The 133,621-nt window shown below is 44.2% G+C and overlaps 6 protein-coding genes and 1 long non-coding RNA gene across 20 annotated transcripts in view; 5 read left to right on the top strand and 2 right to left on the bottom strand.

Annotated features, from left to right (window-relative positions):
* The window catches only part of apbb1ip (amyloid beta (A4) precursor protein-binding, family B, member 1 interacting protein), a 27,299-nt gene extending 17,909 nt beyond the window's left edge, over positions 1 to 9,390 (top strand). For 3 of the 7 annotated variants that reach the window (XM_061757522.1, XM_061757523.1, XM_061757521.1), the window contains exons 6-13: positions 38 to 239; positions 1,366 to 1,487; positions 2,091 to 2,165; positions 3,294 to 3,437; positions 6,967 to 7,077; positions 7,529 to 7,627; positions 7,889 to 7,947; positions 8,629 to 9,390. In XM_061757522.1, coding sequence (XP_061613506.1) covers positions 38 to 239; positions 1,366 to 1,487; positions 2,091 to 2,165; positions 3,294 to 3,437; positions 6,967 to 7,077; positions 7,529 to 7,627; positions 7,889 to 7,947; positions 8,629 to 9,226 — 1,410 coding nt within the window. In that variant the 3' untranslated portion in view covers positions 9,227 to 9,390. Of the gene's footprint in view, positions 1 to 37; positions 240 to 1,365; positions 1,488 to 2,090; positions 2,166 to 3,293; positions 3,438 to 6,966; positions 7,078 to 7,528; positions 7,628 to 7,713; positions 7,808 to 7,888; positions 7,948 to 8,628 lie in introns of all 7 variants that reach the window. The other 4 variants (XM_061757526.1, XM_061757527.1, XM_061757525.1 and 1 more) reach the window with 3 other exon arrangements.
* A 3,991-nt stretch (positions 9,391 to 13,381) lies between these two features.
* LOC133469907 (LIM zinc-binding domain-containing Nebulette-like) lies at positions 13,382 to 20,480 on the top strand. The gene is made up of 4 exons (XM_061757529.1): positions 13,382 to 13,921; positions 17,097 to 17,191; positions 18,142 to 18,226; positions 19,756 to 20,480. The coding sequence occupies exons 1-4, from the start codon at positions 13,853 to 13,855 to the stop codon at positions 19,903 to 19,905; spliced, it is 399 nt and encodes a 132-aa protein (XP_061613513.1). The 5' UTR covers positions 13,382 to 13,852; the 3' UTR covers positions 19,906 to 20,480.
* A 98-nt stretch (positions 20,481 to 20,578) lies between these two features.
* LOC133469905 (nebulin-like) lies at positions 20,579 to 59,030 on the top strand. 6 transcript variants are annotated; one of them, XM_061757515.1, is made up of 63 exons: positions 20,610 to 20,935; positions 23,336 to 23,593; positions 24,477 to 24,583; positions 24,701 to 24,945; positions 25,148 to 25,237; positions 26,876 to 26,977; positions 27,829 to 27,939; positions 28,043 to 28,147; positions 28,414 to 28,524; positions 28,602 to 28,712; positions 28,792 to 28,905; positions 29,825 to 29,935; positions 30,496 to 30,606; positions 31,522 to 31,632; positions 31,708 to 31,818; positions 32,803 to 32,913; positions 32,981 to 33,091; positions 33,242 to 33,352; positions 34,212 to 34,319; positions 34,921 to 35,031; positions 35,109 to 35,219; positions 35,912 to 36,022; positions 36,467 to 36,577; positions 36,660 to 36,767; positions 37,448 to 37,558; positions 37,917 to 38,027; positions 38,284 to 38,391; positions 38,467 to 38,574; positions 39,362 to 39,472; positions 39,571 to 39,681; positions 39,763 to 39,873; positions 40,979 to 41,089; positions 41,160 to 41,270; positions 41,394 to 41,504; positions 41,635 to 41,742; positions 42,689 to 42,799; positions 42,864 to 42,974; positions 43,114 to 43,224; positions 45,214 to 45,324; positions 45,889 to 45,999; positions 46,485 to 46,595; positions 47,069 to 47,176; positions 47,259 to 47,369; positions 47,732 to 47,842; positions 48,303 to 48,413; positions 48,833 to 48,934; positions 49,151 to 49,255; positions 49,331 to 49,429; positions 49,959 to 50,057; positions 50,145 to 50,249; positions 50,339 to 50,446; positions 50,563 to 50,673; positions 51,165 to 51,392; positions 51,461 to 51,565; positions 51,652 to 51,756; positions 52,293 to 52,397; positions 53,568 to 53,660; positions 53,755 to 53,859; positions 54,674 to 54,836; positions 55,616 to 55,708; positions 56,943 to 57,038; positions 57,286 to 57,416; positions 58,125 to 59,030. In XM_061757515.1, the coding sequence occupies exons 4-63, from the start codon at positions 24,880 to 24,882 to the stop codon at positions 58,299 to 58,301; spliced, it is 6,696 nt and encodes a 2,231-aa protein (XP_061613499.1). In that variant the 5' UTR covers positions 20,610 to 20,935; positions 23,336 to 23,593; positions 24,477 to 24,583; positions 24,701 to 24,879; the 3' UTR covers positions 58,302 to 59,030. The 6 variants fall into 6 exon arrangements, 5 of the variants coding, with proteins under 5 accessions (XP_061613502.1, XP_061613504.1, XP_061613500.1 ...); XM_061757516.1 differs by lacking the exon at positions 55,616 to 55,708 and having other exon boundaries at positions 20,609 to 20,935; XM_061757517.1 differs by lacking the exons at positions 55,616 to 55,708; positions 56,943 to 57,038 and having other exon boundaries at positions 20,619 to 20,935.
* Positions 59,031 to 61,259: 2,229 nt separating this feature from the next.
* Positions 61,260 to 68,154, top strand: ssr1 (signal sequence receptor, alpha). Of its 2 annotated transcripts, XM_061758647.1 has the most exons (10): positions 61,260 to 61,444; positions 62,498 to 62,631; positions 62,698 to 62,797; positions 63,942 to 64,045; positions 64,127 to 64,285; positions 64,355 to 64,431; positions 64,881 to 64,959; positions 65,028 to 65,121; positions 65,537 to 65,551; positions 66,679 to 68,154. In XM_061758647.1, exons 1-10 carry the CDS (start codon positions 61,375 to 61,377, stop codon positions 66,744 to 66,746), a joined length of 900 nt encoding a protein of 299 aa, XP_061614631.1. In that variant the 5' UTR covers positions 61,260 to 61,374; the 3' UTR covers positions 66,747 to 68,154. The 2 variants fall into 2 exon arrangements, with proteins under 2 accessions (XP_061614631.1, XP_061614632.1); XM_061758648.1 differs by lacking the exon at positions 65,537 to 65,551 and having other exon boundaries at positions 61,262 to 61,444.
* A 39,536-nt stretch (positions 68,155 to 107,690) lies between these two features.
* LOC133470300 (uncharacterized) overlaps positions 107,691 to 133,621 on the top strand; it is a 71,286-nt gene continuing 45,355 nt past the window's right edge. Inside the window, exon 1 of the long non-coding RNA XR_009785952.1 lies at positions 107,691 to 107,865. This is a non-coding gene — a long non-coding RNA (uncharacterized LOC133470300). The remainder of the gene's footprint in view (positions 107,866 to 133,621) is intronic.
* LOC133470359 (uncharacterized) lies at positions 118,238 to 122,726 on the bottom strand. The gene is made up of 10 exons (XM_061758665.1): positions 122,209 to 122,726; positions 121,827 to 122,133; positions 121,504 to 121,728; positions 120,875 to 121,424; positions 120,573 to 120,788; positions 120,105 to 120,433; positions 119,780 to 120,033; positions 119,456 to 119,701; positions 118,771 to 119,377; positions 118,238 to 118,679 (listed from the first exon to the last, which is right to left on the bottom strand). Exons 1-10 carry the CDS (start codon positions 122,544 to 122,546, stop codon positions 118,605 to 118,607), a joined length of 3,147 nt encoding a protein of 1,048 aa, XP_061614649.1. The 5' UTR covers positions 122,547 to 122,726; the 3' UTR covers positions 118,238 to 118,604.
* LOC133470360 (uncharacterized) lies at positions 122,707 to 124,450 on the bottom strand. 2 transcript variants are annotated; one of them, XM_061758666.1, is made up of 6 exons: positions 124,291 to 124,450; positions 123,738 to 123,836; positions 123,177 to 123,617; positions 122,993 to 123,096; positions 122,863 to 122,922; positions 122,707 to 122,784 (listed from the first exon to the last, which is right to left on the bottom strand). In XM_061758666.1, exons 2-6 carry the CDS (start codon positions 123,830 to 123,832, stop codon positions 122,735 to 122,737), a joined length of 750 nt encoding a protein of 249 aa, XP_061614650.1. In that variant the 5' UTR covers positions 123,833 to 123,836; positions 124,291 to 124,450; the 3' UTR covers positions 122,707 to 122,734. The 2 variants fall into 2 exon arrangements, 1 of the variants encoding a protein (XP_061614650.1); XR_009785965.1 differs by lacking the exon at positions 124,291 to 124,450 and adding an exon at positions 124,157 to 124,177 and having other exon boundaries at positions 122,726 to 122,784; positions 123,004 to 123,096.

Here is a 133,621-nt window from a genome sequence, read left to right as displayed (position 1 = left end):
GGCATGAAGTCACTGTGTGTTTGCGTGCGCGCCGCAGCTGGTGGTGAAGGTGCGCATGAACGACGGCAGCTCCAAAACCTTGATGGTGGACGAGCGGCAGAAGGTGCGAGACGTGCTGGGCAACCTCTGCGAGAAAACGCACTGCGACTGCAACGTGGACCAGAGCCTGTGCGAGACCAACGCCCAACTGCAGCTCGGTCAGAACAACACGCCGCACACACCCGCCAACGCCACCAGAGGTGGGAAAACAGACATCTTTGAAAGCGTCTTATTACTTTCTCGTCGTCAAGACATGCGAAATGTCGTATAACATCACGTTGAGGAAAAGACTCGCTCATATAGTCCTCCCATGTAAGAGGCAAAGCTGTTTATTTATCACTCCCAGTTGAAGTTGACTGTAAAACAAGAGAATTAAACATTGTATATGTTCTAGGGCTGCAACTCATTTTTATTTTAATAATTCATTCATCAATTTTTGTTTTTTCAATTAACAGATGAATTTGATAAAAGAAATGTTTTTTTATTAAAAAAAACAGGACATTATTTCTAATTGATGATTTGGTTACTGGCTTGGTCCGTAACATGTCAGGAAATCGGCAAAAATCTTGATCGTTGTTTTCCAAAGTAAAAGCAGATGTTTGCAAATGTCTTATTTTGAAAAAAGAAAAAGATCAATTCAGTCTGCTTTCACAGAGGACGGCAGAAATCGGGGAATATCTACAGTTGAGAGGCTGAAATTATGAGCATTTTGACGATTTTAAGTAAACAAGGTCTCGAAACAAAAAAAATTTATTCTCAAAATAGTTGTCAATTCATTTGATAATCAATTACTTGTCAATTAATCATTAAATTGTCGCACCTTTAATATTTCAACACCAAAATGTTCAACTGAACCATATTTCATCTATCAAAAGTCAACTAGCTTAATGCTAACATATAATGTGAAACACAATAGACAGGCTAACAGAAATGAGTATGGATGTTACGGTAGTGCTTAGGCTTCAAACAACCCCCTACTTTACACACACGGTGCAGTGACGCATACAAACAGAACAGACAACAATTCTCACGTGCATCATTTTAAACCCTAATCCAGATTTGAAACCCTACTTTAAAACCCTCACCTTGGCTCCAAACAATAATTTGAAACGCTACTTGAAGATTGAAACCCCAATTTGAACCCTTAAACCTTGAGTGAAACCCGAACCCGTTTGAAAGCCTGATTTCAAACCCGGAACCCTAGCTAGGATTTTAAGCCTGGGTCAGGGTTTCAAACTAAGGTCAAAGTTTCAAATGAGGCTGTGAAGTTGGGTTGAAGCCCAAATTATGGTTCCTTGCTTGAAAATGTTGTTGTTGTGGCACTAGAGAGGACTTTTGAGGACCACGAAAACCTGGTGGAGCCTCTGCTGGCCTGGACCAGGAACAGCGAGAACCAGATCCTCTTTCGGGAGAGTCCAGACAAGTACGAGGTCTTCAAAAATCCACAGGTCAGTACAATCGATCGATCGATTGATCGAGAGAAGTTGCATGCTTGTAGATGGTAAGTAATAAATTCATCGTCTGATCTAATTATGCCACAGAAATTTTTGGGGGGAATATTATTTCGATAATATTAGTCTGAAGTCTAATATTGTACACAGTGAGCTACATATAATCGGTACTGGGGAATAACTTCAGAACTTTAAACCTCTACAATGTCGTTTGTTTAGCACAAGATGTCACCACAGAGACACCAAAGATGACGATATCCGATGTTTAGGCTTCGTTCGTTTTTACGTAGATCACATTTGGAGAAATCAATGATGTACAAAGAAAACAACATTCCTGCTAGTTTGGCAGTAAACAATATGTCATCAAACTGGAGTCAAGCTCGTTAGCGTAGCATAAACAGGAAGTTTACAGGTTTGATCACGTGACGTTCCGCATATCGCGGATTGAAGTTGCTGATATTTTACAAGTTGACCGCCGATAATTCTACACGAGTTGCAGTCTGTAGTTGTTGTTTGCTTTTTTTGTAATAGATTCAAATTATATTTTGGTGAAACAAATGAGATTTGATTTGAAGGCTGTGTGTCGTCTGTGTGCTGCAGACGTTCTACTTGTGGAAGAAGAACAAGAAGGCGTTAAATGCCATGAAGGACAAAGACAAGGAAATCTTGATTCAGGTACAAGGTACTTTTTTTTTTAAATTAAAGTTTAAGTACTGTTGGGGTTCCGTTTCACCTATTTTGCCATTTGACAGCAATAAAAATAGCCTAACTGTCATTCTTTCAACCTAAAATTTAGTGACTTTTTAAAGTGACTCAAAATACATCAAAATGAAAATATTTTCAAAAGCCGTTCTTTTGTACAATTTGACACGTTTCTGCTGATTTAAAATTTACCAGTGTGTGTTAAATGAAGGAAAATGGTGGGAATCTTCAAACTGTACATGCCATGAATGAATTTTTATGCGACAGTGGAGCTTGAAACAGGCCTGAGAACTGTCTGTGTTTCCACCACATTTGCAACAGTGAAAGATGAAAAAAAAGGTACGACTGGTCACGCAATACGTACTAAATAGAAGTTTTTCAAGTTATGAGCTTGTCACTAGGTCAACTTTGGAGTCAACTTCACAACATCTGACCCCCATCAGTTCACATTGGCTACCTCGCAGCGAGGGTCCAGGTACACTTGTGCTTTGGGCAAGTATTATGCCAAACCCAAGTAAGTGAGTGCTGAGATGATGATGCAGACGATATGCAGGGGAGCTCTGCTATTGGTGCGGGTTAGGGACCGGGCTGGACGGCGAATAGCGAAAATTTGCCGACTATTGACGGCCGTTACAATTTTTCTTTTTTACCCCAAAAATCTCGAATAAGCGGGGATTAACTGCCACTAAGTGTTAACAGGGTTGGTTCACCCCCAGAAAAGAAAAACGAAAAAAAAATAGAAAAATTATTATTATTATTTTTTTTTTTATTATTTTTTTATTTTTTATTTTTTTAGTCGGATAGGTCACTCAACTGTACATTGAATTAAAGCTTGAAACACTGTAAAAACAAAGTGAAACTCAATTCAACAAAAGTGTAGTGAAAAAAAATTATGAAGTAAAATTGTATTATTGTATGTTTTAATGCAATACTGTGGAGTGCAATTTTTCTTAAAAAAAAAAAAAACGCATTACAATATGCTGTTGCTAGCCTAATAATCCATTTATTAATGACAGAGATAATTTGCTATAGATAATTATTTAGAGGATATTGTGTGCATGGAAAATGAAAATATGTCAAGGTTACGTCATCTCCACCCAGGAGAACTTCTGCGGTGCGTCCGTCATGGTGCCCGACCTGGAGGGGGTGCTGCACCTCAAAGAGGACGGCAAGAAGTCGTGGAAGCCCCGCCTCTTCCAGCTCAGAGCCTCCGGGATTTATTATGTGCCGAAAGGCAAGACCAAGGTCAGGGTTCAAACGATATAGTGGACCGTGATAGTTCTCTAAAATGTCCACTAAAAATCCCAGATAGTGAGTAGGGAATGAGTGAACCCTTCCCAACGCATCCTTTATCATTCCCGAATCATCCATCCATCCATCCATTTTCTACCGCTTATCCGAGGTCGGGTTGCGGGGGCAGTAGCTTTAGCAGGGACGCCCAGACTTCCCTCTCCCCAGCCAATTCATCCATCTCTTCCGGGGGGATCCCGAGGCGTTCCCAGGCCAGCCGAAGGATGTAGTCTCTCCAGCGTGTCCTGGGTCGTCCCCGGGGTCTCCTCCCGGTGGGACGGGCCTGGAACACCTCACCAGGGAGGCGTCCGGGAGGCATCCGAATCAGATGCCCCAGCCACCTCATCTGGCTCCTCTCGATGTGAAGGAGCAGCGGCTCTACTCTGAGATCCTCCCGGATGACCGAGCTTCTCACCCTATCTCTAAGGGAGAGCCCGGACACCCTGCGGAGGAAACTCATTTCGGCCGCTTGTATCCTGGATCTTGTTCTTTCGGTCACGACCCACAGCTCGTGACCATAGGTGACGGTAGGAACGTAGATCGACCAGTAAATCGAGAGCTTCGCCTTTCGGCTTAGCTCCTTCTTTACCACAACGGATCGATACAAAGTCCGCATCACTGCAGACGCTGCACCAATCTGCCTGTCGATCTCCCGTTACATTCTTCCCTCACTCGTGAACAAGTGAGGGAAGATACTTGAACTCCTCCACTTGGGGCAGGATCTCATCCCCGACCTGGAGAGGCCACGCAACCCTTTTCCGACTGAGGACCATGGTCTCAGATTTGGAGATGCTGATTCTCTTCCTAGCCGCTTCACACTCGGCTACAAACTGCTCCAGTGAGAGTTGGAGGTCACGGCTTGATGAAGCCAACAGAACCACATCATCTGCAAAAAGCATAGATGAAATACTGAGGCCAACAAACCGGACCCCCTCTACGCCTTGGCTGCGCCTAGAAATTCTGTCCATAAAAGTTATGAACAGAATCGGTGACAAAGGGCAGCCTTGGCGGAGTCCAACCCTCACCGGAAACGAGTCCGACTTACTGCCGGATATGCGGACCAAACTCTGACTCCGGTCGTACAGGGACCGAACAGCCCGTATCAGGGGGTTCGGTACCCCATACTCCCGAAGCACCCCCCACAGGACCCCCGAGGGACACAGTCAAACGCCTTCTCCAAGTCCACAAAACACATGTAGACTGGTTGGGCGAACTCCCATGCACCCTCGAGGACCCTGCCCAAGGGTGTAGAGCTGGTCCACTGTTCCACGGCCAGGACGAAAACCACACTGCTCCTCCTGAATCTGAGATTCGACTTCCCGGACGGACCCTCCTCTCCAGTACCCCTGAATAGACCTTACCAGGGAGGCTGAGGAGTGTGATCCCCCTGTAGTTGGAACACACCCTCTGGTCCCCCTTCTTAAAAAGGGGGACCACCACCCCAGTCTGCCAATCCAGATGCACTGTCCCCGATGTCCACACGATGTTGCAGAGGCGTGTTAACCATGACAGCCCTACAACATCCAGATCCTTGAGGAACTCCGGGCGAATCTCATCCACCCCTGGGGCCTTGCCACCGAGGAGCTTTTTAACCACCTCGGTGACCACAACCCCAGAGATAGGAGAGCCCGCCTCAGAGAACCCAGACTGTGCTCCCTCACGGGAAGGCGTGTCGGTGGAATTGAGGAGGTCTTCGAAGTATTCTCCCCACCGGCTCACAACGTCCAGACTCGAGGTCAGCAGCGCCCCATCCCCACTATACACATTGTTGATGGTGCACTGCTTCTCCCTCCTGAGACGGCGGATGGTGGACCAGAATTTCCTCGAAGCCGTCCGGAAGTCTTTCTCCATGGCCTCACCGAACTCCTCCCATGCCCGAGTTTTTGCTTCAGCGACCACCAAAGCTGCATTCTGCTTGGCCAGCCAGTAACCATCAGCTGCTTCAGGAGTCCCACAGGCCAAAAAGGCCCGATAGGACTCCTTCTTCAGCTTGACGGCATCCCTCACCGTTGGTGTCCACCAATGGGTTCGGGGATTTCCACCACGACAGGCACCAACCACCTTACGGCCACAGCTCCGGTCGGCCGCCTCAGCAATGGAGGCGCAGAACATGGTCCACTCGGACTCTATGTCCCCACGCCTCCCTCGGAACATGAGCAAAGTTCTGTCGGAGGTGGGAGTTGAAAGTACTTTTGACAGGGGATTCCGCCAGACGGTTCTGATCGGGGGGCCGTTCCTCCCAATCACGCCCTTGCAGGTCTCACTGTCATTGCCCACGTGAGCATTGAAGTCCCCCAGCAGAACGATGGAGTCCCCAACGGGAGCGCTCTCCAGCACCCCCTCCAAGGACTCCAAAAAGGGTGGGTACTCTGAACTGCTGTTTGGCGCATAGGCACAAACAACAGTCAGGACCTGTCCCCCCACCCGAAGGCGGAGGGAGGCTACCCTCTCGTCCACCGGGGTGCACCCCAACATACAGGCGCTGAGCCAGGGAGCAATAAGTATACCCACACCTGCTCGGCGCCTCTCACCGTTGGCAACTCCAGAGTGGAAGAGAGTCCAACCCCTCTCGAGAGGACTGGTACCAGAGCCCAAGCTGTGTGTGGAGGCGAGTCCGACTATATCTATTCGGAACTTCTTGACCTCACACACCACCTTGGGCTCCTTCCCTGCCAGAGAGGTGACATTCCACGTCCCTAGAGCCAGCTTCTGCAGCCTTCGGCCACCGCCCAGCTCGCACTGCACCCGACTCCTATGGGCACCTCCCACAGGTGGTGAGCCCATGGGAAGGGGGACCCACGTTACCTTTTAGGGCTGTGCTGGCCCTGCCCCATGGGTGCAGGCCCGGCCACCAGGCGCTCGCCTTCGAGCCCCACCTCCAGGCCTGGCTCCAGAGGGGGGCCCCGGTGACCCGCGTCCGGGCAAGGGAAACCTGAATCCATTTATTGTACTGGTCATAGGGGTTTTTGGAGCTGTGGTTTGTCTGGTCCCTCACCTAGGACCTGTTTGCCATGGGTGACCCTGCCTGGGGCATAAAGCCCCAGACAACTTAGCTCCGAGGACACACAAACCCTTCCACCACGATAAGGTGACAGCTCAAGGAGGGGATTCACAAATCACTACATTTTTATATCGTGGACTATGTAGTTGATTCGAGGCCTGAAACGATCAATCGAATACTCTCCCATCACTATCTCAGGATTTTTACACAGTGGAAAAAATAGTTGACTCTAGTGCTGAAATGATTAATGGAATACTCCCTAATCACTATCTTGGGATTTTTATATAGTGGACAAAATAGTTGACTCAAGTGCCGAAACGATTGATCTAATACTCTCGTCACTATATTGGGATTTTCATATAGTCAACTATATAGTTGACTCTCGTATTGAAAGGATTCATTGAATACTTTCAAATCACTATATCGCAAAAGACGTTTGATTCCCAACACAGCTGTGCTCATTTTCTTTGTTTCCCTCCTCAGTCATCTCGTGACCTGGTCTGCTTTGTGCAGTTTGACAACGTCAACGTTTACTACGGAAAAGACTTCAGAGCCAAACACAAAGCGCCCAACGACTTTTGCTTCGTGCTCAAAGTAAGGCGTCGACACTATGACCACAAACAACTTCATTTAGTGCGTGTCGGTTACGCAAGTCTACTAATTAATCGGCCAGCTGCTTTGATCGGCCGATTTAAATCCTTTTAAAATTGGCAAAAAATCTGCCAATTATTTTGCCTTTTTTGGAGGGGGGGGGGGGGGGGTGTTTCTTTGAATTTCATTATTTTATGTTGTAATGTCAGAATGAGAATCATAATGTGTTAAAAAATAGAAATTGGCAAAAATCAGCCGATTTCAAAGGGGCTAATATTGTCCGATTAATCAAGTTAAAATCGGCCCAAAATTCGGATAGTACTTGATTTATTTATTTATTTTGCTTGTTGTAATGTGTAACAAAAATCTATTTGAAAAGGGCTAATATTGGCTGACTAAATTAAGTAATTTACTTGTAGTACTTTGCGTCAAGGCTATTTGTGTGTGTGCGCAGCATCCTCAGATCCAGATGGACTCGCAGTACATCAAGTACTTGTGCTGCGACGATGCTTGGACCATGAACCTCTGGGTCACTGGAATACGCATTGCAAAGGTATTTAGTATAATAATTATTATTATTCTGATAATAATGATTTATCGTTATTAATTTCACATTATTTAAAAATGTGCGTCTGGCAGTACGGCGCCACCTTGTACGAAAACTACAAAACGGCTGAGACGAAGGTGGCCGTCGGTTCCGTGTGGGCCGACCGCAGTGTCACGTCAAGCCAAAGTAAACACGCACATGCACACACTCAATATGTGTGCAAGTCAAATAAAAAATAAAAATATTAAAATATTTCTGTGCTCACAGACCAATCACAGAGCCAGGTGGCCAACGGACACGCCCCCAAAACTCAAGCTTCTTCTCAGGTACGCGTGACGACACTCGAGTGCTTTGGGATTTCTTTTTTTACGGATACTGTGATAGTAAGTTAAAAAAGATATTGGCAACGACACAATTAGCCTAATGATCGATCACGTGGCTTGAGAGTCGAAACGAGCCAAATGTTTCCGAAGGCAGCGATTCCATTCAGAATCCTTCCTGACTCTCCAATCATTACAAAGGATTTTTTAGGGAACAATCTAGGTCAGCTGTATCATTACTAAATGAAAGAAATAATATAATGAAAAAAATAATTGTTTAAAATGAATAGTAAATACAATAAAATAAGGTAATTATGTTAAGTCCTATAAAACATTTGACTTTTTATTTTTTATGAATTGATCCAAAATCACATATTACATGGAAAATGTTTCATGCTCATTTTTGATTTCTTCTCCCTTTTTCTGGAAATGACTTGAGTCTGGCTCCTGATTGGCTGTGGTGTGTTAGGGTTATAGCGCCCCCTGCTGCTTTGGCATACACTTAACAAGTCTGTCAATGCACAGATGCAGATGTATTTGAGTTCATTTGAAACCCAAACCCTGTCTGGAAAAGATCATTTAAAACATTGTCTCAAAACCCAAACCTGAACGCTTTATCTTGTCTGGAAACCCTAATTTGGGTAATTCGTTTTTTGAGCATAATTTCACCTCTTTGGTTCTTTTCAGGACAACAAAATGCCACCTGCACCTCCTCCACCTCCCCTACCAGGCGGCGCCTCCCCCCCACCGGCAGCACCTGACCGCAGCTTCCCTTGCCCTCCTCCCCCCCCCCCTCCCGAGCAAATCTTTCCCCAAACCCGTCCCCCAAGCGCGCCGCCTACCGACCAACTTCCCGCCGCCTCACGCCGCCATGGGTGACCTCCCGCCTCCCCCTCCCCCACCAACCATCGACGACTCCCCGCCGGACTTTCTCCCCCCGCCTCCTCCGGCATCCAATTTTGGCTTGCTGCCACCTCCTCCGCCACCCGTGAAGACTCTACCGCCTGCCCTGCCTCACGTGAAGACTCTGCCGCCTCCCCCTCCGAGTTTCAAAACCTCGGACCTCCCGCCGCCGCCTCCTGATCCCGGATTTCTCTCTCCTCCACCTCCGCCTCCGCCGGCCGCCGCAGCCCCCCTGAGGGCTTCGGTGAGGCTTTCTGGGTCGGTGAAGAAGATGCCGCCGCCTCCGCCGAAGAGGACGACACCTCTGCATGGCGGCGACGGCGGAGGCGACTTTATGTCAGAACTGATGCGCGCCATGCAGAAGAAGCGTGACCCCCAATAATTCAGTTGACGGTTTTGCCTTCGGCCAATTTGAAGCCGACGTCGTTTGCAAGATGTGTATATAGACGGTTCGTGTCACATTTACATAAATGTAAGAAAAAAATGCTCAATCTAAAATAAATGTAAATAACATATCTCAGTGACAAATAAAATGCTGAAAAAATATGTGCAATACCTTTTGAGAGTGCACAAGTCAAAGCGTTTGGTAAGTATCTAAAAATGTTATTATACACCCTGAAACACAATTGTTTGTCAATCTGCCTGCTCAGGCTCCTCATCCTCCCTGGACCTAGTTTGCCCCGCCCCCGACCAGTTACTTGGGAAACACCTGAAGGTGTGGCTCATTGCAATCAGAGCGCCTGCTGAATTTAGCAGCGGTACACTCACCCAGCACGACAAGGGTACGGCGTCGTTCGATATCAAAAGAAAACGACTTGTTGCAGCTGTGCAGGAAGAAAATGCAACCTTTCAACTTGCAAGGACAGCTGGTAAGCGGGAGAGCTCTTGTGATTCACTTGTTCATTTCGCATTGCCAAAGTCAAATGCATCATTTACTTAAGACACTGCAATTCTATCAGAAATGAAAATCTTCCAAATGTATTGCAAAAGACAAAAAAAGCAAACAATTTATGGAATCCAGTTTAAACCTTGTTAGGGTGGATCTTGGCACCTTGGGGTGGCCGAACCTCACTGACCAAGGGGAAAATGACAATATTCAAGAACAATGCAAATGTTGGGAATAATGCAAAATATTACACCATAAAAACAAAAGAAGGAAAAGATGTAGAATACAATTACAAATCAGTACAAAATTATTACAGAATAAACTACAAAAAAACTATTTACCTAAAAGAGCAAAGGAAGGAAAAGGAAAACATTTATTAGACAAGGAATATTACAAAAAGTTACAAATTAGTTCATAATAAATTACAAAATACAAATTTAATAATAAGACTAATAATAAAATGCACCAACCTAACCACATATTAGTCCAAAAAACAAAAGGAAAACATTTACACAAAATAAAGAAAATACAAATAAGAATAAATTACAAAATACAAATTGAAAAGTGAACAAATATGACGAGCATACTTGATGCCAAAAAAGTCGACAGTAACGTTTGGTGAAGGCTCCACATTCTGGGGCCGCCCGTACTCTTAATGGACTGCAATTAGTGCATAAATATATGGTCGAAAAACTCCAAATCACTGGTTTGTACTTTATTACGCAAATAAATATATATTGACTAAACTAAGACGTATATCGTATGTATTTAACGAGTGAAATAAAATGTTTGACCGTACACTGATGGTAGGAAGCTAGTTAGCTGTTAGCAATGTCAAACGGGGAGGTCAGTGTAAGCTAAATCCCGTTTTTTTTTTTTTTTTTTTTTTTTTTTTTTAGAAACTATACGTTGTTGTGCCGGTCAGAGTTAGTTTACAATGGGCTATCTAGTAGCAGACTTGGCTTACAGTCGAAAAGAAAGTACTGTACTGTATTTTGTTTCGCACGTTAGCTTGTAGCACAGCATGGGTAGACCGCATTGAGCGCTGAATTGTACGTGGGCATCGCCGCCATGTTGGATGAGGCGCGATGCAGACTCCTCCTCCCCTTACTTCTTGGCAGCTGACGCAAAGTTGAAGCTTTGCAGTTTCACAGAACGATTTCCTGAGATGTGGGCAGGTACGAGATTACGTCACGCCGACATCTGATCCGCTCATTTCGCGAGCCTATGCCGTTTATTTGACAAAACCGCAAAGATGTCAAATAATAAAAAACATTGTTGACTCCAGTCTAGTTTAAAAAAGCAGCATTGATAGAGGTTCTTCTGACCTGAGCCCACAGGAAGATGGCGACACAGACGTCCGTCTTGAGCGCCTGGACTGTGGACTCGCTCTTGTCCGACTTGGAACAAAGTCCTGTTTTGACTTGGAATTTGGTGGCAGAAGGAACCGAAGCGAACCTTAAAAGAGGACACGCCCTGCTGCAATGTGATTGGAGGTCGCGTTGTCTCGTCTGTATCAGTGAAATGTGGTAAACCGTGCAATTTTTCACTAGCGGTCCCAAAATGGCTCTTCACCCACCAGTTGAGAATCACTTCTCCAAGATCTCGCTTGCCCAGAGACTAGTTTGGCGACTCGGAGGGCGCCTCGAGTCTGCGCGACGTCTCCCGGAAACGAGTCGGGTCATCAGAGAGTCGCAGTGAAATCGAAAATGTTGGCTTGCATTTGAGACCTTTTGGCCAATCCTCAATATGCTCACTAAGAGGAAAACGTTCACGTCGCTTCATGTCACAAAACTGCAATCAGTCATCACAAACACGTATGTGGACATGTCTACCTACGCCCGTGTCAACCTGTGAAAATATCAGAACGATCGCCCCAAGACTTTGGATTTTATGGACACGCAATCATCCTCTTTTGATTGAAAGAATATAGATATTCTGCACATGGTACTATATTTGCGACGTCCGGCGAATTGGTCGCGACGTGTTCTGGAGACGTCTCCGAGACGTCTTTCCGGCGAGAGCGCCGAGGTTATTTTGCTTTCTCGTGTCGCTCCGCAACTGACGGCTGTCGGCGCTCTCGGCGACGTCTCTGCAGTGAAGAAAAAGCCGTCAATTGTCCTCAGGTGCGAACGCGTCGTTCGTGTGTCATCGTCTCGGGTCCGTCCGTCGTCGTGACGCTCGGGCGTTGGTCTTCCTGATGGCGATGACCAATCAAACCTCTTCAAACTGGAGAACTCTGGAGTTGTCACATCAAGAGTTGTGTCAACCGTCGAGACCTTCAAGTTCCTGGGAATTACAATCTCTCAGGACCTGAAGTGGGCGACCAACATCAACTCCGTCCTCAAAAAGGCCCAGCAGAGGATGTACTTCCTGCGGCTTCTGAGAAAGCACGGCCTGCCACCGGAGCTGCTGAGACAGTTCTACACAGCGGTCATCGAATCAGTCCTGTGTTCTTCCATCACAGTCTGGTTTGGTGCTGCTACAAAAAAGGACAAACTCCGACTGCAACGGACAATAAAAACTGCTGAAAGGATTTTCGGTACCCCCCTAACCAACCTTGAGGACTTGCACGCTGCCAGAACTAAGACAAGGGCGTGCAAAATCCTCTCCGACCCTCCGCACCCCGGTCACCAGCTCTTCCAGCTCCTTCCCTCAGGTAGGCGCTACCGGTCAATGCAAAGTAGAACTAGTAGACATTCCAACAGCTTCTTCCCTCTTGCAATCAACTTCTTAAACAGCTAACCTATAATTCCATTACAACAAGCTGGCAATTTTTTGACTTGAGTTCGTTGTCACATTTCTGTGGGGCCAATTATGTATTACTCGTGCACTCACTGTAGTTGTCTTGCCATGCTGCACTATTTGCATATACTGGCCACTCATGCCAGAGTAGCATCTGCTCCATTTGCACACTGATTGAGGAGTATCTGTAACATTTGCACAACCATTTGTCCAGATTATCGCACTACTCGTCACTTTAAACCGCATACACTCCTTGAAGTCTCAGTGCCCTTTGCACAATGGTCATTGCACCGGACTATTGCAATATTAGTCATTCGAACTGCTCTAAGTGCTAGAGGACTCTGCATCTTTTTGCAGATGTTTTTTGTCAATGTCTTTATGTCTCCAAAGTGTTCTGTAAATTGACTGTCTGTTGTACTAGAGTGGCTCCAACTACCGGAGACAAATTCCTTGTGTGTTTTGGACATACTTGGCAAATAAAGATGATTCTGATTCTGAAGCACAAAGTTTCCATCGTCACTTGCTCTCGCCTTGACAATATCTTAAATGACTTGCTCTGGTTTCCATGGTGACGTTTTAGCTTTACCTCTGTACTCTTGGGCCAAATGGACGGCCATCATTAGCATCCAGACCGCCGCAACCACCAGCGCTTGACCAACTCTCCCTCTTGTGGCCGGTGGAGGTGAGGACGGCCTCCAATATTCATACTGGATTTACAGTTCAGGAGGGCCTCCAATATTTATACTGGATTTACAGTTCAATCTGTATATCATCATTCCTGCGTCCAGATTTGGTCAATTGTAAAAGACCAACACGTCACACAGTCCAGCAGGGGGCGACAATTGCACTAGTAATAAGAGCACATTTTAGGGTTCCGGTGATCCACAGACGAAAAATCTTTCATGGCTCGAAAAACAACGGGAAGGACCTCGTAACGTTGTATATCCAAACGGGGAGCAATTAGATTTTGTCAGCCGATCATCAATTTGGGTGCTGACGAAAATGTCTGGCTATTGGAAACCAGTACAAATAGGATGTAAGGGGCAACTTTTGTAAATCCAGTCCTCGAGGCCCCCGGCCCAATGACCGCCCCTGCTCACGATCGTGTCAATGTTAGACGAATAAGGTTGCACAATATCCCAACGAAAAGTGGAGCTTTTACTCTGGAGGGAGGGCTCGGCAGGCAGGAAGTCCGCGTTTCCAGTGATTTTGCTCAATGTTGCGAGCTCGCCGCGCTGGGATGCTGACTGACTGACTCACTAGTGCTGCCGCACTAGTTGTTCACTCGGAGCGCGAAGCAGCCGAGCACATCTACATCCACATCCACATCCCCGCCCGGCGTCCTCAGCAGCCTCAGGACCCCCCCCGGTCGCCGACATGAACCCTCAGTGTGCCCGCTGCGGGAAGGTTGCCTACCCGACGGAGAAAGTCAGCTGCCTGGACAAGGTGAGCGCTTTTTTATAGAGCGAAGAAACTCATTTGCGTTTGGCATACGTTCACGTATTAAGCACAGTCGAACATTGGCATGTGCGAGCTTTGAGATTGCACGCGTCAAAAGGAACCGCAACCGAAAGTGTCTCCGTCGCAACCGACATTCGGCCACTACCAAAACAAAAAGTCCACTGCTTTGGCAAAGCGCAAAGCTTGTTACTTTTTCTCCACAAGTCGTTTTCATTGTGTTGCATGTTTTATATATAGACCGATATAACCAACAGAAAATCAAATAAAAAATACACAATAAAAACAGCACTATATTGCAAAATAGATCAAAAGAATAAAGAACTTTGCAATGAAGTCAAAAGTCACATACACTGTTGTACATCATGAATCTAGCCAATAAACGTGAAATACATTTTTATATAGCCCCTAAAATTGGTCCAAATGTATTTCATTTCTTAATATCATGACATGATTTATTGTAAATCAAACATATCCTGTACATTGAACTACATTGAAATCAATTTAAATATTTGGATTTTAGTGGGAAATGAAATTTTATGTCGTATATGCTGTGTACTATGTTCTATTTCCCCCCCGCGTGCATTTGCGCCAAGTGGGCGAACCGTTCGCAATTGAAGCAAAGTGGATTCCTCACAATTGATGTTTGGCAACACTTTTTTTACACTGAAGACGAAAGCTTCAATTCATTGGCTGCTTATTCTTTCTCCCAAATCAAAAATGTTATTTGCTTTCTATGCAAACTGCTTATGTGCTTACAGTATGTCAGCTGATCAAGATTATTGGACAATCCTGTACAACACACTCACGCACACACACACACACACACACACACACGTCATTCCACCTCATCGGTGCCAATCGCTTGTTGAAACTCTCAAAATGAACTTAAATTTGTCATTTTTTCCACTATAATTTTGATAATACACATTATTCTACTAAAATTTTTTTTTATTGTATCTCAGGCAACTGAATTTTTTGATGTTGGTTTTATTGTACTCAAACTTCTCATTTGAGGAACAGGAGTCAGTTTTTAGCATAGCATTAGCCAATGCGGATAGTATGTTGAAACTAAACAGAATAGAATGATTCAACAAAAACGTTTTCAAATAAACTAGACAAAAATATTTGGGCAATAGTACTGAGCTGAGATTTTAACCCCACCCAGCCATAGTTCAAAATTAACTAATTCACTGCCAGGCTTCCCAGTTAACATGGATATTTGACTTCTAAAGCCGTCAATGGCAGTGAATGTGTTAAACAAAGAGATCGCCTCTGCTAGCTTAATGCTAATGCCGATTTTTGCCAATTTCAAAAAGGTCCGATATCGGCTGATTAATCGGTCAGGCCTTAGTTAAAATTGGCAAATTCTTGCCAATTCTTCTCTGTTGTAAAGTTAAAGAAGTACTAAAGGACAAATTATTGTACAACAGTCATGTTTGGCCTGTATTTCATATCTTTATTGTTGTGAACACTAAGGGAACAAAAGTTGAATTATGCATTTTGTAAAATTAATCGGCCAATTAATCGATTATCGGAATTTTTACTCTGCCAAATATCGGAATCGGCATTGGCTAATTTGAATGTGTTTCTGAGGCGGATTCGGAAGACCATGCGAGACCCAGTGAGGAGAGGTCACAGCAAGTAGCAAACATGTAAGCACCGGCGTCCACGCTTAAAATAGCACCACCTAGTCTTTACCGTCGCAGTTTCTGGAAGTGGCTGATTTTTAAGAACAAACTGAAAGTATGCGCATGTTGAGCGTCACATGCATAAATGATGGCATGTGGCGCAAGCTCAATGAATTATTAAAGGTCGCGTCACGCGTCAGCCGCGCGCGGCGTCGGATGACACAACGGCAGAAAGCGTAGCACGTGTGCATCAGAATGAGAACTGAAGTCATGTACAAATCACGTTGTTCTCGCTAGGGCAGGTCTGTCTTGTAATACCCCCTTGTGGCTCTGGAGGTGATAGTGAGTCAGTCAAAGAAGAAACAAGCTTCTAGTTTGACTCCTGTGCTGCACCTAGCCTGATGTCATGACAACCTGCAAGGAAACTTCTAGCAAACATTTTTTTAATCATGCATAAAATTGGAAGGAAGAGGAAGGCCGCTTCATCTTGTTTGCCAAATATGCGAAAAGCGATTTCACTCTCCTGCAGTGCGTTCGTTAGTCGAATAGCAAAATTCCCAAAAAGTCATTCTCAACTTATTGTCACAATCTCAATGATAAATACCAATGTTCTTGGTAAAAAAAAAATGTCTGTGTACTAATACCTCTAGTGGTACGCGGGCTCCCTCTGGTGGTATGCAAAATAATCACAGCAGTTGTATTGAACTTTTAGAACAAAACATTTGCATTTAATCTTTAAGAAGTGTTTATTTTTAAACTTATATTTAGGTACAATTTTTAATTGTATATGCCATACATTTGAATCAAATTATTTCAGGACAGTTTTTCTTCTAATATTTAACTGCTTAATGTTACAGGCTTATAATATCAAATAAACCTTTTGGGGATTGTTTCTGATCACTTGGACCTACTACGCTACTGTATTTGACTGTTGGTGATGATGGTGGTACTTGGTGAGCAAAGAATTCTTTTGAGGTGGAACTTGGTGTCAGAAGTTTGAGAAGCACGGATGGAGGCCGTGGCAATCCAGCAAGATTCAAACCAGGCAATGGGACTGTCTTGTCTGGTGATATTTTTTTTTCTTGTTTTCTAAAAACAAAAGAAAAAAAAAATTACTTGAGCATTCAACTTTTTTAAAATGGAAATTAATAAAAACAAATTAATAAAAAATAATTTAACAATCGAATAATAATAATAATTTGTATTATTGTTTAAATTACGCGTTTAGTTAAAATGGTTTACAATAAAAGCTACAACAATCAGCAATTTCTTTTTTTCAGTTTGAAAATAAAATGAGTGATATTTAAAACTTTTTGCTCCTTTGTATTATGGGACAGGTTTTCTTTTTTTTCTTTTTTTACTGGAATGTGGTGGGCTGATAATAAATACTTTACACCTTTGTTCTAGAAAGTTCCTTGCATGGGGATCGGCACCCACACGGGAACGGAACATTGTAGCAGTTCTTGCGTGTTTCTAAACAATCCCTGTGTGTGTGTGTGTGTGTGTGTGTGTGTGTGTGTCTCTGTGTGTAGAACTGGCACAAAGGCTGCTTCCACTGCGAGGTTTGCAAGATGACCCTCAACATGAAGAACTACAAAGGTTACGACAAGAAGCCGTACTGCAACGCGTGAGTCCTGTCCTCCCGCCCACCCGTCGTACGTGATGTCATACATAAATGACATTAGACATTCTAAATAACAGCATATATGACGTCACGCAAAACAGGACATGCAAAAATACATTATTCATGTCATAGTACATGTACATGTCATAATACATGACACTGGTTTATTAGGTGTTTCGGCTCTCGCGGTTGGAACACTACGCGCGCGCACACACACACACGTTGTTTGTTGGGCTTTTACGAACAATTGTCTTAATTTAGAGCAGCGGTATACAAAGCAAAGCAAGTTCCTGCCACATTGTTTTCACAAGTTGGCGATTTAATCAAAGTGGACTTTGAATTGCACAGTTGGGAATTGATGCCTATGACATCATACATTTGGCATTATCCACGACATCATACGTGACTCGCATGACAGCGCACATGACGTTATACTTGACATTTAGCCGTTTTGCAACCTCAAATTGCATAATGTATTTATTCATTTTTATGTATTTTTGTCAATTGTATGTTAAGGTCACTGTATTTATTTAATGGAATATTTGGTTCATCCATTCTGATGATGAATTGTCCATCCATCCATCCATTTTCTGAGCCGCTTCTCCTCACTAGGGTCGCGGGCGTGCTGGAGCCTACCCCAGCTGTCATCGGGCAGGAGGCGGGGTACACCCTGAACTGGTTGCCAGCCAATTGCAGGGCACATACAAACAAACAACCATTCGCACTCACAGTCATGCGGGCAATTTAGAGTCTCCAATTCATGCATGTTTTTGGGATGTGGGAGGAAACCGGAGTACCCGGAGAAAACCCACACAGGCACGGGGAGAACATGCAAACTCCACACAGGCGGGGCAAGGGATTGAACCCGGGTCCTCAGAACTGTGAGGCTGACGCTCTAACCAGTCGGCACCGTGCCGCCGAGATGAATTGTGAAAAATCCAATTTGTGTGCAGACATTACCCCAAGACGTCTTTCACCACTGTGGCCGACACGCCCGAGAACCTGCGGCTCAGGCAGCAGAGCCAGCTGCAGAGTCAGGTCCGTACGCACGCACGCACACACACACTTTTTTTTGGTCTAATTTGTATTTTTCAACACATTTTTCTAATTATATTCTTTGTATATTCTTGTGTTGTTTGCCTGAGTATTTTCTTTTTTACATTTTGTGTTATTGTCTATAATATTTTACTTTTTCCCATCTGTGTGTATTTTTGAACATTTTTGCCGTTATATCTTTATTTTTTCTGGCATTTGTCTACGTTTATATAGAATTTTCATGTTATCTTAACTTTTCTTCTTTTTATATTATATTTGTATATTTTCTTTTTGTCAATCATGGACTGTCTGACAGTTCTACAAGTCTGAGTGAGTTCTATAATTTCTAGTTGTACGTTCTTAGAATAGCAAATAATAAATCTAATAATTGGAGTCTTGGACTTGAGCACAGTACTCGAGGTCTGGTAAAACGAACAACCGGAAGAGTCCACTTGCGATGGTTTTAATGCCCCGAAAATGAAATGACCTCAATGAATGAGGACATTCATAGGCAAGGTCTAATATTATTTCCTTTATTGATCCCAAAACGGGAAATTCAGTTGTTGCAACAGTAAAAAAAAAAAAAAAAAAAATCTTCTTGAGTAAAACCTTTTATTAAATGTATTAAATAGTTTTTATATTAGAATCTGTATATAAAATGAATTAAATAAAATTATCTGCAGCCCTGCAATGTTTGGTGCATCGTTACATTTTTGCTCTAAAATTAGTGAACATTTTACTCTTTTATTAATGCATCTTTATTAAATCTTTTAATTGACATGAAACATAATAATCAGAGATTATTTTTTGTTTGTATTTTATTAAATTGTTTAATAACTTATAATCCAATTATTTATTAATAACTCAACCCAGCAATTTTATTTCTAGAGCAATAAACAATAACCACAGTTGTAACAGTGTTGTGCATAAAATAGAACAGAAGATATAATTACAAAAAATTATAAATAATAATCCATCAATCCATTTTCTGAGCCTCTTCTCCTCACTAGGGTCGCAGACGTGCTGGAGCGTATCCCAGCTATCATCGGGCAGGAGGCGGGGTACAGCCTGGACTGGTTGCCAGCCAATCGCAGGGCACATACAAACAAACAACCATTCGCACTCACATTCGCACCTACGGGCAATTTAGAGTTGTCAATTAACCTACCACGCATGTTTTTGGGATGTGGGAGGAAACCGGAGTGCCGGGAGAAAACCCACGCAGGCACGGGGAGAACATGCAAACTCCACACAGGCGGGGCCGGGGATTGAACCCTGGTCCTCAGAACTGTGAGGCCGACACTCTAACCAGTCGTCCACCATGCCGCTATAAATAATAATAATATAAATATATATATATATATATATAACTATACAAGTGCTCCCTTCATATTGGCATTTATTATAGCATTTAAAATAAAAAATGAGAATTTGTTTTGGATTTGACATCATTTATTCTTTTTATTTGAAATGTTTTGGACTTCATCTCCGAAATGTGTGGCTTTAAAAAGTCAAATGTTGTCGGCGTGCAGGTCAAGTACAAGAAAGATTTCGAGGAGAGCAAAGGTCGTGGATTCAGCATCGTGTCCGACACGCCCGAGATGCAACGACTGCGACGCACTCAGCAGCACATCAGCGACGTACGTACCCGATGGACAGACATGCACGCGGATGGTGGGTAGAAAAAGTCTACACACCCCTGTTCAAATGGCAGGTTTATTAAAAAAAAAAGATAAATCATTTGAAATTTCCACCATTAATGTGACCTATAACCTGTATAACTCAATTGAAAGAAAAAACAAAACTCAAGATAGGTGAGATACTGTGGTTGCACAAATGTGCACACCCATGAAGCGACCACATTCAAACGTCTGTTAAATTGCAGGCAGCACACACCTGCCACCCTTTCAAGGACCTCTCATTCGAGATCAGATCTTCTACTAGGCTTTTTATTGCGGGTTGTACAGGTTATAGGCCACATTAATGGTGGACAAAAAGTTTTGAATTGACCCATCTTGGTCTTATTTTTTTTTAAATCACTAAAACCAGGCATTTGAACAGGCGTGTGTAGACTTTTATCTGTCACTGTTTAAATCTACATTGTGTACATGTGTGAAGTGGATGAGTGGATGTGGTGCAGTTTTGTTAGTGAGCGCGCACACACACACACGCGCGTGCAGACACACACACACACACACACACACAGATTCTCCCACGAGGACAAGATGGAGGCGACAACGTCGTCTGAAGTGGAGCATCTCATGAATTGTAAGTGACTTTTCCTCTCACTTTGAACTTTGACCCCTGAAGCAGTTAGCAGTGAGACATGCTAAAGTGCTAAGCTAGTGAGATGTCCGATCATATTTGTTGCATTCATTTAGCTGTTTTTTTCTCATATTTTAATATTTTATTAAATAGTGAATGAATTGTAATTGAATAAATTGTCCGTTTTTCAAATTCAAACGTGGCCCTCGCATATAGAACTATCGGCACCATCTGGAGACGAATATAAAATCAAACGTTTCCTATTTTCTTCTTCTTCGTCGTCTTCTCTGTTCGTGCGGACCAACGCGCTCTGCTGCGAACTTTGACCTCACTGCACCGCGCTTGGCATGAAGAGGCGGAAAGGGAGGAAGAAGAGGAGGAAGCAGCTTGGGAGGAGGAGGATGATGATGACGAGGAGGAGGAGGACGAGGCCACAGAATGGTGTCGGTGGGTGGAAGTTACGTAAGCGCCGTTTGCGCTTGCACGGATGAAAGGCGCCACTCGACGCGGCTCTTACATAACGACGACAAGAAGAAGAAGAAGAATTGGTTAATTCCTCGATGTCACACGTTAGGAAATCACAGAGCTCAAGCGCCCGAGCCTGACAAGCCGCATGAAGACCGGATGATTTGTCATCGGAGAGTTCACGTGTCAAGTTCTTTGACAGCTCGAGTGGGCTCACTCCAGTTTTTGCTTTTGTAGGTTCAAAGGGGAGTTTGCAGAGTGAAAACTGCAAACAAGATTTGAATGTAGCATGGCATGCCGTTATGAAAAGTGCGTAGTTGTGATGAATAGTCGCAGAGAACAAATGCTGTCCAGCTTCAACTAAATAGCAGCGTCTTGAAGCAAAAAACGAGGAAGCAATTGTGATGCTGATTCAGGGTCAAGAAGATGAAAACACGTTGCTTTCAGGGACCCACTCAATAAGCATTTGTTGTTGTCCGTGCGAACGTGTGTGTGGAGAAAGACGGGCCATCTGCTGATGGCTTTTTTTAGGACGGTGTCACGTCAGGCGAAGGAATTTTGGCCGGCGGCATCCACACTGGCCACCCTCGCTGCTTGCCAGCAGGGGGCGACGACTGTTGTCGCGGGAATAAAAGTCAGCCTGCTTACAAAATATCCCATCGTTCATCGCACCGATACAGGAAAATGTTTTTTTCCTGTCAGCTGTATATCAACTCTAGTCTACTTTATAAAAATCCCTCTGATGCGATTCAAGTGTATTCGATGAATCGTTTCAGACCGGGAGTCAACGATATTGTCCACGATGTGGACGTTCCGTTGTAGTGGTTAGGGAGTGTTTGACTTGGTCAACTATGTAGTCCACCATATAAAAAATTCCCTTTCTGTGATTAGCGAATATTCGATTAATTGTTTCAGCCTTAAAGTCGACTATATTGTCCGCGATGTGAAAATGTTGATGCCAGGAGTCAAACACATTGGCACGGATGTCGGCTGCACGGTGACAGATGGTCCAAGTGGCGTTTTCCTCAGCTGCCATCTGACGCCCGACTTCGGCGCCAAAATACGACGGCGGCGACGGCGCGGCGCTGGCTTTGTTTTCATGCGCTCTCGTTTTCAACTTACGTGGAGTGAGCCTCGAGTCAAGTGAGGCGCTCACCTCTACAACAACTGTTGATCAAATATTATTACATTCATTAGAAATAATACTGTATTGTGAATAAATACCATGAATAGTTACTTTAGCATCGTTTTTTATGGTTCATTGAAATGTTTTTTTTTTTTTTACTTTTTTTCATTGTTTTATCTCATTCAATAATAATTTGGTCATCAATTTTGAATGATTTTACTTTTAAGTTCTTTTTCAGTAATTAATAAAATAAAATTATATACATTATCCTACATTTTACAGCATCATTTATTGTTTAATTACTGTAATATAAATTATTTGTTGCATTAATTACGCTCTTTTTTTCCTAAAATCTATAAACTAAAAAACAATGAATAATATGTTAAATGCATTTTTAATAATAAAATACAAAATATAGCTAAACTATTTTACATGTACATTTTGTGTTCTTAATTTGAGTTATCCATCCATCCATCCATTTTCTGAGCCGCTTCTCCTCACTAGGGTCGCGGGTGTGCTGGAGCCTATCCCAGCTGTCATCGGGCAGGAGGCGGGGTACACCCTGAACTGGTTGCCAGCCAATCGCAGGGCACATACAAACAAACAACCATTCGCATTCACATTCACACCTACGGGCAATTTAGAGTCTCCAATTAATGCATGTTTTTGGGATGTGGGAGGAAACCGGAGTGCCCGGAGAAAACCCACGCAGGCACGGGGAGAACATGCAAACTCCACACAGGCGGGGCCGGGGATTGAACCCGGGTCCTCAGAACTGTGAGGCTGACGCTCTAACCATGCCGCCTAATTTGAGTTATATAATTTATTATTTTGAATGTAATTATAAAACTGAGAAATTAACATTTGATTATTTGATAAATAACAGTAAACCACTACTTTACTACTAATTCATTAGGTTGATAAAATATAATTAAATAAAAAAATATAGTCAATTGTTAAAGCATGAATTATTTTATTGAAGTAAACTGTTTTATTTGTTGCATTAATTACGTTCCTCCTTAAATTGGTTATGCAAATTATATACATGAATTTGTATTCATTTCCTATTGAATAGTATGCTAATTAATATAACCTTAATAATAAAAGAACAATTGTTGCTAAACAATAACAGACACATTTTACATTTGCTTTATACAATTTCTCCCTTAATAATGAGTTAATTACAAATGTGAACAACAACAAAAATGTTATTCAAATAACCACATTTGAAGTATTTTCCCGTTCATTCTTTCCAGCATTCGCCACCGACTGCAATCACCTTGAAGAAAAAAAACCCAAAAGGCATTTTAAGGGGACGCTGCTGATAAGTTCCCGAGTGGGAGCTAAATGCGGCCTTCGGTCACGATAAGAAGTCCGTGACGAGCGATGGCCCGTCAACGCTCGCGACCCGAGTGCCCGCTCGCTCAGACGCCCGACTGAAGCTGAAGCTGCGGGAGGAATCGTCGTCGCGCGCCCGACGGCTGAAGCTCGGAGCGCGCTGGCATGAAGTGCAGGTTAGGAGTCTTAACTTGACTCTCAAGTCAAGACAGTGATGTCCTTTTCTGTCGTTTTTTGTCTCACTTCTGTCTAACTGTCGCCAGGGTCTGCAAAATGTTTATATATAAAATGATTCCGCACCTCTGCCACCTATTGTTCCATCTTTCATGTTCAGTGTTGGGAAGATGACTTTGGAAATGGAGCTGTTACAATTCCAAGTTGAAAATGGAATAGTAGTGGACGTATTTCAATGGCTTTCAAAGTAATTCCATTGAAGGGCCTTTTGATGAGTTTTCTTGGAGTCCCGGTATGTTATGACGCCAAATTTCATGTGTTGAATTTGGATTGAAGGGTTACGTTTTGCTTAAATCGGGCGTAGGAGAAGACGGCAACATGCGACGTTTGCAACGCGAAGATAAGGACGCAGCAACTACGACATCTAGCGTCATCATCCGTCACTATGTAAGCCACAAAGGCAGGCAAGACACGTTAACCTCACTAAAGGCGCAACAATAGATCGATTAATTGACAACTAACCGATGATCCAGTTAATCAATAACAATTTGATAAATCGTCTGAATTTCAGCCTCTCAACAGTAAATATCTCTCACTAACCCGTTGAGATTGGCGTGAATGTTGTTATTTGTCATTTCCGTCATTTGTGGCAGGAAATTGGAAAGCGCGACCAGAAGTAGTGCAGACTTTGGTTAATAAAACCGCTGGAACGGAACGTGTGGGTGGTGGTATGCGTGGTGAGCAGAGAGCCAAGACACGGCGCCTTCTCGCCAGTGAAACTCGACTTGCTTGAAATTTAGTGGGGAGACCTTTTGACTTGCTGGATTTGGAAGACTTGAGACTTCTGACTTGAACAACTGTGACTTACTCTTCTTCCACACCTAGGAAGAAGGTACCAGAAACATTCTAAAAGCCTTTTGGAGGATCACGACTTCACAAGGGGAACCCAATATTGCAGGGATACATTGAGAGGTGACCACAGATTAAAAAAGGTGAGTGAATCTTTGAGGAAGATGATGATGATAAGAAGCCGAGAAAGACCCACAGACAGTCTTCAGCAGTGAGGAACCTCGACATCTCGATATGCAAATCGTTGCGTTTTCCTCCAGAGGTGACCGCCGTGGACGTCGTGTGCTCCCGAACTGGCCGTCGAGACGGAACGAATTGTGAAGGTGGAGACGGAAGGAGAAGAAACTTCCCAAGAGACGGTGACCGCCTTCACCTTGTCTCACCTCCCTTGCGAAAACCAACGAACTGAAGCAGAAAGAGAAGAAGAGGTGGAGGAGAAATGGATGGAAAGGAAGAGCATGGAGAAGAGGAGCAAGGAGGACGAAAAGGATCTGAGGAGACACAGGTGAGAAGACGCGCGAAGGCAACTGAGATGGACGAACAGCTGATGGATGAAGACATGAGTCATGGATGAATTGATCATGGATGGATGACAATGGATCAGAATCATGCCAAGACTTTCTGCTTGTGCATCACCTTTTGACATTTTTGAAACAGGACCACTGTTTGTAATATTTTGGCGTATGTGTGTGTGTGTGCGCGTGTAGGGCGGGAGCTCTGCCGTTGCCGCCGCCGTTACCGCCGCGGTGTGTCCCGACCCGGCATTCAACAGGAGATGCAGCTTGCTGGCCAGCGAGGTGAGTCTCCTCCCCTCCACCATGTTGTCTCCACGCTTGAGCGGCTGCAGCGGACAACCTCATTGGTCCAAAGCAGCTGATGTGCTCAAAGTACGGCCCACGGGCAGCATGGGGCACCGCTCTGGTCTTTAATCCGGCCCGCTGAAAAATAAAAGAAAATACAAATGTTGTCAATTTTTTTTAAACCTCTTGATCATTTTATTGCTATTATGAAATTGTTTAAAAAAAAAAAAAAATTATTCATTCATGTCATTCAGATTTCGTTACTTGATTAATTGTAAGTGCTTCAATGTATTGGGAAAACTATTTTACATATAAAGGTAAAATTGGTTCATTATAATTCAACTTACTATGAATAAAATAAAAATGGACGAACTATTTTATTATTCAAATTTCCTAATTAAGATTTTACATCCAGTTAACTTTTTTTTTTTACCTTATCTACGAATAACATTTATTTTATTAAATTAAATTAATCATAACTAATACAGTAGAAATGACAATGGATTATTTTACTTTTAAAATAAACAATTGTGCTTTGAATACAAACATATTAGGAAATATGACTGATTGAAAATGTTTTAATTGTTTTGCTTTTATTAATTTTTAAATAGGATAATTTCATATAACTAAATTAATGATAAATAATAAAAATGAGAATGGGTTACTTTATTATTAAAATAAACAGTTATACATAAAATGCAAAAATATTGGGGGGAAAATGACCAGGATTTTAAAAAAAAATTATACCTAAATTAACTATAATAACACATTTTTTTTAAATTCGGCCAGGATTGTTATTTCATTACTACATTAACTATTTACCTATTATACATCCACTGTTTTGGCCTGATCTAAAAATTATCATATGTACGTTTTAAAGATTAAATTTATCAGTCAAACGTTTGTCGTGGACTAAACAGCCATGAAAATTCAAACGACAGATGTGACGCATTCTGTTGACGGTCCTGAACGGAACCCGTTAAAAAGCGGGTGGCCAGCGTTGCCGTTGGCAACCGTCCCTCAAAAGGTCCCGCGCCAGCCATTCGCGTCGATTGAACGCGGCCAAGAGAAGAATCGGCATCACGCTGCCAAACGAGACGTGGGAGGGCGACGGACGCAATCTTCTTGCCCGCCTGTTCCAAGCTGCCGTCCTCCCGAGCGCCACCGTGACTCATAGAGCGCTTTCTAAATTTAACGTTCGCTTCAGACGTTCGACCCCAAGTTGTCAACTTCCTGGCTAATGCCGCATACACCAATCAGCGAGCTCCCTGTTGCCATGGAGACGTTCAGCTTTGCAAAGCTTGGCTACCAAAAAGAAAAAGAAAAAAAATCCACACACACACAGGAGTCCTGAATATTACAAAGATGATGATGGTGATGATGATGAGTCCTATATACAATGGGGGGGTGACAGGGGCGGAACTACGTGGTGGCCAAGGGTGACTGAAAGTTGGCCAACCCGCTGGCGGCCACGGTCGCCCCTCTGGTGACCCCCTCCCCTTTTGTTTTTCAAGGGGGAAATACTTTGGTTTTGGAGGGACATCAACCAAAGCTTGGCCACCCCACGCAAAATTTTCTGGCTGCAGCACCAGTGGAGGACATCATGCGCTTTCTTTCTTTCAAACATATTTGCAGGTGAAGTACAAAGAAGACTTTGAGAAGATGAAGGGTCAGAGTCTCTTCGTCCCTGCAGCAGAACTCGTTCACGCCAAGAACATCAGCGCCGTCGTGTCTGAGGTGGGAACACTTGCACTTTGGAACCGCCGAGGTGCAAGTACGTCGCATATCGTCGCTGTTGGGCAGAAACCCCGTACGTCCAAATACGGTCAATTTGATCTTTTTTCACAGATCCGGACTATGGGTCTGTTTAAGGCAATATTAACTAAAGTGGGGGGAAAAAACAGCTTGAGAACAAATTGATTAACGTTGAAAATGTCTGGGAAATGTTGTGAAACTCTTGTCTCGTTCCGCGGAAGCTGAAATATTTGTTGTCTGTATTGATAGTCCAGATGTTTTTTTTAGACAATTACGAGTGAAAATAGTGAGATGATTTTCGCCATGCACATGAACCGAGAAGAACTGCTTCGAGACGTTTTGCCGAATGCGGAAGTAGGTTGCGCATTAGGATTAGCTTTTTTTATTATTATTTTTTTTTTAGCATATTAAATTAGCGGTTGAACATGATTTTGGGGTGGTGTTGTATTGATGTTAGTGTGCAACGGGATACGATAGCAATCAAAGGTATACAATACCAACTTAAACCATGTGAGTGTTCGGGAACTCGAGCAAGATAGCGTTTTTGTGATTTCCTGAAAAGTTTTCATTTTGGAAGTGGGGGGATTCCGCCCGACAGCGAACGAGCGAATGTGGACGAGTCATGAGGAAGTCCAAGCAAGTCCCAAGTTAAATGTGTCAAAAATTAAGCAAGTCGAGTCCTAACTTAGGTCCTTCGTCAAGTAGGACAGTCTACCTCAGACAAAACAAGTCAAGTCATGTGACTCCAGTCCTCAACGTCCGCTTTAAAGACTGAAGACCACCAGGGAGCGTCCTCCTCATGCCGTTGTCTTCTCCTTCTTCTTCTGGTTCAGTCCCAGTACAAGCAGGAGGGCAGGAAGGAGGCGTCGTCGTCCCTCTACTCCCTGCTTCCGGACACGCCGCAGATACAACGAGCCAAAGAAGTGACCCAGCTGCAGAGCGAGGTAGTCACCCCGCAACCGCAAACAAAACCAGAACCGTGTCGGCGGACGTCAAGTGAACGCTGCAGACACGGCGTCACAATTGTTTTTGTTTTTTTTCCTTCAGATTAAATACAAAGAAAACATGAAGACGTCGTCCTCACTCTACTCGCTCATGTCAGAGACCAGAAACACTCACTTTGTCAAAGAATTGACTGACATACTCAGTCAGGTAATACTTGGTGATTGATGGATGGAGATGATTGATCAATAGATGATGGATGGATGAATTAATGATTCAAGATGTCATAGATGATGGATAAATAGCTGACTAATGGATGGCTACTGATTGACACTTACGAGCTGGATGTACACAAATCTATGAATAGATGATTGATGTAAGATTTGATGAAAATAAGGCATGTAAGAGTTGATGATTGTTGATGATAGATGAATCGATGAAGACGAAGGTGTCCCTCCCCTCTGTGTACTGCTCAGAACAAGTACAAGGAGGAGGTGAAGAATTTACTGAGCAGCACTTTGTATTCTCGGCTTCCCGAGACCAGCGAGACGCATCTGGCCAAGAGCGTCCACGAGTTTCAGAGTGAAGTATGAGCGGTTCCTCCCATCGACGTCAACCTTCACCCCGTGAGTTCTTCACGTCTTCTCTGGTCCGTGACTCGCAGAAAAAGTACAAGGAAGAAGGGAAGAGGAAGGCGTCCGTCTCCCTCTACTCCCAACTGGCCGACACGCCCGAGATCCAACACGCGCTGGAGATGTCCCAGCTGCAGAGCGACGTACTTCACCCGCATAAGCGCTAACGGCACAGAAATCGGCAGCATGTGTGTCGTCTTCTCACCTTCTCGCCTCCCGCAGGTGAATTATCGACCAAAGGTGCTGGTCAAAGGAGCTCTGTCTTCTCTCTACTCTCAGCTCACCGCCACCAAAGAGATCCAGTTCGCCAGGGAGATGACCAAGCTGCACAGCCAGGTAGCACCAACTGCTACCAACCGCAACTCCAGTCTGAACTAGTTCCAGTTCCAGTTTTAGTTTCAGTCTGAGCTCCAGTTGTAGTTCTAGTCCTAGTTCTAGTTACAGTTTCAGTTTGTTTCAGTTGGGTTCCGAACTGAACGGAAGGAAATCGCCAGAATAGTGTGAAATGCTCGCAATGTTGGGGGCCGATGCCCGACAAGAATATAAGAACTTTGCGAATAGTAAACGCCCCATCCCTAAAAATGTTTAGATTTGACTATAATTACAGTAGTTTCTATAGTAATATAGTATTATATAGTGTCATCCATCCATCCATTTTCTGAGCCGCTTCTTCTCACTAGGGTCGCGGGCGTGCTGGAACCTATCCCAGCTGTCATCGGGCAGGAGGCGGGGTACACCCTGAACTGGTTGCCAGCCAATCGCAGGGCACATAGAAACAAACAACCATTCGCACTCACAGTCATGCCTAAGGGCAATTTAGAGTCACCAATTAATGCATGTTTTTGGGATGTGGAGGAAACCGGAGTGCCCGGAGAAAACCCGGGGAGAACATGCAAACTCCACACAGGGGGGGACGGGGATTGAACCCCGCACCTCAGAACTGTGAGGCTGACGCTCTAACCAGTCGGCCACCGTGCCCCCGAGATGAATTGTGAAAAAGACGTCTTTCACCACTGTGGCCGACACGCCCGAGAACCACCGTGCCGCCATATAGTGTCATATATTTCATTATTTTCATTATTGCCTGTACTAGCGGCTGTCAATAGATTTCTATCCGTTGTTCGTTTTGCCACGCCAACTCTGATCCGTCTTAATTTGATTCGACTTTAATGACCTGGGAGTACAAAGGCCAGGTGAGCCAGAACTGTTCTCCTGTCGCTACAAAATCTAGCCCAGTGTCTTCGTCCTCCACCAGCTCAAGTACCAGGAGGACGGCAGGAAGAGCCTGAGTCAGACGTCCTACTCTCAGCTTCCGCGAACCATGCAGACGGAATTTGCAAAGAATATCGCTGAGCTGCAGAGTGAGGTAAGACCTATGCCGCACCCAACGCTCCTCACGCCAAACTTTCTTCTTCTTTCCGTTTGGGCTTAACCCCGTTCAGATGTGAAATGGCCCTCTCCCATCCGTCTCCTGCCCCAATTCCAGCTATCTGCCAATCTTCCCTCACCTCATCCATAACTCTTCTTCTTTGCCTCCTAACTAGCGGCTCCATTTCGAGCGTTCTTCGACTGATACGTCCCTGACCGTCCGAACCGTCTCAATTTGGCCTCGCTATCTTTGTCTCCAAACCTTCCAGTGTGCGCTCACCCTCTGAGCTAATTTCTGATCCTGAACAACACCGCAACACTTCCCAAGAGAATCTGAGCATTTGCAACTCTGTTTCTATCTGCTGCTCATTGCTACTGTCTCCAAACCCTCACAACATGGCCGCTTGCACGAATGTTTGATAAACCTTTCCTTTCACATTAGCCTCCATCCACTCGCTGGACCCTGCCTTTACGCTCTTCTTCATCTTTGTTGCACACTCCCCGACCGTCCTGACTTCCATAAACCCCGCCACAAGTTAAAAGTCTTCTCACCACCAGCGCCGCTACAAAGAAGTGGGCAGGAAGGGCGGCAACTCGTCCCTGTACTCGCTTCTCCCGCAGACGTTGGACACGCTCCATGCCAAAGATGCCCGCGAGCTTGCCAGCCAGGTAAAAATAAATATACATCCGTCCCTTTTCTGAGCCGCTTCTCCTCACTAGGGTCGCGTGCGTGCTGGAGCCAATCCCAGCTATCATCGGGCCAGGAGGCGGGGTACACCCTGAACTGGTTGCCAGCCATTCGCAGGGCACATACAAACAAACAACCATTCGCACTCACATGCACACCTTAGGGCAATTTAGAGTCTCCAATTAATGCATGTTTTTGGGATGTGGGAGGAAACTGGAGAGCCCGGAGAAAACCCACGCAGGCACGGGGAGAACATGCAAACTCCACACACTGTGAGGCTGACGCTCTAACCAGTCGCCCACCATGCCGCCTAAAAATAAATAAATAAATAAATATAGTAAAAAAAAGACTTGATTTAATGAGAGATCAGAATCACCTTTATTGGCCAAGGATGTTAAAATACAAGAAATGTGTCTCCAGTAGTTGGAGTCACTCAAGTTTGCTTGCAAAACAACAACAACACTATAACAAATATGATCCATGTAGGACATACAATGAACCCCCGCTCTGCACGGGAGATCGAGACTGAGCCCTGCCGCGATTAGCGAAAATCCAGACTCAAAAAGTTTTGTAATTGCCTACAGATGCCACAAGATGGGAGCAAAACACTTTTTGCCTACTAGAAAAGGCCATGGACTGACTAAATGAAGCTCCTACTCCCACTTCTTTGGTAAAATGATGTCAGAAAATTCACCGCATACCTAAATGTTGTCACTAAGCAATATAAAGGCCCCAATAGTGCGGTAATACTGGTCAATAATACAACTGTGCAAATGATGCAGAGCGACTGGCTGTGGAGTCAGCTGTTCAAGAATTTAAAGGCAAGGGGAAAGAAGCTGTAGGAATGTCTGTCGTTTTTGGCAGTAAGTATTCTAAATCTTCTCCGCATTCTGCAGGTGAAGTACAAAGAGGATGGCAGAAAGGAGATGAGCATCATCTTGTACTCGCTGATGCCCGAAACCATCCATACGCAACACGCCAAAGAAGTCTCGGACCTGCAGAGTCAGGTAGTCACACATCACGCACGACGCCGGAGGTGAGCGTGACGTGCACGTACAGTACACGCTGGCGCTGGTCCACAGGTCAAGTACAAAGAAGGTGTTCAGCACAAGAACCAGAGCACTTTGTACCATCACATGGCTGAAACTACCGACACCAGACTGGCCAAAGAAGTCTCACAGGTGCAGAGCCAGGTACAGTCCTGCAATACACTTAAGACAAGTCCACCCACACTGGCCTCATTCACTAATAAATGCATCGAAACGTTCCGCGCGTCGGATTCATGAGGGGTGCGCACCCGCGTGTGCGTGGGAATCAGAACCAGAAGGTGACTAGGTTTAAAGTTGTGAGAATGGCCCCAACATTTACAAGAACACATTTCACAATGGAAGAAATGAAGATTATCGTGTCAGGTGTTTGCAAAGAGAACGACACTTTTTCGAAGCGTTTCGTCTGGTGTGGGAACGTGCAGTACCCGGGCCACTATCACAGAGGCTGCCGGCGCCGTTGCAGCTGAGGGCCGCACTGTGGTGCAGAAGAAAGAAAAAGTGTTTTGATCTCAGGGCGGATTCAGGGAAAAGGATCAACCGAGCCTCCTCGGACCACCTGATCTCAGTCCACAGGATGAGCGACTGGCTGCCGTAATCGGAAACTTTGCCATCTCGGCGGGCATTCGGGAACGGAGTGAGCTTACGGGCAATTATTTATTTCTTCCTATTAGGAGTTTTTAATATCTTGCAATGAGCGAGTGAATGTGAGTGTTTATAAGGAAAAAATGATCTCAAAACAAGTAACGACATTTTGTCCTTAAAATAAGTGGCAAAACCTGCCAATAGAACTAGTATGATTGGATTTAATAAGATTCTCCAAATAAGATATTCTATCTTAAAACAAGTCTTTTTGTCATGTTGAAAATTTTGGAAAAAAGTCAAAGCTGTCTTAAAATAACTACAGTAAGATGTTTTCACGAGAAATGAGCTAAGGCGCGAGGTAAAATTTGGCATGTTTGCAGTGCACATGCTCATATTTTGTATAGGATTTATGCGCAACCAACTTCATTATTGTGGTCTGAAAAAGTTGTAAATTTGTTCACAGAGTAAGAATAATTTCCAGTTCAACTTTTTCGCCACAACACTTGTGAGCGTGGTGACGCTGTGGGGACATTTTGTTCCCTGCAGGTGAAGTACAAGCAAGAAGGCAAGAAGGCGGTGAACAAGTGTCTCTACTCCACTCTGCCCGACACTTTGGACACACAACACGCCAAAGACGCCACGCGTTTGCTTAGCGAGGTGTGTGCACGGACATCAGCTTTGCATAGTGTACGTCGCATGTCTGAAACGTGCGTGTGTGGATCAGAATAAGTACAGAGAGGGCGGCAGGAAGGAGATGTCCCACAGCCTTTTCTCCACTCTGAGCGACACGTCAGAAATGCTGCTGGCCAAAGAGTTGCAGGACATCCTGAGCGAGGTGATACATTTTTGTGAACGCTATCGTTAGAGCTTGTTACATTACAACACTTCCCATAAATTGACATTCCATCGGTTTATGTTACAGTAAAGTGTTGTAGATGAGATGATAGTAGTAATATTTCTCGAGGGTTTCTTTTGTTTGTGACAGAGGAAGTACAAGGAGAGCGGCAGGAAGCAGCTCTCTCGGTGTCTCTACTCCCGATTGGCCGACACGGCGGAGACTCAATTTGCTAAAAGCGTTTGCGACCTGCAGAGTGAGGTGCGACGATTCCAAAAGTTCTTCAAGACTTTTGTACATGATTTACTTTTAAAGATTACTAATGGATTGCATCATTTTTAGATTTGAGATGTCGAATTATTTTTCTCAGGTCTCCTATAAGTAGTTGCTTTACATGCAGTTGTTGTTTTTTTTTGTTCATAATACCGGGTGTCAACAAAGTCTCTTAACAATTAAAACAATATATACATATATACCTTGATTTAGGAGTGCCCCAACTTACAAGTTTTTCAAATGTATGCTTTGTGTTGTGAGTGATAATCTGAATTACGCATGTGTGTGAGATATGCTGCCGATCGAGTGAAGTAAAACAAAAAAAAGGGAGCAAATTCGGTACTGCGATGCCCTGGCATGTGGGCAAGGAGAACCGCAATCGCTGAAGCACTTTCAGTCATTTATTGAACGGGACAAACTGACAAATACAAAGTGAAAACACTCACAAGGAGCTGCTTTCGGTCACAACTCAAAACCAGACGATCACACAAAGACAAATGGGCCAAGATCCTCACTAGGCCACGCCCCTTAAAGACGCACAAACAACAGTACAGTTGTTGTTGTGCCTTTTCGCTTGTCCCAAGGTACACTAATTACACGTCATAAAACTATTTTTTTTTTCATTTACATTCTCTTTATTATGTTTCCAGTACATTTTTCATCATTAAAACAAAAAAAATTTTGGGGGGGGGGGGGGCTGGAACAGATGAATGTCATTTCAATTCAATTCAGTGGTGAAAACTGATTTGAATTGAACTCAGTCAAGGTATCACTGTGACTGATTAGAGACTACATGGACACCTCATGTGTATGATGATGACGATGATGATAGGATTTGCGCTGGCAGGTGAAATACAAGCAGGCTCAGAAGGACGTGTCCGAGTCACTTTACTCCAGCCTGCCCGCCACGCTGGACACGCTGCACGCCAAAGAGGCGTCCACGTTGCAGAGTGAGGTAAAGTCAACCTTCGCCATCTCATCCATCGCAGGCGGCCCGAGGCACAAGCCAACTAAGCGCCGGCTTAGGGCCCACGGCCACTAGGGGTCCCACAAGAGCAGTGAACGTGTCCGTCCACTGCAGGGAAACCCATGTGAATGGATGGTGGTCGAATATTGTTACGTTTGTTGCGGCCATCTAGTTGTTTAAAACATTTCGTCTAAAGCTTTTGCACATTTTTACCTATTTTAAGACCTACTTTTTAAAGTTTTTTTGTTTTTTCAACCATTTTTGTCACCTTGTTTCAGGTTCCTTGCTTCATATCCAAGTGATTTTATTTGTTGTTGCACTTTGTTTATTCTTGCAGTTGCAGTTTTTTTAGGCCTACGTGATCTTCAGTATCTTACCTTATGCTTTATCACTTGGTGAAGTTATGTAAATCAACCCCAGTCCACTGGCGAAGTCGTTTTTGTTTAATTTATCATGCTCATTATAATCCCTCAAGGGGAAATCCAACAATGAATGATCAATAATCAATATTATCAGTCGCAACAGAGGGCCCCAAAATAAAAAATGTTTGCCGTCCCCAATCGATTGTGGTCAACATCCTCTCCTGCAGCTGAAATACGCGCAGGCTCACAAGCAAGAACTCAAGTCCACTTTGTTCCACCGGCTGCCCGAAACTCTTCAAACGGTCCACGCCAAAGATGTCTCAGAGCTTCTGAGCGAGGTGCACTTCTCTCACGGTGAATTTCTCTTGAGCTTCTCATTGGGTTACTACAAGACAAGTTGCTTTGGCTCATGCAGGTGAAGTACAAAGAGGACGGCAGGAAGGAGATGAGCGTCAACTTGTACTCGCTGATGCCACAAACGCTCCACATGCAACACGCCAAACAGATCTCAGACCTGCAGAGTCAGGTACTCGCGCCACACCTTTGAAACCCTAATCGCATCCATTCACATCTTACTTTGAAAACATTACCTTCTTTGAAACCCTCAGATTTGCCTTGAAACCTTATTTTGGAACCCAAGAGTTAATCTGGGACGCTTTGGTTGAAATTGCTACAGATATGAATTAGGCTATGTTCACACTGCAAGTCAATTTGACAAATGTCACAATTATTCGACAAAACAGACAGACGTCACAAAACGGCAATGGCGGACGAAGGAGCAGAAAAAAGTCAGTGCAGAAAAGAAGATGATTTACAACTGATAAATATTGGCTTCGGTTTCACAAAATCCTTGAAATTGCCACAAATGCGTCATGACGAGACGGGGGCCGCATTTCCGTCAACACGCCGCCTCGCACATGCCCTGCAGTGTGAACATAGCCTTACTGTGGTACCGCGTGTGTCCGTGTGCACGAGCGTGTGTGTGTGTGTGCGTGCGCGCGTGTGTGTTGTTGATAAAGAAACTCAAACTAAAATGCTGACAACTTTAGATGTTTTGCATTTTTTCCTCTCAGGACCTTTACTCTGAAATTTCCTGAACTGGATCAGAACTGCAGTTGCTATGGTGACCAAACTGTGAAGCTGCAAGTGAGGGTGATTCAGTATTTGTGTGTTGTTGGAGCTGACAAGTGTGTGTCTGTGTGTGTGCGCACGTTGCAGGTGAAGTACAAAGAAGGTGTGCAGCAGAAGCTGCAGAGCAGTTTGTACCATCGGCTCCCAGAAACCTGGGACACTCAGCTGGCCAAGCGCATGTCACAGCTGCAGAGCGAGGTGGCACCGGCGCACTCAACATGCAAAACCACATTTGACATTTAGAAAGATCACACAAATCGAAGCCAGTTTTGATGTCTTTTGGCTTGACAAAAAACTTGGACACGACTTTGTCTTGGGAGTGATAACTTGCAATGACGTCTTATACTGTACATACCGTATGTATGAATGTTCCAGATTGTCCCTAATTGGTCCCATTTGGCCGCTAAATTTTGACACTGCGAGTAAATTTTTCATCGACTCGCCAACGGCCACCCTTCGTAGGGGACCGTGGGCCGAGCCCTGCCGCGAATAACAAAAATCTGTAAGTAAATGAGGCCGCTCACCCCGAAAACAGGTTTATCATTGCCTACAGATACCACAAGATGACAGTAAAGCCCTATTTATTTACACAAATGAAACCTGTATCTCAAGGTAAAGCGTAGCATCTCGTCAATGTCGCAGAGCAAGTACAAGTCGGCGGGTGAGAAGGAGCTTCACAGCTCTCTGTACTCTGCCCTCCCCGTCACCATGGAGACGCAGCACGCCAGGGACGCCGCCGAGCTGCTCAGCGAGGTAACTTCCTGTCTGCTGCCCCACGTTGACCGCAATGAGCACAAGCGCAGAGCAGCAACGTAGCGTTGTTGTCGTTTGCCAGGTCAAGTACAAGGAGAGTGGCAAGAAGATGCCCACCTGCCTCTTCTCCAGCTTACCTGACACCTCACAAACCATCTTCAGCAGAGACATGACGCACATGCAGAGCGAGGTGCTTTCAAACACACCAATGAAAATCCACTCGGTTAATGTCAACCTATCGTGAGAAACTCCATTCACCAGCTAATGTGAATTAGCATAGATGTTGCAGTAATTGTAAACCTGAGAAGCGGCTCAGAAAATGGATGGATGGAATTTTCTCCTTTTGTTGAATTTGCCTTTTCCTGTTGTCAGTGTGAAAGGAGTTCCATTTTATGCTTCTTTTACAAAGGGTCCGTCTTTATCACTCAAGCTGTCTTTACCATTAACGCCACTGGTGAGAGCCTCATGATGATGTTGCAATTCACCAGGGGTGATCTGTGAGCTTAAGTCCCAAGATAAGGCATGCAAGTCATGCAAGAAGCACCGTTATGCAAGAGGTGTTTTCTATGGACCGCCACCATTTGCTCCATCAATAAGGATTGCCTTTATTATGAATGCCTAAAATTGAAAATCATCCATAACCTTTTGGTAATAGGACTTTAAGTGTGGCTGTTGCAGCATGGGAGACATCTACACATAGAAAACCAAGGTAGCATTAAAAACATTTGAAATTATTATTAGTTTTTTGTCTTTCCCGTTTTTAATCAAATTATATGAAAATGACCCATATATCAACAAAGCACAATTGTATTCATATTGATGGTCTTGATTCAAGCATAAAGTCGTGAAAGAGCTCCTGTTGTCCTTCAGATCAAGTACAAAGAGGACGCGAAGAGAAGCCTATCGCAGAGTTTCTACTCTCAGTTGGCACAAACAGCCGAGACTCAGTTTGCTAAAAGTGTCGCAGAGGTGCAGAGTGAGGTCAGCTCTGTTCCACGGGTTACTACATTTGTTACAGAATGTGTCATATTTGTTGCATTTGTTAATACATCTGCTATGTTTGTTACAAAATCAGTCAATCAATAATTATTTACATAGGACATTTGTTTTTCTACATTTATTACACGTTACTAAATTTGTTACACGTGATACTGCATGTTAAATATGTTACTAAGTGTGTTACCTGTGTTTCATGTGACATTTATTACGTGTTAAATGTTACTAAATTAGTTTACACGTTACTGCATGTGTTGCACTTGTTACTACATTTCTCACGTGTGTTACTTCATCCTTTCCATGTGTGAGTGTGCAGTGTGACGTATAGTTGTCGTCCCTGCAGGTTAAGTACAAGGCGGGCGCCCAGAAGGAGATGTCGTCCTCTCTGTTCTCCAGCCTGCATCAGACGCTCCAAACTGAGCGGGCCAAGGAGCTCACGGAGCTCCAGAGTCAGGTGATCCCATGCCGGCATGAATGCTGCTGTTCTTCATCATCCTCCTACTCCCCATCCTCCTCCTCTGCTGTCAAACTGAATTTAACTTAATGGTCCTTGAACCAGTGGACCTGTGGTCCTCTCTGTCCAGAATTTGGACATAGTTGTCGTTAAAGGAATATAGATGAACTTCTGACTTTGGACATTTGTGTAGTTCAATTATGTCAAAATGTCTAATATGATTTTTTTCTTCTTTGTCTTTGTTTGATCCATGCAGGTGAAATCCAAGGAGGCCAACAAGGATACGTCCTCGTCCCTCTTTCACCTCCTCCCGGAGACGCCAGAGACGCAGTTTGCCAAGCACGTGTCGGAGATCCAGAGCGAGGTCATCCACCGTCCATGTTCTTTTACATCTTCACACGGCCATTCTTCGTTTCCATGACCTTTGCTCACTTCGCAGGCCAACTACAAGAGAGACAAAGAGGACATGTCCACCTCCTTGTACTCATTGATGCCACAAACGCCCGACATTCAGTTTGCTAAAGACATGGCCGACAAGCACAGCCAGGTGATTACCGTGTGAGACAGAACCAGAGGTGGGAGTCTAAGTCAAGTTGAGTCTCATGAATACCAAGTCATTTCTTCCACAACTAAGGTTTGTCCTAGTGGAGTTCAGGCAAAAATCAGGTGGAGCCAAGTGCAAGGAAGCAGGCAAAAAAGTTCAATTGAATGTAAAAAAAATCACGTTATGAAAAGGCAAATGAAAGAAAACAAGTGCAGGATCTAAAAACTATAACACAATCAAAAACAATGATAAAAGTAGCAATGAAACATGGGGAACAGACTGACCACCACAGACGTAGGACAATGACCTGAGAACGAGTGAACAGAAATCAGGAACAAGGCACGACCGGCCAGAGAGAGCTGATTGGTTGACACAAGGGGAGCAGGACTGATGAGAATTGGTGGAGACAAAGACATGATGACCAGACAACAAAGACCCAAACAAGAGAGGGAAACAAAATTCCAGATCACATGAAACAAAACTAAATCTTTTAAAAACAATGCAAAAACCCAGACCATGAGTTTCTTTCATTAGTTTTAGCGAACTAAGTCCCAAGTCTTAAACTTGGCGATTTTAATTTGACTCGAGTCAAATCACGGACTCGAGTCCCCCCACTGCTGCACAGAACCATGAGATGGGTTGTGATGAACCCACTTGGACCTGCAGAGGAGACACCAGGGAGGTCAAATCCTTCCGCAGATGTCATGGAGGGTTAAAATATCAGCCAATAGGAAGCCAGGCTGATAAGAGGCCTCATCTGTGTGCGTGCGTGCATGTGCGTGTGTTTTAGGCCAAGTACAAGCAGGAGGCCAAGCAGCAGGCTGCAGCGTCGTTGTATTCCAAACTGCCCGAAACCCTGGAGACCAAACACGCCAAAGAAGCCGGCGCACTGCAGAGTGAAGTCAGTCCTGCTTTTTTGTCTCTCTCCGGAATTCTCATCGCAATCACCCTTTACGTTTTTCCCTTCAAACAAGCGCTCCCATTCTTGTCCTTGTACAGAAAGAGTACAAAGCTGTGGGCAAGAAGCAGATGACGTTGTCTCTCTACTCTCAGCTTCCTGACACCTCAGAGACGCAGTTGGCCCGAGAGGTGGCGCTGATTCAGAGCGAGGTACCAACTTGTTTGTTTCGCAGGAATAATAATATTCATTGCATCCATTGTGTGACTGGAGTGAGCTTCTTGATTGTTCAGAACAAATACAAAGAAAGCGGCAAGAGATTGCAGAGCATCAGCTTCTACTCACAGCTCCCAGAGACCAATGACACCCAGTTTGCCAAAAGTGTGTCAGAGATCCAAAGTGAGGTACTGTATACCTTCTAATCTACACAACAGTAGTATCCGCGGATACTGAGGATCTGACATTACAGAACCTTGTGATGTTCATCTAAAAGAGCGCTGTCAAATTTGTTTTCATTACGCTGCACATCGTACTTATGTTTGCCTTTTTAGCACCAGTGAGGAAAACTACATACACTTTATTTCCAAAACTATTCACTCAGATGCCTTTAGTCGCATAGGAATTTAAGTGACATCCATTCTTAATATGATGTCAATGCACCCTGCAGCTATAACAGCTTTTACTCTTCTGGGAAGGCTTTCTGCAAGGTTTAGGAGTATGTTTTTAGGAATTGTTGAACATTGTTCCAGAATTGTTTTGGGGCCATACCCAAACATACCCTCAAAGTTAGGAGCATGGAATTGTCCAAAATTTCTTTATATTCTGAAACATTCCTTTCACTGGAACTAAAGGGCCAATGTTTTGGTCAATTCCATACTCCTGTCTTTGTGGGAACAGGTCTTCCATTTCCAACATGACTGTGCACTAATGCACAAAACAAGGTCCATAAAGACAAAAGCTACTTCCTAATCATTCTACACTGGGGCTCTTCTGTGTGAGTTAAATCTTTACCCAAAACCGTCCGGCACCACTTACAGTTGTCCACTGAAAAACTTCAAAAGCTTCTTTTAGAGGAGCATTCAGACACAGCCCATCGCGCCACTCTGCGTGAACTGCAAGTGAATTCATAAATGGTAACAAAATATTATCTTTTTACAACCATATTTTTGCAATGTCTCACAGGATGGAATCTGTTGGCTTGGCGCATCCTCTCCTGGCTGGCTCGCCAAATTATGTTGTAGATAAACAGATGGCCCAATAAGACAAAGGACACAGACTGTTGCGAGTAGTGATCTGCTTTCTTTACTGAACACGAAGACTTCATACAGAAATGTTTGTGCTCAGTGCAGCTATTTTACAGATACCGGTACCGATTTTAGCAAGAATCGTGGAAGTCGACACACATGATTTGCTTTTGCGGGCCAAATAAAATGGTGTGGTGCTTCAGTTCATACAACCATAAGGGCCGGATCTTGCCCACGGGCCTTAACTTTGACTTGTGTGTTCCAGAACAAGTACAAGGAGGCGGGCCGGAGACAAGCATCCGACAGTCTGTACTCCAAGCTGCCCGACACTCTGGAGACTCGGCATGGTAAAGACGTAACACAGCTGCAGAGTCAGGTCAGAGCCCAGTCAGTGAGTACCAGCAACCCAGTCCAGAACTTCAAGTTCTTCTGCCGTCTCGGTTTAGGTGGCCTACAAGAAGGAGCACAAGCAGGAGGCCAGCAGGACACTTTACCACCAGATGCCTCAAACCACACATACAGTGTCGGCCAAACAGCTCACAGACTTGTACAGTCAGGTGAGCAGTGCGTGCACACACACACGCACGCACGCACGCACGCACGCACGCACGCACACACGCACACACACACACAAACACACACACACGTAATTAAACTTGTACTTTGCGTGTGTGCCGTAGGTGAAGTACAAAGAAGATGGGAAGAAAGAGATGAGTAAGAACTTGTACTCACTCCTTGCTGAGACCTCAGAGACGCACTTTGCCAAACAGATGTCCAAATTACAGAGCCAGGTGAGGACCCTGAATGCACCACAAACCGACATGGCAGCTATAGCCACAATTGCGATGTGTTTGTGGCGCACATTCTGATTGGACTATCCCGTTCAATGTTCTCACAATCAGCTTGACGATGTGTTTACAGAGCAAGTACCAGAAGGACAAAGAAGATCTGTCTAACTCTCTGTTCTCCGTGCTGCCCGAAACTCTGGACACTCGCTTTGTGAAGGACATGGCGGACACTCACAGCCAGGTCAGAAACGTGTCACCTTTACTTGACCAACTATCAGATGGACTTCCATGAAGATGCCAAGATGAAAACAAGAAGTTACCATTTTATTTGTCAGACGCTTGTGCTTTTTAGGCTGAATTTAGGGACTAAATGGGGTCAGAAAAATAAATACTCAAGTACATCCTACACAATTTGGCACTCTTTTCTACACTCTCGCATTTGTTTAGTATGCAGTTAGTTGCCAGCATCACCCCCTGACATCTGGATTTTGGCCTGTTTTACTGCTGCTTCTCCCACCCACTGAGCCAAGATCCCAAAATCTCAATGATACAAGATCTGAACCTCGGTTGACCTTCCATCTCTCTATTTACAATCTGCGGAGGTTGAAGAAAGTAACGAGCCTATTTTGACAAAGTAAGGAGTAGAAAGTACATATGTTTTCAAATGTTGGGCGTAAAAGTAAAAAGTCGTCATAAAAATCCATAAGTAAAGTACAGTGTCACCTGAAAAATCTTGAGTACAGTCACAAAATATTTGTATTTGGTTACTTCCCACCACTGGTTTGTATTCAGTGTGTGACACACTCAGATAAATTTGCAACACTATTCTATTCTGGCCGCTTTATCAGTGCAGCAGGATACCTCGTCTCACTTGTATGCCGCTAAATGATGTCAGGGTGCGTCATGTGACCCTCGCGCACCGTGTTTGTACACAAACACATTTTTGGGGCTTGTAAAGCTCCCCTTTCCTTCATGACATGTTTGTTTTGACTAGTACTAATGTCATTTGCCTTTTATATATTGTAAGAAAACGGGGGAAAAAAATCAGTTTTCTGGGAAAAAAATTAGAAATTTTTAGTTTAATGCCATATTGCCCAGCCTCAATTCCTCAAGTCCTTTGATTATGATTGCATGTGTGTGTGTGTGTGTGTGTGTGTGTGCGTGCGTGTGTGCACGTGCGCTCGTAGGTAAAGTACAAAGCGGCAGGAAAGGAGGCGGCCAGCAATGCTCTGTACCATCAGCTGCCAGAGACGGCCGAGACACTTCGTGCGAAAGAACTTTCTGAGCTGCTGAGTCAAGTAATGGACACACGTGGAACACTGTGTGTGTGTGTTTTCAATGACATTGAGTTCACTCCGGTAGAACAAGTACAAGCAGAGCGGCAGGGAAGTGATGGCATCCAGCCTGTACGCTCAGCTGCCGCAGACGGCCGAGACGCAGCTCGCCGCTAGGATGTCGGAGCTGCTTAGCAAGGTGAGTGCGCGTGTGGCAGAAGTGGGAGCGAGTCACGTATGTGCAAGTCAGAAGTGTCAACGCCTAAAACTTCGGCGTACAATGAGGCGCTCTAAAGCGGCCACGCCGAACTGAAAAACAAACGGTGCTGTTCTTGCAGTTTAAGTACAAGGAGGAGAGCATCAAGAGCCTCTGTCACAGCGCCTACAGTCGGCTGGTCGACACCGCCGAGACAGGACTGGCCAAGACGCTCTCCCAGCTGCACAGCGAGGTAAGGGAGTCTACGGTGAAGCCGCTCCCGCATATTCACGGTTCGGCTTTCGCTAATTCATCCATTCACATTTTTGGGGTGGAACCTATCCTTCGTTATTCGGTGAAAACTCTCAAAGCAATAACACTTTTGCTTTGACACCATCTCGTTGTCATGAACGGAACAGAGGATAGGACCCAAAAATGCACGACTCCAAAACAAATGGACAGTTTCCAAAAAGAGAGGTTTAATATACGGGCATACGTCGGTACACAGGCAGGCAATCCAAGAAAGGCAACAGTATCCAAAAACATGAGGCAAAAAGGCGAGGTCGGTAATCGGAACAGGGTCAAATCTTACTGTGAGTCTGTGACATGGAAACAAGGAATGCTGGAACGCGACGACAAGGTACAACGAACTGGCAACGCGAGGGAATGAGACACGAGGTTAAATACAAGGGGTAATTAGGGTGAACGAGGCACAGGTGGTGAAGATGCTCACATGAGCAGGTGTGTGTGAAACAGGGGGGAAGACAAAACCCGGAACACACACCCATGGCACTCGTGGCATCTTGGTGTCATGGAACTATTATTGAATTGGGTTGAGAAATTTTGTGATGACAAAAATAGCGCTTTGCCGCTCTCTTGTGGAAATTTGCTGTCAAGGAATTGCGTTGAAATGAGTTTAAGAATTTTGCTTTGACAAACATAGTGCTTTGGTGCCATCTTCAGAATCAGAATTATCTTTATTTTCCAAGTATGTCCAAAAAACACACAAGAAATTTGTCTCCGGTAATTGGAGCCGCTCTAGTACGACAACAGACACTTTTGAGACATAAAGACATTGAGAAAAACAGTCACTGAGCAATAAAGGGTTGCTAGTTATCTGGTAATGCCGGTACATTATTATTATTATTTTATTTATTTATTTTTTGACAATTATGCAAAAAGTTGCAGAGTCCTCTAGCACTTAGAGCAGTTCGAATGACTAATATTGCAGTAGTCCGGTGCAATGACCATTGTGCAAAGAGCGCCGAGACTTCAAGTGAGTAGTACGATAGTCTGGGACAATGTTGATTGTGCAAATGTTGCAGATACTCCTGAGTCAGTGTGCAAATGAAGCAGATGCTACTCTGGCATGAGTGGCCAGTATTGGTCAACAACAGATATGCAAATAGTGCAGCATGGTGAGACTACTACAGTGAGTGCACGAGTAATATATAATTGGCCCGACAGAAATGTGACAACAAACTCAAGACAAAAAGACAAAAAATTGCCAGCATGTTGCAATGGAATTGTAGGTTAGGTGTTTAAGAAGTTGATTGCAAGAGGGAAGAAGCTGTTGGAATGTCTGCGAGTTCTAGTTTGCATTGATCGGTAGCTCCTACCTGAGGGAAGGAGCTGGAAGAGCTGGTGACCGGGATGTGGAGGGTCCACTTCCTGTCGATATGCAGACTCGTCAAAAAAGAGTTTGTGGTTGAGTTTAGCTTTGTTAAAGTCCCCGAGAATAATGAGGGGTGAGTCCGGGTGTTTTTTTTCAAATTTCGTTGACTTGTTCGGCGAGCATTAGCAGTGCGGCATTCGTGTTAGCTTGAGGCGGAATATAGACGCTGGCGAGAATGAATGATGCGAACTCACGCGGCGAGTAGAATGGCTTACAGTTCAAGAACAGCGACTCCCAAAAAAAAGCTGAATCTTGTGACATCTTAGTGTCAAGAGACTGTTGAAGTGAGTTTTGGACTTTCGTTTAGATGAAAATAGTGCTTTGGTGCCCTCCTGTGGCATCTTGGTGTCAATAACCTATATTAAACTGAGTTGAGGAGTTTCATTTTGACAAAAATAGTGCATCTTGTGGCATTTATGGGCAATTCTAAACCTTTTTAGCATGGGTTTACTTGTACTTGTAGATTTCTCTATTTCCGGTAGGGGTCAGTCCCTTTTCCCCTGGGTTCAGTGAACATCTAAAGATGATGTCTGTTAGCAACATGCTAAATGCTAATCTCTTCTGCAGACCAAGTACAAGGAAGCCGGCAGGAAAGAGGCGGCTAGCAGCCTCTACCACCGCCTGCCCGAGACCGTGCAGACGCTGCACGCCAGGGCGGTCACGCGGCTGCAGAGTCAGGTGCGAGCGACTCGTACACAAACACTTCGATCAGGCCTGTCAAACTTGGTTTTCGTTACGGGCCGCATCGTAGTTGCGGTTGCCCTCCAGGGGCCGTTTATAACGATGAAAGCATCGAGGTATCGCTAGGGGTACGTCCTAAAAATCACAATTTGCTATGTACCTTGGTTTTAACTTTACGGTTCAGTTCACTCTCTCTAAAGTCAGGGAACAAAACACATAACGAGCTGCTTACTTTTTGTGCAAACAGGCAGATTTAGTGGCATTTAAAATTAAAAAGTTTCATCTTTTCTTTTTGGGAAAGTGCAACATCAACAGTTTGCCTTCTTTTTAGAAACTCAACAATGGAAGCAAGTGCAAAAGTAACAGTTTGGGAATTATTATGTGACAGAAATACTAACGAAAGCATTTAGATGTGTCACAATTCAGATGATGGGCAATATACAACAAATAAAGATGAGATAATACAAAGTAAAGTTGAGCGTCACACACAAGAGACGTGACTGGACACAACTCAATGACGGCAAGATGACCTTTACGAACAAAAATGTGCGACCTCACCAGGTCCAATACAAGATGGAAGCTTTGAGGGCTCAGGGCACCAGTCTGTACTCGAAGCTGGCCCAAACCATCCAGATCCAGTTTGCCAAAGCCGTCATGGAGATTCAGAGTCAGGTGACCGCACGCAAACACATGCAACCGCCCAGGCACGCACAGACACAAACGACTACATGAACACACAAACGCATGCAACTGCCCAGACACACAACTACGCACTCACAGATCCACAAACACACACACAGGTGTGCGCGCAACCACTTACCATACATGTACACAAACACTCAATAGCCCTTGAACACAACTGCGCACAAACACACACAATCATGCACGCAAACACAACTTCCTTCACAACACAAATACAAAAACACAAACACAAATCTACATTGAAGAATGCACACACAACCCTACAAACCACACACAACTACACACGCCAAAACACACACACACACATACACACAAAACCACGGACACACACTAATACATACACACGAGTTGATCATGTGAAAGTGTTCTAGTATTATGCACGAGTGCACTCCAAAGAAGATGAAGCATTCAAACACACAATGTGATGTTCTGATGCACATGTGTGCGTGAGCTAGAATAAATACAAGGCAAGAAGTCGAGAGGAGAGCGGCAGCAGCGTCTTTCACAAGATGGCCGACACCAATCAGACAGAGTTCGTCAAGCGCTTGAGGGACGTTCAGAGTCAGGTGAGCTGTCGATGATGTCATCGGCCAATCAAATGCTACCCAAAGTTGGCTTACATTTGGTCCTCCTCAAATACTTTGTTTGTGTGATTGTATGTATGTATTGTCTGTGGTTTTATTTGTGTATTGGTGTATGTGTGTGTGTTTATCTATGTGGTTGTATGTGTTTATTTATGAGTATTTCTGAATGTGAGTGTGTGTTTGTTTTTATCAGTGTGGTTGTGTGGTAGTGTTTGTATTTTGTTATTTGTCTAGTGAGGATAAGCGGTAAAGAAAATGGATGGATGGATGTTTGTGTTGTGAGGGAAGTGTGTTTTTGTGCGTGGTTTTGTGTTTGTGTCTGTGTGTGTGGTTATGTTTAAGGGTATGTGTGTGGTTTTGTTAAGTGTTGGGGTGTGTTTATATTATTTATTTGGTTGTGCGCGTTTGTGCGGCTGTGTACTTAAGTTTGCTCATATTTGCGTGTGTATTTTAAGAGAAAGTACCAGAAGGACAAAGCCGAACTGTCCGTGTCGTTGTTCTCTTTGCTGCCCGAGACTCCGGACACACGCTTCGTGAAGAACGTGACGGACATGTTGAGCCAGGTGACGTCCGACCATGTGTGTTTGTGTGTCGCTTTAGCGCAGCAACAATGTTGATGTTGTGTTGTTGTTGTTGTGTTGTCAGAGTAAGTACAAGGAAAGCAGTAAGAAGGAGCTGGTCAAGAGTTTGTACTCACTGCTGCCTCATACCAAAGACACACAGCACGCCAAACAACAGAGTCACCTACACAGCCAGGTACAGCTAATGCGCTGCTTGCAGCCTTTAAGCAACGGCTTGAGCACAAACGTTGCAGCAACGTTTAGACAGACAATATAGCAGTACTCACATATTTTCTTTATTCTCTGTGTAGAACGACAAACACTAGCGCTGCACTGATGACCTGGGTCATATTTTCTTTATTCTCTGTGTAGAATGACAAACACTAGTGCTGCACTGATGACCTGATAGGAGTTGCGATGCCGCATTGAAGTGTTATGAATCACACTCTCGCTCATGACACACTAATGTGCAGCAGCATTGAGAATCACGGAAACTAATCCAAAAAGCATGAAACTCTTCACTTAACCATTAAAAGGGAGTCTCTGTGTGTGTTACAGAAGTTGTACAAAGAGGAGAGCAAGAAGGAAGCCGCCTGCAGTTTGTACGCTCAAATGCCTCAAACCATCGAGACTGTCTTTGCCAAAGAGCTCAGCAAGACGCAGAGTGACGTGTGTGCTAACGCTAAAGGAGCTTGAGACCCACATCACAACAATCTCACACACACACACACACACACACGTTATCTGACGTATGAGGTCCCACATAGGCCAAACACAAATAACACATAATAATAATATTTACCTCTCACATACACCCACAAATTTGAAGATGAGGTTTTGGTGAGTGTGAGATGTTTTTGGGTATATGTGAGAGACATTTTCAAGAGTGTGAGAATTTATTTGTTTGAGAGGGTTTTTTTTTGCATGTGAGAGGATTCTGAGTGAATATGCGAGGTTTCTAGTGAGTGTGAGATGTTTTTCGGACTGAGTGAGGTTTTTGTTCTTGTGTGAGTTTTTTCGGTGAGTATGAGAGGTTTTTTTGGGCATGTGTTGTTGTTGGACTGGGTTGCTGGTACACACTGACTGGACACTAATGTCCTGAATTCTGTTTGATGTTGTCCCTGTGTAGAAGTTTTATAAGGAGAAGTATAATCACGACAAAGGCAAGTCGGACTACGTCAACATGAAGACGCTGCCGGACGTGGAGCACGCCATGGACGTCAACAGGAAGCAGAGCCACGTAACCGCAAACAGCGCAATACCATGTCTTGGGAATCACTGCCTTGCCACTATCTACTAGTGCCAATATACTAGTTTCTTTGAGGCAAAATAGTACATTCACACTATCTTGTGGTATCTTGATGTCGAGAAACTATGCTGAATTGTGGAGTTTCAAGGACCTTCATTTAGATAAAATAGTGCTTTGCTGTCATCTTGGTGTTGAGAAACTATGTTGAACTGGGTTAAGCAATTTCATTTAGACAAAATAGTGCTTTTGCCTCCATCTTGGTGTTGGGGAACTATATTGACGTGACTTGAAGAGTGTCATTTAGACACTCCTTAATCCCTAAATCCCTTTTTAGTGAATTTTGTAGTGATGAAGGATTAGGAAATGCTGAATGAAGCCGAACACGCGAATGGCGTCTGCGCTGTTCTCAGGTCAGCTACGGGAAGGGGAAGGAGGAGCTTCATCGCTACAACACGGCGCCCGACAGGGCTGACATCGTCAACGCCACCAACGCAGCCAAACTGGCCAGCCAGGTCAGTCGCTCTCATTTTTCATCTCCATGACAACAGTTTGATGAATTATAGACAATGTGCAGCTGTTAAAACGAATGCATATGTGTCTTACATAACACTAACGACATCTTTTAGCATTTGTATCTATTATGTATGCGTTTAATAAATGATTTGCTCACATTTGAGTGTTCATAGTCACATATACGTCATTTGTGCGTGTGTGCGGGACGCCCACAGGTGGCCTACAAAAGTGACGCCAGGCAGTCGGTTGTGAGTGACAGTTCACTCCTGGCGCGCGCGGACATCAATCACGCCAAGGAAGTGTCCAAACTGGCCAGTCAGGTACACACATGTGCACGCGCAGGCTCACATGTGCACGCTTCCATTTTGTCCAACTGAGGGCGTGCCCTCACGCAGGTGCAGTACAAGCGGCAGGCGCATGGGCGACCTCGCTACAACCCGCTGGACTGCGTGTCCTTCAAACACACCCAAGCCGCTGCGGCGCTCGCCAGTAAGGTGAGCAGGTCGCGTGAACAATTCCGTCACAACGTGCACCTCACACAGGTCGCCAAGTTTATGAATCTGGTGAAATTCATAACCTTACACACACACACGCATGAATAATCTGCACAGCGGGCACCTGAGCAAAACATTTCAATTTTAGTTGTGTGTGTGTGTGTTGTGCGTGTTCAATGAATTATAGAAATGTTAACATTCGTAACAGGAAGTGAACAGTGTGAGTGCGTGTGCGTGCATGCGCGTGTCTGATGACAGACTGTGAACACGCAGCCTGTTTAGTGTGCTTGTAACCATGGAAACTTTTGTCAAGCAAATGGAATAGAGGAGGTTGGATGAAAAGCTGGAGAAGTTGAAGAGGGCAATACACACATACGCGCACACACGCGCAGCGAGGAAGCGCTTCAGTTCCAAACGTTGCAGAACAGGACATCCACTTTGTGATCACTTCAGAAGGAAACAAGTTGAAGTGAATGTCTTTGAAAGCCTTCAGAATATCACATTATCAAGTTTTGTTGTTGTTGATCAGGTCAAGTATAAGAGCAACCGAAAACACGAAGGTTCTTCCGACCTGCCGAACCTCCTGCAGCTGGAACACGCGCTGCACGCCAGCAAACTGCAGAGTAACGTGCGTGTACATCCACCATAAATACACTTCGACACCATAACTACACACTCACTCTGTGTGTGTGTGTGTGTGTGTGTGTGGCATCAGGTGGAGTACAAGAAGAAGTACGGGCAGAGCAAGGCTCAGTACCACCTCACCCTGGACACGGCTGAACAGCGCCACCATAGGAAGAACGTGGTGCTGCACAGTCAGGTCTCACGCACACACAAAACCACAGACACACACGCCATCGCATACATGAACACACACACACATGGCCTGATGTGCGTGCGTGCTTACAGGTGAAGTACCGCGAGGAGTACGAAAAGAGCAAAGGTCACACACATCTAGAGTTTGCGGACACGCGAACATACAAAGTGCAAAAGGTGGCGCAGAAGCTGCAAAGCCAGGTAACACAACAAATCACACAAATCAACCGTGCATGTCCATCAAAGGAAGTACAGGAAGTAAAGTGTGCGTCTTTTGAAGAGAGTACAGGGAGTAAAGTACTGTATGCGCTTTTTAGAGGGAGTACAAGCGTGACTATGAGGAGCACGTGAAGGGAAAAGCCTTGGTGGAGGTAGAGCAGACGCCGGAATATCTGACAGCTCGTCAGGCCACCGACCTGCTTAATGAGGTAAAACACACACAAGCAAATGATTGTGTTCCAGGCCTCGTGGTCATTTTAACTGTGCCTTGCTCTGTATACCTGAAATATGAACATCAGTTCACAAACTTAATTTGTTCTGAGACGCAGTTCGCATCAGAGGAAGTAAAGTGTGTGGCCTTCAGATAACAGTAACAGATTTAGGATTCCTAGTAACACTTTCTCTTTCCGTTTTTTGGAGCCATACTGAGGGCTAATTTAGTCCCACCCCCCCAAAAAATAAAAAAACAAACAAACAAAAAAACACATGCCTGTAATGTGTAATGCATTGGGCCAATAATTTTTTACGCAGCGTGAGGAAAACCAAAACTGAGCCCAACGCATCCATCAAGATTGTTCGTGAACCCGGGAAATATCCATCCATTTTCTGTACCGCTTATTGGGAAATGTTGTTCGTGAACCGACGTTCCACTGTATTAATACAAGTTATTCATTGTAATCCTGATCGTGCTTCTGTGTAGAAGGAGTACAGAAAGGACCTGGAGCAGGAAGTGAAGGGGCGGGGCTTATCCGGCCTGGGCCTGGAGGACACGCCCGAGCTCCTGCGGGTCAAACAAGCCAATCGGATCCTGAACCAGAAGGAATACTGCAAGGATCTGCGCACGGACGTGCTGGGCAAAGGGATGCGGCTCAGCGCCGACGTCCTGGAGGTCCGACGGGCCAAGAGGGCCTCCGACATCCAGAGTCAGGTGACCGGAGCTCGCCGGCGTACGCCTGTCGGCACTGGACCCGCCTTCACTGTGCATGCGTGTAACAGAGGTCCTACAAGCAGATGGACCATCTCAGGGAGAACTCGTACGGGACCGTCACCGACACTCTGGAACTTGTGCACGCCTCTTACCTCAAAGACGTCTACAGTCAGGTGAACGCTGTTTGCTTTCAGTCTGTCTGCCCATCTATCCGTCCATCTATCTGTTGATCCATCCGTCCGTCCGTCTGTCATTCCAGAAGAAGTACAAAGATGCCGCCGAGCGTCTGCGAGCTCGTTACAGTGCGGTGTCACTGACTCCCGAGATGGAGCGAGTGAAAGCCAATCAAAGACACGTCAGCTCGGTGAGATCTCGCTCGCATCGCGACATTCGACTTCTTCGTCTTCTACGCAAAAACTTTATATTTTTAGGTTCGGCTCGTCCTCCGCTCCCATTCACTTGAACATAACGACGTTAATCGCAGGCGCAGATTTTAGCGACAGTGATTTCATCCACACTTACATTATGAATAATAAATAAAGTTAAGTATTGTTGTAAAACACATATGTATACTTTATAGACTGTACTTATATGGCTGGGACTCACTCGCTTAAAACCCGGAAATGCCGTGTTGCCTTTCAGTTGAGTTGAGCGGGTGGGCAGCTATTAATCGATGAAGCTACGTCACAATGACGGCGATTTCAAATTTGCAAGTGTTACGCCGTTTATCGCCTTTCGCATTCAATCGACAAACCGTGCAGATGTCAAACTTAAACCAGGTCACAGACGCATTTTGACCTGAAAACGGTGGGAAAAAAATTGGACTTTGATGGCACAGGACCTTTAAATGTTCATCGTGAACGACTGGAAGTGTGAGCCTGACTCCCTGTCGCCCCCTAGTTGCACTACTGCTGGGACTCCAAGCTGATGAGAGGTCTCATGTCCCCCGTGACCGACACCCCAGAGATCGTCCTCGCCAGAGAGAACGCCAAGAAGATCAGTGATGTACACGCGCACACACACACACACGCACACACACGAACGCACACACACACACACTCTGTAGGTTCCTAATTAATGAAACTAAATACTTTCTCTTCGTCCACAACTTTGTCTCCTGGTTTTGTTCTATAGTTTACTTCAAAATGAAAGCGATGATACAAACAATATGCCAGAATAACTAAACTAGGGAATGAGGTCAAGAAAATGGCAAACACAAGAGCGAAAAATGGAGATGTAAAAAAATGTGTAACCGCCTCACTCCCCAGGTTACCACAACAACACATGGATTCTTCCACCTTAAATAGTTGAGTGGCATGAACGTCAACCCATGCAAACATACGAAAGGTGGGCAATTTCGTGGTTAAACCATTAGGCACTATGCATCACAGTGACAGTCTCAGCATTGGGGGCAGAAAGTAGGGACGGCAGATCCCGCTGCCCCCCACAATTCTTTGCTGTGCTCATTTTAGCTACAGTACTGTATTTGGAGAAAATCATGCTAAATTTGCGCTTTACTTGCATTTGTTCCTGTCCATGTTGCTACGAGTGTGTGTACTAGCTATACGATGGACTAAGGCAGGTATTTGTTAATGTATATCTTGAAACTCGGCCTGTGGTAACAGTGGCATTCCGGTCATGTTCTTTGTATCTTCAAGAAATTTGGTGACTCACCAAAGCGGAGTGCCCGGAGAAAACTCACGCGGGCACGGGGAGAACATGTAAACTCCACACAGGCGGGGCCGGGATTTGAACCCCGGTCCCCAGAACTGTGAGGCAGATGTGCCAACCAGACTCCACCGTGCCGGCACATTATAGTCAAATAGCCAAAAATGCTAACTGTACTAGACGTGCAGGTGAGTAACAGCACTACTTGGATCTATAAAATTTTTTACTGAGTCTGCAGTACGTGTACTGTAATGTAGTGAGGGAATATTGTTTTACATTCTTAGGAATGAAACCCCTGCCTCGTTTTTGATGAACACTTACACCTGTTACGCTGCTGTATTTTAACTTTTTTTGGCCTTGATGGTCTTAGAGATTTTTGATGTGCTACTTGGGGTCTCGAATTTAACATCTACTGCTGCGCACCATGAAGCTCAAACAGCAACGTTGTGTTCCACAAAGATCCCACGTTCAGGAGTTGTGACTCGCGTGTTGTTGTGCATCGTTCAGGTGCGGTATCGAGAACAGGTGGGCTGCGGGACCGCCGTCATGGAGACGCCCGATATGGAAAGAGTCCGACGTAACCAGGAAAACATCAGCACAGTGAGCACGCTTGCACACACATGCACGCTTACATTGATATCTGTCACACAGTGTGTGTGTGTGTGTGTGTGTGTGTGTGTTTGTGAGAGAACAGGTGAAGTACCAGCGTGGGCTGCAGGAAGTTCGGGGGCGCAGCTGCACAGAACTAGACACCCCCGAGTACAGACGGGTGCGGAGGTCTCAGGACTCTGTTTCCATGGTAGCGGCCGCCTGCTGCCCGGCTCGCCTGCGGCGTTGGCCGGCTAATGGACAGCGCGCGTGCCAGCGTGACGCTCGTACTAACTGACGCCCACACACACACATCCTGATGTGTGTGTCTCTGTGTGTGTGTGTGTGTGTGTGTGTGTGTGTGTGTGTGTGTGTGTGAGCAAGCAAGCTTGTGGGTGTGATTAATAAACGTTTTAAAACAAATGTGCTTCTTTTATTTGCTCACTGACAAAATGCACCGTGTGTGTGTGAGTGTGCATGCGTTAACATATTTTAACTCTTATGTTAGTTTTATTTTATTTTTAATATTTAATATTTTTTTATTTTGCAGTTGTGTCTAGTACTAGGTTTTATATTAACATTTAAATATTGTATTTATTTGTAATTTTTTATTTTTTTGTGTATTTAATATTTTTTTCCGTGTCCTGCACTAGTCTTGATACTAAGATATTTTAAGTTTTTATGAGCTTTAAATTATGTTCTTAATTATTGTAATTCTATTTTATTTTTATTTTGGAGTTTACATTTTGTTGTAGGTATCCGTTAACATTTTGTTGTATGTATCTGTCTGTCCACTATTTTTATATATTTTTTTACTCAGTTAATTTTTCTTCTATTTTACTTGATTCAGTTTCGATAACAAATTTTAATGTGTAATTCTCGAGTTATTTTAAAATGATTGTACAGTAGTTTATTTTAATTTTGACATTTTTGATGTGTGTAGCAGTAGTCCTGACATGAACGCGGTTTGTTTATTATTTGCTATTTACCCTTACGTCTTTCTTTGTGTTCCCCTTTTGCTGCAGGCCAAGTACCATGAGGAATTTGAGCGCACCCGCGGTCGCGGTTCTACGACTGGATTGGACGAGGCCGGCACGGAGCGCTACCAGCGGGCCAATCACGTGATAGCGGACGCGGGTCCCAACCAGATGATGGACACGGACAGACGACCCGGAGGCATCATCGTAGGTCAGCGAGCTTACTTTACTTTTTTTTAATTTAGCTTTTAAAAGAGAAAATGTGCTGCTTATAAGTGAATATAAACTCGTGACTGGTGTAGTAGTTCACATTGCCGGGCAGTGGTTATTGTGGCTGCTCTGACGCTTTTTGTCACGTGGGAGACGGCAGAATGTTGGCTTCCTCCTGCGAAGATCCACGTATGTCGTGATCGCACGATGGACGACGTTCTCTAGTGTGGGCCGGTCCTTTTGTGCTCAAGAATAACTTTTTCTTAAACAAACAAAAAAGTGCATTAAATAAGTAGTATGTAAGTTTAATTCAATTATGTATACATTGTAGCTTTATTATTAAAAATGAATGAATTAACTATTTTTAAATTAAAATTAAGTAAAACAAATGCTGAATGTAGAGTAAATGTAAAATGTTGATTATTATTATTGAATAATATTTTTTCAATTATTTACAATAAACCAATCAAGCCATTAATTATTTTTTAATTAATAAAGAATTATAGCTAATTTTATAAAATGTGATATGAATCAAAGTGAAAATTGTCTAAAACCATGTTACTTTTTAGGTGATGAGTTGTATTTGAAGTGTAATCAGATACATTTGGGCTAGAACTAAGACAAATATTATTGGTTAGATTTGGAGTTCTTGTGGTGTGGGTGTCCTGACGGACCAGACCAGGCGTTCGCTACCGGTTCTTGTGTCCCGACGGACCCGACCGGCTGTGCGCTACCGTTTCTTATGGCGCCAACTCAGTGTTATTCCCGTCATCTCTTAAGACGTGAAAGTGTGGAGAACCGATCCAGGCTCCATCTTTGACTTTGACCCGCTGGAGGATGACGTGCAGTCCAAGAGCCTGCGCAGGATGTCCGGTAGAACCCAGCTCCAAACCCCTCCCCCCACTGAACCGCCCCACTACTAAAAGAAAACCTCAAAGTTTTGTTTTGGTCTTCTAAAAACGATTGCGTCCCCTAACGAGTATTGTGTGATTTGGAGCACAACATAGCAAATTTAATCCATAGCATTATTCTGAAACATAGTAACCTTAATCCACAACATAACGACATTCAGCCACAACATAGTGACCTTAATCCACAACAGAATCAAATTCATCCGCAACACAATGACCTTAATCCACAATATAACGAGATTAATCCACAACATAACAGGATTAATCACAAACATTTAATACACAATATAACGAGATTAATTCGAAACATAGCGGCCTTAATCCACAATGAGATGAATCCGAAACATAGCGACCTTAATCCACAAAATAACGACATTCAGCCACAACATAGTGGCCTTAATACACAACGATATTAATCCGAAACATAGCGACTTTAATCCACAACATAACGACATTCAACCACAACATAGCGACCTCAATCCACAACATGAGATTAATCTGGAATTTGCGATTTTGATCCACAACAAACAAGATTAATCCAAAACATTGCGAATTTAATGCACAACATAACGACATTAATCCGCAGCATAGAGACATAAATCCAGAACATAGCTATGATAATCCATAACATAGGGACGCTAATCCACAACATAGCGATGTTAATACACAACATATAGACACTAATACATAACATAGACACTAATCCACAACATAGTGACTTTAATACACAACCATGTGACGTTAATCCACAACATAACGACGCTAATCCACGACATAGAGACCGTAATCCACAACGTAGGGACATTAATCCACAACATAATGGCATTTAAACACACCGGACGGAGGCAGCAGGAGCTCACTTTCAGTGTGTTTAAATGTTATGGATTAATGTCGTGATGTTTTGGATTAATGTCGTGATGTTGTGGATGAATTTCGTGATGTAGCATTTCCGTTTTGTTGTGTTGTGACCTGTCTCGGTCCCTGTAGAACAGTCTTTATGCAACAGTGCCCCCTGATGTTCAGGTGACACTTATCATATCATTCCTACCTCCAATCGGAATGTTGCACTGGGTGAGCTGACAATTTGACTTCCTGAAATTTGGAACACGAGCAGCTGACGTCATGACAATGTTGCTCTTTTCCTACTTCCGGTGTTTGCTTGGCGGCGGCTGGCCGGCGGCGCCCCCTGTGGTCAGAGCGGGTAGAGCGCAGGCTGAGCAGGCCTCCGTCCCGGCAGTCTCACAGCTCGCTGCCCTCTAAACTCTGGGATAGGAGCAGCTGCGACACGCCGGGTACATCTCACTCTAATCACGCTGTCACGTGATTGAATGGACACTCTCTGAAATGACGCATGTGATTTGATCATGAACGTCATCGCTGTTCTTATTATATGTGTTTGTGGTTTTGGGATGACATCAATCGAGGAAGTTGACACTTTGTAACCCTTTCAGACTCAGCTAGTAACACTGCTGCTACAACCTGTCAAATTATTATAGTTTAATAATAGAATTATTGTATGTGCATGCATGTGTGAGACAGCCCCGGTGCTTCCTGGAGCGTACTACCAGGGGGTGCACATGCAGCCGCAGCCTCAGTATCACGGCTACATGCATCAGACCAGCATGTCGTCCGTCAGATCCGTCACCTCGCCGCCACACTCGTCCGTCATGGTAAGTGCGCCCCTGCAGGCTCCCTGGCATCACCGCACATGACTATCTTCTTTCATCGGGAATCACAGGTTTCAAATTTACAGCCCGGGGACAAGATTATTTGGTCCACCGATGCAAATAAAGTGTCTACCTAAATGGGATTTGTTCTTCTATTTTGGCAGAAAATCTGTAACAAATGTGTGAATTTTCTTCACTTATTCAGTCAGTCACTCAAATATTACACTTCACCACATAGCTTAACATAAACTTAACAATGGTAATTATCCATAGATGCCACAAGATGATGGCAAAACTCGACTTTCCTATTAGAGAGGGCTATGGCCTATGTAAATGAAGGTCCTCCCCTCACTTTAATATAGTTCCCTGGAACCAAGATGATACAAGATGGAGCCTAAGTAACACTTTCATCTATAGACAATTACAGGAAACCCGTTTTCGGGGGTTGTCTATTAACCGTGTCTTTTTCGCTGGTTCCTTGCCAGCAAGATGTCACAAGATGGCGCCACAACATTGCTTTTATTCTAGACAAGACTTTAGCATGACCATAAAAAAGCGAATAACGGAGAATAGGTTAAAATAAAAATTGTAAATATGCAGGGGAACGCTAAATATGATATTCATAATCCTAAATACAATGTTACCTGCTACACAGATGAGCTCGACGCACTAGTAAATGTTGGCCTGCTTTGTGTGTGCGCGTGCGTGCAGCGTGTCTACCGGGCGCTGTACGACTACGCGGCGCAGGACCACGACGAGGTCTCCTTCCGGGACGGCGACGTCATCGTCAACGCGCAGTCCATCGACGAGGGCTGGATGTACGGCACCGTGCAGCGCACCGGCAAGTCCGGGATGCTGCCCGCCAACTACGTGGAATGTTGCAACTAGGGGACGCGTGCGTGCGTGCGATGACTTCATTTTAGCAGCAAAACACACACATACACTGCAAAACTGCTAAATCTTTCCCAAAACAGCTTACATCAAACAAGACATTTTGAAGTGAAAAAAATTATCTATCAATGGAACTAGTATGAACTGACTTGATAAGCTTCTTAAAATAAGATCTTGTATCTTCAAACAAGTATTTTCTTTTTGTATTGCTGAAAAATTTGAAAAAAAGCCAAAACTGTCTTAAAATAAGTGCAGTAAGATTTTTTTCACTAGAAATAAGAAATTCACTAGGTAAGATTTAGCATTTTTGCAGTGTAAAGTTTATCATGAGGGGAAAAAATTTTTTTTTGCTTTTTTTGCTCTGGTGTGTGTGCGTGTGTGTGTGCGCTTATGATTTATGTATTTTTTTTTTCCACTTTTCATCTCTACAATATCACTTGATCACAGCACATTTAGGAAAGTCTGTCTTAGTGTTTTGTGTGTTTGATTTCACAAATGCAATGAAATTAATATGTTGTGAACTCAGAAATACTGGTCAACTGTTTTCTTTGGTTTTGGATCATTTGAATTGAGGTTTATTCCCACGTACTCTTGATCTCTGATTCTACTTTAATCGCATGTTATTTCACTTTATACAGTGTCACCACCTAATCTATGTATTGCTGTGCCTCAATAGACACACACACGCGGTCTTAAATGAAATAAAACAGCATTTGTCAGCACAAATACGTCTTCAGTCTCTGAGTAGCAATTCAGTCTCCATCCATCCATCGATGTGCTAGCACTCTAGCTAGCTAGTGTTATCTATCTAGCTAGCTCAAGGGCCGGCAACGTCAACTACTCAAAGAACCGCTTGGACCATTTCAAGTCTTCCAAGAAGACACTTGTTTGAAGCTTACTTTCAAATGAAAAAGTCAATGTCTAATTGTGTCCCCCTTGTATTTATGAAATTAAAGCTCCAGCACACCTGCAACGTCAGTGAGGATAAAGCGGTACAGAAAATGGATGGATGGATAAAGCTTAACTTAAATCAATTAACTAATATTAATATCCATCCATCCATCCATTTTCAACACCGCTTATCCTGGTTAGGGTCGAGGGGCACCGGAGCCTATTCCAGCTGTCTTTGGGCGAAAGGCGGACTACACCCTGAACTGGTCGGCAGTCAGTCGCAGGGCACATATAGACACGGACAACCGTTCGCACTCAGATTTGCACCGTCACTGAGTGGGAACTGAACCCACGCTTGCCCGCACCAAAGTCAGGCGAGTGGACCACGACACCATCAGTGACCTAATATTAATAACGTATGGATATATATATATATATATATCCATCCATCCATCCATCCATCCATCCACTTTCTGAGCCGCTTCCCCTCACTAGGGTCACAGGAGCCTATCCCAGCAAATCATCAGGCAGGAGGCGGGGTACACCCTGAATTGGTTGCCAGCAGGGCACATACAAACAAACAACCATGCGCACTCACATTCACACCTACGGGCAATTTAGAGTTGTCAATTAAGGTGCATGTTTTTGGGATGTGGAAGGAAACCGGAGTGCCGGGAGAAAACCCACGCAGGCACCTGGAGAACATGCAAACTCCACACAGGCGCAGCCGGGGATTGAACCCCGGTCCTCAGAACTTTGAGGCAGACGCTCTAACCAGTCGTCCACCGTGCCGCCATTATATATCCATCCATTTTCTGAGCAGCTTCTCACTAGGGTCGTGGGCGTGCTGGAGCCAATCGCAGGGCACATAGAAACAAACAACCATGCGCACTCACATTCACACCTACGGGCAATTTAGAGTTTTCAATTAACGTGCATGTTTTTGGGATGTGGGAGGAAACCGGAGTACCCAGAGAAAACCCACGCAGGCATGGGGAGAACATGCAAACTCCACACAGGCGGGGACGGGGATTGAACCCAGGTCCTCAGAACTGTGAGGCTGACGCTCTAACCATCCACCGTGCCGCCGCCATATATATATATATATATATATATATATATATATATATATATATATATATATATATATATATATATATATATATATATATATATATATATATATATATATATATATATATATATATATATATATATATATATATATGATGCAGGAGATAGGGGCTGTGGCGACCCCTAACGGGACAAGCCGAAAAGAAGAAGATGGATATATATATATACACACACACATCCATCCATCCATTTTCTGTACTGCTTCTCCTCACGCGGGTCGCGCCCCTGCTGGTGCCCATCCCAGCTGACTCCGGGCGAGAGGCGGAGTACATCCTGAACTGGTCGTTTTCAATTGTCAGCTCACCCAGTGCAACAAACAACCATTCACACCTATGGGCATGTTAGTTTTCAATTGACCTTGCACACATGTTTTTGGGGATGTGGGAGGAAACCCGAGTGCCCGGAGAAAAGCCACGCAGGCACGGGGAGAACTCCACACAGGCGAGGCCGGATTTTACCCGTAACTTCAGAACTGTGAGGCAGATGTGCTAACCAGACATCCACTGTGCCCCCCACACACACACACACGTGTGTGTGTATGTATATATATATATATATATATATATATATATATATATATATACACACACACACACACATATACACATCTCGCCACTATTTGCATATCTGTTGTTGACCAATACAGGCCACTCGTATTGCACTGGACTATTGCTATGTTAGTCATTCAAACTGCTCTCATTGCACAATTGTAAAAAAAAATACATAAACACAATAAAAAAATTGTACCGGCATTACCAGATAACTAGCAACCCTTTATTGCTCAGTGACTGTTTTTTTCAATGTCTTTATGTCTCAAAAGTCTTCTCTGTCAATTGACTGTCGTACTAGAGCGGCTCCAACTACCAGAGACAAATTCCTTGTGTGTTTCTGATATATACGTGTGTGTGTACGTTAAGATGTAAATCCACCAGATGGCGACAGTGCACGTTCCTTTGCGCGGCGGGTCGTAGAAGAAGAAAACCTCTACTACCTGTGCGCGTGTGTTGCATTTTGTGAATGAGAAGGCGCTGATTTTGTGTCCAAAATGATGTCGTTTCTTCCCAAAGTGCTTCTCGTGGTGCTGTTGGCTTTCCCGGCGTACGTCGTCTTCACAGGTTGGTGTGTTTTTCCACACAAACGAGCGGTGTTGGAACTCTGCAAGCGTTAGCTTAGCTTATTTTAACTTAGCTTGGCCTGGCCTTTGCCCATTTGAACATGTGCCACAGCTGATCAATGAGACAATTCCCCGGAAATCATCTTGATAGCGTGACTTTCCGAAAGACTGGCTCACAGTTTGTAGCTCAACCCCAAATGGTACCGTTGACGAGTTGTGCACTTGACGTGAGTCGGCTTGCTTGGACTGACGTGGCCTCAATGCTAGCGACAAGCTAAATAGCTTGAGTAGCATGCTAACACACATGTTTGATTGAGTTTAATCTCTCATAATATTTCCTTTTGAGCATTTTGGAGTGCGTGTAATGCAATACTTAGTATGAACACGAGAGAGATTTTGTCGCGTAGTTCAAATACACAAACGCAGCCATTTCAAATGAAAGTTGATAAAACATTTTTTATTTGTTCTTTGCTCTATTGCGATTTAAAAAATATATATTTTACATTCGAGTGTGACTGTAAGGTTTCTAAAGGGTCTCGAAAAAGTGATTGGTCGACAGTCTTCTATCTCCTCCTTCCACTTTTCTAATCTTGACAACACAATCAGCTGAAAAGTGCAAAGTTTTCTGCTGAAGTTGTTTCCGGATTGCGTCGCAACATTCTACACACACACACACACACACACACACACACACACACACACTGATTGTAAGTTAATTTCATTTATGTAGCACTTACCGCAGAGATAAAATGCATCACAGAGTTAAAATAGTCATGTCAATGAAATGCACATTATTTTACCGTTAATACAAGAAAAAACACAAATCAATAAAAAAAAGGCATGTTAACGTTTTTACCGGCTTTTTAAAAATGCCCAGTGAGGAGGCAGCTAAAAAAAATGCATTTCACTCTTTGCTAATGGACTGCAAGACTCCATCACTTTTTCAGTGTTCATCTCCCGTGAGTGATTTTGAGCAAAAGGCAGACAGCAATGACTTAACAAGGTGATAAAAGTCTACGATTGATTAATTTCTGAAGTGAATTTGGGCGCACAGGGCGGCCGGTGGGTGCCGAGGATCTGACGGAGGACGAGGAGGCGACTGAGACGGAGGAAGACGTCGTGGACGACGTGACGGCCGACGACGAAGACGACGAAGCCGAAGTGGAAGACGACGAGCGCACGGAAATCGTGAGATGAGCGAATGACTGCAAGATGAAATGAAAAGCAAACGTTGAGGCCGGTGTGTGTTTGTAGACTGAAGGAAAGGAGGACGACGAGGACGAGGAGGCGTCGGTCGGCGAGGTGAAGGCGTCTCCTAACGCGGACACCGCCATCCTGTTCGTCAAAGGAGAAGGTTGGTGGTCCTCCGAGCCGCCCGTGCGACCGCGTGGCGTGAACATTTGTACAACCTCCGAGCACATTTCCAGCCTCTTCGGCCGTTCGTATTCTTCGTCTGTTCAAGTGAATTGTCGTCAGTTGACTTTGAAGGCTGTAATATAAAGTGTAATCGTCGGTGTCGTTTTGGCACTTTGAATTTCACCGGAGTCTCACCCGCGATTTACACTCCAATGAAAGTTAGTTTCGACTTTTGCTCTGAACACACTCAAGCGTGTTAAAAGAGACTTTTTAAAGTCTGTTCTCATTCTCTTGCTCTCTATTTGCATCACTTTGAGGAAAGAAAAGAAATAAGACGAAGTCTGCTAGCTTACTGCTTGTGTGTCACGCAAAACACCATAGACAGGCTAACCAGGAACTCAGTCAGAATCAATTTGTTTGTGTATTTTTTTTTCCAATTTGAAATAGTCCTGTTATTGGGCAAAGGGATGAAAATTTAAGTTTCTTTTTGATTCATTGATTAATTGAAAAAAATAATCGACAAATTAATCAATTATTGAAATAACCATTAGTTGCAGCCTTACTTTACACCTTTCACGACTGTATTCATTTCTATAATTTTTGTTATGAAGCGTGGTATTTTAGACTTTTAGTTGCACACTCTTTTTTTAAAATGCATAAAGATATTTCTCTTAGCCTTGTACTTGGGTTTTGATATTTTAAAATCAACTCAATCATGGAATTTATTTCTGGAGGTTAATGGTGGTTTGTTTATATGTGCCCTGCGATTGGCTGGCAACCAGTCCAGGGTGTACCCCGCCTCCTGCCCGATGACAGCTGGGATAGGCTCCAGCACGCCCGTGACCCTAGTGAGGAAAAGCGGCTCAGAAAATGGATGGATGGAAGGTTAAATTGGGGGAGCGTCTCTACTGCCTCTTCTTGCTCTCAATTACGCTGCATGTCTTCCAGTGCAGCAGTGCCGCCCATGGCGTGTTGTGGCACAACGTGGTACTAGACTGACGGGACAAAACTAAATCGGGACTTTCCTGTACACTCTAAAACCTTAAAAAAAACCAAAAAAAACAACTGCTTAAAAATCTGGGGGAAAAAGCAGTGTAGTTTGCTGTGCGCACGAGTGAAGTGAGTCTGATATTTTGTGTCAGACTTCCCAGCCAACGACATCGTCAAGTTCCTGCTGGGCTTCACCAACAAAGGTTCCGAGGACTTCATGGTGGACTCGCTGGACGCTTCGTTCCGATACCCGCAGGTAAGAACCGGATCGGCCCGTACTCCACCGAGCTTCCCGTTCTCGCTGGTCTTAAGGGTCGTCGTTGTCGTTGCGGGTCAGGACTATCAGTTCTACATCCAGAACTTCACGGCGCTGCAGCTGGGCACGGCAGTGCCGCCCGGGCGCCAGGCCACCTTCGAGTACTCCTTCATCCCGGCCGAGCCCATGGGGGGGCGCCCTTTCGGCCTGGTCATCAACCTCAACTACAAGGACGCCGACGTGAGTGCAGGGGTCGGCGCTGTCGCTGTAGCGATGCGCTCCTTTAAGCGACATTGTTGTTTTGCGCAGGGGAACGTCTTCCAGGACGCCGTCTTCAACCAGACGGTCACCGTCACTGAGAGGGAAGACGGACTCGACGGGGAGACGTAAGCCTCGATCGGTTATTTGTGTCGAGCTGGGCGGGTTCCTATTGTTACCCCCCAATAGCCGGGGGACATTGGAAGCAGCTGCTCCAAATTGGTCGTCGCTGCTCGACTTGTCCCAATCCGATTGCGTCATTTGTGTATGATGTGTGTTTAAGAGTTTAAGGGTACAGAAAGTGTTTATTAGGTTACCAGGAGTGTGGGAAAGATTAAGGAGCGTCATACACCTTTAAAACGGGTATGAATGATCCCAAAATATGTGGTCACTCCCTGGCTGATTTGACCTATTACGGGTCTGGTCCAGACCGAGCCCGCGATAAGCGACGCATTCCTGGATTGGGGTCGAAACGTTGAGAAAATGAATCGTCCCGACGATTTGGCCCAAAAGTCGCAGAAGCCGCGCCAAAGCCTCACCTGAGACTCAACGTGTTCTACTTCCTGTCGCACGGCAGCATCTTCATGTACGTCTTCCTGTCCGGCCTCGGCCTGCTCGTCATCGTCGGCCTCCATCAGCTGCTCGAGTCCAGAAAGGTAGCCGCCGCTAAACTTTATCCGCCTACGTCTGAACCGACGTGAACTCCTAACGGGTTTGTGAACAGAGGCGTCGTCCAGCCCCGAAAGTGGAAATGGGAACTTCGAGTCACAGCGATGTCGATCTCAGCTGGATCCCGCAAGAAACTCTCAACCAGATCAGTAAGTGCAACAAAAAGCACACGCTCTGCTCTACTCTGCTCCATTCTTGTCGTTGGGCCTGTTTACATGATGCAGCATTTCAATGAGTTGATTGCATATTTTACACATTTCCTTATCTACAAATGACATTGTTCATCTGTCTGAATTAGAAAAAGGAAAAAAAAAGGAGGGGGAGGGGCGTTGATCAAAAATGTGCCCAATCCAGTTTTTTTTTTTTTTTTTAATCAATTTGTTTCTAGTCTCTGCTGTTTTATTTTATTGTATTCTATCCTACTGTGGTCTTTTCTGTTCTATTCTGATCGGCTGTACTCTCTGGTACCCTTTTATCTTTCCACCTGGTTGAACTTTGAACTTTTCCGCCTGAGGATCACTCACTTTCTTGTCTGGTCTCTCCTGTTTCCTGTCACGCCTTCAGTGCAGAGTCGCAAAGGTGAGGCCTTGTTGCATCTTCAAGTTCACAACACCTGAGGGATATTTGACAAACAGGACTTCGTGCGCACACGTGTTCAGTGTTGGAAGGTTCTGAACAGTTCATATCGCGATTATCTTGACAAATTATCACGTTATTGCTATGATCGCCAGATTAAGAAAATAAATATAAACAAAATGAAAATATTGCAAAACGTTTTTTTTTTGAATGCCACCTTTTCGACATCAGAAATTGTAAACGTGTACAACCAAAGTGAATTTCCCCCCACCAAATGTAATCAAAATGATAAAGATGGCAGATTTTTAGTCCCACCACTTTTAAATATGTTAAGAACTTTTTTACACAAGAATATAGAAGAAAATAAAGGAGTGGAATCGGCTGAAATATCAAAAGTTTGTATTTCTAAAGTTGCAATATTACCAGAAAGAATGTAATTCTCCGATAATCAACTCTAAATTTTGTGAAAAACTTTAAATTACACATATTACAAGAAAAATCAACAAATTATGACAAAGTTGTGATATTATGAGGAAAAACACCCCAGGGGTGAGAGGAATTAAGTTTAAATATTACGATTAAAAAATAATTATCCCAGGCTGAAGACGGAATACAACAAGAAATATCAAAAAGTGTATGAGGAAAGAAAAACCCAAACTAAACTATTTGTTGCGTTTATAATTTGAGAATAAGGTGAAATATAAGAAAAAACATTGAATATTACAGGAAGAAGTCTTACTATAAATTATATTAATTTTAGGGGAAAAATTGATTTGATGAAAATGTATTGCAAAAAAAGGTATATAACAATTGTACCCAAATTAAAATCAAACAGTTCTTAAAGATTGAATCAAATGCAAAAGTATTGAACTTACCGTTCATACAACTGAAGAGTACTTGGGGAGTGATTCATTTGCATACCACTAGAGAGAGCCCGCGTACCTCTAGTGGTACTCCTACCACACTTGGACAATTGCTGTCGTAGGACATTTGTCAAATTAATTATTAGATGATGAACAATTGATTACAATTCAATTTGGTTGATGATAGCCATAATAAAAAAAATATGTGTGTGTTCCACATATCAAGTTTTAAGAGATTGTTTAATTTCAATTTTTTTTGCTCCTCAGACAAAGCGTCGCCCAGGAGGTCTCCACGCAAACGGAACCAGAAGCGCTCGGCGGGTTCTGACGAGTGACGGCACGAGGATGACTGCCCAGGACGACAACTGCCAGTGCCAATTTGATGGACTTTTTTTTTTCTTTTTTTTTTTTTCCCTCCCCTCCCAAGAAAAACTTTTTCACGCGCTGAACTCTCTTCTCACAGATTGAACAGGGCGCTTGTGTTGACACTGATGATGATTTTGATTGTAATGACATTGAACTGCTGATGCCGATGTAGTGAGGAGCTGAAAGTAGGCTTGCAAAATTCTGGAAGTTTTCCATGGCAATTACTTCATGGGAGTTTAGGGGAATAAACCAGAAAATTACATAACTGAAACAAGGGAACTTGAGTATAGTTGAGGAAAATGTTTTAACATAATCCTGACTTAAACAACCAGATTTCATGCACGTACAGTAGCACCTTGACTCCAGTCAAGTAAAAAAAATATTAAAGTTGGTGTCATGATAAAACAAAACTGTTATAGTTATGATTGAATTCATTAACTTTCCTTTAAATAGCCTCAATTAACATGAATTCCCATGGAAAAGTTCCCATTTGCAATATTTCCAAAATTCCTCCAGTTTAAATGAGTGAACATTTATTGGAAGTGTCCAGCTCTCCACTAAAGTGTCAATCAAAAGCAAAAACGTTTTCGTTGTGGGTCATGTTTGTGTGAGGCACTGACGACTCGAAACAAGTTGAAGATGTCACATTTGTTTACTGTCGCGCACAGGAGCAAAATGTCAGCTAATTTATTGGTGACATTTTTTTGTGGGGGTTTAATGTTAGTTTTACCACTAGGGGCCAGCGCACTGGGGAGATTCATGTGTTTTTGTGGCGAACGAGTGCAGAATTGAACTTTGACCTTTGTTTAAGGGCTACGTTTATTGATTTTTGCTTTTTAATGTTTTGCAAATCAACTTTTATTTGCACTTGTGCGTTGCTTGATTAGTCGTGTGAACAATAATTATTACAATTAAGTTTTGCCAATGTGATGTACTCTAATCTTTGATTTAAACAAACACTGTACAGTAAGGCCTTTCGATACATGGCCTTAAAAAATGCCTTACTATAAAAGGACTTACAAAATGTACATAGATGTTAAAAAAAGAACGGCCATGCATAGTAAGGCGTTTAAAGAAACCATGTAGAGTAAGACATTTTGTTAAAAAAAAAACACCATCCATCCTTCCATTTTCTGAGCCGCTTCTCTTCACAAGGGGCGCGGGCGCACTGGAGCCGATGCCAGCTATCATTGGGCAGGAGGCGGGGTACACCCTGAACTGGTTGCCAGCCAATTGCAGGGCACATCCAAGGTCTGTTTAATAAGTCCAGCCATCCATAGTGTATTTATACATTTTAATGTTTATTGTTCCCTAAAGTTGGTTAATTCAAATGTATTTATTCACCTTTACTTTCTTATTAAAAATTGTTACATTTTATTGTTCATATAAAATATTAGTCAAATAATTGTTCATATTTGTGGTTGGTTAATTGTAAATATGCTAATAATGACTACCTCTGTTATCCAGCGGGAGGCGCCACAGTACAACATTGGATATCAGTGGGCTGCGGTTGGGTTTTCGTGACTTGCCTTTAAAATAGCGTTTTTTCTTGTCTTTAAAAGACGTCAACCACATGTCACGTTGTTGCAACCTCTAAGGTCAAACAATAGGGATGCTTAAATTGGTCACAACTTCAGCGTTGAAAGCAAAAGAGACTTCAGAAAATGTGATTAGTCAGTATTACGCATCCATCTATCAGAGTGAGTGATTGCATTTGTTAATATTATGTGAGGTTAATATATTTTTCAACCTGAACAACAGTTAAGAATGCAAAAAACAAGTTCACCTTCAACATTGCCTGTAACAATGGCAGCAGTTCGAGTCATACTGTATTTATATTAAAAAAATTTCCCCTATGGCAAATGTTTACGTCATCTAAATCAGTGATTCTTAACTGGTGGGACCAGCCAGTAGGAGATTATATGTACATGTTCTGATATTTTCCGGTACAGTATAGAGGTGTACCCAGTTCCCAGTGTTACCCAATTGTGCTCTGGTCTCTATTTTTTTTGCAGCTCAGCCTCTGGCGTCATGGCTAGCAATATGAATTTGGCAGGATGTATATGTACTGTGAATGTATAACATACTGTATATGTGTTTTCAGAGGCTATTTAAAAAAGGGTCTATCGTTCTTAACTTCAAGGAAAGTGTGTCCCATGGTGAAAACAGTTGAGAACCACTGATATAAACAAATTGATATTGATCTGCCACCCCCAACACTTGTTTGACCTCAGAGGTCTAACTGTAAATAAACATCCATCCATTTTCTGAGCCGCTTCTCCTCACTAGGGTCGCGGGTGTGCTGGAGCCTATTGTCAGGTTCAAACAACCTAGAACATTTAATAAACAATAAACAAACAAGGAAGGAAGACAAGCGATGGTTTATATACTCGCGAGGAGAACGCTAAGAGTTTTTCGCAGTTACATACTCCTACCGCTCTGAACTAACTGTTGATTCCTCTCTTTTTTATTTTCTTAGGGTGGTTCCTAGTTACACAGACGTTGCTGCTATCTTGAGATAAGGGCACACACAGCAGCAACGTAAAACAATCACATATATGACTCATTGTGGAGATGTGTTCTTCATCAGTGCTGATTGCTTCAACCTTTGACCATCGACCACAAAATGTTCCAGCCGCTATCTTTTGATGGGGGCACAGTCCGCTTCACAGACAACGTCAACTTTTATGATACAATCAACATACTGCTTAATGCAGTATAATACTATAAGAGTAAATATGGGATAACAAATGTACATTTATTCTAACATTTCCCTCCTGTTTATCACATATTTGCTCAAATTTTCATATCACCATACATCAGTAACTTCAGTTAGATTTTTGACTGTAAAATCATTTTAATGAAAACACATACATTTACTCTCAGAGGCAATGTTAATCTTTATTCATAGCCACCTTGATCTGGAAATAAATCACGCAGGTCATAATGCACGTCATTATCATCATTACTGTCACTACCTTCAGAGTCAGGACCAAGTTAAGGATACATTTGAGCCATCCGGTTATCCATGGGTGAGATTGCTGTTGTTATCAATCTATTAATGAGAGAATGCAGACAAGGAATACAACAACATCCACACAATGTCTAAATTGCTGTTTTGGAATGCCATAAGTGATGTGGCTGATAGCTGATCATGTACAGCTTCAAACCCACTCTGTGTCCAATTGCCCAATTTTTTCACATTGTAATGGATGTAGGTGATTCTGTCTATGTTTTTGTTGGTTGTGCACCACCAACAGATCGAGGACTCAAATCCTGCAGCTATATGATACTCGAATTTGCACTCACTTGAAACACCATGGGGAACACCAACGGGGTTAATGTATGTTGGATCATTTTGGCCCTGCCAATCTGATACTCTTCTCTCTGACGTCGCCAATGTTCTGGCATGACAGTGGATAGACTAGCTGTTAATTCTTGTACAGACATGGGATGTGCTAATACCGGTAACAACAAAGTTACTAGAGCACAGAGAGCTGTTACATTCTTTGGCAATTTATCAAATAGTCTTGTATCTTTTCAGCTGTGAGGGTTGTCAAAAATACTTGAAATGGGCCTTAATTTAGTCGTTTTTCTAACATTTTCTGCATGTAGTCAGCTAAATTAGCTTCATCATTTGTTTCCCATTCATTCATCCTTCCATTTTCTGAGCCGCTTCTCCTCACGAGAGTCGCGGGCGTGCTGGAGCCAATCCCAGCTGTCATCGGGCAGGAGGCAGGGTACACCCTGAATTGGTTGCCAGCCAATCGCAGGGCACACACAAACAAACAACCATTCGCACTCACATTCACACCTACGGGCAATTTAGAGTCTCCAATTCATGCATGTTTTTGGGATGTGGGAGGAAACCGGAGTGCCCAGAGAAAACGCACGCAGGCACGGGGAGAACATGCAAACTCCACACAGGCGGGGCCGGGGATTGAACCCGGGTCCTCAGAACTGTGCGGCTGACGCTCTAACCAGTCGTCCACCGTGCCGCCCATTTGTTTCCCATTGGTTCTTAAATTGAGGTAGTTCATAAGGCCTTCCAATCAATGTTTCATAGGGTGTTAGCCCTGAAATACTTATTTTTATAAACAGCTTTACTAATTCCAAACACTGTGTCCATGGGCTTCCTGTTTCTTCAATGCACTTTTTTAGTCTGTTTTTTATTGTTCCATTCATCCTTTCCACTAATCCAGCGCTTTGAGGGTGGTAATGATTCTTTAGATCAATGTGAAACATTACTCCTATCTTTCTCACAATTTGGTTAACAAAATGGGCACCATTATCACTGTATATTTTTTCAGGAATACCATATCTTGGAATTATATCCTTACAAAGTGCTTTTTCCACTGTCAATGCATCTGGATATTTTGTTGGGAAGATTTCTATCCATTTTGAAAAGGCATCTATGATGACCAAACAATATTTATTTATATATTTTTTTCCTTACTTTGGTTTAATTCAACAAAGTCCATATGGATAATTTGAAACGGATATTGTGGTGTAGGGAAGCGTTCAATCCCTGGCCCCGCCTGTGTGGAGTTTGCATGTTCTCCCCGTACCTGCGTGGGTTTTCTCCGGGCACTCCGATTTCCTCCCACATCCCAAAAACATGCATTAATTGGAGACTCTAAATTGCCCGTAGGCATGACTGTGAGTGCGAATGGTTGTTTGTTTCTATGTGCCCTGCGATTGGCTGGCAACCAGTTCAGGGTGTACCCTGCCTCCTGCCCGATGACAGCTGGGATAGGCTCCAGCACGCCCGCGACCCTAGTGAGGAGAAGCGGCTGGATGGATGTCTCTCCAGTATGGCACAGTTCAGCGGGAATATCTGCAAGTTTAAGGTTGTTAGCCACAGCGAGTGCTGGCATTTTACCATTTTTTAGATGTTCATAGCAAGTGTGACATATCCACTCTCTTTTTCTTTCATCTGGTACTGTGCACGACGGCTTACATTCCCCATTACAAATATGAACAAACTTTCCTGTGAGGCAACTTGCTATGATGTCCTTGTTTTTTTAAATAAAAGTGACGCTGGCATGTGCATACTTAGTTTGTAGAAATAAAGTATAGTATAAATAATGCTCTGTGGCAAACTTCCCAGCGCCTGCTGTACACTTTTTTTTTTTATTTTCACTCATAACTTCACAAAGGATGCTTTCTTATTTTAACTCTAAAAAGCAAGAGACTTTACTGGGAAAGCATCCTTTGTGAAGTTATGAGTGAAAAAAAGTGTACAGCAGGCGCTCGGAAGCATTTTTAAGCAATAAAAAACAGCAAATGTGTGTAAAACTCCAACCAAAGCTTTGGGATTCAAACCACTGCCTGTAACTAGTATAAAGGGGAGAGTTCTACTCTAAATAGCCAGAGATTTTACTGGGAAAACATCCTTTGTGAAGTTATTGGTCAAAATACATAACGTGTACAGCAGGCGCTGGGAAGCGTTTTTAAGCAATAAAAAACTGCAAATGTGTGTAAAACTCCAACCAAAGCTTTGGGATTCAAAAAACTGCCTGTAACTAGTATAAAGGTGAGAATTCTACTCTAAATAGCCAGAGATTTTACTGGGAAAGCATCCTTTGTGAAGTTATTGGTCAAAATAGAAAACGTGTACAGCAGGCGCTGGGAAGCGTTTTTAAGCAATAAAAAACTGCAAATGTGTGTAAAACTCCAACCAAAGCTTTGGGATTCAAAACACTGCCTGTAACTACTATAAAGGGGAGAGTTCTACTCTAAATAGCAAGAGATTTTACTGGGAAAGCATCTTTTGTGAAGTTATGAGTCAAAAAAAATAAATAAAGTGTACAGCAGGCGCTGGGAAGCGTTTTTAAGCAATAAAAAACTGCAAATGTGTGTAAAACTCCAACCAAAGCTTTGGGATTCAAACCACTGCCTGTAACTAGTATAAAGGGGAGAGTTCTACTCTAAAAAGCAAGAGATTTTACTGGAAAAGCATCCTTTGTGAAGTTATGAGTCAAAAGAGAAAACGTGTACAGCAGGTCCTGAAAAGCGTTTTTAAGCAATAAAAAACTGCAAATGTGTGTAAAACTCCAACCAAAGCTTTGGGATTCAAAAAACTGCCTGTAACTAGTATAAAGGTGAGAGTTCTACTCTAAATAGCCAGAGATTTTACTGGGAAAGCATACTTTGTGAAGTTATTGGTCAAAATAGAAAACGTGTACAGCAGGCGCTGGGAAGCGTTTTTAAGCAATAAAAAACTGCAAAAGTGTGTAAAACTCCAACCAAAGCTTTGGGATTCAAAAAACTGCCTGTAACTAGTATAAAAGTGAGAGTTCTACTCTAAATAGCCAGAGATTTTACTGGGAAAGCATCCTTTGTGAAGTTATTGGTCAAAATAGAAAACGTGTACAGCAGGTCCTGAAAAGCGTTTTTAAGCAATAAAAAACTGCAAATGTGTTTAAAACTCCAACCAAAGCTTTGGGATTAAAAAAACTGCCTGTAACTAGTATAAAGGTGAGAGTTCTACTCTAAATAGCCAGAGATTTTACTGGGAAAGCATCCTTTGTGAAGTTATTGGTCAAAAAAGAAAACGTGTACAGCAGGCGCTGGAAAGCGTTTTTAAGCAATAAAAAACTGCAAATGTGTGTAAAACTCCAACCAAAGCTTTGGGATTCAAAAAACTGCCTGTAACTAGTGTAAAGGTGAGAGTTCTACTCTAAATAGCCAGAGATTTTACTGGGAAAGCATCCTTTGTGAAGTTATTGGTCAAAAAAGAAAACGTATACAGCAGGCGCTGGGAGGCGTTTTTAAGCAATACAAAACTGCAAATGTGTGTAAAACTCCAACCAAAGCTTTGGGATTAAAAAAACTGCCTGTAACTAGTATAAAAGTGAGAGTTCTACTCTAAATAGCCAGAGATTTTACTGGGAAAGCATCCTTTGTGAAGTTATTGGTCAAAAAAGAAAACGTGTACAGCAGGCGCTGGGAAGCGTTTTTAAGCAATAAAAAACTGCAAATGTGTGTAAAACTCCAACCAAAGCTTTGGGATTCAAAAACTGCCTGTAACTAGTGTAAAGGTGAGAGTTCTACTCTAAATAGCCAGAGATTTTACTGGGAAAGCATCCTTTGTGAAGTTATTGGTCAAAAAAGAAAACGTATACAGCAGGCGCTGGGAGGCGTTTTTAAGCAATACAAAACTGCAAATGTGTGTAAAACTCCAACCAAAGCTTTGGGATTCAAAAAACTGCCTGTAACTAGTATAAAGGTGAGAGTTCTACTCTAAATAGCCAGAGATTTTACTGGGAAAGCATCCTTTGTGAAGTTATTGGTCAAAATAGAAAACGTGTACAGCAGGCGCTGGGAAGCCTTTTTAAGCAATAAAAAACTGCAAATGTGTGTAAAACTCCAACCAAAGCTTTGGGATTCAAAAAACTGCCTGTAACTAGTATAAAGGTGAGAGTTCTACTCTAAATAGCCAGAGATTTTACTGGGAAAGCATCCTTTGTGAAGTTATTGGTCAAAATATAAAACGTGTACAGCAGGCGCTGGGAAGCGTTTTTAAGCAATAAAAAACTGCAAATGTGTGTAAAACTCCAACCAAAGCTTTGGGATTCAAAAAACTGCCTGTAACTAGTATAGAGGTGAGAGTTCTACTCTAAATAGCCAGAGATTTTACTGGGAAAGCATCCTTTGTGAAGTTATTGGTCAAAATAGAAAACGTGTACAGCAGGCGCTGGGAAGCGTTTTTAAGCAATAAAAAACTGCAAATGTGTGTAAAACTCCAACCAAAGCTTTGGGATTCAAAAAACGGCCTGTAACTAGTATAAAGGTGAGAGTTCTACTCTAAATAGCCAGAGATTTTACTGGGAAAGCATCCTTTGTGAAGTTATTGGTCAAAATAGAAAACGTGTACAGCAGGTCCTGAAAAGCGTTTTTAAGCAATAAAAAACTGCAAATGTGTGTAAAACTCCAACCAAAGCTTTGGGATTAAAAAAACTGCCTGTAACTAGTATAAAGGTGAGAGTTCTACTCTAAATAGCCAGAGATTTTACTGGGAAAGCATCCTTTGTGAAGTTATTGGTCAAAAAAGAAAACGTGTACAGCAGGCGCTGGGAAGCGTTTTTAAGCAATAAAAAACTGCAAATGTGTGTAAAACTCCAACCAAAGCTTTGGGATTCAAAAAACTGCCTGTAACTAGTGTAAAGGTGAGAGTTCTACTCTAAATAGCCAGAGATTTTACTGGGAAAGCATCCTTTGTGAAGTTATTGGTCAAAAAATAAAACGTGTACAGCAGGCGCTGGGAAGCGTTTTTAAGCAATAAAAAACTGCAAATGTGTGTAAAACTCCAACCAAAGCTTTGGGATTCAAAAAACTGCCTGTAACTAGTATAGAGGTGAGAGTTCTACTCTAAATAGCCAGAGATTTTACTGGGAAAGCATCCTTTGTGAAGTTATTGGTCAAAATAGAAAACGTGTACAGCAGGCGCTGGGAAGCGTTTTTAAGCAATAAAAAACTGCAAATGTGTGTAAAACTCCAACCAAAGCTTTGGGATTCAAAAAACTGCCTGTAACTAGTATAAAGGTGAGAGTTCTACTCTAAATAGCCAGAGATTTTACTGGGAAAGCATCCTTTGTGAAGTTATTGGTCAAAATAGAAAACGTGTACAGCAGGCGCTGGGAAGCGTTTTTAAGCAATAAAAAACTGCAAATGTGTGTAAAACTCCAACCAAAGCTTTGGGATTCAAAAAACTGCCTGTAACTAGTATAAAGTGAGAGTTCTACTCTAAATAGCCAGAGATTTTACTGGGAAAGCATCCTTTGTGAAGTTATTGGTCAAAATAGAAAACGTGTACAGCAGGTCCTGAAAAGCGTTTTTAAGCAATAAAAAACTGCAAATGTGTGTAAAACTCCAACCAAAGCTTTGGGATTAAAAAAACTGCCTGTAACTAGTATAAAGGTGAGAGTTCTACTCTAAATAGCCAGAGATTTTACTGGGAAAGCATCCTTTGTGAAGTTATTGGTCAAAATAGAAAACGTGTACAGCAGGCGCTGGGAAGCGTTTTTAAGCAATAAAAAACTGCAAATGTGTGTAAAACTCCAACCAAAGCTTTGGGATTCAAAAAACTGCCTGTAACTAGTGTAAAGGTGAGAGTTCTACTCTAAATAGCCAGAGATTTTACTGGGAAAGCATCCTTTGTGAAGTTATTGGTCAAAATAGAAAACGTGTACAGCAGGCGCTGGGAAGCGTTTTTAAGCAATAAAAAACTGCAAATGTGTGTAAAACTCCAACCAAAGCTTTGGGATTCAAAAAACTGCCTGTAACTAGTATAAAGGTGAGAGTTCTACTCTAAATAGCCAGAGATTTTACTGGGAAAGCATCCTTTGTGAAGTTATTGGTCAAAATAGAAAACGTGTACAGCAGGCGTGGAAGCGTTTTTAAGCAATAAAAAACTGCAAATGTGTGTAAAACTCCAACCAAAGCTTTGGGATTCAAAAAACTGCCTGTAACTAGTGTAAAGGTGAGAGTTCTACTCTAAATAGCCAGAGATTTTACTGGGAAAGCATCCTTTGTGAAGTTATTGGTCAAAATAGAAAACGTGTACAGCAGGCGCTGGGAAGGCGTTTTTAAGCAATACAAAACTGCAAATGTGTGTAAAACTCCAACCAAAGCTTTGGGATTCAAAAAACTGCCTGTAACTAGTAAAAAGGTGAGAGTTCTACTCTAAATAGCCAGAGATTTTACTGGGAAAGCATCCTTTGTGAAGTTATTGGTCAAAATAGAAAACGTGTACAGCAGGCGCTGGGAAGCGTTTTTAAGCAATAAAAAACTGCAAATGTGTGTAAAACTCCAACCAAAGCTTTGGGATTCAAAAAACTGCCTGTAACTAGTATAAAGGTGAGAGTTCTACTCTAAATAGCCAGAGATTTTACTGGGAAAGCATCCTTTGTGAAGTTATTGGTCAAAATATAAAACGTGTACAGCAGGCGCTGGGAAGCGTTTTTAAGCAATAAAAAACTGCAAATGTGTGTAAAACTCCAACCAAAGCTTTGGGATTCAAAAAACTGCCTGTAACTAGTATAGAGGTGAGAGTTCTACTCTAAATAGCCAGAGATTTTACTGGGAAAGCATCCTTTGTGAAGTTATTGGTCAAAATAGAAAACGTGTACAGCAGGCGCTGGGAAGCGTTTTTAAGCAATAAAAAACTGCAAATGTGTGTAAAACTCCAACCAAAGCTTTGGGATTCAAAAAACGGCCTGTAACTAGTATAAAGGTGAGAGTTCTACTCTAAATAGCCAGAGATTTTACTGGGAAAGCATCCTTTGTGAAGTTATTGGTCAAAATAGAAAACGTGTACAGCAGGTCCTGAAAAGCGTTTTTAAGCAATAAAAAACTGCAAATGTGTGTAAAACTCCAACCAAAGCTTTGGGATTAAAAAAACTGCCTGTAACTAGTATAAAGGTGAGAGTTCTACTCTAAATAGCCAGAGATTTTACTGGGAAAGCATCCTTTGTGAAGTTATTGGTCAAAATAGAAAACGTGTACAGCAGGCGCTGGGAAGCGTTTTTAAGCAATAAAAAACTGCAAATGTGTGTAAAACTCCAACCAAAGCTTTGGGATTTAAAAACTGCCTGTAACTAGTGTAAAGGTGAGAGTTCTACTCTAAATAGCCAGAGATTTTACTGGGAAAGCATCCTTTGTGAAGTTATTGGTCAAAATAGAAAACGTGTACAGCAGGCGCTGGGAAGCGTTTTTAAGCAATAAAAAACTGCAAATGTGTGTAAAACTCCAACCAAAGCTTTGGGATTCAAAAAACTGCCTGTAACTAGTATAGAGGTGAGAGTTCTACTCTAAATAGCCAGAGATTTTACTGGGAAAGCATCCTTTGTGAAGTTATTGGTCAAAATAGAAAATGTGTACAGCAGGCGCTGGGAAGCGTTTTTAAGCAATAAAAAACTGCAAATGTGTGTAAAACTCCAACCAAAGCTTTGGGATTCAAAAAACGGCCTGTAACTAGTATAAAGGTGAGAGTTCTACTCTAAATAGCCAGAGATTTTACTGGGAAAGCATCCTTTGTGAAGTTATTGGTCAAAATAGAAAACGTGTACAGCAGGTCCTGAAAAGCGTTTTTAAGCAATAAAAAACTGCAAATGTGTGTAAAACTCCAACCAAAGCTTTGGGATTCAAAAAACTGCCTGTAACTAGTATAAAGGTGAGAGTTCTACTCTAAATAGCCAGAGATTTTACTGGGAAAGCATCCTTTGTGAAGTTATTGGTCAAAATAGAAAACGTGTACAGCAGGCGCTGGGAAGCGTTTTTAAGCAATAAAAAACTGCAAATGTGTGTAAAACTCCAACCAAAGCTTTGGGATTCAAAAACTGCCTGTAACTAGTGTAAAGGTGAGAGTTCTACTCTAAATAGCCAGAGATTTTACTGGGAAAGCATCCTTTGTGAAGTTATTGGTCAAAATAGAAAATGTGTACAGCAGGCGCTGGGAAGCGTTTTTAAGCAATAAAAAACTGCAAATGTGTGTAAAACTCCAACCAAAGCTTTGGGATTCAAAAAACTGCCTGTAACTAGTATAAAGGTGTCATGGTCTGTGTTTTGGTTTGGGTTGTTTAGTTTTGTTCCATGTTTTCCTGTGTTCCATGTTTGTCGTGTGCTCATTAGGTTGTTGTGTCCACCTGTTCTCGTCTACTTTGTGTTGACCAATCAGCTCTCTCTAGCCACTCGTCTTGTCCAGGTGTTCCTCGTTGTCTCGTCAATTTGTTTGTATTTAGTTCCCTGGTTTCTTTCAGTTCTCGTCGGTTCATTGTCGTTGTCACGTCTTGCCATGTCATAGTCGCTAGTTGTTTTTATCATTGTGATTAAATATTATTATTTTGAGATTCCCGCACTCCTGCCTTGCCTCCCTGCTTCCCTGCAATTGGGTCCACCATGTTCTTGCCTTGCGTTCCTCGCCTTCGCCCTAACCACGTACGTGACAGACCAGAACAGGACCCAGCGGGAAGAACATGGCGTCACCCTGGACGCCACCAAACTGGCTCCCACCGTCCTCAGCCTGCCATCCATACCTACCCTCCTCCAGTAAGCCCTATCATTCAGTCTTTTCTGTCCTTTTCCTCGGGTCCCCCCACTTGTCCTAGCTATTCACCATGCCCTACTATTGTACATCCACATGTTTCTTTAGATTCCGATTTTTCTGATTGTGAAGATGGCCACCAGACTGACCTGAGGGGTGGACTCTGTAACCCTCCTCCAGGCCCCCTTCCGCCCACCCTGGGTTGGTGACTTTTTGGTTGTTGTTTGGGGAACGTCTGGGATCCGTTCCTTTAGAGGGGGGGTACTGTCATGGTCTGTGTTTTGGTTTGGGTTGTTTAGTTTTGTTCCATGTTTTCCTGTGTTCCATGTTTGTCGTGTGCTCATTAGGTTGTTGTGTCCACCTGTTCTCGTCTACTTTGTGTTGACCAATCAGCTCTCTCTAGCCACTCGTCTTGTCCAGGTGTTCCTCGTTGTCTCGTCAATTTGTTTGTATTTAGTTCCCTGGTTTCTTTCAGTTCTCGTCGGTTCATTGTCGTTGTCACGTCTTGCCATGTCATAGTCGCTAGTTGTTTTTATCATTGTGATTAAATATTATTATTTTGAGATTCCCGCACTCCTGCCTTGCCTCCCTGCTTCCCTGCAATTGGGTCCACCATGTTCTTGCCTTGCGTTCCTCGCCTTCGCCCTAACCACGTACGTGACAAAAGGTGAGAGTTCTACTCTAAATAGCCAGAGATTTTACTGGGAAAGCATCCTTTGTGAAGTTATTGGTCAAAATAGAAAACGTGTACAGCAGGTCCTGAAAAGCGTTTTTAAGCAATAAAAAACTGCAAATGTGTGTAAAACTCCAACCAAAGCTTTGGGATTCAAAAAACTGCCTGTAACTAGTATAAAGGTGAGAGTTCTACTCTAAATAGCCAGAGATTTTACTGGGAAAGCATCCTTTGTGAAGTTATTGGTCAAAATAGAAAACGTGTACAGCAGGCGCTGGAAAGCGTTTTTAAGCAATACAAAACTGCAAATGTGTGTAAAACTCCAACCAAAGCTTTGGGATTCAAAAAACTGCCTGTAACTAGTATAAAGGTGAGAGTTCTACTCTAAATAGCCAGAGATTTTACTGGGAAAGCATCCTTTGTGAAGTTATTGGTCAAAATAGAAAACGTGTACAGCAGGTCCTGAAAAGCGTTTTTAAGCAATAAAAAACTGCAAATGTGTGTAAAACTCCAACCAAAGCTTTGGGATTCAAAAAACTGCCTGTAACTAGTATAAAGGTGAGAGTTCTACTCTAAATAGCCAGAGATTTTACTGGGAAAGCATCCTTTGTGAAGTTATTGGTCAAAATAGAAAACGTGTACAGCAGGCGCTGGGAAGCGTTTTTAAGCAATAAAAAACTGCAAATGTGTGTAAAACTCCAACCAAAGCTTTGGGATTCAAAAAACTGCCTGTAACTAGTATAAAGGTGAGAGTTCTACTCTAAATAGCCAGAGATTTTACTGGGAAAGCATCCTTTGTGAAGTTATTGGTCAAAATAGAAAACGTGTACAGCAGGTCCTGAAAAGCGTTTTTAAGCAATAAAAAACTGCAAATGTGTGTAAAACTCCAACCAAAGCTTTGGGATTAAAAAAACTGCCTGTAACTAGTATAAAGGTGAGAGTTCTACTCTAAATAGCCAGAGATTTTACTGGGAAAGCATCCTTTGTGAAGTTATTGGTCAAAAAAGAAAACGTGTACAGCAGGCGCTGGGAAGCGTTTTTAAGCAATAAAAAACTGCAAATGTGTGTAAAACTCCAACCAAAGCTTTGGGATTCAAAAAACTGCCTGTAACTAGTGTAAAGGTGAGAGTTCTACTCTAAATAGCCAGAGATTTTACTGGGAAAGCATCCGTTGTGAAGTTATTGGTCAAAATAGAAAACGTGTACAGCAGGCGCTGGAAGGCGTTTTTAAGCAATACAAAACTGCAAATGTGTGTAAAACTCCAACCAAAGCTTTGGGATTCAAAAAACTGCCTGTAACTAGTATAAAGGTGAGAGTTCTACTCTAAATAGCCAGAGATTTTACTGGGAAAGCATCCTTTGTGAAGTTATTGGTCAAAATAGAAAACGTGTACAGCAGGCGCTGGGAAGCGTTTTTAAGCAATAAAAAACTGCAAATGTGTGTAAAACTCCAACCAAAGCTTTGGGATTCAAAAAACTGCCTATAACTAGTATAGAGGTGAGAGTTCTACTCTAAATAGCCAGAGATTTTACTGGGAAAGCATCCTTTGTGAAGTTATTGGTCAAAATAGAAAACGTGTACAGCAGGCGCTGGAAAGCGTTTTTAAGCAATAAAAAACTGCAAATGTGTGTAAAACTCCAACCAAAGCTTTGGGATTCAAAAAACTGCCTGTAACTAGTATAAAGGTGAGAGTTCTACTCTAAATAGCCAGAGATTTTACTGGGAAAGCATCCTTTGTGAAGTTATTGGTCAAAATAGAAAACGTGTACAGCAGGGGCTGAAAAGCGTTTTTAAGCAATAAAAAACTGCAAATGTGTGTAAAACTCCAACCAAAGCTTTGGGATTCAAAAAACTGCCTGTAACTAGTATAGAGGTGAGAGTTCTACTCTAAATAGCCAGAGATTTTACTGGGAAAGCATCCTTTGTGAAGTTATTGGTCAAAATAGAAAACGTGTACAGCAGGCGCTGAAAAGCGTTTTTAAGCAATAAAAAACTGCAAATGTGTGTAAAACTCCAACCAAAGCTTTGGGATTCAAAAAACTGCCTGTAACTAGTATAAAGGTGAGAGTTCTACTCTAAATAGCCAGAGATTTTACTGGGAAAGCATCCTTTGTGAAGTTATTGGTCAAAATAGAAAACGTGTACAGCAGGCGCTGGAAAGCGTTTTTAAGCAATAAAAAACTGCAAATGTGTGTAAAACTCCAACCAAAGCTTTGGGATTCAAAAAACTGCCTGTAACTAGTATAAAGGTGAGAGTTCTACTCTAAATAGCCAGAGATTTTACTGGGAAAGCATCCTTTGTGAAGTTATTGGTCAAAATAGAAAACGTGTACAGCAGGCGCTGAAAAGCGTTTTTAAGCAATAAAAAACTGCAAATGTGTGTAAAACTCCAACCAAAGCTTTGGGATTCAAAAAACTGCCTGTAACTAGTGTAAAGGTGAGAGTTCTACTCTAAATAGCCAGAGATTTTACTGGGAAAGCATCCTTTGTGAAGTTATTGGTCAAAATAGAAAACGTGTACAGCAGGTGCTGGAAAGCGTTTTTAAGCAATAAAAAACTGCAAATGTGTGTAAAACTCCAACCAAAGCTTTGGGATTCAAAAAACTGCCTGTAACTAGTATAAAGGTGAGAGTTCTACTCTAAATAGCCAGAGATTTTACTGGGAAAGCATCCTTTGTGAAGTTATTGGTCAAAATAGAAAACGTGTACAGCAGGCGCTGGAAAGCGTTTTTAAGCAATAAAAAACTGCAAATGTGTGTAAAACTCCAACCAAAGCTTTGGGATTCAAAAAACTGCCTGTAACTAGTATAAAGGTGAGAGTTCTACTCTAAATAGCCAGAGATTTTACTGGGAAAGCATCCTTTGTGAAGTTATTGGTCAAAATAGAAAACGTGTACAGCAGGTCCTGAAAAGCGTTTTTAAGCAATAAAAAACTGCAAATGTGTGTAAAACTCCAACCAAAGCTTTGGGATTCAAAAAACTGCCTGTAACTAGTATAAAGGTGAGAGTTCTACTCTAAATAGCCAGAGATTTTACTGGGAAAGCATCCTTTGTGAAGTTATTGGTCAAAATAGAAAACGTGTACAGCAGGCGCTGGAAAGCGTTTTTAAGCAATAAAAAACTGCAAATGTGTGTAAAACTCCAACCAAAGCTTTGGGATTCAAAAAACTGCCTGTAACTAGTATAAAGGTGAGAGTTCTACTCTAAATAGCCAGAGATTTTACTGGGAAAGCATCCTTTGTGAAGTTATTGGTCAAAATAGAAAACGTGTACAGCAGGCGCTGGAAAGCGTTTTTAAGCAATAAAAAACTGCAAATGTGTGTAAAACTCCAACCAAAGCTTTGGGATTCAAAAAACTGCCTGTAACTAGTATAAAGGTGAGAGTTCTACTCTAAATAGCCAGAGATTTTACTGGGAAAGCATCCTTTGTGAAGTTATTGGTCAAAATAGAAAACGTGTACAGCAGGCGCTGGAAAAGCGTTTTTAAGCAATAAAAAACTGCAAATGTGTGTAAAACTCCAACCAAAGCTTTGGGATTCAAAAAACTGCCTGTAACTAGTATAAAGGTGAGAGTTCTACTCTAAATAGCCAGAGATTTTACTGGGAAAGCATCCTTTGTGAAGTTATTGGTCAAAATAGAAAACGTGTACAGCAGGCGCTGGAAAGCGTTTTTAAGCAATAAAAAACTGCAAATGTGTGTAAAACTCCAACCAAAGCTTTGGGATTCAAAAAACTGCCTGTAACTAGTATAAAGGTGAGAGTTCTACTCTAAATAGCCAGAGATTTTACTGGGAAAGCATCCTTTGTGAAGTTATTGGTCAAAATAGAAAACGTGTACAGCAGGCGCTGGAAAGCGTTTTTAAGCAATAAAAAACTGCAAATGTGTGTAAAACTCCAACCAAAGCTTTGGGATTCAAAAAACTGCCTGTAACTAGTATAAAGGTGAGAGTTCTACTCTAAATAGCCAGAGATTTTACTGGGAAAGCATCCTTTGTGAAGTTATTGGTCAAAATAGAAAACGTGTACAGCAGGCGCTGGAAAGCGTTTTTAAGCAATAAAAAACTGCAAATGTGTGTAAAACTCCAACCAAAGCTTTGGGATTCAAAAAACTGCCTGTAACTAGTATAAAGGTGAGAGTTCTACTCTAAATAGCCAGAGATTTTACTGGGAAAGCATCCTTTGTGAAGTTATTGGTCAAAATAGAAAACGTGTACAGCAGGCGCTGAAAAGCGTTTTTAAGCAATAAAAAACTGCAAATGTGTGTAAAACTCCAACCAAAGCTTTGGGATTCAAAAAACTGCCTGTAACTAGTATAAAGGTGAGAGTTCTACTCTAAATAGCCAGAGATTTTACTGGGAAAGCATCCTTTGTGAAGTTATTGGTCAAAATAGAAAACGTGTACAGCAGGCGCTGAAAGCGTTTTTAAGCAATAAAAAACTGCAAATGTGTGTAAAACTCCAACCAAAGCTTTGGGATTCAAAAAACTGCCTGTAACTAGTATAAAGGTGAGAGTTCTACTCTAAATAGCCAGAGATTTTACTGGGAAAGCATCCTTTGTGAAGTTATTGGTCAAAATAGAAAACGTGTACAGCAGGCGCTGAAAAGCGTTTTTAAGCAATAAAAAACTGCAAATGTGTGTAAAACTCCAACCAAAGCTTTGGGATTCAAAAAACTGCCTGTAACTAGTATAAAGGTGAGAGTTCTACTCTAAATAGCCAGAGATTTTACTGGGAAAGCATCCTTTGTGAAGTTATTGGTCAAAATAGAAAACGTGTACAGCAGGCGCTGAAAAGCGTTTTTAAGCAATAAAAAACTGCAAATGTGTGTAAAACTCCAACCAAAGCTTTGGGATTCAAAAAACTGCCTGTAACTAGTATAAAGGTGAGAGTTCTACTCTAAATAGCCAGAGATTTTACTGGGAAAGCATCCTTTGTGAAGTTATTGGTCAAAATAGAAAACGTGTACAGCAGGTCCTGAAAAGCGTTTTTAAGCAATAAAAAACTGCAAATGTGTGTAAAACTCCAACCAAAGCTTTGGGATTCAAAAAACTGCCTGTAACTAGTATAAAGGTGAGAGTTCTACTCTAAATAGCCAGAGATTTTACTGGGAAAGCATCCTTTGTGAAGTTATTGGTCAAAATAGAAAACGTGTACAGCAGGCGCTGAAAAGCGTTTTTAAGCAATAAAAAACTGCAAATGTGTGTAAAACTCCAACCAAAGCTTTGGGATTCAAAAAACTGCCTGTAACTAGTATAAAGGTGAGAGTTCTACTCTAAATAGCCAGAGATTTTACTGGGAAAGCATCCTTTGTGAAGTTATTGGTCAAAATAGAAAACGTGTACAGCAGGCGCTGAAAAGCGTTTTTAAGCAATAAAAAACTGCAAATGTGTGTAAAACTCCAACCAAAGCTTTGGGATTCAAAAAACTGCCTGTAACTAGTATAAAGGTGAGAGTTCTACTCTAAATAGCCAGAGATTTTACTGGGAAAGCATCCTTTGTGAAGTTATTGGTCAAAATAGAAAACGTGTACAGCAGGCGCTGAAAAGCGTTTTTAAGCAATAAAAAACTGCAAATGTGTGTAAAACTCCAACCAAAGCTTTGGGATTCAAAAAACTGCCTGTAACTAGTATAAAGGTGAGAGTTCTACTCTAAATAGCCAGAGATTTTACTGGGAAAGCATCCTTTGTGAAGTTATTGGTCAAAATAGAAAACGTGTACAGCAGGCGCTGAAAAGCGTTTTTAAGCAATAAAAAACTGCAAATGTGTGTAAAACTCCAACCAAAGCTTTGGGATTCAAAAAACTGCCTGTAACTAGTATAAAGGTGAGAGTTCTACTCTAAATAGCCAGAGATTTTACTGGGAAAGCATTTGTGAAGTTATTGGTCAAAATAGAAAACGTGTACAGCAGGCGCTGAAAAGCGTTTTTAAGCAATAAAAAACTGCAAATGTGTGTAAAACTCCAACCAAAGCTTTGGGATTCAAAAAACTGCCTGTAACTAGTATAAAGGTGAGAGTTCTACTCTAAATAGCCAGAGATTTTACTGGGAAAGCATCCTTTGTGAAGTTATTGGTCAAAATAGAAAACGTGTACAGCAGGCGCTGAAAAGCGTTTTTAAGCAATAAAAAACTGCAAATGTGTGTAAAACTCCAACCAAAGCTTTGGGATTCAAAAAACTGCCTGTAACTAGTATAAAGGTGAGAGTTCTACTCTAAATAGCCAGAGATTTTACTGGGAAAGCATCCTTTGTGAAGTTATTGGTCAAAATAGAAAACGTGTACAGCAGGCGCTGAAAAGCGTTTTTAAGCAATAAAAAACTGCAAATGTGTGTAAAACTCCAACCAAAGCTTTGGGATTCAAAAAACTGCCTGTAACTAGTATAAAGGTGAGAGTTCTACTCTAAATAGCCAGAGATTTTACTGGGAAAGCATCCTTTGTGAAGTTATTGGTCAAAATAGAAAACGTGTACAGCAGGCGCTGAAAAGCGTTTTTAAGCAATAAAAAACTGCAAATGTGTGTAAAACTCCAACCAAAGCTTTGGGATTCAAAAAACTGCCTGTAACTAGTATAAAGGTGAGAGTTCTACTCTAAATAGCCAGAGATTTTACTGGGAAAGCATCCTTTGTGAAGTTATTGGTCAAAATAGAAAACGTGTACAGCAGGCGCTGAAAAGCGTTTTTAAGCAATAAAAAACTGCAAATGTGTGTAAAACTCCAACCAAAGCTTTGGGATTCAAAAAACTGCCTGTAACTAGTATAAAGGTGAGAGTTCTACTCTAAATAGCCAGAGATTTTACTGGGAAAGCATCCTTTGTGAAGTTATTGGTCAAAATAGAAAACGTGTACAGCAGGCGCTGAAAAGCGTTTTTAAGCAATAAAAAACTGCAAATGTGTGTAAAACTCCAACCAAAGCTTTGGGATTCAAAAAACTGCCTGTAACTAGTATAAAGGTGAGAGTTCTACTCTAAATAGCCAGAGATTTTACTGGGAAAGCATCCTTTGTGAAGTTATTGGTCAAAATAGAAAACGTGTACAGCAGGCGCTGAAAAGCGTTTTTAAGCAATAAAAAACTGCAAATGTGTGTAAAACTCCAACCAAAGCTTTGGGATTCAAAAAACTGCCTGTAACTAGTATAAAGGTGAGAGTTCTACTCTAAATAGCCAGAGATTTTACTGGGAAAGCATCCTTTGTGAAGTTATTGGTCAAAATAGAAAACGTGTACAGCAGGCGCTGAAAAGCGTTTTTAAGCAATAAAAAACTGCAAATGTGTGTAAAACTCCAACCAAAGCTTTGGGATTCAAAAAACTGCCTGTAACTAGTATAAAGGTGAGAGTTCTACTCTAAATAGCCAGAGATTTTACTGGGAAAGCATCCTTTGTGAAGTTATTGGTCAAAATAGAAAACGTGTACAGCAGGCGCTGAAAAGCGTTTTTAAGCAATAAAAAACTGCAAATGTGTGTAAAACTCCAACCAAAGCTTTGGGATTCAAAAAACTGCCTGTAACTAGTATAAAGGTGAGAGTTCTACTCTAAATAGCCAGAGATTTTACTGGGAAAGCATCCTTTGTGAAGTTATTGGTCAAAATAGAAAACGTGTACAGCAGGCGCTGAAAAGCGTTTTTAAGCAATAAAAAACTGCAAATGTGTGTAAAACTCCAACCAAAGCTTTGGGATTCAAAAAACTGCCTGTAACTAGTATAAAGGTGAGAGTTCTACTCTAAATAGCCAGAGATTTTACTGGGAAAGCATCCTTTGTGAAGTTATTGGTCAAAATAGAAAACGTGTACAGCAGGCGCTGAAAAGCGTTTTTAAGCAATAAAAAACTGCAAATGTGTGTAAAACTCCAACCAAAGCTTTGGGATTCAAAAAACTGCCTGTAACTAGTATAAAGGTGAGAGTTCTACTCTAAATAGCCAGAGATTTTACTGGGAAAGCATCCTTTGTGAAGTTATTGGTCAAAATAGAAAACGTGTACAGCAGGCGCTGAAAAGCGTTTTTAAGCAATAAAAAACTGCAAATGTGTGTAAAACTCCAACCAAAGCTTTGGGATTCAAAAAACTGCCTGTAACTAGTATAAAGGTGAGAGTTCTACTCTAAATAGCCAGAGATTTTACTGGGAAAGCATCCTTTGTGAAGTTATTGGTCAAAATAGAAAACGTGTACAGCAGGCGCTGAAAAGCGTTTTTAAGCAATAAAAAACTGCAAATGTGTGTAAAACTCCAACCAAAGCTTTGGGATTCAAAAAACTGCCTGTAACTAGTATAAAGGTGAGAGTTCTACTCTAAATAGCCAGAGATTTTACTGGGAAAGCATCCTTTGTGAAGTTATTGGTCAAAATAGAAAACGTGTACAGCAGGCGCTGAAAAGCGTTTTTAAGCAATAAAAAACTGCAAATGTGTGTAAAACTCCAACCAAAGCTTTGGGATTCAAAAAACTGCCTGTAACTAGTATAAAGGTGAGAGTTCTACTCTAAATAGCCAGAGATTTTACTGGGAAAGCATCCTTTGTGAAGTTATTGGTCAAAATAGAAAACGTGTACAGCAGGCGCTGAAAAGCGTTTTTAAGCAATAAAAAACTGCAAATGTGTGTAAAACTCCAACCAAAGCTTTGGGATTCAAAAAACTGCCTGTAACTAGTATAAAGGTGAGAGTTCTACTCTAAATAGCCAGAGATTTTACTGGGAAAGCATCCTTTGTGAAGTTATTGGTCAAAATAGAAAACGTGTACAGCAGGCGCTGAAAAGCGTTTTTAAGCAATAAAAAACTGCAAATGTGTGTAAAACTCCAACCAAAGCTTTGGGATTCAAAAAACTGCCTGTAACTAGTATAAAGGTGAGAGTTCTACTCTAAATAGCCAGAGATTTTACTGGGAAAGCATCCTTTGTGAAGTTATTGGTCAAAATAGAAAACGTGTACAGCAGGCGCTGAAAAGCGTTTTTAAGCAATAAAAAACTGCAAATGTGTGTAAAACTCCAACCAAAGCTTTGGGATTCAAAAAACTGCCTGTAACTAGTATAAAGGTGAGAGTTCTACTCTAAATAGCCAGAGATTTTACTGGGAAAGCATCCTTTGTGAAGTTATTGGTCAAAATAGAAAACGTGTACAGCAGGCGCTGAAAAGCGTTTTTAAGCAATAAAAAACTGCAAATGTGTGTAAAACTCCAACCAAAGCTTTGGGATTCAAAAAACTGCCTGTAACTAGTATAAAGGTGAGAGTTCTACTCTAAATAGCCAGAGATTTTACTGGGAAAGCATCCTTTGTGAAGTTATTGGTCAAAATAGAAAACGTGTACAGCAGGCGCTGAAAGCGTTTTTAAGCAATAAAAAACTGCAAATGTGTGTAAAACTCCAACCAAAGCTTTGGGATTCAAAAAACTGCCTGTAACTAGTATAAAGGTGAGAGTTCTACTCTAAATAGCCAGAGATTTTACTGGGAAAGCATCCTTTGTGAAGTTATTGGTCAAAATAGAAAACGTGTACAGCAGGCGCTGAAAGCGTTTTTAAGCAATAAAAAACTGCAAATGTGTGTAAAACTCCAACCAAAGCTTTGGGATTCAAAAAACTGCCTGTAACTAGTATAAAGGTGAGAGTTCTACTCTAAATAGCCAGAGATTTTACTGGGAAAGCATCCTTTGTGAAGTTATTGGTCAAAATAGAAAACGTGTACAGCAGGCGCTGAAAAGCGTTTTTAAGCAATAAAAAACTGCAAATGTGTGTAAAACTCCAACCAAAGCTTTGGGATTCAAAAAACTGCCTGTAACTAGTATAAAGGTGAGAGTTCTACTCTAAATAGCCAGAGATTTTACTGGGAAAGCATCCTTTGTGAAGTTATTGGTCAAAATAGAAAACGTGTACAGCAGGCGCTGAAAAGCGTTTTTAAGCAATAAAAAACTGCAAATGTGTGTAAAACTCCAACCAAAGCTTTGGGATTCAAAAAACTGCCTGTAACTAGTATAAAGGTGAGAGTTCTACTCTAAATAGCCAGAGATTTTACTGGGAAAGCATCCTTTGTGAAGTTATTGGTCAAAATAGAAAACGTGTACAGCAGGCGCTGAAAAGCGTTTTTAAGCAATAAAAAACTGCAAATGTGTGTAAAACTCCAACCAAAGCTTTGGGATTCAAAAAACTGCCTGTAACTAGTATAAAGGTGAGAGTTCTACTCTAAATAGCCAGAGATTTTACTGGGAAAGCATCCTTTGTGAAGTTATTGGTCAAAATAGAAAACGTGTACAGCAGGCGCTGAAAAGCGTTTTTAAGCAATAAAAAACTGCAAATGTGTGTAAAACTCCAACCAAAGCTTTGGGATTCAAAAAACTGCCTGTAACTAGTATAAAGGTGAGAGTTCTACTCTAAATAGCCAGAGATTTTACTGGGAAAGCATCCTTTGTGAAGTTATTGGTCAAAATAGAAAACGTGTACAGCAGGCGCTGAAAAGCGTTTTTAAGCAATAAAAAACTGCAAATGTGTGTAAAACTCCAACCAAAGCTTTGGGATTCAAAAAACTGCCTGTAACTAGTATAAAGGTGAGAGTTCTACTCTAAATAGCCAGAGATTTTACTGGGAAAGCATCCTTTGTGAAGTTATTGGTCAAAATAGAAAACGTGTACAGCAGGCGCTGAAAAGCGTTTTTAAGCAATAAAAAACTGCAAATGTGTGTAAAACTCCAACCAAAGCTTTGGGATTCAAAAAACTGCCTGTAACTAGTATAAAGGTGAGAGTTCTACTCTAAATAGCCAGAGATTTTACTGGGAAAGCATCCTTTGTGAAGTTATTGGTCAAAATAGAAAACGTGTACAGCAGGCGCTGAAAAGCGTTTTTAAGCAATAAAAAACTGCAAATGTGTGTAAAACTCCAACCAAAGCTTTGGGATTCAAAAAACTGCCTGTAACTAGTATAAAGGTGAGAGTTCTACTCTAAATAGCCAGAGATTTTACTGGGAAAGCATCCTTTGTGAAGTTATTGGTCAAAATAGAAAACGTGTACAGCAGGCGCTGAAAAGCGTTTTTAAGCAATAAAAAACTGCAAATGTGTGTAAAACTCCAACCAAAGCTTTGGGATTCAAAAAACTGCCTGTAACTAGTATAAAGGTGAGAGTTCTACTCTAAATAGCCAGAGATTTTACTGGGAAAGCATCCTTTGTGAAGTTATTGGTCAAAATAGAAAACGTGTACAGCAGGCGCTGGAAAGCGTTTTTAAGCAATAAAAAACTGCAAATGTGTGTAAAACTCCAACCAAAGCTTTGGGATTCAAAAAACTGCCTGTAACTAGTATAAAGGTGAGAGTTCTACTCTAAATAGCCAGAGATTTTACTGGGAAAGCATCCTTTGTGAAGTTATTGGTCAAAATAGAAAACGTGTACAGCAGGCGCTGAAAGCGTTTTTAAGCAATAAAAAACTGCAAATGTGTGTAAAACTCCAACCAAAGCTTTGGAATTCAAAAAACTGCCCGTAACTAGTGTAAAGGTGAGAGTTCTACTCTAAATAGCCAGAGACTTTACTGGGAAAGCATACTTTGTGAAGTTATTGGTCAAAATAGAAAACGTGTACAGCAGGCGCTGGGAAGCGTTTTTAAGCAATAAAAAACTGCAAATGTGTGTAAAACTCCAACCAAAGCTTTGGGATTCAAAAAACTGCCTGTAACTAGTATAAAGGTGAGAGTTCTACTCTAAATAGCCAGAGATTTTACTGGGAAAGCATCCTTTGTGAAGTTATGAGTCAAAATAGAAAACGTGTACAGCAGGCGCTGGAAAGCGTTTTTAAGCAATAAAAAACTGCAAATGTGTGTAAAACTCCAACCAAAGCTTTGGGATTCAAAAAACTGCCTGTAACTAGTATAAAGGTGAGAGTTCTACTCTAAATAGCCAGAGATTTTACTGGGAAAGCATCCTTTGTGAAGTTATTGGTCAAAATAGAAAAACGTGTACAGCAGGCGCTGGAAGCGTTTTTAAGCAATAAAAAACTGCAAATGTGTGTAAAACTCCAACCAAAGCTTTGGGATTCAAAAAACTGCCTGTAACTAGTATAAAGGTGAGAGTTCTACTCTAAATAGCCAGAGATTTTACTGGGAAAGCATCCTTTGTGAAGTTATTGGTCAAAATAGAAAACGTGTACAGCAGGCGCTGGAAAGCGTTTTTAAGCAATAAAAAACTGCAAATGTGTGTAAAACTCCAACCAAAGCTTTGGGATTCAAAAAACTGCCTGTAACTAGTATAAAGGTGAGAGTTCTACTCTAAATAGCCAGAGATTTTACTGGGAAAGCATCCTTTGTGAAGTTATTGGTCAAAATAGAAAACGTGTACAGCAGGCGCTGAAAGCGTTTTTAAGCAATAAAAAACTGCAAATGTGTGTAAAACTCCAACCAAAGCTTTGGGATTCAAAAAACTGCCTGTAACTAGTATAAAGGTGAGAGTTCTACTCTAAATAGCCAGAGATTTTACTGGGAAAGCATCCTTTTTGAAGTTATTGGTCAAAATAGAAAACGTGTACAGCAGGCGCTGAAAAGCGTTTTTAAGCAATAAAAAACTGCAAATGTGTGTAAAACTCCAACCAAAGCTTTGGGATTCAAAAAACTGCCTGTAACTAGTATAAAGGTGAGAGTTCTACTCTAAATAGCCAGAGATTTTACTGGGAAAGCATCCTTTGTGAAGTTATTGGTCAAAATAGAAAACGTGTACAGCAGGCGCTGGAAAAGCGTTTTTAAGCAATAAAAAACTGCAAATGTGTGTAAAACTCCAACCAAAGCTTTGGGATTCAAAAAACTGCCTGTAACTAGTATAAAGGTGAGAGTTCTACTCTAAATAGCCAGAGATTTTACTGGGAAAGCATCCTTTGTGAAGTTATTGGTCAAAATAGAAAACGTGTACAGCAGGCGCTGAAAAGCGTTTTTAAGCAATAAAAAACTGCAAATGTGTGTAAAACTCCAACCAAAGCTTTGGGATTCAAAAAACTGCCTGTAACTAGTATAAAGGTGAGAGTTCTACTCTAAATAGCCAGAGATTTTACTGGGAAAGCATCCTTTGTGAAGTTATTGGTCAAAATAGAAAACGTGTACAGCAGGCGCTGGAAAGCGTTTTTAAGCAATAAAAAACTGCAAATGTGTGTAAAACTCCAACCAAAGCTTTGGGATTCAAAAAACTGCCTGTAACTAGTATAAAGGTGAGAGTTCTACTCTAAATAGCCAGAGATTTTACTGGGAAAGCATCCTTTGTGAAGTTATTGGTCAAAATAGAAAACGTGTACAGCAGGCGCTGGGAAGCGTTTTTAAGCAATAAAAAACTGCAAATGTGTGTAAAACTCCAACCAAAGCTTTGGGATTCAAAAAACTGCCTGTAACTAGTATAAAGGTGAGAGTTCTACTCTAAATAGCCAGAGATTTTACTGGGAAAGCATCCTTTGTGAAGTTATTGGTCAAAATAGAAAACGTGTACAGCAGGCGCTGGGAAGCGTTTTTAAGCAATAAAAAACTGCAAATGTGTGTAAAACTCCTACCAAAGCTTTGGGATTCAAACCACTGTCTGTAACTCGTATAAAGGGCTGAGTTTTACTCTACAATGCAAGAGAATTTACTTGGAAAGCATCCTTTGTGAAGTTATGAGTCAAAATAAAGAAAAGTGTACAGCAGGCGCTGGGAAGCATTTTTAAGCAATAAAAAACAGCAAATGTGTGTAAATGTGTGCTTTGGGATTCAAACCACTGCCTGTAACTATTATAAAGGGGAGAGTTCTACTCTAATAAGCAAGAGACTTTACTGGGAAAGCATCCTTTTTGAAGTTATGAGTGAAAATAAAAAAAAGTGTACAGCAGGCGCTGGGAAGCGTTTTTGAGTGATAAAAACTGCAAATGTGTCTAAAAGTCCAACCAAAGCTTTGGGATTCAAACCACTCCCTGTAATTAGTATAAAGGGGAGAGTTCTACTCTAATGAGCAAGAGACTTTACTGGGAAAGCATCCTTTGTGAAGTTATGAGTGAAAATTAAAAAAGTGTACAGCAGGCGCTGGGAAGCATTTTTAAGCAATAAAAACTGCAAATGTGTGTAAAACTCCAACCAAAGCTTTGGGATTAAAATCACTGCCTGTAACGAGAATAAAGGGGAGAGTTCTACCCTAGAATGCAAGAGAATTTACTTGGAAAGCATCCTTTGTGAAGTTATGAGTCAAAATAAAAAAAAGTGTACAGCAGGCGCTGGGAAGCATTTATTGCCATAAAAACTTCAAATGTGTGTACAAGTCCAACCAAAGCTTTGGGATTTAAACCACTGCCTGTAACTAGTATAAAGTGGAGAGTTCTAACCTAGAATGCAAGAGAATTTACTTGGAAATCATCCTATGTGAAGTTATGAGTGAAAATAAAAGAAGTGTACAGCAGGCGCCGGGAAGTATTTTTAAGCCATTAAAAAATTCAAATGTGTGTAAAAGTCCAACCAAAGCATTGGTATTCAAACCACTGCCTGTAACTAGTATAAAGTGGAGAGTTCTAACCTCGAATGCAAGAGAATTTACTTGGAAAGCATCCTGTGTGAAGTTATGAGTGAAAATAAAAAAAAGTGTACAGCAGGCGCGGGAAGAATTTTTAAGCCATAAAAACTTCAAATGTGTGTAAAAGTTCAACCAAAGGATTGGTATTCAAACCACTGCCTGTAACTAGTATAAAGTGGAGAGTTCTAACCTCGAATGCAAGAGAATTTACTTGGAAAGCATCCTGTGTGTAGTTATGAATGAAAATAAAAAAAGTGTACAGCAGGCATTTTTAAGCGATAAAAACTGCAAATGTGAATAAAAGACCAACCAAAGCTTTGGAGTTCAAACCACTTCCTGTAATATTATACCTATTGGGTGTCGCTGTTGCCTGTTCAAATTCCCAAGTAGCAGTACTCAACGGGGTGGAAGCGCCTTTGTTGGTGCAATTCTTCGACCGGCGGGAAGTTAATTAACTTAGCGTCCGGGGGCGAACTCGGCATCCTTGGGTCTCTGCTTTGAAGCGCCAGGTAGCCGCAATTCACTTCGCGTCGGCATGGCAAAGCAAATGTCTGTGTCTTGTTTTTGATGGTTTATGGCTGTTGATTCGTTTAGCGTCTGCATGTGAAGTTGCGTCTCGCCAGCCTGTATTTGTCTACCTCGGTTTGTCAAACTCAAGCCAGAAAACAGAAGCTTCCAAACACAAACAGTTTGCACATTTGAAATTATCTCGGCAACAGCCATATAACGGCACTGTGTACGCAAATCAAGTTGAGCTTGTCAGTATGACTGCCCCAACAATAAGCACTTACTGTTGCTCAAAGTCAAGCCAATGCTCAAGTTAGGTCAATGAAATAGACTTTTATAGAAGGTCTTCCTTTTCTTGAATATTCCCAATTTGTCAACCTCATGACAAACTCTACTGGGGGTTGAGTTCTGACAATTTCTTAATGGGCAGGACCAATTCTTAGCACAGCAACACTACCCCAACAAGTAGCACTTACTGCTTTAAGAACAAGTCAGTGCTTATGTTTGAGTCATTTATCTGACAAATTCACCCATTCATCTTGGTTGCTGTCAAACATTGGACTGCAGAGAAAAACACCTCCAGAAAAACAAAAGAACGTTCGAAACATGCCATTAAACACAACCCCAACAAAAAGCACTTACTGCACGAAAAATTTGAGTCAGTGCGTTTTTTTGGGTTGTGTTCATGACAAATCTAGACTGAGAAAAGAATACGACCACAAATGGATTCTGAAAATCTCACACTCGCGGCAACTCAAAAGAGAAAAGCTTTATCTTGTTTGTCACAGAAAGGCTGAAGTCGCATGATGTCTCACCAACTTTCGCAAATGCGCTCAGTTTTTTCCCTGAGTTACTCACCGGAGCAGCGAGTCTTTGGCGCATGGAGACGGAGGCGGCGCCACAGAGGGAAGCGATCTGGCATCCAAGTGAAGCTCTGCAAGAGAGGCTACAGATTGGCGTTTCCGTCGATCCATCTCGCGAATCTACGCTCCCTACCCAACAAAATGGACGAGCTTCATCTTCTGATAAAGACCAGTAAAGACTTCGGACGTTCCACCGCCATGTGCTTTATGGAGATTTGGCTTTGTGAGGCTGTACCCAATGGCGCCGTCATGTTTCCCGGCTTCCATCTTCACCGGGCAGACCCCGACATGGAATCATCAGGGAAAACAAAAGGCGGTGGGATATGCTTCTATATCAATGAAAAATGGTGTACGGACGTCACGGAGTTCAGCACACACTGCAGCCCTCATTTAGAGTCGCTGTTTTTGAACTGTAAGCCATTCTACTCGCCTCGTGAGTTCGCATCTTTCATACTCGCCGGTGTTTACATTCCGCCTCAAGCTAACACGAACGCCGCACTGCTAATGCTCGCCAAACAAGTAAACAAAATTGAAAAAAAACACCCGGACTCACCCCTCATTATTCTGGGGGACTTTAACAAAGCTAAACTCAACCAATAACTCCCTAAATACAAGCATCACATCAACTGCCCTACCAGGGAAAATAACATTTTAGACAACTGCTTTACTGCACCAAATAACGCATACCGTGCCACACCTCGTGCAGCTCTGGGCTCGTCTGATCACTGCTTAATTCACTTAATACTGACATAAAGGCAATAACTTAAATGTGTGAAGCCTACAGGGAAAATGGTGAAAAAGTGGACTAATGAACCAAAGATAGAACTTCAAAACTGTTTAGACTGCACAGACTGGAGTGTCTTTGAAAATTCAGCTGGCAGCCTGGATGAATATGTGGACACTGTCACATCCTATATTAGTTTCTGTGAAGATGTGTGTGTACCAGCAAAGTCATTTCGCACATTCAATAACAAGAAGCCGTGGTTCACTGCCAAACTTAAGCAACTTCGGCAAGCTAAGGAGGACGCATATCAAAGCGGGTACAGGGCCCTGTATAATCGCACTAGGAACCAGCTGACTAAAGAAATTAACATTGCAAAGAGAAACTATGCAGCAAAGTTGGAAAAACAGTTTCGCGCTAACGACTCTAAATCAGTCTGGCATGCATTCCAATCGCTGACCAATTACAAGAGATGATCACCCCAAGCTGAGAACAATAGCACACTAGCCAACGACTTGAATACCGTCTACTGCTGATTTGAAAAGGACACTTTCATACCCCACACCCACCCAGCCACAACACCGACCACAATCACACCTCTGACTTCTGCGTTAACCATCCACGAACAGGATGTCAGACGCATCTTCAAACAACAAAAGATTAACAAAGCAGCAAGCCCAGACCATGTGTCCCCATCCTGCCTCAAAGTTTGTGCGGAACAGCTCACTCCAGTCTTCATACTGATCTTCAATAGATCTCTGGAACTGTGCGAAGTACCATCCTATTTCAAACATTACACCATCATTCCAGTCCCCAAGAAACCTACAATCTCGGGTCTTAATGACTGCAGGCCTTTCGCCTTGACATCTATGGTCATGAAGTCCTTTGAACGTCTCGTGCTAGACCACATCTAGAGCGTCACAGGTCCCCTGCTGAACCCCTGCAGTTTGCCTACCGACCGAAAAGGTTTGCAGATGATGCAGTCAACATGGGACTGCACTTCATCCTAGAACACCTCAACAGTGCAGGGACGTACGCGAGGATCCTGTTCGTGGACTTCAGCTCAGCGTCCAACACCATCATCCCTGAACTCAAGCTTCTCCAACTCAGCATCTCGCCTGCCATCTGCCTTTACAGCTTTCTGATGGGCAGGACACTGCAGGTGAAGCTGGGGGAGGCCACCTCATCCACACACAGCACCAGCACTGGGGCACCCCAAGGTTGTGTCCTCTCTCCGCTGCTCTTCTCTCTCTACACGAACGACTGTACCTCAATGCAAACTCTATCAAACTCCTCAAGTTTGCAGATGACACCACTGACATCGGCCTCATCAAAGATGGTGACGAGTCTGCGTATCAACTGGAAGTGGAGCGGCTGGACGTTCCTTGGATAGCAGCAATTGAACGTTGAGGAACATTGTCCCTAAACTGTTCGACAATTTTCTCACGCACTTGTTCACAAAGAGGTGAACCTCACCTCATCTTTGTTGGTGAATGACTGAGCAATTCAGGGAAGCTCTTTTATACCCAATCATGGCACCCACCTGTTCCCAATTAGCTTGTTCATCTGTGGGATGTTTGATCAGCATTCCTCAAATTTCTCAGTCTTTTTTGCCACCTGTCCCAGGTTTTTTGGAGCAAGTTGCAGCCATAGAATTCTAAGTTAATGATTATTTGCTAAAAACAATAAAGTTTATCAGTTTGAACATTAAATATCTTGTCTTTGTAGTGTATTCAATTAAATATAGGTTGAACATGATTTGCAAATCATTGCATTCTGTTTTTGTTTATGTTTAACACAACGTCCCAATTTAATTGGAATCGGAGTTGTAGAAGTGTCTTATCGCACAACCTATTAAAGGTGAGGACTGAAGGGGAAAGGTGCTCTTTTCCCCAGTCTACTCGTGGATGAGAGGTTCGGTGGCAGGTAAAAAGGCTCACATATCCGAGTGTGACTTTGTACTCTAACTGAGCTCGAGATGAAATACAGATCAAAATGAAATCTGTGTCAGTTTCATTCTTTGGTTACCTTTCATTAGAAAAACAACGAACACTCAGCGGGATTTGTGGCGATAGTTGTTAATTAAGGGTAAGGAATTGACGCACGCTCCCAACAAATTGGTGACGTCCCGATGTTGTTTTCCAGTGAAAAGGTGTTTCCTGGAAATCTGCCCTTCTCTCCTTCACTTATAACCCAGGCCGGCCAACGAAAGGTAAAGTGGAAACCTGTTTATTCAAATTCTCCTGATTTGCTGCTAAATGAAATTGGGATTTTGTGGAATGAGGAGTGGGGCTGAATTTTGTTAAAGAATAATCCAGAGTTCAGTAATAGATTGTATTTACTCGTTCGTGGAAATCGCGATGGCATTGCATCCCAGATCCGTATCTGGGATCCGACAAGTTGGGGACTCGGTGTCTGGGACACAATATTTGGGAGGTTTATTGTAGGCCAACGATAACCTCAGAAGTCTGGGACCTCGTGCTGGGGGCACAAGGCAACTGCCGGGAGTTGGTCCCAATAGGTGGTGCTTACGGCGCGCAGTACTGTGCCTCCATGGAGAGTGGAAGCGACAGCCCTCCACGTCGAGTTAGTCTGTGGGGGTTGAGTCTGGGCTCCTCTCACGCTGGACTATTTCAAGGAAATTATCAGAGGGGATGAAAGATCAAAAGATGAAAATATGTTGGAAAAATGTCAGGACAACGGCTTCTTTCCTAAAAATGATGAGAAAACATATATTATAGGATTCGTATCGCATTCATGATGCTTTTGGGGCACGAGAGCAAGAATTGCGGGAAAAGTGTAAAAAGAACAAAAATGTGTTTAAAAATAAAGGCCTACGAGGTTGCGCCTACAAAATGGCAAAATATCAGACTAGATTTTATCAGATGGTGGCCACCTCTAAATTACAAAAAAACAGTTCAAAAAGAGAACGAGGTGAAGAAATTAAAAACATCTTACGAGGCTGCCTGTAACCCCACGTGCCGGGGGTCAAGCACCAGTAGCAGAGTTAATCAGAGGGTCTGTAGCATTTGATATTGTGGATGATCAACCTGTGGTTAGTGGGGCCGCTCGGGGCCCTAATAATGTGTTCTCCAGTGTGGCTGCTTCCTCAAGGGCGGGGCCGTTTGACATTGGGAACACGCCCGGATTGACTACACAGAAAGGCAATTTAGTGGCTTTTTGGGATGAAAGAAGAACACTGACAAAGGGGTCAACTGCAGAATGTGAGTCGGTGAGACAAGATTTAGGGAAAGTCAATGCTGGTACTGATATTTCAGACTTGGATGATTTACATCTGCAATTGAGGGCAGCTCATCAATATCATGAACATCAGAATCATCTTTATTTCCCAAGTACGTCAAAAAACACAGGGAATTTGTCTCCGGTAGTTGGAGCCGCTTTAGTACGACAACAGACAGTCAATTGACCGAGAATACTTTTGAGAGATAAAGACATAAAAAACACAGTCACTGAGTAATATAAGGTTACCAGTAATGTGGTAATGGTGGTACAATTTATTTTAATAGTTTTTTTTTTTTTTTGACAATGTTCAAAAAGATGCAGAGCATCTAGCCTGCACCAATTGACCCCTTGCATTGTACATTGTATTATGATAGGGCTCATGACCTAGTCTATCAAGACCACTTTTCAGCTCAAATTTAAGGTCACCAGTAGTGATTATTTTCTGACTATTTGTATGTCACTTCAACTGGCATTGCCTCACATGTTTGTCTTACGCAGGAGCAGGGTGACTGGTACGAAATGGGGGACACGGCGGTACCACACATCACATTGTCAATTGGAGTTTACCACCAGGCTAAAGATCTGGGTTCCCAAAGTAACCCAGTGCGTAAAAGCCACTGATTGGGTCCAGACCGCCATTTCTGACGTCAAATTCTCATCCGCTATGTTAGTATATCGTATCTCGGCCCATGTTACAAATTCTTTGATTTTCGAACATCACCAAATTTCACGAGATCACGGTGGGGAGTGGATGGATCACCCCGACCCTAAAAGACTCATGGCCCAACTAACGTTGGCTTCTGCTCCATTGTGGCTTCCATTACTTTTTCAGTCTCCTCCCCAAACCCCATCTGGCAGAACCAGTATCAACGAACCCTGGAGGCCAAGGAGGGCATCCGGGACACCATTCCGGGTCTGAAAGAATCGGGGGTCTTGGAGCCCTCGACGTCTTCCACGATTGCGATAAAGTGCTCTTATTAATCTAAAAGCCTCCACATTCGCTAGGGGAGCTGTTAATTAATTCCTTGTTTAATTTTTAATCATTTCAGGTTTTCATTGTAAAAAAATTTAACAAAAAAATAAATAAAGGAAAAGCCTGATTTTATAAAAAAAAATCCATAAACAAACAAAATAGATTAATTAATAAATTTTTTCAATTCATTTTTTAACATTTTACGGATAGATTTTTTTTTTTTGGGGGGGGTGGCATTTTTTTTTCCTTCGAATCGTTTTTCTCTTTGTTTTTTTGTTGGCTTTTCCCTCTGCCTAAAGCAATTAATTAATTCACAAACCTAATTATCAGTACATTTAACTTTTACCAAAGTTAAATAAAACGTGAATTAGCTGAATTCCTAAATTGTGTTCACAAATTTAATTGCAGTGATAACCATCATACACACAGTCAAATCATTTTGTTAAACTAAATCATAACTAAATTAAATTTATTTATCAAAACTAAGTGATTGGTTAAATTAGTTTAAAATTTAGTTAACATGCCCTTCGCAACAATTTTAAAACAACAATTAAATTGCCAACTCTCTTGCAGCAACCTCACTGCTGCATAACTTGACGCCGTCAACACTTGTTCTCTAGTCGATCACTGCTTCTACGCACATTCTCGAACATCTTTAAAGTTACGTGATAAACCCCCACACCATATCGACGAACCCCGGAGGCCAAGGAGGGCATCTGTGACACCATTGCGGGTCTGAAGGAATCGGGGGTCTTGGAGCCCTCGACGTCCTCCTGGAATACTCCAATTTTGCCATTGTTGAGGCGGCCGACCGGAGCTGTGGCCCTACAGGTGTCGATGCCTGTCGTGGGGGAAATACCCGAACCCGTTGGTGGACAGGGAGGGATGCCGTCAAGCTGAAGAAGGAGTCCTATCGGGCCTTTTTGGCATGTGGGACTCCTGAGGCAGCTGATGGGTAATGGCTGGCCAAGCGGAATGCAGCTTTGGTGGTCACTGAAGCAAAAACTCAGGCATGGGAGGAGTTCGGGGAGGCCATGGAGAAAGGCTTCTGGACGGCTTCGAGGAAATTCTAGTCCACCATCCGGGGTCTCAGGAGGGGGAAGCAGTGCACCATCAACACTGTGTATAGTGGTGATGGGGTGCTGCTAACCTCGACTCGGGACGCTGTGAGCCGGTGGGGAGAATGCTTCGAAGACCACCTCAATTCCACCGACACGCCTTCCCTTGAGGGAGCAGATTCTGGGTTCTCCAAGGCGGGCTCTCCTATCTCTGGGGTTGAGGTCACCGAGGTGGTTAAAAAGCTCCTCGGTGCGAAGGCCCCGGGGGTGGATGAGATTTGCCCGGAGTTCCTCAAGGCTCTGGATGTTGTAGGGCTGTCAAGGTTGACACGCCTCTGTAACATCGCGTGGACATCGGGGACAGTGCCTCTGGATTGGCAGACTGGGGTGGTGGTCCTCCTTTTTAAGAAGGGGGACCGGAGGGTGTGTTCCAACTACAGGGGGATCACACTCAGCCTCCCTGGTAAGGTAAATTCAGGGGTGCTGGAGAGGAGGGTCCGTCGGGAAGTTGAATCTGAGATTCAGGAGAAGCAGTGTGGTTTTCGTTCTGGCCGTGGAACAGTGGACCAGCTCTACAGCCTTGGCAGGGTGCTCGACGGTGCATGGGAGTTCGCCCAACCAGTCTACATGTGTTTTGTGGACTTGGAGAAGGCATTCGACCGTGCCCCTCGGGGGCTCCTCTTACAGGCTGTTTGGTCCCTGTACGACCGGAGTCAGAGTTTTGTCCGCATTTCCGGCAGTAAGTCGGACTCGTTTCCGGTGAGGGTTGGACTCCACCAAGGCTGCCCTTTGTCACCGATTCTGTTCATAACTTTTATGGACAGAATTTCTAGGCGCAACCGAGGTTTGGTGGCCTCAGTATTGCATCTCTGCTTTTTGCTGATGATGTGCTTCTGTTGGCTTCATCAAGTCGTGACCGCCAACTCTCACTGGAGCAGTTCGCAGCCGAGTGTGAAGCGGCTGGGATGAGAATCAGCACCTCCAAATCTGAGACCATGGTCCTCAGTCGGAAAAGGGTGGCGTGCCCTCTCCAGGTCAGGATGAGATCCTGCCCCAGGTGGAGGAGTTCAAGTATCTTGGGGTCTTGTTCACGAGTGAGGGAATAATGGAACGGGAGATTGACAGGCGGATCGGTGCACCATCTGCAGTGATGCGGACTTTGTATCGATCCGTTGTGGTAAAGAAGGAGCTAAGCCGAAATGCGAAGCTCTCGATTTGTCGGTCGATCTACGTTCCTACCCTCACCTATGGTCACGAGCTGTGGTTCGTGACTGAAAGAACAAGATCCAGGATACAAGCGGCCGAAATGAGTTTCCTCCGCAGAGTGTCCGGGCTCTCCCTTAGAGATAGGGTGAGAAGCTCGGTCATCCGGGAGGATCTCAGAGTAGATCCGCTGCTCCTTCACATCAAGAGGAGCCAGATGAGGTGGCTGGGGCATCTGATACGGTTGCCTCCCGGACGCCTCCGTGGTGAGGTGTTCCGGGCACATCGCACCGGGAGGAGACCCCGGGGACGACCCAGGACACGCTGGAGAGACTACGTCCTTCGGCTGGCCTGGGAACGCCTCGGGATCCCCCCGGAAGAAGTGGCTGGGGAGAGGGAAGTCTGGGCGTCCCCGCTAAAGCTACTGCCCCCGCGACCCAACCTCGGATAAGCGGTAGAAAATGGATGGATGGAAGTTAATAAAGTGGGAAAATACCGTGTTGAAAAAGGTTGGGTCATCTTTATTAGGACTGTATGTATTGACATATGTGTATAATTTGTTAAATATTGTTCCCTGTATAATTATGTATCGCCCTTCCGGGTCTGCTACTGTACTATTTATTGTAAAGAGTAGTCTTTTATGAACTAATATTGAGACTCCTCTTTGTCTGCTGTTATAAAAAGTTGAGATGAGGTATTTTTCTTCTGATTCAGTTAGATGCGTTTCTTGTCTTAGAAGATCTGTTTTAAATTTATTGATATAAACCATAATCTTAATTCTCTTTGCCTGTGATTGAATGCCATTGACAGTCCACGAAACAAAAGTTAAATGTGACATATAATGGGTGCATGTATATTAATTTTGAATAAATTGGGTACTATGTATTCGTTGTTGCTTTTTTTTTGATGGTATGCAGCAAATTTTATGTTGTTATTTTGATAGAGGTTATTTAAAGCGGGTGATAAGAATGATATATTTAAGTACAGCAGTGTCAGGGTACTTAAGTAAAAGGGTCGCAAATATCCATCCAACCATTCGTTTTCAACACCGCTTATCCTGGTTAGGGTCACGGGGTGCTGGAGCCTATCCTAGCTGACTTCGGGCAAAAGGCGGACTACACCCCGAACTGGTCGCCAGTCAGTCGCAGGGCACATATAGACATGGTAACCAGTAATTAATGTATCTACTTTTTGTGACATTTTTGTTTGTTGGTGTTCCGTGAGATAATTCAATATGTTCCTTGGCTCCATAAAGGTTGGTAATCACTGCTCTCGTCAGATCGTGTATTCTAATCAGTCAGGTCAAACCAACATTACATGACAGAAATAATGGGTGCCTCTATCCATCCATCCATTTTCAACACCGCTTATCCTGCTTAGGGTCGCGGGACGCTGGAGCCTATCCCAGCTGACTTCGGGCGAAAGGTAGACTACACCCTGAACTGGTCGCCAGTCAGTCGCAGGGCACATATAGACACGGACAACCATTCGCACTCACATTCACACCATCAGTGAATGGGAACTGAACCCACGCTGCCCGCACCAAAGTCAGGCGAGTGTACCACTACACCATCAGTGACGTTTTTGGGTGCCTCTAACTGTAATTAAATTAATTCAATTACTTCACCCACACCGAAACATTACAGCATGATTCGACAGAACACCGGTATGTTTACGTCCAACCATTCGTGGTACCACTAGCATGAAAGGCCACATAACGTTTTGTTGCCTGCTTGCGAGCTGTATCGTATTCAAAGTACGGAAACATAACTCAAGCAAGCCTTAAACGAACATCATCTCCTGTCCTGAGCACCGGTGACCACCAACACACGTTTTCCTCCATTTTGTCCTATAATACAAAGGTCAACGCGCTCCACTCAAGATAAAGCCCAATCATCGTAAAAAAACGGGATGCGGTGGTATCGGAATACAATATTTTATTGTAGTAGTCTGACATAGTGCAAGCAGGAAATTTGTCTTGTAGTCTGATCCGGGCATTACGTGTTGCCTGTCTCCGACGTGTTGTCTGTCCCACACCGCCGACATGTTTTTTGTTTTTTTTTTAAATAACTTCATTGGCCATCAGATATTTACAGTACTACGTCAAAAGACACGCGGCAAGGCTAAATATAAACTAGCTTTTGGATTCAAATATACTGTGCACGCGGCAACGCGGAGTAAATGTCTCTTGCGGCGCCAATCAATGATCGGTGAATTATGACATTAAAGCCGATCAGCATAAAATGCTAAATATCGGCCGATACCGATCAGCCCAATAAAATCGGTGTAAAGTTTAATTAAAACCTTAAGGACCTAAAGCTTTTTAAATTTTAATTAAGTGTAACAGTGCTTGATCCAAGTGGCCCTTATAAATCCTTGCTTGTTGAATTGGGCCCTTTGACAAAGCCAACCGTCTCAGGTTTTAAAATGGACAGTGATTTTAAATTGGATTACCAAATTGGTGCAGTAGTCAAATGCAGCTTCTTTTATATTAAGTAGCTGGCAAAGGTAAAATCCTTTCTTGCACGAGAGCACTTAGAAACAGTATTCCATACCTTAATTACATCTCGGCTGGATTACTGTGATGCACTTCCTCCCTTAAACATATCCAGTTGGTTCAAAATGCTGTTGCCCGCCTCCAAGCTGGAGTATGTAAAGAGGGACCACATAACTCCGGTCATGGCCTCCCGCCACTGGCTCCCCTTGTAGTTCAGAATACATTTTAAGATTCTTTTATTCGTTTTAAATGTCTAAGTGGTTTTGCTGCAGCTTACCTCGCTGAGATACTCCATCCCGACGCCCCTGCCCAATGCCTAAGGTCAGCTGATCAACTGCTTCTTGAGGTACCGAGGTCCAGGCTAAAGCTCAGAGGGGATAGGGGCTTTTCCGTTGCTGGTTCCACACTGTGCAATGACCTCCCTCTTCACATTAGAGAAGCCCACTCATTGTCCATTGTAAAGCCCATCTTAAAACCCATTTTTATTATTTGGCTTTCAACCCAGCTTACGATCCAGCAGTGGTCCTGTGACACTCTTGAGTTGGTCCAGCATGAGGCGTTCGAAGGACTTCATGACCACAGATGTCAGGGCGACAGGTCTGTCGTCATTCAGTCCTGAAATTGCAGGTTTCTTGGGGACTGGGATGATGGTGGAGCATTTGGGGCAGGAGGAGACTTCACACAGCTCCAAAGATCTATTAAAGATCTGTGTGAAAACCAGGGCAAGTTGGTCTGCACAGACTTTCAAGCAGAAGGGGGAGACACTGTCCAGGTTTGCTGCTTTGTTGATCTTTTGTTGTTTAAAGACACGTTTCTCATTCTGTTCATGAATGGTCAATGCAGAGAAGGGTGGGGGTTATAGGTATGATGTTGGTCGTCGGTGGTGCGGCTGGGTGGGTGTGGGGTGTGAAAGTGTATTTTTCAAATCTGCAGTAGAAGTTATTCAAGTCATCTGTCAATGTTTTATTGTTCTTGTCAGGTTCAAACAACCTGGAACATTTAATAAACAATAAACAAGGAAGGAAGACAAGAGATGGTTTATATACATATAACTCAATCATCATTATACTGCTAAATGCATGCTTTGAAATAGGATTAGAGTAAACATGAGATAACATATACTTTTATTCTGACGGGGGGTGATCGCTTCCAGTTGGATTGGATTGTAATCCTTACCAAACCGATGTAGAGTCGTTAGCAAAACAAACTGGTTTCCCATCTTTTCTGCATAATTTCACTTTGCAACGTTTATTTCTTTTGTTGGCTGGTTTCTGGCCTGATTGTAGAGGGCTTTGTCCCCACTCTGATAGGCGTCCTCTTTAGCCTGGCGGAGTTGACGAAGTTTGCCAGTGAACCACAGCTTACTGTTATGGAATGTGCGAAATGTTTTAGTTGGTACACAAACACGTCTTCACAGAAGCTGATGTAGGATGTAATAGTGTCCATATATTCATCCAAGCTGCCAGTTGAGCTTTCAGAGACACTCTAATCTGTGCAGTCTAAACAGTCTTGAAGTTCCAACGTAGTTTCATGAGTCCACTTCTTCACTGTTTTCACCACAGGCTTCGTACATTTAAGTTTGTGCCTGTATGTTGGTATTAAATGACTTAAACAGTGGTCAGACAAGCCCAAAGCTGCATGAGGAATAGCACAGTACGAGTCCTTCAGCGTGATATAGCAGTGGTCTAGAATGTTGTTTTTCCTGGTGGGGCAGTCAATGTGCTGCTTGTTTTTAGGGAGTTCGTGGTTGAGTTTTGCTTTGTTCAAGTCCCCAAGGGTAGCAGATATGCCGATCGCCCAGTTGTCATGGCAACCCCAAGAACTGATAAACCTTTGCATTCCTGCTTCCTGAACCTCAACCAGCCGGTTTGCTTCCACAAGGCACAGGAAACCTGGTTTATATTATCTGGAGCCATAAAACTGCCTCATGACTTGCACAGCTGATTGGGGGAGGAAGTGATTGACGGCTGTTGAACAATGGAGTGGTGGTTAGAGACACTGCCTGAGAGGTCCGCCGTTTATGATAAACAGAACAAACCTTGTGGAATGTTCTAAATGTATACCGTGATGCCTGTGTGAGTGTGCTTTTACAGGTTGCCTTCCGAATTTGCTTCTTCTGAATGTGCCATTGTGTTTGATAGCAACCTGTTGAAACTAATTGTGCCAAGAACACTAGTTTAGCGCCTGCGCGAGAGTTATAACAATCGTTTATTATGTTTCTTTCCTAAGCGTGGGAGAGTACAAAGTTTGGAGAATTTTAGATTGACAGATGATTTTTAAACTCATTTTTAAGGGCAAAATTGAAGACGAGATTCAAGTCAATGGGTGTGGTCTTCTCCACTTCCACTGTCTTTAAACACACACCCTGGGTATTTAACCCTGTGGCGTCCACCGTCTTCTCTCTTACTCTTGGCTCTCTGCCCTTCCTGGCTAACATCCTTTCAGCTACGGGGGAGCTTCGGCCAACCACCTCCCCCCTTCCCCTTTTTCTTTGTCCTTTGTTGCCACCACGTGAGCAAGGGACTCTGGACCTTGACGGCGGCACTGTCCGATCCATGCGGCTTCGATCATTTTTCCCAGCCTCGATCTGTAGGCGGTGGCCTCCGGAAGCCACTCCTGGCACTCGTAACAGTTACGCCTGCAGTTGAGAGCAAGACCGGGGCCCGCAGCAAGTTCAAACGGTAGGAAAAGTTCAGAGCACACCCCAACGGGACAACAAAATTTTTTTGCCTCACTTTTGTTTTTACTTTTTGTGCATCTTCTTCAACTAAACCTGCCTCTTTCCCTCGTGAGATTCTGGGAGACAGACTATCCCCAGGGCCAATTGATCTACGGTTGTGAGTAGAGCATGACAATCGTCACAATGTACAAAATGAGTGCCTAATAATTTTGGGGTAAAATACCAGCTTCCCACAAGTTCCAACATTGTACTAGCTGACACGCTGTAACCTATTCGCGCACATTTTAGTCCAGCAAAACACGATGTCCTATTTTCCTTTACATATGCCTATTATTCTATTACCATTATTATTATTTTCTTTTTCAAAAAGCCCTCTGTATTGTTTCCCTGTAGGTTTCCCTTTTAGATTTAATTGAATTTTCTATACAATTCCACTTCCTCTCGTGTTTTGTGTATGTTTGAGTATAACTGGAAAACCGCTGTAATGGAGAATTCTTGTCTCATAAATGTATCAGCCTTCTAGATAACAGAGATTCATAGAGGATTTTTGTCACTTTTCCTAAAGTTTACACATATGTAGTGTATATTAGTTGAATAAAAATTTTATTAATTTAGAAGAACAGAATAAGCTGGAAGCGACGCCTGCGTTACTTCCGGTTTAGCGTAATTTTAAATTACAGCGTGATAAATCAAACTATTTTATCGAGAAAAGGGGCACCACGTCACTTTTTAGATGTATAAAACTTCAGTATTGAGTGATGACAAACCTTTTATCCTCAGTCTAGTAATTTTAAGGTTGTTTCATGAATTAGAAAAAAGTTCTAGACGACCAGAGGTTTTTTTCCTCTAACCCAAACACACACAACAATGCACATAGTGATTTTTATAGAAAATTTAATGATCTAACATGGGGATTCTACAGGGAAACAATACAGAAAAAAAACACAAAACAAACAAAGGACAAGACAAACATTGGCAAAGGAAACTGACTGTGATGTGAAGTTGGCAGTGAGCATGGGATGGCAATGCGTATAGCTGGAATTCCTGTTCTCGTTAGTTTAAAACACAAATATGCACTAATCTGTACTTTTAGTAGCCCGCAAGTTTGACTTAAGTGTGTTGACAAATTCAGGAAGGCGGGTCGACCTTCCGGGGGTTGGCAAGACCACTCATGAGGAATGGTTTGCAGGAAAAGGAAGCAAACAGAAAAAGACACACTTCAAGTGCAGGTTGGCCGGCGCGTTGGCACTGGCAATGCTTACCACGGGGTCAGTGAAAAACTTGCACCGCAATTATTTCCCAACAGAGCCTCGTCCGTAAACTGCCCCACACCCAAAAGGGTAGCTTTGGGGAGTTGGCAGGTGCTCCTTGCGCTCCACGCTTGGCAGCGCGGCAGGGAAGTTCGAGGGGGAGCGGCAATAGTGATGCCACTTGGTCTGGAGTTTTTTGGGGTCACAGTGCCATCGGGCGAGAGAGTGTCCATTACATATCCCCCCTTCGTCGGCTCGAGCCGCCTGATGTCATTAGAAGATGGCACAGGTTGACAGGAACAAACACAGCAATGCAGTTACCAAAGTACAGCATTAGTACATATCACCCCCCTTATGGCTATAAAAGTTGTTCATGGCAACTTCTGACTTAAGGTCTGCCTATATGTGCATATAGGTGTCGGTGTCAGGGTTGGCGTGTGTGGATAGCTGGGCATAGGTGTGTATATTGGGATGGCAGTGAGATCAGTAATTCGGGTCAGGGGCGAAGCTAAAACTAGGGGTGAACATTAACTAGGTGTAGAGTTCTCAGTGAAAGAAAATCAACACGGTTCTACGGAGGAGAAAGAAAGAGAAAGGAAAGGGAGCTAGCTTCAACTTGGCACATAGGGGGCACAGCGGTCAGGTGTAGAACCCGACACATCAATCAAGGAGAGGCGTAGATGTTCTAATCTTGGGGAGAGCTGAATCCTAGTGTAGATTCAAAAAGGGGGTAGAGAGGTCTGGATGGGGGGGTCAATTTAGGTCATCCTGTCTGGATGGGGTTAGGTTCGGGTTCAGTCGTTCTTTTCCTATGGCAAATTTTGGGCCACGCATTTGAGCACTGGTTCAGAAGACCCTGCAAGTTCTGAGTCTTCCGCTCAGTTTTTTCCCCCCGAGTTACTCACTGGAGCAGCGACCGCGGTCCTCGCAAATGTACGCTCCCTCCCCAACAAAATGGACAAGCTTCATCTTCTGATAAAGACCAATAAAGAGATCAGATGTTCCGTGGCCATGTGCTTTACGGACACCTGGCTTTGTGACGCTGTACCCGATGGCGCCGTCATGCTTCCGGGTTTTCATCTTCACCGAGCAGACCGCATCACAGAGTTATCGGGGAAAACAAAAGGCGGCGGATATGCTTTTATATCAACGAAAAATGGTGTATGGACGTCACGGAGCTCAGCACACACTGCAGCCCGCATTTGGAGTCGCTGTTCTTGAACTGTAAGCCATTCTACTCGTCGCGTGAATTTGCATCATTCATCCTGGCTGGCGTTTACATCCTGCCTCAAGCTAACACGAATGCCGCACTGCTAATGCTTGCCGAACAAGTCAACAAAATTGAAAAAAAACACCCAGACTCACCCCTCATTATTCTCTGGGATTTTAACAAAGCTAAACTCAATCACGAACTCCCTAAATACAAGCAGCACATTGACTGTCCTAACAGGGAAAATAACATTTTAGACCACTGCTATACTACGCTAAAAAACGCATACCGTGCTATACCTTGTGCAGCCCTGGGCTTGTCTGATCACTGCTTAATTCACTTAATACCAACATATTGGCAAGAACTTAAATGCGCGAAGCCTAAAAGTGGACCAATGACGCAAAGATGGAACTTCAAACCCGTTTAGACTGCAAAGACTGGAGTGTCTTTGAAAATTCAGCTGGCAGCCTGGATGAATATAGGGACACTGTCACATCCGATATCAGTTTCTGTGAAGAGGTATGTGTACCAACGAAGTAATTTCGCACATTCAACAACAACAAGCCATGGTTCACTGCCAAACTTAAGCAGCTTCACCAAGCCAAGGAGGACGCATATCAGAGCGGGGACAGGGCCCTGTATAATCGCGCTAGAAACCAGCTGACTCAAGAAATTAACATTGCAAAGAGGAGCTACGCAGCAAAGTTGGAAAACAGTTTAGCGTTAACGACTCTAAATCAGTCTGGCATGCATTCCAATCGCTGACAAATTACAAGCGACGATACCCCCAAGCCGAGAACAATAGCACACGAGCCAACGACTTGAACACCTTCTACTGCAGATTTGAAAAGGACACTTTCACACTCCACACCCACCCGGCCGCACCACCGAAACACTATCACTCCACCGATTTCTGCGTTAACCATCAGGATGTGAGCATATTGACAGGAAGCGCAGCGGCTGGAGCTGTGGTGCGGCCGACACAACCTGAAGCTGAACACGCTCAAGACTGTAGAGATGATCGTGGACTTCAGGAGGCATCCTTCGCCACAGCTGCCCCTCACGTTGTCCAGCTGCCTTGTGTCAACCGTCGAGACCTGCAAGTTCCTGGGAATTACAGTCTCTCAGGACCTGAAGTGGGCGACAAACATCTACTCCGTCCTCAAAAAGGCCCAGCAGAGGATGTACTTCCTGCAGCTTCTGAGAAAGCACGGCCTGCCACAGGAGCTGCTGAGGCAGTCCTGTTTTCTTCCATCACAGTCTGGTTTGGTGCTGCTACAAATAAGGACAAACTCCGACTGCAAAGGATTGTCGGTATCCCCCTACCCACCCTTGAGGACTTGCACGCTGCCAGAACTAAGACAAGAGCGTGCAAAATCCTCTCGGACAATCCACATCCCGGTCACCAGCTCTTCCAGCTCCTTCCCTCAGGTAGGCGCTACCGATCAATGCAAACTAGAACTAGCAGACATTCCAACAGCTTCTTCCCTCTTGCAATCAACTTCTTAAACACCTAACCTACAATTCCATTACAACATGCTGGCAATTTTTTGACTTGAGTTTGTTGTCACATTTCTGTGGGGCCAATTAATTACTCGTGCACAGTAGTCTCGCCACGTTGCACTATCAATTGACTGTCTGTTGTCGTACTAGAGCGGCTCCAACTACCGGAGACAAATTCCTTGTGTGTTTTTTGGACATACTTGGCAAATAAAGATGATTCTGATTTCAATAGAGCAGGTAGGTGATGCCGAAAGTCATGCAGTAACCGAGACTGACCAAGGCAATTCAGATGTTATCTGCTGCAGACCAAGAGTGCAGGAGCGGGAGCTCGGGTGTTCTGCCCTCAGTGCTAATGGGGCGTAGGGTGTTGTTAATGTGGGTGATGTCAATCACCTGAGTTCCTTCAAATTGAATCTGTTTAAGAGTCTCAGGATCAACCTCCAATTTGTACTGTCGGAAAAAGTTAGAAATCTCGATTTCCCTCTCATAATTGTCGGCTGGCAGCTGATAGAGAGTGACGTCCTCAATATGCAAAATTGCATCTTTAAGGACATCGAGCCACATGGTTTGATTTGGCAGGGCGATTCTCGTTGTGGTGGTTTGAACTCAGCATTGGGCTTAGGCCTGGCGTGTTGACTAGCCATTTGGACCCAACAATTTCCGCGTGAGTAGTAGTAATCTGGTAACGAGCTGTAGCTTCTGCTCTACACCGTGACCCATCCTTCATGGGCTTCAGGCCACAAACCCCATCCACTACATCTTGGATGAATGGCTTACTGGGACACAGGGCACGAATGGCTTTGAAGCTTCATGGAGGCGCAATTACAAAAGTCCACGATAATGCAAATGGAAAGTTGCAAACCCAAGGATAAACCAAAGTCAAGCTTGCACAGTGCGCAAGAAGGAAGAAATAAAGGAGTGCCGAATGACGCCTAGCCACAGAAAGATCAAATGAAAAGCAGGCAACTTCGACTTCACGAACAACGTGGAACAGAAGAGGAAGACTGGAAACCAGCACAGAAGGAGGCGTGGATCATTAGTGGAGGCTGCAGGCGCAATAGAAGAGCAGGCGCAATAGAAGAGTCCCAGGGTGAGCCGGGTCGGTAAAATGGCATAGAGGTGCACTTTGCAAGTTCCAGAGAAGCAGTGTATGGAGAGTCCGAGGTCTCTAAGGAGAGACAAAACCTACGTCTTGTGCTGTTATGCCTGAGTGACTGTCACAAAAGAAGAAAGATGACTTAGCGGCCATCGAAGCAGCGGGCCAGCCACGTAGAGAAGTCACCATGAAGCGCAACGTGATGGCTGAAAATGCAGTCCATTGATTAAGGACAGAGTCCACAAAATGCATTTCGAAGGGCACAACTTTACTATTTATTACGGGGTCGAGTGGGCTCAAAAGGTTGAGGGAAGGTCCCATGTCACAAGAGCGACCCCTGGTGGACCTGTTTGTCGTCATGGGGGGGGGGCCTTTTGTAAGATCATTAACTGGTTGTGGTTGTTTTGGAGGGGTTGGAGTGTGGACCATATCCAAATCAGTTGGGCTGCAGTTAGTGAGTCTTTAGTGAACGAAGCGGTGTGTTCGATTAGCACTACCCTCAAACAGTGTCATTCGTCATCGGACCTTAGGGCGTCAGCATCTGTTAGGTCCCGCTGTACGAGAGTTTAAAGTCGGGACAAGGGATAGGGCGACTATTACGCGGTGTTACCGGTGCCGGCGAGTTCGTTCGCGATGAGTTTGAGGGAGTGGGTGAAGTCGCGGGAGACACGCTTTTGGGTGCAGCTGGGATTGTACTAAGTGTATGGATCACCAGGTGTTGGTCTGTAGCCGGGTCCACTGTGATGATGTCATCGCCCTCAGAAGGTCCCACTGGAACGAGAGCAATGTGTCGCAAAGGAACAGTGAGTTGTACTTCCCCAGACATAGGCAATGGGAAGAGGTCTAGTCGAAGGTGTCCAATCACGGGGACCGTGAAATTGAAGTCATGGAAGTCGGAGCAGATCAAGAGGCCAAGCCTAGTAGATCTGGGGATGTGGATGTCGTTCTCTATGTGGTTGTGAATCAGCAGCACGGTTGTCCGGGAAGCGTTGAGGAGGGGTGTGGCATGCAGGGACAAACCCAGGTCGTTAAACTCTGGCGAAGGCTGAAAGAACGCATGTGGCCCGGTTACTGATTGGTTAGCCCGTGTGACCAGTCAAATAGGGAAGTTAACAGTCGACGCTTTTGCTATAACTTCGTCTTCGTTCAAAACTTCGCAAGCATAGATGACGACTCAAGGTTTAATAGTTGAAAAACACGGTCGGCGGAGTTGCTATTAGCCCGCGACCACAAAACATTGCTAATGGTGTCAATTTGAATGGCCCGTCGTACAAGTGCAGCCGCGTCTACATAGGTTTTATGTGGCAAATTGGGGACTAATAGGAAGCAGTGAGTTAACGGGCGATGGTTCCATTGCAGGTTCAGGACGCACACGCCCACTGCACTGACGGCAGACGGCGGCACGGTATTAACGGGAAAGCAAAAAGTTTTCAGCGTTAATTGAAGGTCAGGATGCCGAAGTCGTCAGGATGCTGAAGTTGTAGGGTGTCAAACAGTGCCTGAGAAATTGCCGATTTTTCAGCCCACAAGGCCAGGATGACGTCGTCTATCGGGCAGTCATGCAAATGAATCCCACCAGCAACATTGGGGCAGTAGCGCTCTTCGTGCGGTGGTTGGACAAGATGGCAGAGAAACGTGTCAAGTCGGTTCAGCGGTGCGTGGGGGGGCGGGGGTGGGGGTTACAGGGGACTCGTAGGTGTCATCTATGGGGGTGTTGTCACCTGAAGGAGTACGGCTTGAAAGGTTGCCGTCCTCAGAGTGGTCCAACACCAGGCACCGAGTTGGTGGTGGTAACGCCTGTTCCACCTGTGCCCACAGCTGAAGATTTTTGTAAACAATTAGTGGCTCGAAGCAGCAGAGTTGGTCTTGGCCGATGAGCATGGGGACGGATTAAACGTTATTTAGTAGTGTGATATCACGTTGAGTCTGGGGCCTCGCCTGGGTGTATTCGGACAATTAGGATGGGGAGAGAAGGGTCTATGGATTGGTCGTCACAAAATGGTCCGCTAAGGCTATGGCGAGCTGAGGTCGTCGTAGAGTCGACCGGGGTCACAGAGGCACTTGGCAGGTCATTAGGGAATCAATGGAGGTTACCTGGTTGACCTATCGTGTTCTCTGTGGCCCTGTTTGACTCAGTCAGGCCTAGTCATAATGATGGGTCATGCTTTTTGTATTTGGACAGGTTGCAGAGCACCTCAAGTAATTCTTCTGCCACGGCACTCAGTTCCCTTTGGGAGCTGTTAGTTCGGGAGTCCTTTTCCCGGTTGTCACTAGTCGTTTAGATGAGTCAGATTTAGGCTGGTCGTTGCGTGTACCCTGTTTCGACATATAAGTTTGGCGCGGATTTGAGTTGCGGTCATTCCATGATTTAGATTTATCATTTAATTGACGTTGTTGGTTACGAGGACCATTGTTGTACGTGGGCCGAGATTGGTTGTAGGGGTTAAACGACTTCTTTTGATTGTCGGGTCTAACATCGCCAGAACGTTGTGCGTCAGTCATACGCGTGTTGCACGTCCATCCAGCCATCCATTTTCTGAGCCACTTCTCCTCACTAGGGTCGCGGACGTGCTGGAGCCTATCCCAGCTGTCATCGGGCAGGAGGCGGGGTACACCCTGAACTGGTTGCCAGCCAATTGCAGGGCACATAGAAACAAACAACCATTCGCACTCACAGTCATGCCTACGGGCAATTTAGAGTCTCCAATTAATGCATGTTTTAGGGATGTGGGAGGAAACCGGAGTGCCCGGAGAAAACCCACGCAGGCACGGGGAGAACATGCAAACTCCACACAGGCGGGGCCGGGGATTGAACCCAGGTCCTTAGAACTGTGAGGCTGACGCTCTAACCAGTCGGTCACCGTGCCGCCCGTGTTGTACATAGTGCCCTCTAATTTCATCTGCGGTGGTTTGTGAAGAAGACGCCTGGTCTTGTGCTTTAGAGGGAAGGTGTTTTTGTTTAGCGAAACCTTTGGTGGCCAGTTCACGAAGTTGGGCACTAGACTGTGCGCGGGCACGCTACTACGTCCAGTTGGTGGCTGGTGTTAGGATGTAGGTTTTCGATAAACAGTGTTTTGAAATTTTTGTCCTCTTCCATATTTGGCTCATTTAAATTTCCAAAGTACGCTTTACGCAACCGGCAGTAATGAGCTTGGGGTGTCGCAAGTCTCCCCTGTTTAACTGTGAGTGCTGCAGATAAGCCGGTTGCAGCCTCTGGGTCATCAATTCTTGAGACAATGTTTGGCGGAGGGCCGGCTAATCGGCCAGCACATGAGCCGCTGGTCGTTCATTAAGCTACTTACTTCTTGGCTAGACGTTACTTTGATAAAGTACAGTCTGTTGTCCGTAGTCGCAAAAGGGAATCGTTTAAGGTGAAATTTGAGGTATCTAAGGTACGGGTCTGTGTCGTGTGACCCGTTTGGCTTAGGTTCGAACCTCAGAATGTTGCGCGCAACTTTATCTCAGTATCTTAGAGTCATACCTGGAGTGGCGCTGGGTGGAGGGAGAGTCCGGGGTGAGTCAAAAAGGTGAGCTCCGACTGGTGAGGCCGCCACCCATGAGGAGGCCGCATGGCGCCCCCTGAAGGTGGGTTCCGGACCAAAGGTTAGAGATGTTTTGCAGGGCTCTGTGACACTTCTGGCGAGGGAGAGCCCCAGGCTGTGTGGAGCAGGGGCCGGAGCAATGGGATGAGTCAGAGAATCGGAGGACAGCTGTCGGGCTAATTGTAGCTCATGCCTGACATGGGCTAACTCATCCTCTTTGTTGTTGGGAGAGCTCCGTCTCCAGGACTGTCTTGAGCTCGTAGGACTGTTCCATTTCTTTGGAGCATTCTGCTTTGAGCATTTTGGTGCGTTCGGTGAGCTGCTGGATGTCACCGGAAGCTTGACACAGCAGAAGAGTTGCTCGCTGATGTTCAGCCCGTAATTCAAGCACTTGGTCATTCGACGGTCGGTCGGCTAATTCTACCAATTTAGCTTTTAAGTGGGCAATTTCGGTATAAGCGTCTTGTCGGTATTTATGTTGACCCCCGGAAGTTAGTTCGTTCGAGATAGGGGCTTGGGTTGAGTTATCATCATCATAGTTTAATGCTCCACTATTTGCATATACTGGCCACTCATGCCAGAGGATCATCTGCTCCATTTGCACACTGATTGAGGAGTATCTGTAACATTTGCACAACCAACATTGTCCCAGATTATCGCACTACTCGTCACTTTAAACCGCATACACTCCTTGAAGTCTCAGCGCCCTTTGCACAATGGTCATTGCACCGGACTATTGCAATATTAGTCATTCGAACTGCTCTAAGTGCTAGAGGACTCTGCATCTTTTTGCACAATTGTCCAAAAAAAAAATAATGTACCGGCATTACCAGATAACTAGCAACCCTTTACTGCTCAGTGACTGTTTTTTTTTGTTTTTTTTGGTCAATGTCTTTCTGTCTCCAAAGTGTTCAGTAAATTGACTGTCTGTTGTCGTACTAGAGCGGCTCCAACTACCGGAGACAAATTCCTTGTGTGTTTTTGGACATACTTGGCAAATCAAGATGATTCTGATTCTGATTCTGATTCACCGCTGTCTTGAGACGGCAACTGTGCAGCCTCAGCTGCAGCAGTGAAGTTTGCTATCCGAGCCTCCGCATTGCGCGCGACATGTTGCGCGGGGTACGGAAGGCGCGCGTGAAGGTCCCCGAGCCCCCGGTCCCCCGCGCGGGATGGGGGGCGCGCGGCGATCTCCCGAGAGCGCGGCGCCGGGGAGCGCACACCAAACCGCTGCCGCCCGAGCGCGCCTACTTTAGGAGGGCCTCGCCCCGCCCACCGGCCTGTCCGGGCCGTAGCGTCCCGCCTCCGCCTCAGGCCGCGTGGCACGCGCGGAACGCCGCCGGTTAAACTCGCGTGCGGTCCCCCCGTCCCCGATCGAGATCTCGATCGATCAAAATGAGTCTATAATGTATATATGGCAGGCGATCAAAATGATAATAATGAATGATTAAAAACATCGAACTATATGGCAGGTGATCAAAATGATAATAATGATAAAATCGAACAACTGTAATCTTTATAATAAGATTAAAAAAATCGAACTATAATGTATATATAAATGAGAAGGCGATCAAAATGATAATAAGATTAAAAAAATCGAACTGTAATGTTTATAATAAGATTAAAAAAATCAAACTATAATGTAGATATAAATGAGAAGGCGATCAAAATGATAAGATTAAAAAAATCGAACTGTAATGTTTATAATAAGATTAAAAAAATCAAACTATAATGTAGATATAAATGAGAAGGCGATCAAAATGATAATAAGATTTAAAAAATCGAACTATAATGTATATATAAATGAGAGGCGATCAAAATGAATCACTGTAAGTATTGGTTTTATATTGAAGAGAAAGACACAAAGGTAGTATAGTAAAACAACTTTTATTTGTGAAAAAGCAACACACAGCCAACAATTTATTTTAAGAGCAAAAAACACACTGTCGTCATTGTTGTCGTCAATCAATCAATAAAAATAAAGAAACACAATATGTCTAACAGATACATAAATAAATACATAAATAAATAAGTAAAAATAAAGAAACACTATATATCTTTGGCAATCTTTTTAAAAAGAACAAATAGATAAATAGATAAAAACACTTTTTTATATCTGTGCATAGGTCAGATGCCACTGAACATTTGGAGGGAAGTAAAAAGTTTGGGGGCTTCCTCCTCAGGAGGTGGCAACACCAGATAGGATCCCAAGAGAGTCCTGATTGTATCCCGGGAAACAAGAGGCACGTAAGTGGTCAGAAGCGACGACGACAACAGCACGCACCACGCCGGATGCTATTGGGTGTTGGGGGCGCGGGGGGGATCGTTGGGAGGTTGAGGCAGCAGATGGCGTAAGGACTGATGTTGGGTCTGCGTGTGAGAAGAAAGAGCAAAATGAGAGGACGCATGGAAAGGGAAGACGACTGAAAGACGCATACGCAGATGTTGTCTCCAGCATTACCTTTGATTGTGCCTCGTCCCTCCTCTTCTCAGCGAGCCAGTCTTCCACCGAACGCCCTGCCGACTGAGAGCAAAAGTGCTCGTTCCTGTAACGGCTGTGGCCAAATGCTTTTGACTTGGGGTTTCCACAAAGCTTGCATTTATGTTGAGTCGCATTTCTCCTTTTGGGACCACCACTGCTGCCAGGGGGGGTGCTGACACTTGGAGTGGCGAAGCCCATATGCGGCCGTATCTGATGCTCCCGTATGCGAGCAGCAGGGGAGGACGAAGCGGACACGGCAGCAGCGGAGGAGGACGAAGCGGAGACAGTGGCGGAGTAGGGCGAAGCGGATGCAGCAGCAGCAGCGGCGGCGGAGACGGAGGAGGAGGAGGATGAAGCGGACACACGCGCTGCAAAAAGCTCTGGCAGGACAGGCCCTCTGTGAGTGACTGCCAGACCAGAGGTGTTGTTCGGGTGGTGGTATTCCAGGCCTTTACTGGGCTGCACCGCCTTCTCCAGTAAAGGCTTGGACGGTGGGAGTGCCTCTGCTGCGACCTGGTCTGCGGTGGGCGCCGGAAGCACTACGCACAGGCCCCTGGCCAGTTCCTCCTTGCTTCTCCGGTTGTACCTATTAAAATAAACAAATAAAGGGCAAAATGAAAATGCACAAAAAAGGCCCGGATGCGTGCAAGTGAGCGAGTCTCACCACTGTGAAAGGGTCCGGTGATTGACCTCCACCAGCTGGATGGGAGCGGCGGCCAGCAGCTGCGCAGACCTGCAGATCTGTTTGATGCGCCCGAAGTCACGCATCACTAGCCCCCATCGGCTCATCCGGATTCCGGCCAGGCTGTGCCCCTGAGCGTGGATGTGGCACAGCTCGATGAAAATGGCCTCCATCAACCTGCTCACACTCGGGAAGTGCGCCACCTCCGTGCCCTTTCCGATGGCGAGACTATCCGCAGAAAACGCTGCCACGTGAGTTGCCAGCCTGGAAACCTCTCACATACCTTACAGGACAAACCGCACGTACCGTTTGGCACTGTCCAGGCCCGTCGAGTGGCGATTTCTGGCCGAGGTCTTGAAGCGGCCCTTGGACAACCTGTCCTTGTGCCGCGTGGGAAGGGCAAGGGGGGCCTTGTCCCTGGAGTCCAGCTTCAGCCACAGATCCCTGATGTTGGCCACCTGCGACTGAGTGACAAAGGGACTCAGACGCAGCTCCACCAGCGCCGACGCCAGGCGGCAGACGTGCTGGTAGCCTGTGCGTCCGTCCGGTCCGAGGACGTCCTGCGTCAAACGGGCGGCTTTTGGTCAAACTGGCAATTCAGCAAAAAAGACAAATGGACGGAGAGGCCTACATCCTCTACGTGGGCGTCTGGAGGTGGTGGGGGCGCAGGCGTCCTGTCCCTGTCCCTGTCCCTGTCCCTGTCCCTGTCCCTGTCCCTGTCCCTGTCCTGGCACTCCATCATGGACTCAGACAAGGCCATGAACTCCGGGTCTCCTTCGTCCGGATCTTCCACGTCGACCGCCCCGTCGTCCTCCTCCTGCTCCTCCTCCTCCTCTTCCTCCGCCACCTTGTCCATCCAAGCAGTCGGGTCGTCATCCTCTCCCTTCTTGTCACGACCGGGGTCCGGATGGAGCGCGGCGCCCGTCTGGGCGTACAGGTAGTCCAAGCCGATGAGCTCCCCTGAACGCGAGCAATTTCAAGTCAGAACGTGTCACGCCGGTGGGAGAGAGAGGGAGGGAGGGAGGGAGGGAGGGAGGGAGGGAGGGAGGGAGGGAGGGAGGGAGGGAGGGGGTTGGCCTGGCACGCCCCTACGACTTACCGGTGTACTCCCCCGGCGGGGTGTAGTTTTCCACCACCGTGCGTTTCAGCAGCTTCTGCGTCAGCTTTTGGAAAGCGCTGAGCAGGCGGGAGTTGTAGCAGCGTGTCAAGGTCGTCGACTGGCCCCCCACCACGGCTGCCCTGGCTCGGTCCTCGTTCCACCGGGTCAAGCCCTCCAGCAGGTAGACCTGGAAGTGGAGGGCGTTGGCCACGGTGCCTGCCAAAGAGGACGGAAGGAGAGTTACGCTTGCCCGCCCGCCCGCCAACGACCCCCGCCACAAAACGAACGCTCGCGCTCCTCACCTGGAATGAAGCGGCACTGGTGGAGGTGGAAGCACTCCAGGGAAGTGGAGCCTCGCGCGCACTTAAATATGGGAAGCTTGATGCCACCTCTCGTCACCTCCCCCACCTTGGTGTATATGGGGATGCCGGGCGGGTCCTGGATGCAGGCCATGTGCTGGCGCTGCGTTTCCCAGATGTGCCGAGTCCTGGCCTGGTCAAGGAGAGCCATGCCCATGGTATCCTTGGCCTCCCAGAAGTGGTCCAGCACCTCCTGGATGAGCCGCGCCGTCTCCTCGGCCCCTCTGGTGCGGCGACGGCAGTGTCGGGCCAGCTCCCTGACCGAAAGAGTGACCGGTCGGCCGCCGTCCGCGCCCTGCTCGGCCTGCTTGGCCCGTCTCAGCACGTTCCTGTCCTCGGCGTCCCACTCGAAGATGGCCAGGGACAGCCTGGCCATGAAGGGACCGTAGAGGATGTGGGCGTCTGTGGTCACCCCCCTGGCGAAGCGCCGCATGAGGTGCCACACGTCCAGCCGCACCATCAGATCCTTCCAATCGCCGAACATGGCCGCGACCTAAGGCACGCGGGAAAAGAGAGAGCGTTAAGAGTGGGACGCGAAAGAGCCTGCGCGCCGAAGAATCAATTTCACCTACCTTGCCCTTCCCGGTGGCGCAGCAGCAGTCGCGGTCCACGTACAGAAGCTGAGGCGGGGCCTGTCCCGCCTCCCTGTACCGCCGCATCAGTCCGCTCGCCATGCACGACAGCCCTTCGCCCTCGGCGACAGTGAGCACGGACATGAGCACCTGCCCGTGCTCGTTGCCCACGTTGGTGACCCAGGCGGCGGTTCCGGCGGCCGCCCCCGCAAGCTTCTTGGCCATCTGTAAGCGCAAAAGGCACGGGGTGAGTGTCAGCAGCGGGCGGCGTGGCGTGGCGTGGCGGCAATGGAAACGAGGCGCACCCTCGGACGACTACCTACCTTCTTGGTGGAGTCCATCTTCAGCACGCTCCCGAAGACCGACGTAATGCGGGCCTTGTTCTCGGGAAGGTGTGGAATCACCGCTCTCACGAAGGCGGCCAGAAACCAGACTGTGCGGGGCACAGGGCGCATGCACCCTAGAACGCCGGTGGGAACACCCAGCTGCTCCAGCACGGAGAGGTAATCCAAACTGTGCCTCAGCCACTCCAAGGTGTGCCCCTCCTGGATTTTCCGTCGCAGGCTGGTGACGGAGTTGCCCAACGAGCGGTCCTTCAGCATGTGCACCACCTTCAAGTCGCAGGCCAACCTAGCGGGAAGCAAAGAGATGCGGCGATGTGCGAGACGGAGCCGACGACCACCGCTCGCTCGGTTCCTTTCTTACTTGTACGTGAGGACGGCCGGGAACTTCAGCTGCTGGTACATGCTCATCTGCTGGATGATGGCTTCTTCCCAGGCCGAGTACTTCCGGCGGCAGCCGATGCACTCCAGGTACTCGGTGCCCATGGAGTACCAATCTTGGAGGTCCAGCACCCGCCGCACGGTCCGGTACAGCCGGTGCCGGCAGTGGGGGGAGGCCAGCTTCAACCCCCACATCTTGTACGGCGCCCAGAGGAAGAAGCGGTGGTGGAAGAAGGCCTTGGAGGAGGTGGGGGGCTGGGTGTAATAAAGTGGCGTTTTGGGGGGGTCCCACCATAGCTGCAGCTCCGACGTCAGGACCATTTTCCCACGGGAACCTTTGACGTAGAGCGCTTTGGCCAGCCATTCGTGCTCGGTCTCCGGCAAAGTTTGGCGCCAGCCCTTCGGCAGCACCTGCGACAGACGGACGACACTCTGGTAATAAGTTGCAATGCCTACCTTTGTGCCGGGGGTCGACTCTGTGCCAGCTGTCTGCCCTCTGGCGAGTGCACCTACGCGGACGCGGCGGAGGTTGAGGCGGCTGCTGACGGTTCCTCAGACACTGTCGAGTCGAGACATCGCTGTCAGTCTAATTTCATTCTCACTCAGACTACGCAGTAGAGACATTAAATTCACTCACGCTGAGACTCCACTTCTGCGGCGGCTTCCATTAGCTGCTGGTCAGACGGCTCACCCTCTCCTGTAAACAAACGGCCGTGTCGACAATCATTTTTAATAATGATGACGGTCTCTATGATGACCACGTTTACCTGCTTTGTACTTGGCCTGTCTGTCTCGGCCCAGGATGTACTGTTGGAAGGAGTGCAGCCGCGAGCCCTGGAACACCTTGGTCTTCCTCATCCATGCCACGTATCTAGGATAGGATCATTTCATTTAACCTAACCTCCCTCATTTTGGTTAATGACATTTTTCACAGGCAATAAGACAACTTACGATCGATGCTCCTCGCCGGGGGAGTCGTACAGGAAGCGATAGGTCTCGTGGCGGTACTCCCCGAACTCCAGCAGCTTGTCATCCATCTCCCTGACCACCGGCGCGCCCATGAGCATCATGCGGTTGCGGACGGCCAGGGACATGTCCGGGAACAGCTGCGCGTAGGATGCCAGGCCGTCTTTGTTCCGAGCCAGGGGCGACTGTGACGTGTCTCCGCCGTCCCGCTCCTTCTGGTGAGAGGCCAGGATGGAGCAGGCGTAGCCCACGTCATTGCTCAGCAGCCACTTGAAGGTCCGGCCCCGGTACTGACCAAACTGGAGCTCACACTCGCTGAGCACCAGCTGCCAGCACCCGGGGTCTCCTCCACCCTGGACCACACGAGCCTTGGCGTCCGCCGTCACCTGATCCGCCATTTTGCAGGTCGTGACCGTGGCTGCAGACCTACGACCATGAACAATTTGTCATTATAATCAAATAATGTCACACGTGATAGCAATGTACATTTATTGGGGGTGGCATCGTCATCATCATCATCATCATCACGCTCATCCTACAGTGTACCTAGAGGCTCGGGCTATCTTGGAGGCTTCCTTGGAAGACTCCAGAGTCAGCTGTTTCGAGAAAGCCAGGTAGCGGAATTGAGGATGGAAATCCATCGTGCTGAAAATAAAATCATATTATAATTTCTATCTACCATTAACAACTTTCTGACTGACTGGAAAGCCACGTGTGTCAACACAAACAATTAATGCGCATGACCCAGCAACAACGTCGTAATAGGCTGAATACTATTATATCATCATTCAGTTCGAATTTTTCACAGACACCTGTTGAACTGTTGCTGTACTCATGAATCGGGAACAACGTGTGTGCACACAAACAAATTAATTCGCCGCAAAAAAGTCATTTTAACCCAATAAAAACGATGTAATAGGCTGAATACTATTATATCAACATTCAGTTCGAATTTTCACAGACACCTGTTGAACTGTTCCACTAATGACTCGGAAGCAACGTGTGTGGACACAAACAAATTCATTCGACGACGCAAATAAGTCATTGGACGGACATTAAAAACGATGTAAAGTGAAGAAATTAATCAAAGGAAGCTTACCTTGAACGGCAATGGCGTCTATATTACGAACGGCGGCGGAGGGTGGGAGGAACCCGCATTGGGGACAGCCAATCGGGAGTGTAGAGAGTTTATGGTGTACGCTGCTTGGCCGCCCTATTAAGTTAGGTGGACCAGTCAGCGAACACCGAGTATGGCTTCCCTCGGGCCGCATTATCGCATTGCATCTCAACATCAAGGAGGCGGGCCTCAGCCAAGTTTAAGCGCGTGGTGGTGTCTTTCAAATGTGCAGTTAATTGGACTTGTTTATGCTGTTCAGCTTCCAGTCTGCGTTTCACCAGAGCATCCTCTCGGTCGCTCCATTTGAGTTGGTACACCAAGTTCAGCATCAGGCAATCAAGTGTACGAGCGAGACTTTTATCTTTTAAGGTTTTGTGCTTGGCATCACTCATAAATTCTGCGATGTTATCATTAAGGACTTCTAGGCCAGCAGTTTTGACAGACCTAGCCCATAGCCTGGGACAAGGTCCCTACTTAAATTACTGACGAGCTCTTACATTGTGTCAAGATTGTCATATTGACTGGGACTTTCTGAAAGTTCCACCATGATTGCATTGCGTGTGCGGTAGCTGTACGAGGTACGCAACTAAAGTTTTTGTAATGTGGACTTGTTTGAGTAGTGCGTCTAGTTTGGAATAGAGGCACAATATAGGCGATGTAATTACTTGTTCAACAATTAAATGGCGTTCGCAAATTATGGTGTAAGGGTTTATCACGTGACTTTAAAGGTGTTTGAGAATGTGCGCAGAAGAAGTGATTGACTAGCACAAAAGTGTTGACGCCGTCAGGCTATGCGTTCACGTTTTAAATCTCAAACTGGTCAAAAATAACAGGCATAAAGCTTTAGATCACATCCATCCATTTTCTGAGCCGCTTCTCCTCACTAGGGTCGTGGGCGTGCTGGAGCCTATCCCAGCTGTCATCGAGCAGGAGGCGGGGTACACCCTGAACTGGTTACCAGCCAATCGCAGGGCACATAGAAACAAACAACCATTCACACTCACAGTCACACCTACGGGCAATTTTAGAGTCTCCAATTAATGCATGTTTTTGGGATGTGGGAGGAAACCGGAGTGCCCGGAGAAAACCCACGCAGGCACGGGGAGAACATGCAAACTCCACACAGGCGGGGCCAGGGATTGAACCCAGGTCCTCAGAACTGTGAGGCTGACGCTCTAACCAGTCGTCCACCGTGCCGCCTTTAGATCACAATCATTTAAAAAAAAAATAAAAATAGTGAAAACGGAGGGTTAATAAACGCCCTTTATATCGATCGTGAGCTGAGGCGGCTGGTTAGCCAAGCTATTGGCCGTGTTCGGTTGCTCGGCGACGCCGGGTTGCCCGGTGCTCGCAGCGGGGATCGGCGCATACAGGAAGTTTACCAGCAGAAAAAGCACACAGCGGTGCTCTTATGAAAGCCCACGTTTATTGTTTCAAAAGCAAGGACCCAAGATGAACGTGATGCCTTAGCACGCATTCGGTAAAAGCCTACTAGCAGCTGAGCAGCGGCGAGTTAGCAAACAGCTTCCAGTCACACAACCGGAAGTTGCGTGATGGAATGAATGTCCACGAGGGGGCACTCGAGGACAACCCGAAGCTTATGCCACGGATCGAGGCCACGAAGGAGTGACCAACGTGGCGACATCACGATGACGTCACATTTCCCCAACAGAAGACGGAAAATTGCGGAGGCTTAAGTCTAAATGACCAAATGGCATTAAACAGCGTTCAACGCAGAGGCTTGTGGTTTCAACACAAAGCGAAAATGGCGACCGTCGTGGGTGCCGCGTTCCCCCCCAGCGCTAACACTTTTGCTTGAAGCTTGCCTGACATACCACAAGGATTCTCGGTATAACGACGCCTCTAGTGGCAGCCAGTGACTTCCCAAATCTCCTATTTACACAGCGAAGCTCAGAATAAAATTCCCAAAACCACAACGGGCATATAGCTAGTGTGGTTAGCTACTCCAGATGCTATAATCGGGGGGAAAAAAACAAGACAAGAACCGTACAAACGCTCAGAATTCGTGACCCGTTTGCAGTTCTTGAAGGCCTTTTCAAACAGAACTTTACGTAGGGAATCTTCCCACAGTTCAACACATGCAGCGCACAAAACTGATATCCAAATAACATTTGCAATGCAACCAATGCTAGTTTCAATAGGGCTAATCTTAGTTTTCTCTCGTTAACAAGAATTTCTCTCTCAGAATTTTGTCACTATGGTAACGGAATGTACTCACATAGCTCAACCTAGATAGCAGAGGACCTGCCTAAACATGACCCTGCAAAGACGGCGGCTTCCATCTAGGTTTATTGCAAAATATTGTGAGTTCAGTATGTTTGGGTTGGATCAAAAAATCTTGGTATCTCCTCACATGGGTTGCACCACTCTGTATATTAGTTGAATGAAAATGTAATTAATTTAGGAGAAAAGAATATGCTGGAATCGATGGCTGTGTTACTTCCGATTTAGCGTAATTTTAAATTACAGCATTATAAATCAAGCTATTTTATCAAGAAAAGGGGCGCTACAAAAAAACTCAGGACAAAGTCCTGACAAACCTTTTATTCTCAGTTTCGTAATTTTGGTTGCTACATGAATTAAATAAGAGTTCAAGTGTCATGTGTGTGTGTTCCGGGTTTTGGCTTCCCCCCTGTTTCACACACACCTGCTCCTGTGAGCATCTTCACCACCTGTGCCTCGTTCACCCTAATTACCTATTGTATTTAACCTCGTGTCTCATTCCCTCTCGTTGCCAGTTCGTTGTACCTTGTCGTCGCGTTCCAGCATTCCTTGTTTCCGCGTCCCAGACTCACAGTAAGACTTGACCCTGTTCCGATTATCGACCTTGCCTCTTTGCCTCATGTTTTTGGATACTGTTGCCTTTCTTGGATTGCCTGCCTGTGTACCGACCTATGCCCGTCTATTAAACCTCTCTTTTTGGAAACTGTCCATTTGTTTTGGAGTCGTGCATTTTTGGGTCCTATCCTCTGTTCCGTTCATGACAGAACGAACTGGCCATAACATGGACCCAGCAGACTCAGACCCGGTGCACAAAGCCCTTCAAGCGCAGGGTCAACGCCTCTCGAAGCAGGATGAGCAGATTGCTGCCCTCCACCTTCATCTAGAGGGACTGTCAAAGCATCAGGACAATATGATGTGACAGGTGGCCTCGCAGTTTGAACTTCTTATGAAAATGATTCAAGAGAAGGAACCAGTTGGCACCACACCCAATACCGCCATGGTATTTCCATGTGAAGTAGTCACCATGCAGCCACCTGCCACCTCCACTGCTGTCTGCCCACAGCTCTCTAGAAATTCTGGGAACATTAAGCCGTTCATCACACAGTGCGAACTCCACTTTGAGCTGCAGGCAGCTGCCTTCCCCACCGAGCGGGCAAAAATCGCTTTCGTCATTTCCCACCTGACTGGTCGTGCGGAGGCGTGGGCTACTGCTGAATGGAGCCGCAATTCCGCCGCGTGTCATTCATGGGCTTTTTTCGTAAAGACTATGGAGCAAATTTTTCAATTTTCCACTCCAGATCGTGACGCAGCTAGCTCCCTTGTCACCTTACAACAAAGCAACCGCAGGGTGTCAGATTACGCGATTGAGTTTCGCATTCTAGCAGCTGAGAGTCATTGGAATAATCGGGGGCTACTCGATGCCTTTTTTCAAGGACTATCCCCCGCCGTCAAGGATCATTTAGTCCCGCTAGACCTGCCGACCGACTTGGACACTATAATCGCTCTCGCCGTAAAAATAGACAAGAGGCTTTTGGATCGCGAGCTGGATGGAAATCGGCGGAGGGCACTTGGAGCACTTGGAGCACAGCGCACTTGGAGGACAAGCCTCTGTGACCAGCCAAACCAAGGCAGATCCCCTGGTTCCGGTCTCAACCCACTGGCTAGCATCCCCACGGATGAACCCATGCAACTGGGCAGGTCTCTCCCCTGAGGAATGTCAACGCCGGCTGAGGGAAGGGCGGTGCTTCTACTGCGGTCAGTTGGGTCAATCCATGAGCAACTGTAACGTCAAAGTTGCCGGTGCCGGTAGCAAGGGCACGGGAGAGGTGAGTCTGAATTTCATTAAGGAAGACCCAACACGGGTTCTTCCTAAAGTGACACTATGCTCTACTGATCAAGAAATTCATACACCTGTATTAATTGACTCTGGTTCTGACGCAAACTTACTCAACTCCATCCTCGTTAGACGTATGCACCTTAGAACCTTTGAAATAAAACGCCACCGCAACGCCTATGCTGCAGACGGCAGATCATCGAACTGCGACCTAGGGTGTCCTGGTGCCAAGTGCACGTGTGGACACCCTTATGCTTGAAGATGGTGTTCGTTATGGAAAATCCGTGACAAGCACAGAAGTCCAACAACAGAACACTGCTCGGGTTCTGATCGGGGGGGCCGTTCCTCCCAATCACGCCCTTCCAGGTCTCACTGTCATTGCCCACGTGAGCATTGAAGTCCCCCAGTAGAACAATGGAGTTCCCAGCGGGAGTGCTCTCCAGCACCCCCTCCAAGGACTCCAAAAAGGGTGGGTACTCTGAACTGCTGTTTGGTGCATAGGCACAAACAACAGTCAGGACCCGTCCCCCCACCCGAAGGCTGAGGGAGGCTACCCTCTCGTCCACCGGGGTGAACCCCAACGTACAGGCGCCGAGCCGGGGAGCAATAAGTATACCCACACCTGCTCGGCGCCTCTCACCGTGGGCAACTCCAGAGTGGAAGAGAGTCCAACCACTCTCGAGAGGACTGGTACCAGAGCCCAAGCTGTGCGTGGAGGCGAGTCCGACTATATCTCGTCGGAACTTCTCGACCTCACACACCAGGTCGGGCTCCTTCCCTGCCAGAGAGGTGACATTCCACGTCCCTAGAGCCAGCTTCTGTAGCCGGGGATCGGATCGCCAAGGTCCCCGTCTTCGGCCACCGCCCAGCTCGCACTGCACCCGACCCCTATGGCCCCTCCCACTGGTGGTGAGCCCATGGGAAGGGGGTCCCACGTTACCCTTTCGGGCTGTGCCCGGCCGGGCCCCATGGGTGCAGGCGCTCGCCTTCAAGCCCCACCTCCAGGCCTGGCTCCAGAGGGGGGCCCGCGTCCGGACAAGGGAAACCTGAATTGTACTCGTCATAGGGGTTTTTGGAGCCGTGCTTTGTCTGGTCCCTCACCTAGGACCTGTTTGCCATGGGTAACCCTGCCAGGGGCATAAAGCCCAAGACAACTTAGCTCCTAGGATCATTGGGACACACAAACCCCTCCACCACAATAAGGTAACGGCTCAAGGAGGGGATTTAAAAAAAAAATAGAAAACCGTCTTTCTTGTAACTATTTAAAATACACTGTTTTCCTTCCAGTTACTGATGGTGTCGTGGTTCATTTGGCTGACTTCAATGCAGCCAGCGTGGGTTTGGTTCCCACTCAGTGATTGTCTCTACAGTGTATGTGCCCTGCGACTGACTGCCGACCAGCTCAGGGTTTTTTCTGTCTTTTGCCCACACTCAGTAGGGGTAGGCTGACCCCGCGACTCAGCAGGATAAGTGCTGTTGAAATGGATGGATCCATGCATGTCTTCCTTCCAGTGTCAGACTGGCATGAGAAATTACTTCAGTGGTTAAAGCGTTAATGTTGATACCCAAAAAAATCATATTTAATGATAAAACAATCTGGGTTTTTTACAGATTGCAGATATATTACATCAAATGCTGATGGCAGTAATGTAGTAGCATCCTGTAATTGTCTCCTACATGTATGAAGGGTAAAAGGTGTTGCGATACGAACAGGATTATTTCTAATTATTTCTTAAAAGAAGTAGTATTGACATTTTTTTTAATGAATGTTTTAAATCAGGCAGCACGGTGTGCGACTGGTTGGAGCGTCTGCCTCACAGTTCTGAGGAGGAGGGTTCAATCCCTGGCCCCGCCTGTGTAGAGTTTGCATGTTCTCACCCGTGCCTGGGTGGTTTTTCTTCGGGCACTCCGGTTTCCTCCCACATCCCAAAAACATGCATGCTAGGTTAATTGACAACTCTAAATTGCCCGTAGGTGTGAATGTGAGTGCGGATGGTTGTTTGTTTGTATGTGCCCTGCGATTGGCTAGCAACCAGTTCAGGGTGTACCCCGCCTCCTGCCCGATGATAGCTGGGACAGGCTGCAGCACGCCCGCGACCCGAGTGAGGAGAAGCGGCTCAGAAAATGGATGGATGGATGTTTTAAATCAGTGGCAGTGACAGTGAAATATGAATATTTCAGGAGACTATTATTTTGAAATGCCACATAAGATTTGGCCCCTCCTTTAACTGTCCCCTTATCGTGGTGGAGGGGTTTGTGTGTCCCAATGATCCGAGGAGCTAATTTGTCTGGGGCTATATGTAAACAGGTCCTTGGTGAGGGACCAGACAAAGCACAGCTTCAGAAACCCCTATGATGACAAAATATTAAGGAAGACGTTTTCCCTTGCCCAGACGTGGATCGCCTCTGGAGCCATGCTTGGAGGTGGGGCTCGAAGGCGAGCGCCTGGTGGCCGGGCCTGCACCCATGGGGCCTGGCCGGGCAGAGCCCAAAAGGGTAACGGGGGTCCCCCTTCCCATGGGCTTACCAACTGTGGGAGGGGCCATTGGGGTCGGGTGCAGTGTGAGCTGGGCAGTGGCCGAAGGCAGGGACCTTGGTGATCCCATCCCCGGCTGCAGAAACTGGCTCTCGGGACGTGGAATGTCACCATCTCTGGCATGGAAAGAGCCCAAGCTGGTGTGCGAGGTCGAGAAGTTCTGACGAGATATAGTCGAGCTCGCCTCCACACATGGCTTGGGCTCTGGTACCAGTCCTCTCGAGAGGGGTTGGACTCTCTTCCACTCTGGAGTTGCCCACGGTGAGAGGCGCCGAGCAGGTGTGGGTATACTTATTGCTCCCCGGCTCGGCGCCTGTACGTTGGGGTTCACCTCTGCGGACGAGAGGGTAGCCTCACTCCGCCTTCGGGTGTTGTTTGTGCCTATGCACCAAACAGCAGTTCAGAGTACCCACCTGTTAAATATATTATAGAAGTTATCATTTATTTGCTTAGCTTGCATTAGTATGATAGACAATTTTAGATGTTTCGCCTTCAAAAAGAAGACTCAGCATCATCCATGGAAGGGCGCTTGGACCAAGGACGTGATCGGATGTGGTCGGGTCGTGACAGGTGTTGATCCAATATTATGTGTTGTGTCTTATTGCTTAGAATACTATGTCTGGGAAAAAACCCTCTTATTATCAAATATTTTGTGTTGTGTCTTATTACTATCAAATATTCTGTGTTGTGTCTTATTGCTTAGAACATTATGATTGTAAATCCCTCCTATTTCAAATAAATGCAGGAGCGAGGGGGGGGGGGTTGTTTAGAGCGTGTTGAGAGACTGTGATCTGAACAATCTCCCATACGCCCTCCTCATGAGAAAAAGTAACAAGCGTCTTCATTCCTTTTGTGTCTATTATAATGTTGGGTAAGATTAATCCAACATAAATTGGTCCTTCGAGCCGGATGTCAACACACCCGAAGATTCCAGTTGTGGAGCCGACATCCAGTTAAGAGACCGTGGCCACGGCATTTGAGACCCTTTCCGGGACTGGTCTTCGGACTTCTCAACTGGCATCTGGAGGTTGACGACAATCCACAGGATTGAAGACGACTTTGGTGAGTTAAATTTTAAAAAAATTTTTAGGAAAAAGGAATAAAAGAGTGAATGAATTGCGCGACGAAGAAGTCTGCGGCAGAACAAACCTTGTGTAATACTAGTCACTGGCAAGTGATAAAGATGGAGGACGGAATCCGATAAAATCCGTGGGGACGGCGGAGTCCTGTACGTACTTAAATTCCGTATTTCTGTATTTCTGTGTTTCTGTGTTTCCGTGTTTTCGTGTGTTTATAAAAACGTTATTAATATCGTGTGTATGTGTAAAAGTATGAATGTATAAGACGGGATTGCAAGTGACAACTGAGTTTGGAAGCAAAGGCAAGAATTCTCCGCCCCAATTAGGGTAGAAGCTTGAGAATTGCCAAAACTCAGACATTAATTGTCACCCTGTCATTTTTGAATAAAGTCAGTATTTAGGTCACTCTAGGTGCAAATGAACTGACTTCCAAATTCACAAAAATGGGAAATAACAACAATAAACCGGATCCAAAAATAGGCCTAACATGTAAAGATTGGAAATATGTTCAACTCCAAAACCCTTCCAAAATAGAACATTTAAACACGTGGATAACCAAATACGGTTTCGCTGGCCAGCTAAATTCGCAAAAAATAGTGAAACTTCAAAACGAAATAAAGTGTCGACACAAAAATGATATATCACAAATACAAAAAGATGGATTTGACGACTTACTCTTCTGGTTAAACATGGCGTCAAAAAGAGAAAAAGGAAGGGAGAATAAGAAACACTTAACAAATGAACAAAAAGAGCAGGAAGGTAGACATCAAAATATGTTGTTTCAAAGACAGGAAGATGACGAGACAGGACCAATAATAAGAACTAGCGAGAAAAAGATAATTGAAGAAAGTTGTAAAAAAAGTAAGGAAACAAAAGCATCAGCACCATTGTACCCGGTTTTGCCACCTCATGAAAATCCTCCAACTCAAGAGGCACAAACACAACGAATTTTACGATCGGGAGGGGTACAAATTAATTGGTCTAGAACTATGGGAGAAACATTTTCTCCCACTCCCAAAATAACAAATATAACCTCAGACGAGGGAGATATGGATTTATTTCCGATGATTGAAGTAGCAAATCCAAATGTACAAGAAGATCGCAGAGAAACTCTTTTGGTCTATAGGACCTGGACTAATGAGGATGTGAAAAAGGCCGTAGCCGGCATCACACCTTACAAAGTAGACATTGTCCAGTTTGTTGAGGAAATAGAAAATCTTAGACAATCTTATCATTTAAATGGGACAGAGACTCAACAAGTTTGGATGACGGCAATGGGGCCTGATTGGCATCTTTGCCGAGGGGATTGGGACCCAAAGCACCATGGTGTTATAATGCCACATGATGACAAAGAATTACAATATAGAGTTAGGGGTTTGATAGAGAGAACCACAGCCAGGTTCCGCAAAAGAGCAAATTACACGGAAATTAATAGGGTGAAACAAAAGGATGACGAACTTTTTGAAGAATATAGAGTTAGAATGACTGCTTGTTTTAAAGCAAACAGCGGCTTGAATGAGGATGCTAGTCCTCAGGGCCCTTATCAACAGCAGTTAAAAAATGCTTTAAATGCGAATTCAAAAGAACACATTAACAGATGGGTAGATAAACATTGGATAA

Source organism: Phyllopteryx taeniolatus, chromosome 20 (assembly GCF_024500385.1).
Source record: "Phyllopteryx taeniolatus isolate TA_2022b chromosome 20, UOR_Ptae_1.2, whole genome shotgun sequence".
Classification (NCBI taxonomy): Eukaryota; Metazoa; Chordata; class Actinopteri; order Syngnathiformes; family Syngnathidae; genus Phyllopteryx; species Phyllopteryx taeniolatus.
This window is presented reverse-complemented; position numbering and strand designations above follow the sequence as displayed.

What these genes read in the sequence shown, in the direction of transcription:
- ssr1 (XM_061758647.1), top strand. Translation starts at nt 61,375, where the DNA reads ATGATGTCGTTTCTTCCCAAAGTGCTTCTCGTGGTGCTGTTGGCTTTC. An exon ending in GACGGACTCGACGGGGAGAC is followed by an intron (nt 64,432 to 64,880) that starts GTAAGCCTCGAT and finishes GTCGCACGGCAG; the next exon opens with CATCTTCATGTACGTCTTCC. An exon ending in AGCTGCTCGAGTCCAGAAAG is followed by an intron (nt 64,960 to 65,027) that starts GTAGCCGCCGCT and finishes GTTTGTGAACAG; the next exon opens with AGGCGTCGTCCAGCCCCGAA.
- LOC133470360 (XM_061758666.1), bottom strand. Translation starts at nt 123,832, where the DNA reads ATGGATTTCCATCCTCAATTCCGCTACCTGGCTTTCTCGAAACAGCTG. An exon ending in AAGATAGCCCGAGCCTCTAG is followed by an intron (nt 123,618 to 123,737) that starts GTACACTGTAGG and finishes TCATGGTCGTAG; the next exon opens with GTCTGCAGCCACGGTCACGA. An exon ending in CCCGGCGAGGAGCATCGATC is followed by an intron (nt 123,097 to 123,176) that starts GTAAGTTGTCTT and finishes ATCCTATCCTAG; the next exon opens with ATACGTGGCATGGATGAGGA.
- LOC133469905 (XM_061757515.1), top strand. Translation starts at nt 24,880, where the DNA reads ATGGATGGAAAGGAAGAGCATGGAGAAGAGGAGCAAGGAGGACGAAAA. An exon ending in TGTCCCAGCTGCAGAGCGAC is followed by an intron (nt 28,713 to 28,791) that starts GTACTTCACCCG and finishes CGCCTCCCGCAG; the next exon opens with GTGAATTATCGACCAAAGGT. An exon ending in CAGCCAAACTGGCCAGCCAG is followed by an intron (nt 48,935 to 49,150) that starts GTCAGTCGCTCT and finishes GGACGCCCACAG; the next exon opens with GTGGCCTACAAAAGTGACGC.
- LOC133469907 (XM_061757529.1), top strand. Translation starts at nt 13,853, where the DNA reads ATGAACCCTCAGTGTGCCCGCTGCGGGAAGGTTGCCTACCCGACGGAG. An exon ending in AAGAAGCCGTACTGCAACGC is followed by an intron (nt 17,192 to 18,141) that starts GTGAGTCCTGTC and finishes ATTTGTGTGCAG; the next exon opens with ACATTACCCCAAGACGTCTT. An exon ending in AGAGCCAGCTGCAGAGTCAG is followed by an intron (nt 18,227 to 19,755) that starts GTCCGTACGCAC and finishes GTCGGCGTGCAG; the next exon opens with GTCAAGTACAAGAAAGATTT.
- LOC133470359 (XM_061758665.1), bottom strand. Translation starts at nt 122,546, where the DNA reads ATGGTCCTGACGTCGGAGCTGCAGCTATGGTGGGACCCCCCCAAAACG. An exon ending in GCGCCACCGGGAAGGGCAAG is followed by an intron (nt 121,425 to 121,503) that starts GTAGGTGAAATT and finishes CGCGTGCCTTAG; the next exon opens with GTCGCGGCCATGTTCGGCGA. An exon ending in GGGACGAGGCACAATCAAAG is followed by an intron (nt 118,680 to 118,770) that starts GTAATGCTGGAG and finishes TCTCACACGCAG; the next exon opens with ACCCAACATCAGTCCTTACG.